This window comes from Parasteatoda tepidariorum, chromosome 1, assembly GCF_982258835.1.
Source record: "Parasteatoda tepidariorum strain Cologne lab strain chromosome 1, Ptep-v5.0, whole genome shotgun sequence".
Classification (NCBI taxonomy): Eukaryota; Metazoa; Arthropoda; class Arachnida; order Araneae; family Theridiidae; genus Parasteatoda; species Parasteatoda tepidariorum.
Window position 1 is genome coordinate 95385200 of NC_141755.1, and position 144179 is coordinate 95529378.

At 29.9% G+C, this 144179-nt stretch overlaps 4 protein-coding genes and 1 long non-coding RNA gene across 5 annotated transcripts; 3 read left to right on the forward strand and 2 right to left on the reverse strand.

The window, feature by feature from the left end:
• The first annotated feature begins 15253 nt into the window (after positions 1-15253).
• LOC107451673 (uncharacterized) lies at positions 15254-27320 on the forward strand. The gene is made up of 4 exons (XM_016067840.5): positions 15254-15393; positions 20999-21053; positions 23179-24005; positions 26538-27320. The coding sequence occupies exons 2-4, from the start codon at positions 21026-21028 to the stop codon at positions 27030-27032; spliced, it is 1350 nt and encodes a 449-aa protein (XP_015923326.1). The 5' UTR covers positions 15254-15393; positions 20999-21025; the 3' UTR covers positions 27033-27320.
• Positions 27321-47457: 20137 nt separating this feature from the next.
• On the forward strand, positions 47458-51762 carry LOC122271240 (uncharacterized). Its single transcript, XR_006226250.3, has 3 exons — positions 47458-48016; positions 50031-50180; positions 51607-51762. It is a non-coding gene; the product is annotated as an uncharacterized LOC122271240 (long non-coding RNA).
• A 7913-nt stretch (positions 51763-59675) lies between these two features.
• Positions 59676-63718, reverse strand: LOC107451675 (potassium channel subfamily K member 16). The gene is made up of 3 exons (XM_043051823.2): positions 63706-63718; positions 62690-62866; positions 59676-60142 (listed from the first exon to the last, which is right to left on the reverse strand). The coding sequence occupies exons 1-3, from the start codon at positions 63716-63718 to the stop codon at positions 59787-59789; spliced, it is 546 nt and encodes a 181-aa protein (XP_042907757.1). The 3' UTR covers positions 59676-59786.
• Positions 63719-72231: 8513 nt separating this feature from the next.
• LOC122271241 (uncharacterized) lies at positions 72232-82049 on the forward strand. The gene is made up of 3 exons (XM_087168031.1): positions 72232-72748; positions 74079-74326; positions 80918-82049. Exons 1-3 carry the CDS (start codon positions 72370-72372, stop codon positions 81911-81913), a joined length of 1623 nt encoding a protein of 540 aa, XP_087024157.1. The 5' UTR covers positions 72232-72369; the 3' UTR covers positions 81914-82049.
• Positions 82050-84366: 2317 nt separating this feature from the next.
• Positions 84367-121821, reverse strand: LOC107451684 (nitric oxide synthase, inducible). Its single transcript, XM_016067851.4, has 20 exons — positions 121498-121821; positions 115420-115556; positions 111011-111265; positions 109025-109166; positions 107331-107645; positions 105274-105375; positions 104073-104344; positions 102386-102530; positions 102197-102301; positions 101215-101273; positions 99953-100127; positions 97476-97602; positions 95992-96070; positions 95743-95912; positions 93649-93812; positions 91904-92114; positions 90705-90789; positions 89331-89616; positions 86113-86283; positions 84367-84653 (listed from the first exon to the last, which is right to left on the reverse strand). The coding sequence occupies exons 1-20, from the start codon at positions 121684-121686 to the stop codon at positions 84591-84593; spliced, it is 3252 nt and encodes a 1083-aa protein (XP_015923337.1). The 5' UTR covers positions 121687-121821; the 3' UTR covers positions 84367-84590.
• Between the last annotated feature and the right edge of the window lie 22358 nt (positions 121822-144179).

A 144179-nucleotide genomic window follows, 5' to 3' on the forward strand; every position in this document is an offset into this window, starting at 1 on the left:
TTTAATTTAGGATTATGTATAATTACATCTACTTTTCCTGTAATATTTCCAATAGCCCTTTTAAATATATTTCTTAAAATATTATAATATTGTTCAGGTAAAATTTTAGATCCTGCCACTCTATATTGTTTTCTATAAACTTTATATTTTTCAATATATTGACCTCTGAATTCAATAATTTTATAATCTGGTTTAAAGAAATTTTTAAGATTTACCTCTACTTTTACCTTATCTTTTATTTTTTGAGGCCTATACAAAGCATTTAAATTAGTTTCAGTTATTATATTTTTTTCTTCTTTAGGTATAAATTTACCATCTTTATATTTTAAATTATAAGAATCAAAAACTTTTTTTAATTCATTTCTATACTTAGGATATTTATTAAATAGTTTAGTTTTGTTTTCCATATAATAAGAAACATCCAATCCTAAATAATCTGATAAAACAGATTTATAATTTCCTGTACTTTTGATATAAGAAACTACTGATTCAATAATATTTGATTTTAATCTCTTATCAGTCAGGACAGGAATTTTAAGTTTAGTTATCAATTCTCTTAGTTTTTTAATACTGAAAGTTAAGAGTACATTACTCAAGTGTTTGAACTCCTTTGTCATGTTACTCATTTATAAGGAAGAAAATTTATAAATACTTTTATAAAAAGGAGTTCATACGTTTTATATGAAAATTACTTCTAAAATGTCTTTGTTTATGTGAATAAGTATAATTTTTGCCACAATCGCATTCATAATATATATATTTTCTTTTAAGATCACAATCTATACATCTTTTAAATAAATATTTTTTATATTTGTAAAATTCGTCAGCTGATTTCAAAGTCTTACAATCGCAACAAAATTTATCTTCCATTTATTAAATGGAGTTTTTATAAATACTTTTCTGTCTCTTTAAGAAACGAATTCCAAATTTCATCATAAATGTTTTGTTTTTTAGGACTACCTAACTTAATATTGTTAGAAATATTATAATATTCACATATCTTTTTCATAAAATATTTATAATTTAAACTCTTTTTAAAATACATATAATCTAAAAATTTTAAAAACATTTCATCTGCTTCAACTGTAAAAATCAAGTTCAATTTTCTTTTTAACTTTTTAAAAAAACTAATTCTCGAATTGTATCTCTGTTTTAAATATTGGTCAAAGTCTTTCGTATCATAATAATATTTTTCTTCCTCCTTATCAAATGTAATTTTTAAATTTGAATGGCTATTCCTTTTAATCTGATTAAATATTTCGAAATAATGACTTTCCATTTATTTACATAATAATAATTAAAACACTTTCCTCTCTGACCTTATCAGCGGGAGGAAAATCGAAGAAACTTTTTTCATGCCACTTTGCGATAAAAATTGACCGCTTCGTGGGATTCTAACCGGAGAGTGGTATGATTTTTTTATCTGATAATAATCTTCTTTATAAGCTCTTTAGTTACGAAAAAAATGGCAGGTCAAAGTTGTGCAGGATATTCTTACTGAAACTACTGGTTCTTCTTTAAAAGATATTTACTGATAAAATTTTACATTAATAATTGAAAAAATAACATATGAAATTAGAGATTATAAATGGATATAGATAATAAAATTAATTTAAAAATGTTTCGTAATAAAATGACTTCTTTAAAAGATGAGCAAATTAAAGATAGTTATTATTATGGATTGTTTGGAGATTTTAAATTAATAATAAAAAGTGGTTAGAAAATAGAGAATCTAAAGAGTTAATTTTATATTTAGCTAAATTCCTAGAAGGCCCGAATTCGGGCCCTCTAGAGACTATGAAATTAAAGGTAGAAGAATTAAAATATAATGGGATTTCTAAGGATTTAATTACAATGTTGGATTTCACCTGAATTTTCTAAAAAAGTAAACGATGTTGTAATTAATTATTATGCTAATGAATTTAATGATAATGATAAACTTCAAAAGAAATTAGATATAATAAAAATTAAAATGAATGACTTAAAAATAAAAAATGAAAAACAATGTTTACAATAATAGAAAAGAATAAAAATGATTCTGATTATCATTATTATGTTATTAGAGGTTTATATAATAAAACTATACGAGATTTAAAATTTAGATAAAAATAGCTCATGAAATTCAATATAATCCGAATGCTATTAATTTATTTAACAGAATAAAAGAAAATAATCATTTAAAATTAAAAGATTTAAAAATGATTCCTAAATTAGAATAATATTTTTTTCATCTATCCAACTATTAAATTCTTCAGGGTAACCTAGCCATTTTACGAATAATTTATTTCCTTTCTTTCTTATTATTTTTTCAATCTTATATGTTTCATTTTTCTTATTATATTTTACTAATTCCTTTTCATAATAAGTTCCTTTAATTTCTTCACCATTTAAATCTTTCACTCTATAAGTTATAGGATCTGTTTTCAATATTTCAGATATTATAAAAATTTCTTCTGTAAATGTAGGATGATAACCTCTGGTAAATGTTTCTTTATATTTTGAAATTCTAACTTTATCGCCTATTTTAAACTTTGGTTTCTTTATTTCTTTTTTAGAAAATAAATTATTGTATACGATACTTTCATTTTCTGTCCGACTGGCTTGTGAGGGTGTCATTTTAATAGATCGATGATAAGAATTATTATAATTATAAACTAATTTATCTAGTACTTCTAAGTATTTATTTGTATTATTTGCTGCCATATATTTTCTTATTTTTCCATTAATTGTTTGATTAAATCTTTCAACAATAGAACATTTTATTTCAACATTTTCAGTAGTAAACCAATGAATATTATTATCTTTGAATAATTTTTGAGTATCTTTATTAATAAATTCTGTACCTTTATCCGTTTGTAGTTTCTCTGGAATTCGTTCTTTAAATATTAACTTGAAAGCATTTGATACTTCTTCGCCTGTTTTTCTTTTTATTGGAATAACCCAAGCATATTTACTAAACATATCAATAACTGTTAAAATATAATTAACTCCACTATTATATTTACTAAATGGTTTTATAAATAATAAATCGGCTTGCCATTGATCATCAATATGTGAAACGTAACATCTCCTTCTTCTAAATTTACGAATAATTGGTTTATGTCTAGTATAAACATCTTGTTCATGTAAAAAATCTGTAATTTGTTTTTGAGATAAACCTGTTTTTCTTTTTAATTCATTGATACCACAATAACCTTTTTCGGGATCATAATAAACTGTTTTTATGACCCCGTTTTCTTTAAAAAAGTACTTTTTTTAGATCCACAAACTTCACATATACCTTTCCTCGTCAATCTTCCATTTTTAGAAGTTTCTTCATAAACATCTTTAGTATTAGTAAAATTTTTACATTTTAAACAATAAATCATACCCATACCAAATGTTCTTTTGGCTTTGATAATAGGTTTAACAATTCCTCTTTCTATTCTTTCCCTGATTGTAGGATTTGGAATTGTATTTAACTCTTCTATCATATTTTTATCACATACATCATTTCTAGTTTTAGTATCTTTATTTTTAAGGTAACAAACATCATGTTTATATGCAATTTCATCTACTCTGTTAATGGGCTTACTCCATTCTTTATATGTTAAATCATCGTTTAATCTTTTCTTTCCATGTAATAATTGTGTTCCAGGTCCTGTAAATTGATGTCCTGGTAAATGCATTTCAAAGGGCAAATTATTAATTGTTGAATTGATAAAGCCAGATCCTTTTTGACCACATTCTTTACAACAAAATTTGAACTTTCCGTCTTTACTTAATTTTCCAACTTTGAATATATTACTTTTACACGTCATTTATAGGCAATAAAAAATTATATGTATTTGTAGCCATTCAATTGAGTTTTTTTAACGTATTTCTCTAAAGGAAAATATTTCAAACTTTGAATAAAATCAGCCTCTTTTTTATGAATTTCTTCTTCAGTTAATGTATTAGCTTTAAACAAATTCAGTAGTTGTTTATAAAATTTGTAAGTATATTTATACTCTTCTTTTCTTTCGGATATATTTAAAGATCTGTCAACCACTTCAATAACACCAGCTCCTAAACTCAAAAGCTGATAAAGGGATTAAAATAAAACCAGATAAGCCAGATGCGCTAAATAAAAACTTACTCATAGATAGTGCGATACTAATCTTTTGATAGTAATTATAACTTTTTCTGTGAATAAAAATTCTTTTCTCTAAATATTCTTCCATTTATATATACACAAATTCTTTATTTCGGTACCTCATATTAGGATTGACTAAGTCTAAAACTAAAAAATCATATGGTTTTTTGATACAGTTCTTATACATTTTATTAAATTCTTCTTTTGTTAATTGACCATCTATTTCTCGTATTATTTGTTTAATTTCTTTTTGTTTCATATCGAAAAATATAAAATAATTGCTGTTACTTCTGATGGTTATAGGTATTTTATAATAGTACTGACTTATATAGATAAGGGATGTATTTTTCTTTCTTCCTCGTATAAAAAATTCTTCTATAGATTGTTGATCTTTTTCACATATACAATCATCAAATACAACTAAATTCATATAGGAAGGATCCAAGTCATCTACGGTAATAAAATCCTCTAGTTTGGAAGAAAACAAAACTTGATCTTTTTTAAATTTTTTATATTCTTTCAAAACTTCTTTTTTATTCTTTAAGCCTTTACATTTTTGAATATCTTCTAATTCTACATCTGTAAATTGAATGTATTTTTCTTGTAATTTTTCATACTTAGATTCAAATATGTCTTTAGTACACATGTAAAGTCTATCAAAGTGTAAATAGTCATAAATTAAATTGATTAATAAGTTTGATTTTCCACTGTTGGAAGAACCATTTATGATTAATCTAAAGGGATGTATAGGCAATAGAGGATGTTGATTTGGATCTTTAAATTCATCTGGTTCATTATAGTCTTTAATTACAATTTTAGAATACATTTATTAATTAAAAAATAATCTACTACGAGTAAAAAATAATCTACTGCGAGTAAAAAACTATTATTAAAATAAAAATATTTTTTTTTTAAATAATTTATTCTTTTAATGGTTCATATAGCGGTACTCGTGTATTATGACAAATTTCAGCAAGAAGTATACAAACTATCTTTTCTTTGTTTGAATTATAAAATTCTTCTGGTAATATATTACTTTTATTTTTTATTAAAAGACAGAAATCTATTTTAGAAACAAATTCTATTACAAAGTCTTTATCAATATCTTGATATTGTATAATATAATCCCAATTTACATAATCTTGAAATTTTCTTATAAGGTTCATTGATAATTTTTGATATCTAGATACAACATTCATATTTAAACGGTCAGAATAATTTTCTATAAATCTTAAATCCAATTTTTGGAATCTTGATATTTCATACCAAGTCACTTTATCTAAATGTCTCTCAATAAAACGGATAGATAAGGTTTGGTATCTACATATTTTTTCCCAATCTACATCAGAGGCATGTTTTTCAATAAAAGGTTCATTGAGTTTTTGATATTGAGAAATAATATACCAATCATTTGGCTGCACATATCGTTCGATTAAAACTTCAGATAATTCAGAAAATTGAAACACATATTCCCATTTTAAATAATCTGCTAAACTTATAATTACATCTTCTGAAAGTTTCTTTCTAGAAAAGTCGTTCCAATTAATTTCATTGGCCATTTATTAAGAAGAAAAATTTATCTTTTCAATATGTAAATAAGGCTTTAATTTACAGCCTCCTCCTGTTAGCACTGATAATGTTAAAACTTCATTTAACTTTCCATACGCAAACATAGTTATTGAATCTTCATTAACATTTATCTCTTTATGAAGAAGTACTTCTTTCACTTTTTCTAAACGTATTTTTGGCTTTTCATTCATTTTGTCACAGGCTAAAAAAATTGTAATTTTCATATACATGTTTTGTGATAATTTTAAGTTTGAATCTAAAAGTTTTGAAGTAGTTTCGTTGAATTCAAAAGTCTTGTAACCCACACCTGTAAACTGAACAAGTCTATCTGTGGTAGCGCAAAAAGTTTTATTATCAACGTAATATTTATTAGCAACGTCAGTATCATTTATGGGCCATTTTACACTCGATATTCTTTCGTTGTGAGCATAATAACTTCTATTAATTTTATCCCACAGTATACAATAATAATCAAGATGTTTTTTGGTAACCACATCGCCTTCTTTTTCAGGTTCTTTTACATTTGATATGATTTTATTTTTAGCATCAAAATTATTTTCATCATGTATTAAACTTTTGTCTTTTAATTCATCGACATATTTTTTAGTTGAAGCATCATTGTCCTCTAGAGGAGTAGCTATATTTCTAATACATTTATTTTTAGCATTAAAATAACCGTTATTACGAATCAAACACTTATTTTTTAAATCATCTACATATTTTTTAGTTGAAGAGTCATTATCTTCCTGAGGATGTAAAACATTTTTTAATAGTTTACTTTCCATATCATAATTACCATCATTCGTTAATTTAAATCCTACACCTGGTGGTCCTAAAGGTCCTTCTTTTATTTCATCGTCGTAAAGTGGATAATAAGCAGCCATTTATTAAAATAGAAAAAATCCTTTATGTTTTCAGAGTTTTAATCATTTTTATATCCTGAGTTGACATATTCAAGGAGCATTTGTTTCTTTCTTTCAAAATAAAGTAAAAAACATAATTTTTAGTAGTATTATTTCTCAACCTCCAATTGAATTCAATCATTAAATTACTCAAGTTCGTATAATTTTCATGGTTTGCCAAGTTGAAACAAATTATAGGATACTTACTGAAATTTGAATAGTTTATCATACAACCTGTTTCAGAATTTATATTATTCATTCCTGATTCTAAAAGAGCATAATATAATCGATTATAATCATTTTTATTAAAGTCCATCATATAACTTACAGTGGGAACTTTAATGTTATTAATCATTAACCAACATTCTATCATATCCAAGTGATCAAACATCATATTATTTTGATTCATGTTTTCATTTCTATCTTCATATTGAGGAATGACATATAAACTCAAAACTTCATCAGATGTAGCAGGAATAGAATAAGACCCACTGGAATTTTTATAAAATACATTTGATTTGATAATGTTATAATGATCCCAATTTATTTCTATAGGACTATTTGATAATTTTAATTCATTGAATTTTACAGATGCGGAATTTTTAAATCTAACATAAGGTAACCAAAGTGATAAATCTTCAACAAGAACCTTAAAATCTGGATTTTGAATATCTGTATACAACATATTTTTACTATCATTTCTTTGAATTTCTATTTTAACTTGGAAACCTGTCATTACTTTTTTATATTCGTTAAAGAAATCAAATATATACTTTAAAGGAATCCATATTTTTACTGTTTGACTATTTTTAGTAAATTTACATCTTTTTGAAAATCCTTCGTTAAAACTTTCATTTAGTTTAAGGTTTTTAAAAAAATCAGTTATTTTGGTAGTATCTATCAGATTTCCATTATATTTGAAATTGTTTCTATCTACAGAATCAGTTGTATCTACATAAAAGAACATGTTAGTAGCTTCCGATGTTGAATAATCAGGGGTGAAGTGTATCATCCCTAATACTTGATTCATAATGGCTTTATAATTTATAGTGGATTCAACTTCAGTATTTCCTATAATCAACCTGTTTGAATTAATGAGACCTCCTCCATTCACTAGAGTAACATTTTCATTACTTATTACACCTCCATCTCCTTTTACAATTTTTAATTCTTGTTGTAGATATCCCGCAGAATATAAAATATTAGCATTTGTATCATTGATAAAGAAATTATATGTAGCATTTTCATGAATATTATTTCTATTTTCACTTTTTAATTCTCTATATTCAAAACTTTCAACGTCGTTATTATAATAATAACTAGTGTCTTTCAAATCGTAAATTTTATCCATTTATTTAGGAATAAAAAATTTCAATCCAGTACCATGTTTTTTATTTTTAGAAAATATTTCATTCAATTTTTCTCTTACAAGATCTTCTTCTACAATAGGACTTATAAGGTCTGAAAAGAAGCCTCTTCCTTGTATTTTTTTACTCTTTCTGTACAATCTTTGTTTATTCATTTATTTAGCAATAAATTTGTACTGTACTTCTTGTTTATTTAAATCAATTAGTTCACCTCTATGATTTGTAATTCTCATTCTAATTCGATTAATAGAATCAGATTTAACCGGAAAAAATATTAGTTTATCAAATTCTTTAGCATATAAACTTCCAGGAGGATTTGATGATGTAAAAGAATAAATAACTTGAGATTGAAACTGATTTATATAAGCACCATCCACTATATCACAGTGAATATAAATATTATCATTACCATTAGCTATATCAGCAATAAATTTACCTTCTTGCTCTTCCTCTTCATATATTTTGGGTTCGAATCCTAAAATTTTGTACAATTCACTTTTAGATAAATCAATTTTATAATTCTTCTCGAGTTTAATACTAAACCTTTGTCTTTCTTCTATTATTCCAAATAATATAGGTGAATCATTTCCAAAATATTTTACCATATAACGATTCAAACCTCTTATATTGTAATGACCATGAGGAATAATGAAATCTGTCCATTTGACTCCATCAAAATATGAAAATTTATTGTTTTTCTCCGTAATATTATTCCATGAAATATACATTGAAAAAGACTGAAGAGCTATCTCTGTAAAATGAAAAGGTCTCGAATACTCAATGGTGAAATCTTCAGATTTATCTACGTTTTTCGAATCTAATATAATATACTTCATTTATAAAGAACAATTTTTTCATTTAATTTACTAGGTTCTTGAGTAAATGAATATAAAACTTCAATAGGAGATTTATTTTTATTTCTTTCAGTTATATATTTCATACAATAGAAACCACATCTTACAGAACTCGGACTTTGTAAAAAACTATCGTTATATCTAATTTCTTTTCCAGAAGTATTTAAATAACTTAGTATGTTTTGAGGAAGAAAATCATCTTTTATTATTCTATTGTTATATTTGTATTCTCCAAAAGGATCAAAATATTCAACAAAATTATATTTTGGATCATTATAATAACAAACCCAATGAGTTCCAGGACCTGTAGATACATCTAAATTTATAATTCCGTTTTCAAATTTTCTTATCTTTTTAGGTAACATATCTATAGTAAATATACCTCTAAATCCTTTTTCATTTTTCATATTGTTTTCAATCATTTTGTTGGATATTCCCATGGCTGATAGACTCCCTTTCCACAAGGTTTTTTTTTTTTACCTGATCCAGAAATTTTGTCCAATACTTTTTTAGTACCCCAGCCAGCTGCTCCACTAGCTGCTCCTAATGCTAAAGTAGAAAGTAAAGGTACTAAAAATGGTAAAAACCCTCCATTCTTTTTCAGTTGAGTCTTTGATATTTTAATTCTTTTACCTTTATCAATTTGGTTAATTTGTGTAGCTGTTAAATGTAAATCAAAATTGGGTGTTTTACTTTTATCTATTTGTAAACTAAGTTCTTCACCATTTTTATAAGCTGATTTCAATTTAGAAATCTGACTGTCGCTCAAGTATACTTTTTTTACAATATAATTACTCATTTATATACTAAGAAATTTTCCATAGTATTCCTTTACCTGATCGTTTGTCATAGTTCCCTCTCTTAAAAGTAAATCCAACAAATCTACAGTTTTATTATACAATTTTTTACTTTTAGAACCTTTACAAATTTTATCTGTCAAATCAACTAAGATATTCAGTTTATCTTCTAAACCTTTTCCTGTGTAATGTCTACCTTGTTTAATAGCTGATAAAGCTTCTAAATATCTTTTCATCATATTCATTTTATAATCAGCATTATCAATCCTTTTCTGATACTCATCTTTGTTGTTTGTTAAATTTCTATTTTTGGTTTCATTTCCTTTTTCTCTTTTAAATTGATCTCTTTTTGCTTTTGCCCTTTTAATAACTTCTTCAATATCTTCATCCGTTTTATTCCACATTATTGAAGGTAATTCAAATTCTAATTCTTCTAATAATTCTTTATCTAAATTTTTGTCTATATCTATTTTTAAAAACATACTTCCTACATCTTCAGTATAATCTTCCTCTGACTGATTCTCTATCTGAGGTAAAGATCTATAGGTCTCATTCATAGTGAAAGATAAATTATCAACAGCATCTTTTATACCTAGCAAGTTTTGTTGTCTAGAAGTTTCTAGTTTTTCCATTTGATGAAGTACAGGTTCGTGGAAATCGGCCAATGATTTTTGTATTCCTATATCTTCTTCTAATTTTATTTCATTATTTTTCCTAATTTCTGATTGTAGTTTAACTAATCTTAGATCATTTTTTAATTGCTCTAACAACTTTTTATTTCTCTCTTTTTCAATACTTTCCATTTATAGGTAGTAAAATGTTCGTTATACAAGTGTATGTATTATAGAAATTATATTACAAAAAATGTTTCTAAATAAATGGAAGAATTTAATGACCTCAAACGATTTCCTGAAACATACAAATTAAATGAACTCGAGATAGGTAAATATAATTTAATATCACTGAGAAAAATAAATACAAAATACGGTGACTCTATTATAGCTAGATTAGAAGTAGACAATGATGAGAAAGATTTTTATCTCTCGAAATGTCATGGTGAATTATCTGATAAAGCTATAAGAAAAATTAATAGTGGAAAATATATTTTTGATTTTAAAGGTAAAAATAAATATTACGATTATGAATTACATGTAAAATAAAAAACGATATTTTCAATAAGGTTTTAATAAAATAAAAATTATTAATATAAAAATAAGAATTTTTAAATATGCTGATTTTGTTAAATATTTCATAAAAAATGTAAAATATAGGCCTATTTTAATTTTTTTTAATATAAAATTAGGAAATCAATAGTAGTATATAGGGAAGGGCAAAAGTGTCCTGTAGCCCCCCCCATATACTACTATTATTATTATTTTTAATAGTTGACTCTTCTAATTTGTGTTTTTTTGTTATCTGTTTATTCTATTTTTAACCATAATGGTTCAGTGGTTAACACGTTGCCGCACGCTTTTAAGTTGACAATCGTGCTCAGAATTTTTTTTTTTTCCAATTGTTTATGACGGTTACAAGAAATTGAGTCTCAGTCGTATGTTTTGAAGTGAAAATTTTCGTATTTTGTTACACTCTTTTGATGAAAATTCTCGATGGCTGTATTCTTCATTTGCCCATAATGGCATTTTTTTCTCTTCCTAACCCCCCCAAAAAAAAATTCATAATTTTTTATACATTAACTGTTACATGGAATTTTACATCTTTTTTTCGATCTACTACTGAATAATTAACAAATAAATGCATTAATTTATTCCGTTCTAATGATTTTTTTTAATTAAAAATACAGGACCAGGATATTTGAAAATTTTCGTGATCTCCATTCCAAAAATTCGATGGTTTTCAAAATTTTTCAAGCTAACTCATTTTTAAGATACCATTTTTTCCAACGAATCTGACGATATACTACAGTAAATCACATAGATAATTGCAGTATAAATATTAGCATTTCAATATTTTTTCGTTAAAAATTCAAAGCACCGTAATTCTTATGCATTTTTATATATGTGCGGTTAAAATAATTTATTTTAAATTAAATTTATGAGTCCAAAAAATCCACTTTTAATATAAAAGTAAAATTTTACGCAAAATACGTAAAAGTTGACATACATTAACAGTTAAAATTACAGATGTAACGAAAACAAACTGTAAAATAACGGTAACTCTTAATTTGAAAGTAGTATAATAAACTCGTTAATTCGGTTCTCAAATGACGTTCTCAGTCTACAATGGGATGATGAAATTACTGAACTCAGCTCTTCCAATTTGGAAGTTATAGCCCCTAACATATTTAAAGTGGTAATAAAATATGAATTTAGTTAGCAAATATTTTGAGAACTTCATAATATGCTTCAGTTCTTATATATAATTTTTGAATTGCAAAATGCTGTGGTTATTTAAACTACTTAAATAAAACGTTAAGGAAAAATTTTCTTTTTTATCACTTAAACAATTTCAGAGAAATCCGTAGCAATAATTCAGAGAAATTGACAGGTCTAAACATTAAGCTTGAATATATGCGCTCAAAACATGTACTAAATGAATATTTAATTTACCAATCCATAATTGCTTAGTTTATTAATCCTTTTGGTATTTAGCTTATCTATTTTATTCAAATTTAATAAATTAATCCTATTATTATCGATTACTTTAATTATTATCATTCAACTAGTTTTTATTTTAATGAATGACTCCCACCTACCTATGGAAATGGTTCATTCACCGGTTTTTCTCCTTTTGAAAACTCCAACTTTTGTTGTATTCAAGTCTTTGACACAGAATCTTTTTAAATATATTTTTCATAATTTTTGCATTATTTTGTATTAATTTAGTTCGAAATACGTGAAATTTTTTTATTTCACATTTTTATAATTTATGATTATGATATACAGCATGAAGCACCGGTTTCTTTTCCTTTGTTAAAACAATAACAGTTAAAAACAATAATTTTTCACATTTGCACTTATTTGCAGTTCTTTAGATTCAAGAAAAACAGTTATTAATCACTGAAATTTCTTTAATTTACAAAATCTATAATATACATATATTGATAAATTTTTGAATATGAATGGAGAAAAAAAAATTTTAACTACTTTTTTTTCGATTTTATATTTTAGTACAAATACAATTCTGATAATCTAACAAATTTTTTTAGTAGCTATTTGACTGTTTTCTTATAGTTAAAAAGTGCCAAAATATATTTTTGCTTGTAATTAAAGGGTCAGAAAAAAATTTATTTAAAAGGGACTTCGGTGTCCCTTCTACGTAAAAGCGTTAAGCGAGAGGGATATTATATTTTGAATAGGTTGATATTTATTTATTTATTTTATATTTGAATTAAAAAGTGGCTTTTTTGCCTTTTAACCTTCCTTGCACCTCCGCTTGGAAAGGAAGAGGAAATCAAAAGGAAAATAAAATAAATCGTTTTCTTCATGAATAATTCCTCCTCTTTTTTGCTTCTACCTCGCTACGTTTTTCTTTCGGTCATTTCATCGCCAACTTGCAAAAGAGAAAAAAAAAATCTTGATGGATGATATGTATTTACAAGGTCTTGGCAGTACGCGAGAAATATTTTCCATGGAGTCCAGCATAATTGTCACATTAATCGACATTCTGATAGTTCTGAGATGATTTACCTTGATGCTGATAGAGCAAGTTATTCGCTTCTTACTTAGAGCGATCAATGAATGACGACTTGAATTTTTAAGTCATGTTTTTGACATTGAAGTCAGGTATACGTCATAAGGTTATTTATTTAGCCCTTTAATGCTAATGTCTCACAATGTGTAAAAAGACCGATCGGCTGTTAAAATTTTAACCCTTTTCACTCCGAATACTTTCAAATGCTATTTAAACTAATACAATAAATAATGTGGTATTTTTTTATAGTTTTACTTAAATTTTTCATCAGAATTTTAAATAGTTTTTTATACACACATTTAGTTCATTCAAAAATGGGTAAAAGAAAAAGTATTAACACTTTACTTCATGAATACTGAATGGAATTTACTACTCTGAATGTGATGATAAAGTTTCTTGAGCTATATTTTTTCTTCAACAATGGCGAGCATGCGTAAAAGAACTAACTTTTATTTTCTTAGAATGAATGCCCGTTTCGGTTTGAGAATTTTAAATAGTTTTTTGCACTCATTTAGTTCAGTCAAAAATGGGTAAAAGAAAAAGTATTAACACTTTACTTATGAATGGTGAATGGAATCTACTACTCTGAATGTAAAGATAAATCATTTTGAAGAATTTCCGATAAATATTCTAAACATTCTATTTAATTTAATTTTTTAGATTAACATTCTTAGCAGAGATATTAAAATACCTTACATTTTAAGCCTAATCTTAACAAGAAAATGTGAATGAAGAATTGGCTTTAATAATTTTAAAGAACAGAAATAATAAATTATTTTCGAGATATACTTTCATTTACTTGATTAAGATAAAAGTACCATCTAAATTTCCAAAGAAAAAAAATTTAAAAATTAATATTAAATAAAATTGTGAATTTAAGAATTCGTCTATATAAGCCTAAATTTGAAGAACATTAAAACAGAATTTACAAGAAAAATTTTCTTTAATTAACCTCTTAAGAATGAACTGAAATACCTCAAATTCGAAAGTTAATTTCAGCAAGAAAAATTCTAACGTTAAATTTAGGTTAAGAACTTTGAAGAACAGGGAATTGCCTTCATTTACCTGTTTTCTTTGGGTAAACATAAACTTCAAAAAGAGAAAAAAAACCTAACGTTTCTAAAAATAATAAATTTTAACGAAAAAAAAAGTCTAATGAGAAGAATTCTAGAGAAATTTTTTTTCTCAATTAACTTCTTTATGTAACCATAATATTTAAAAATGAATCTAAAATGTTTAAAAATTAAAAATTTATAAACAAATTTTAGCAAGAAAAATCTGAATATAAAATTTAGGTTAAGAATTTTGAAGAACAAATAGCTTAAAACATTTCTGAGAATTACCTTCATTTACCTGTTTTCTTTGTGTGAATTGAAACTTGAAAAAAATAAACCCTAAATTTCCAAAAATAATAAATTTTTACGACAAAAATGTGGATGAAGAATTTTTACATAGTTCTATAGATTTAATAATCTTAAATATATTCTTGTGAAATTTTTTCTCTTGATTAACTTCTTTAGGTAACCGTAACCTTTGAAAACGAATAAAGAATATCAGAAATATATAGAATTATACCTTTAAGAATTCCTAAAGAATTCTTTCGTTTAGTTAACTTTTTTAAGTAACCATAGCTTTAAAAAACGAATAAAGAATGCGAAATAATTAAAAATTTATAAGCAAATTTTAGGAAATAAAGTTCAAATGTAGAATTTGCATACGTAGAATTCTAACCTGATCAGTCATCTAAAGAATTCCTAAAAAATTACTTTCATTTAATTAACTTCTTTAGGTAAACATAACCTTCAAAAGAAAACTTAACTTTATAAACAGGAAGAAAAAAACACGATTTCAGTGAAAGCTACCTTTCTACGATAGATCTAGATGTCTCGAAGTTGCTTCCTTGTCAAATGGACAGATTACCTGTCATATGGTACTGACCTGAATTCCTTGGGGTAGACCTTGATCACAAGGTCATTTCTTAAATGACCAACAAGGAAGTCCACACCCCAATGTAGAGTCATCGGAACCGGTTAATATGCAATTATAACATATTTTTGTTTGTTTTCTCATTGACCAAAGTAATTGTGGCTAGCGAAGGATTAGGTTCAACATATTTGGAATACCACTTTCGATACTAAGGTATGTATTTATTTTCTTTTTAATCAGTTAATACTTTAAGTTTTTGTTATATTTTTAGTTAATACTTTTAGTATTTTATCTTTTAAATCAAATGATAAACATTTTTACGATTGTTTTTCATTTAGTTAAATAAATTTTTATGACCTTTTCCTTTGTTTACATTTTTTAATTTAAATATTATCACAGAACTTTGTTTCACAAATGTAACATTATTTTCATTATAAATATGTCTTTAACAAGTATGCAGTTAATATATTATATGGGTTAAATAGACAATATGTAAAAAGTCATATCATATGTATTTCAAAATCATGTTTAAACTACATGAAAAATTTTGTACTATTAGGTATCATTTCTGTTTTAAATATTCAAAGTTGCTTCATTACAGATATTATTATAAATTTTAAAATTATTAATGTATTATAATGGGAAAAGTTTATCTTTATTTCTGAAATAATCCAAAAAGAAAACCAGATTTCCTACCATTTCTTACATTTTAAGTTTTTTATGTATGGCAAAAAGGATCCTTTATATTTTTCTTTGGCTATAAAGGAACTAAGTTATTCTGCCTTTAACATAAAAGCGTCAATAAATGATGATGGTGATTATAAAAAATTGAAAAATTAAGATGGAATGAAAATTAATTTAAGACATTAAAATATAAGAAAACACATGGATTTAATTCTAATTTATAAAACATGGAGGCGAATTATGAGTATTTCCCTTTATTTCTCCGAATTAGTCTACTTATTATTTGTGAGACTAAATAATTATATCCAATACAGTGGGGAGAAAGCCCTAAAATGCTTAAATCAAATCTATGCTTCACAAGAAGTTACAAATAAATTGTCAACCATTTCGAAGGTCGACAACAGTATACTTGCTACCCTTTTCATCAGTCCATGGTAAATTATTTTATCACTTACTATTTTATCACTTCAATATAACAAAAAAAGAATAACAAATTTTAAGTCCTCTAATAAGTTGACGATGGTAAACAAACTTATCATAGGAAAAAAAAATGTGAAAATTAAATAATTTAATTAATTATCTGAACTATTTAATTGAAAAGATGTCAACTGTTCCGGATTCTACAAAATATTTCAATCAGCGGTAGAGAACCATAAACTTAAATTTGTAGGTTTTCGCTAAATTTTACCAACCTTTTAAATGGCTCAGCAGGAAATAACTACAGCGAAGAGGTGTTTCATATAAGCTTTCGAATAATTTAAAAGTAATGGAGGTCGAAAACCGTATAAATCAAATTTTCCAAACCAAGAATTATACATTTTTTAAAAAGAAATTTAATTCACAGCTCCTCATGCTACATAAAGTATAACATGAGGCTTACAGATGTAAGTGGGTAAAGTACAATTGTAAGTTAAAAAAAAAAAACAGACAAAATTAAAAGTTTAAGTTGTAAACTAAATTGCGTAAAATATTTAGGTTTTCAGTACATTCAACAAACCAGGACAAAACATGTGTTCAAGAAATACCCGAGTATTTCAGTTCCTTTTTTTTTAAGCTTTCTCTTTGACTTAAATATAAATTACAATAATATATAACGTGTTCTATAGTTTCAACATCCTGACCACAAGAACATGATACATTGAAACATAAATTTTTTCTACCACTCGAAATATTTATCCGTTATCTTGAGCAAGTTGGCATCTCTGTACCTGACTTTTACTTCCGCATGCCCTTAAAAACAAATTATATATATTTGCTTAAAAGGATTATATGTTGTTGGTGTTAAATTATTTTATTAATTTAAATTTATAAAACCAAAATTAGAAATATGAATTTTCCTACCACTTTATCCTCTATCGCCAATAGCGGGATAAGTTGGCCGTTGTGTGTTAACCCCTTCCTTCTCGCTCCCGTGAAAATGACGGGGTGAGGTTTTGCCCTCTAGTTCTCGCTCCCGTGATATTTCCGGGTTGGAGTGTTCAGTAGTAACGCGCCAATAAGAATAAAACTAATCCATTTCTTTTGCCTGGAAAACATTTTATTTCTCATTTTACTCACCGGATGGCAGTACAAAGATATTTTAAAGGTAATTGTAGATAGTTAGTTTATTTTAAACTAGATGTCAGCACTAATCAGGAATACAGGGATAAAAAAATAAGCACTTTTACGACCATTTTCTTGGAAATTAACCGATCGTTCCTTATAGGTCATCGCCAAGGACGTGCTTAGGGTTTTAGTGGCCCTGGGCGAAACATAAAGAGATTTTATCATGGTTAACAAAAATCATGCCTTGTTTAACAAAATATATCTTAAAAATTAGATTTTTTTTTTGCTTCAATCAAAGCTTTTTAAAAAAATTTTTTTCGCGTTTATTGATGAAAAGTTTGTCAAAATGCATGAATAATACTCAATTTAAATATTAATATTGAAATTCTTAATACCACTAATAATAAAAAGGCTTATATTATTATTTAATTATTGCAAATTAATTACTAAATAAATGAAGTGAGTTATTCTTTTTCTTAACCAAACTAAAAACATTAATGAGTTGCAGACTGAGAACTAACTTGTCGAATAAAAAGTAAATTAATTTAGACAAGAAAAAAATTTATTTTCCAAAATTAATAATTCTTGGCAGAACAAGTCTTTATTCTTTATTTACAAGTAGATATCTTAATTGTATATTTAATAAGTTTTAAAATGACTTGTATTGTAATTGATGTGTATAAAATTAAATGGGTATAATTTAAATGCGTTTATTGATAATGAAATAGCAAATTATTTTGCATACTACAATGAGCACATTCAAATCTTAAAATTATATGAAATAAATATTGAAAAATTATAATATTTTAATTTAAAAGCTGCTTTCTTATCTACTTTTGAACTCTTGAAAGATAACATTTCGTCTCTTCAGATATTAACTTATTTCTTGATTCTATAAGCAGGAACCTATCAAGACAAATTCAGGCCCAAGGCCCACCAAATTCTCCGGGCCCCTTACAAAATGTTTTTACATTAAATTACTGAAGAGTAGTCCTAACAATGAAAAAGAATCTAATGAATTGCATGATTCAAGAGAATAATTCTAAGAAATTTTGAAAGCAGACAATTGAAGATTATTTTTCTAAGATAAAGTTTACTTATCTATAAATTAAAGCAAAATATAAAACAACAAAACAATGTTATGTCAAAATAGAAATAGTTTGGTGGCCACAAACGATTGAAATCAGTGATTTTTGCTAAAAGTCACGGATTAGCTGAATTATTTTTTTTATTTAACTTAAACGAACACAAAGCTAGCCCAGCTTTCATTAGATGTTTTACTAATTTTTGAGGTCCCTCAGAAATTGTGGGCCCTAAGCCCATGCCTATTGTTCCTAGGCGATAATCAGGGCCTGTCTATTAATAAAACATTTATTATCAATACGTTTTGATATCAAAAGTTCATTATTGCTGCCTTAAGCCATATTATCAGCATTTGAATTATTTAGAAGAAGTGGTAAGTAAAAACCTTATAAATCGGCCCCATAATATTATTTTACCCTGAATCAAGAAAACATTAAAGGACTGCCACTCGAAAATATTTATCCGCTGTACAGAGAAAGTTGACATCTCTGTTAATATCACAGGATTGCCCTACGTAACTTTAAATACAAAAAGTGGTGATAAATAAAATTCAAAATTTTATTACTAGAGGTTGAATTAGCAACTTCTACAAAAATATATCAATTTTTTCAGTTTACTATTGAATGTGAGTGCAAGGAATGTTTTTACTTTAAGAATGAATAATTTGAAATGTTAGTCCTAGTGGTAGTTACGACCACTTTTAACTATTACAGTCGCCTGTGACATCATTGATATCATGACCAGTCTTCTGTCTCTCCTTTGATAAATTAGCTTAAATCATTTCTATGTAGAAAGGAGTGGCAAATTTCTGAGACTACAGAAATTTCATATTAGTTGGAGGGTACGTAATGCATTCCCAAGTGTGCAAAATATCTTGATCAGTAAATAAACAGTAAATTCAATCGGAAAAATCATGTAAAATCAATTATCAATAGCACAAGCAGCCTGTTCCAAACTACAAGTTCTTCTTCAAAACTCTAAAATGGAACTCAGAATTAAATGCTTACTCTACATCTTAATGATCCGTTCCATTCCAACTTACGCATCTCCGGCCTGATGCAACATCTCTCCGTCATTCCAAGAGAAACTCAAAATTTGTCCGAAAATACTACGAAAAATAACCCAAGCAAGATGTTTTATCCGAGATAAAGACATACATCGTGATCTCAAAATTGATTTTTTTACGCCATCATATTGCAAAGCTAAATTGCAATTTTTTTAAAAAAAAACCCATAAATTTTGATACAGCAGGATTTAATGAAATTTTTACTTTTGAAAACTTTTGAGAATACATAAACCTCAGACAGATTATTCTCTTATTGGCCTTTTATTTTCAGTAATTTTGCAATAGAGATCTAAATAAAAAGTAAAATGATGGATTATTGGTTGGATCTAAATATAGTTACAAATTCCAAAAAGTTTTTTTAAAAAAAATGTTTAATAACAGTCAAGGAATCCTTTCCCACGGAACACCATATGGAAACCGCTGCCATAGATTACCTAAATGCTGGCAAGCAGCAAAATTTATCACTATATTTTTGAAAATCGATTTTTCGATCAATTTCCGACTGAAACAAACTAACAGACGCAACACTGAAAGTAATAAAATAAATCAAAAATTTTGAAAAAATCCATTTTTAAAGCGGATTTAAATCTTTTCAAATTATTTATATATGAATGATGCTTAGCACTTTTTAACTTTTCATTTTAAACGATATTTTAGTTGCTGACAGTATTTCGCAAAAACTTCCATTAATCATACATTGCCAACATCTGAACTTTTTGAGAAGTTTGAGGAGCATTTTTCCAAAATAAAGGAAGGAAGCTCCAAAAAAAAATTCCATGTCATATAACAAAAAAAAAAGAATCAATAAGTTGTTTGAGACATTTTAATGACATATGAATTTAATGACCGATTAATGGTCATGAAATGACCTTAAGGTCGATATAGGTGTATTTTAGATTTTCGATCTAAAGTAAGTAAAGGTCTAAGTGTCAACAAGTAATACAATTGGTTATTTCAACTATAAACTACTGCTGTTTTTAAAAAGAGCAAATAGAATCAAATCGGAAATAATTTTAACCTAATAATACTGCTTGAAGTAACTTTTTCAACAATTTTTATTTTAATTAATGTTAAGGTCTAATGCATTTTAATTTGTAATTAAGAAGTGAACATAATTCCAACTAATTAAAATGAACTGTGACAAGTGAATTTTAAATAAAAAATAATTTGTAGGCGACTATAGCATATGCGTTCAGTACAGTATATTATATTGTGTGTAGATTATGGTAGTCAAAACAATTTTAAAATAAATTTATTAAATTATGAATGAAATATCAAGGGATTGAATTTTATACCACCTTAAATGTAAAAATAAATCCGTCTTGAAAACTGGGTGAGTTGCCAGATGTCAGCATTATCAAATCACGTGAATTCATCTTAAACAATTTTTATGTTTTCTGAGTATTAATTGGGTACTAATTATTGTTATTGTTATTACAGTGGTGTCTGTGAAGATTTCTAGTTGCAATGCAGCTGCTAACTGGTTTTATAATAGGTAAGTTGAGTTAAAGCTATTCTACAGTTAATTAAATAAGCATTTTTGGAATTTTTAAAACATGAAGTTTACAATAAAGTATTAATTTTACTGAAGTTATTTACGATTTTGCACTCTTATATATGCACTCATTTTTAAAACTTGTGTGTTGTACGTTGTACCAAGTATAATAATGAACTCTTTGAATAACTTTTGATCTAATGATCAGATTTTCACGTACTGCTGCTCCAGTTTAATGTGTGGTTGGAGGACCTTACTTTTATGCTAATTAATAAGTGCAGACAATAGTTTAAGTTAGAAAATCAGACACAAAAACACACTTTCTTTTAATAAAAACATTTCTTTTTTCGAATGATTCGGATTCTTGATCCTCAAACTAGGGGAGGTAAAATATGGTCCCAATAGTTTAGTCAAGAGAGCGGGTGGAAGTTTAGACCCCTAAATAATTTTACTTTTTGCATATGTCGCCATAACTCGGAAAACTTTTAAAATGTTTCGAAGCATTTTAACATATAATTATACAATACGTATGTCCAAAGATAATTCTTTGCAAAAAGGATTTTCAATAATAATAATTATTGTTTTTTTTTTTAAAAAAAAAAATTGAATTGTAAAGTATACTAATTCCAACATAATTTTAAAGAGCGTAATTTTATATGGTAAAACATAAATTTTGAACGAAGATATGAAATCCTAAAAAAGTCGTATATTTTTTGACCTATTCAACTTTTATTGAGCAATTCAATTGTGCCATTAAAGTTATATTGTAAAATCTGAGTGACAAGTGATTCTGAATGCAATTGTTTTTCTTACAAATGTATGCACGTATTACAATTTGTAAAATTAAAATGATTTAAAAGAAAATATCCAATACAATAATTGCCGTAGATGATTGAGTATTTATAATTTAATAACATTAATAAGTTTATACAGAGTGTATTTTATAGTTTGTCTATATAAAGAGCCCCCTAGCTATTCGTCTAGAGCAGTGGCGGTAACTATTGTTACGAGGTTCAACTATTTTAAGTAGGTCTGTTAAGTGGTTAAATACAGGTTTTGGCTCGGGTCGAGTCTGAGAAAGGGAATCAGGAATGCGTTATTTCTTGTTTCCATAGCAGCGTACGGCCTTAGACTTTGTGGCGAGGGGAGTTCATTCCATGGACGAACTATAATGAATGGGTGTTCTTGCAGGAATACATAATTTTAGAATCTTTACCAGAGCTTAACCAAATTTTGCGTACCATCTTTCTTGATAGACGACTCTTTATTTTTAAAAAAGAAAAAAGTGGTAGCACGAGTGTTTCATCTTTAAATGTTTCTGCAGAAACATGGCAGTTCTGCTTACTAAAATATATTATTAATATAAAAATTTATATTTGGATCTGAAGTGTCGAACAATGCTTTTTTAAAGCTTGAAAAAGGTGTAGTATTGTTTTTTTTTTTTTAAATTTTTAATCTCGGTGTATTTCATATCTAGAACCTTTGATAACTGGGAATTATTGGTTTAAGTAAAAAATAGATATACACATTATGGATGGCAAATAAATTTTTAAACAAACAGGAAAAAATAAATACGTTATCGAAATACCACGAAATATTATTGAGGGATACGGGATTAAAAACACCGAAACCAGTTTGATTTCAGGAGAAAAAAATAACTTACCGGTGTTTCATTATGCAACTTTTTGGCTCCCCTTCTTTTCTTCTGATTATTTAACAGGTTTTGTTATTTTTAATCTCGACTTCTTCGTTAATTATTAGTTAAGTTTTGGTGGCGTACATTTGGTACTTCGTATATTTAAACTATACCATTTCAATATATATCATAATAATATTATAATTATCGTTGTACCATTTTCAATTAAATTTTACTATGAAATTATGGAACTTCGTGGATTGTGGAAATTTACGTACTCATACTAGAATTCAAAAATGTTTTTTACTTCGCACATTTCAATTATACCATTTAAATGCATACCATAATCATATTATAATGACCGTTGTAATATTTTCAATTACATTTTACTATTATAGTTTTTTCTGAATTTCTTCATTTGCTTATGATTCATTATACTAACGAAAATTACAAGATCTCTTTAATGTAAAAATTATTTTCTTGTTTCAGTTCTTGCCTGCATTTCTTTTGGTAAATGTCAATTTGTAAGAACATATCCTCGTTCTGCGTTCGAAAATGTTGGATTAGGTGAAGCACCACGTGGTGTTTACATTCCACAAGATTCCTTTTTGAATGCTCTTCGCAATCCATCCTACAGAGCACCCGTGTCACCCATAAACTATGGATACAATGTGCCACAGCAACCATTTTCAGTTCAGGCAGCACCAGCAACAACAACCACTCAACATAATGCACTGCCAACAAGCACGGACATGCAAGAGATGGAACCGAATAATGAAGATCGAGGACCGCGCAGAAGAAAAATACATAGGAGAAGAAGAATTTTCAACGAGCAAATCGGATCCCCCCAGATTTATTCACCTTCAGAGTTTCAAAACATTCCATTAGGTGAAGTTCCCGCTGGTGTCTACATTCCACCAGATTCTCTTCTAAACGCCTTACGTACTTCTCGTTCTAGAGTATCATACCAAGGGCCCGAAATGAGATCTAATGTGAACGGCAATTTTGGATTGACAGGAAATCAAGGACCAGTGAATGAGCAGCGACAACAAATGAATCCTGTTCTTCAATCAGCTGCTCCTAGTATTCAATATGTGGCTCCATCAGCAGATCTTGATGACGGAGATTACGGTAGGAGGCAACCTTCACCTTCAAGGAGACAGCAACAGACCCAAGGAAGGCGGATGCCATCAGTCCGACCGCCTTCATTGGTACTTGATCCCTCAATGGAATATCCTGCAGATAAACCCCGCGAAGAAATGCAGTCATTGCCTCGAACAGTGGAAGAATACTATGATTTGGAAGGAAACAAAATGGTATGTAATTTTCATTGAATGAATTATTAAGTAAAAATTACTTTTTATAATCCTTAAACACACTGTTTTATAGGTGGACAACCAATCTTTAAATTATAAAAAGTAAAACTCGACAGTTTCCTTCCTGTTATGGAAAACTGCCGACTTCTACGCTTTGTATTTTACTATTTTTGCATTTTTGTATTTTGTATTATTTTTGTACTTAATTTTAATGAGCTTCTAAAATTATTAATATTTCATGATTAGCATGACTGCCATGCAGCCATTAAGTAATCGTTCGTATTGTAAAAAAATATGTATAAAAAAATATTTGATTACTTATTGTGATGACAAATAAAAAAATTCGTAGATTTTCGGTAGGTTGGAGGTCCTAATAAAAATAAATTAGTTGTTAGAAGATAGTAACAGTATACTATTATATCCCTGGGAAAAACATGATATTTTGTACATTAAAAAAGTTATACATATGGTTGATTCTTCGGATATTATGATTCAAGAGTATAAAATTGGATTTAGGAAGTGCTTTTTAAAAAAAACGCCAATACTAAATGTTAATAATATTAATTTGCATAATATTGATTATCATTAAATAACAAGAAAGAAAATGAAAAATTTCTTTAATGGGAGCATTTGAAAACTTTTTCTTCAAATTTAAAATCTTTTTTAAATAGTGAGATTTCTGCTTTAAGTGTTAAATTGTTTCTTTAAGTCCGAAGTTTCTTCTTCAAACGAGAAATTTTTTCTTCAAGTCTGAAATTTTCTATTCAAATGTTTAATATTTTCTTCAAGTCTGATATTTTTCCTTGAATTCTGAAATTTTTCTTTCACGTTTGAGATATTTTCTTCAATTCTAAGTTTTTTTTCAAGTCAGAAATTTTTTCTCCAAGTTCAAAATTTTTTCTTTAATTCTGAAATTTTTCTTCAGGTGTGAAATTTTTCTTCATCAAATCTGAAATCTCTTCTAAGTCAGTCATTTTTTATTGAGTGTGAAATGTTTCCTTTACGTCTGAGATTTTTCAAGTTCGAAATTGATTCCTTAAATCTGAGATTTTTTCTTCAAGTGTAAAATTTAATTTTGAGAAACTTTCTTCAAGTCTGGAATTTTATTTTGGATATTTTCTTAAAGTTAGATAACTTTTTCTTCACGTCTGAGATTTTTCTTCAAGTCTGAGATCTTTCTTGAACTCTCTTAAGTTTTTTTAAATTTTTTTGAGAAAAATTCAGGTCTGAAATATTTTTTAGTCTCATATTTTTTCTTCAAATTTGAAATTTTTCCCTTAAATTGAATTTTTTTTTTAAAATATGAAATTTTTTTCTACAAGTGTTAAACTTTTTCTTTAAGTTTAAAATTTTTTTTTGAATGGTGAAATCTTGTGTTTAAGATTTTTTTCATAAGTCGGACATTTTTTCTTTAAGTGTGAAATTTTTTTTTCAAGTCAGATTTTTTTTCATATTTGAAATATTTTCTTTGAGTGTGTAAATTTTCTCTCCATACGTGAATTTTTTCTGAAAATGTTTGCCACATGATTGGGTCCGTGATGAAAAACGATTAACCCTTAAGCCAATAATGATGTTCTTTTTTAAAAACAAGTTCATCCTTAAAAAAAAAATGAATTGGTCATTTTGATTTATTATTATTTCAGGTTTTCTACCGGTCACGAAAATTTTCGTGACCTCTATTCCAAATTCGATGATTTTACAAGGGTTTTTCAGCTAACTAATTTTCAAGATACAATTTATCCAACAAATCTGATGTTGGGGAATAAAGAATTGGTTTTTAAAAACTGATATACTACAAAAGATTTTTTTTGAGACGGTAGACACTCTGTAATTAGTTGAAACTGATGTCTTTTGGTGAAACAGTAGATTTATGTTCGTCACTTTATTTTAATAACATAAATAATTGATATACCAAAAATTGATCTTAATTCGTGCAACTGCTATTGTGGTAGCCAATCACAGGAAGCATTCCCTCAGTCTAAGTATAAATGTTCAGACAATTTTTTTAAATACACTTTTTCAGCATTATATGATCAGTGTGGCCCAAAGAGAGGCATTAAAGAAACAAATTAAGATTAGGAATTTTTTGTCATTGCAGAGCTACCATAGCTACTACACTTTTTGAAAAAATATTTTATTGAATGTCAGACAGTTAAAAATGAAAGCCTTTAGAATTTTCTAACATTTTAAGAGCCTTACTGTGAGAGAACTTGGAGCAGAGTGGCGCTTCATATGCTTCTTTTGAATTACTGTTATGTAGTGGTGCGAAAAATAACTTTAAATCAAATTTAAAAAACAAAGAATCTTACAATAAAACACGAACTTAGATGCCACTAGATGAAATTTTCTCCAAAAGTGTAGAAAGTTAGAAGAATTGTAAATTTTGAGAAAAAAAAATTCAAAATAAGTTTGAAACATAAATTCCCACATGTCTTAGATTATTGGTGAAATGCTTCATCTAAAGTATTAACTAAACAAAAAATAACAAAAGAATATCTTGACAATTAATGACCTTTTTTAATATGATTACAGCAAGATTCCAGTGCGACTAGGCAACAAAGACGGAAACCATCTCAACGAAGAAGAACACAAACCAGAGCGAAACCAGACTATATAGAACCGGTGTACCCACCCAGAACGTATTCACCATCAGTGTTTCAGAACATAGGATTCGGTGAAGCACCCCCTGGTGTTCACATACCAAGTGACTCTCTTCTAAACACATTAAGAGACCAGAGTCCACGAAGACAGACACCACGAGCATACGAACCACAAGAATCTTACGATACGAGAGCTTCGGAAGACAGGACAGAAGCAAGAGAAGAACACATGCAAGAGGTTGCACCACAGCACAATGCCCAGGCAAGAAGAAATGCTTCGCGACAAAGATCGCGCCAGAGCCAACCGTCTGATGTAACAGAAAATCGAGAATATGGTTCCAGAAGCAGGCAACAAGAGCCAGTACTGAGTTTTCGAGAATCTAGTCAACAAAGGCAAAGGTCACATAGAAGGAATGCTGATAACTGAAGATATCTAAGTGAAGAATAACAATGTTCATTGATTGAACTGTTCATAAATGATCAAGCGCTATGTTAATAGATGAAATATGGAATTTCCTTTTACGCGTAGAATTAAAGAGTGTTGCATCATGACGTGGAAGATTCAAGCAGTTGGACATTGGAGTATTTATGAAATGTAGTAAAAATAGTTCTAACGAGGCCAAATGTATGACTCACTCATGCAATTTTTATTATGTTGTTTATTTTTTTGTACTGATAAATGTCTTTTGTATAAAATAAATGTCTTTTTTAGTAATTTTCTTTTATTTCTTTTCCCAATATTACACAAATATGTTTATTTTGAATAATTTTATTTATCAATGTATACGTTTTTTTAATATGATATAGCTCTGTTTAAAGAGGACTAATCATGGATTCAGAAACCGTTTATTCGTATAGATAATATACGTGTTGGTTATGGAAGATTACAGAAACTGCTTTTAGCATTTCATTCAAAGTTTTTGTTTAAAAAAAATTACCCATTTCAATCGTATTTTAACTACAATTTCAATACCTAACACAGCTGGACAGTTCTCTTTAGTTAAGAATTTAACACGAATTTTATGATTTCAAGTTTTAATATCATCATCAGACTCCAGTGTTTAGTTCTATTATTTTTTCTAACGCTCTAATTATAAGTAAAAATATATTTGGTAGTTTTTACTTACAAAAAAGAGTCGAATAGATACTAAGAAAAATCTGTTAGACTATCGGAATTATATGTGTAATAAAATATTAAATTCCAAAAAGGAGTTTGAATATTTTTTTAAAAATTTATATTCAAAAATTTATCATTAATTGATTTTGCAAACTAAAGAATAGCTGTTTCTCTTAGAAATAAATAATTAAAAATAGTGCAAATTTGAAAAACTATTGTTTGAAAGTGAGTCGCGTTTTGAAGATTTTACTTTTAACGCAGAAAAAGACTCCGGCGATTTATGCTTCATTTCATGACTATAAATTATTAAAATACTAAATGTAATATTTTTCGCTTATTTCGATCTAAATTAATACAAAATAAAGTAAAAACGATAAAAAACATACTTAACACCGTCCTTCTTGCTCCCGTGAAAACGACGGGGTGAGGTTTCACCCTCTATTTCTCGCTCCCGTGATATTGACGGGCTGGAGTGTTCAGTAGTAACGCGCCAATAAGAATAAAACTAATTCATTTATTTTGTCCGGAAAACATTTTATTTCTCATTTTACACACCAGATGGCAGTACCAGGATATTTTTAAGGTAATTGTAGATAAGTAGTTGGTTTATTTTAAACTAGATGCCAGCACTAATCAAATACGTAATACAAATACAAAAGCTAAAAAAATAGGCACTTTTATGACCGTTTTCTTGAAAATTAACTGATCGTTAAAAGGTTAAGAAAAATTCTACGTCAGGGTTAAGTTTTTTCTGTATATTCATAAATATTAGGCCTACCGGAAAATTCTGTCCCCGAAAGTACACGCCTCCTTTTACAGTAATGCAGATGATTCTTCTATAAAAGAAAGTGGTAAGTTATTTATTCTTTAACTCAATGGTAATGCTCTAACTTAAAGAGGCACGGCATAGATATCGCAAAAGAGCATGCGCGTAGATAGCCAAACTTGTAACCAAAGTATCTGACAGAACATAAGGGTATATCTAATACATACACTACACGGTAAATGCCTGCATTTTTTTTATACAGGCACCTTCTGCATTCTTATATTTAGGGCGTGCTCTTATGCGGGCAAACTGTTTTGGTAAATCCTGTATTCCCTGAATTAGAGTTGATATTTGGAGTTAATTTTGTTTTATTTGTCTCTTTTGAAGTTCAGCAACTATCAAAATTCTCAGATGCTCTGTTAAGTCATCCAGTTCTTGCAGCTCTTCAGTTACACTCTTCTCCTTGCTAAGTGCTGAAGATTCTGGAGTTCTTTGTTCAGATTTTAAACCCTGTGTCATGAACAAAAGTAATAATTAGAATTAGTTATTATAAATGATAATAAATTACTTTAGAAAATTGCTATAAAAATATTTATCATAATTTCAATTAAAAGTTGAAAATTCTCTTAAACTTTAGAAGTGAAATTTTCGAAATTAGTGGAAATCTTTAAAATTAACCAAAAAAAAAAATATGTTTCTAATATGTAGTTATCTTCTGATTGAGATTAAACATTTCATATTTTGAAATGCTATTCTGAATTTGCTAGTTTTTAATATGAATTCCAGAAATACTAATTTTCGGAAAGGATTGAAAATAGTTTGTAAGGACAGTTCGTTCCAAATTGTTTTTTTCTCTTTTTTTAAAAGTAAAATGTCAGCAACTCCCGGTACGTATTAAGAATTGCATTATGTTATAAAAATGTGTAAATTGTACGTATATTATCAAGGTGGTCTCAACCGAAGAATATTTAAAAAGTGGCAAAGAAAGATACAACCTCTTGCGAACCTTTAACCTTTTTTTTCATGAGTCCCTTGATGTTCTATTTGAACTAATGTAAACACCAATTAATTAAACTACATAGTACAATTACTTGGTTCAAAACTTTGCCTCAAAAATATATAAATAGGAAATAACACTTGACATGTTTCATGAGCTCAAAGGCAGACACCTATTTTCAATATTTTTCAAACGTGAATAAGAAAAATCGATTTCATTCTAGCAATCATATCTAGCAAGTCTTGAAAATGGGGGCCTGTTTTTGAGCGCTTTAAACATGCCAACTGTTATTTCCGATTTACATATTTTTAAGAAAATGAAGTTTTTAATTGAATAATATCCTACCACGTTTTAGTACTATTTGTAATAATACAATATTTTTATTTAATTTCCAAAATTTATAAAATAATGTGATTATTAATTATAGCAGAAACTCTCCAGCACGACAGCGGGCGCTGCAGATTTTCACAGCATCTGCAAAGAATTTTCTACCTCAGAATTTTTAAAAACGGCATTAAACGGAGAAAAATTTCTTAACTGAAGAACTGTTGGTCACAACCGAAAGGGAAGATATAGTGTCATAGATATATTCTCAACTGGAACCAAAGTGTAGTTTTGCAGTTAGTGAGAAAGTGCAGGAAACAACCACTGGAAGCTTGAAAAAAGATTTACTTGTTGTTATTGAAAGTGACGTTGTAAATCAAGAAAATGGAAGCAAAATGAGAAAAGTTAGCAAGTTTATAAGCACTAAAGCAGAAAGGGAGCAAAATGGCACCAATCGAGTGCAAAAAAAATCAAACATGAAGTGTTAAAATCAGTATCACAGTATAAAGTACGACATCAGTAAACAGCTATTTTATCAGCAAAAAGGATTACTCAATTTTGAGATTTAACGTTCTACAATGGATACAAAATCTTAGGAACCTCTCCATTAACATTGCATTTCAACTCCGATGTTATGCCAAACTCTCCTTTTTCAAACTTCTTTGAGTTCTCAAATGCTCTGTAACTTTCTTAATAAAAGTGTTAACTAAATACCACCTTAAATCTATATTTTTTAGAATCCTTCAAAATATGAAGACAAAAATGTTTACACAATGAGCGTCGCAAACTTATATTTGAGCTTGGGAAAAAGAAAACGTTTTTGAAAGCAAGCAAATCACAATTCAGCAAGATGGGTACACAAGGAGTCAAAACCTATCTGATTTCAGGTCAAAACTTGAATACGTTTCTCGTTAATCGTGTCTTTAAACACTTTTTCTTTCTTTCCACAAGCAAATAGGTTTTGGTATGTCATATTCCCACCTTCCTCAATTGCGATTCGTCAGTAATCGAAAGTGTTTTTTTTCTGTCTTAAATGTTGGGACTTTCACTTTATATGCTTTCCTTAAGACCATTTTCGATAAGGTATTTAAAAAAACACACACACATATATATATATATATATATATATATATATATATATGTATATATATATATATATATATATATATATATATATATATATATATATATATATATATATGAATTGATCAGTATATTATATAAATATAAAATTCCAACAATGACAAACGGAGGTTAACATAAATTTTAAATATAAGTTTTGCAATAATAAAAAAAATCCTTAATGATTGTTCAAGACTATTGTTTAAAACGTATGTAATGAGTGTTTCAATAATGTCTGTATTAAAAAGTATTGTTAGCGGGAAATATAATTGTCAACAATACCATAAAAGAAGTACAAAGAAATTCTTAAAACATTCATTCTTATCTTTGAATAAGCATTGAAAGGTGAAGCTTTGAAAATGAATCGCCTTATGAATGCAATTTGCATATCAGGATGGTTTACGTTCTTTCTCAGAAAGAAAAAAACTATGCCTGAGCTGCTTCCTGCAGCAAATATGGTTGAAGAGACCCACGGGCCTCAATTACCCGAGCTTGGCATAACATCTGGCCAGGGTGACCACAGGTCACTGTGTGATTTTGTAGTAAAAGACCCTCCGCGTATTGTCTCCACATTTGTAGAGTCACAAGAACCGGAGTGGTACAGGAATGACTGGGAAGAATCAGGAATCAGAAAGTCTTACATTGGTGATGAGAGTTTGATCCATCCACCAATCATAGCTGGTTGCACTAATGCACCACTGAAGGCTGAAATTAAACTGATCAGTAAGTCATCATTATTTTTTTAAATAAACATTTTCGTAACAAGCATGGCTTTAGAAATAACTTACATTCGCCTAAACGTGCAGCTTAGGAAAAAAAAGCGGACCACCCAGAATACATTTTAATTTAATGATTTCAAGTTCTGGAACTCAATCTTAATGGTTCACGGTCATAACATAAAATATTCAAATTAATTTGTGCAAACGCTATTTCTAGTTAAGAAATTCAACACCATCAATCTTATTAATATCTATTAAACATACATTTTGTTTGATAGATTCATGTTCTTGACCCTCAAAATATGGGGGCAGCTGGAATCTGGCCTTAATAATTTGGTCAAGAGAGTTTGGACCCCTTAATTTGATTTTTTGTGCAATTTGCAGCATCTCCAGAATTTTTTAAGCGAATCGAAAAGGTTTTGCGCAGAATTATTAATTTAAATTATTATAATTTAAATATGAGTTTTTCAACAATAAGTTATATAAAATAGATGGAACTAATGGTATTTCGTTTATCTAAATATAATTCTATGTAAAAAGTAATTATTAATAGCGGTTTATTACCTTTATGATATTATTTAATGATGCAACTTTAAAAGGCAAAATTTGAATGAAATTGTCAATTGGTTCTAGAGAATTCTAAATTTAAAAAATACAGCCTTTTTAAATTTTGGCAACTCAAAAACTATTCGACCGAATGAGCTCAAATTTTATATTTAGTCCTTCTACCTTTTTTATTCCTTTTCACGGAATAGAACAACTGGTACTAAATTTGAAAATGGCGACAGGTATAGTTTTAAAGAAATTGGTTATAGCGTGTCGGAACCAATCTCTGGAAACTTAAAATAAAATTTACTTATTGTGATTGACAGTGGCATTGGAAACCACGGAAAAGGAAATAAATAGAAAAAAGTTATCAAAGTGGTACTGAAGTTATCGGGAATATCGCCTTCTCATGAACTGAAGAAATGCTGGTAACAAACTAATGGTGTAAACATAGAACAACTGGTACTAAATTCAAAAATGGCGACAGGTATAGTTTTGAAGAATTTGATGAGAGCCTATCGGGACCAATTTCTAGAAACTTAAGTAAGATTTACTTGTTGTGATTGAAAGTGGCGATAGAAGCCACGGAAAAATAAAATAAAGTTTAAAAAAAATTATGAAAGTGGTACTAAAGTTTTCTGGTATATCGCCATCTCATGAACTGAAGAGCTGCGGGTAACAAACTAATGGTGAGAAGATAAAAGCAACCGGTACTAAATTCAAATATGGCAACCTGTATAGTTTTGAAGAAATTGGTTATATAGCGTGTCGGAACCAATCTCTGGAAACTTAAAATAAAATTTACTTATTGTGATTGACAGTGGCATTGGAAACCACGGAAAAGGAAATAAATAGAAAAAAGTTATCAAAGTGGTACTGAAGTTATCGGGAATATCGCCTTCTCATGAACTGAAGAAATGCTGGTAACAAACTAATGGTGTAAACATAGAACAACTGGTACTAAATTCAAAAATGGCGACAGGTATAGTTTTGAAGAATTTGATGAGAGCCTATCGGGACCAATTTCTAGAAACTTAAGTAAGATTTACTTGTTGTGATTGAAAGTGGCGATAGAAGCCACGGAAAAATAAAATAAAGTTTAAAAAAAATTATGAAAGTGGTACTAAAGTTTTCTGGTATATCGCCATCTCATGAACTGAAGAGCTGCGGGTAACAAACTAATGGTGAGAAGATAAAAGCAACCGGTACTAAATTCAAATATGGCAACATGTATAGTTTTGAAGAAATTGGTTATATAGCGTGTCGGAACCAATCTCTGGAAACTTAAAATAAAATTTACTTATTGTGATTGACAGTGGCATTGGAAACCACGGAAAAGGAAATAAATAGAAAAAAGTTATCAAAGTGGTACTGAAGTTATCGGGAATATCGCCTTCTCATGAACTGAAGAAATGCTGGTAACAAACTAATGGTGTAAACATAGAACAACTGGTACTAAATTCAAAAATGGCGACAGGTATAGTTTTGAAGAATTTGATGAGAGCCTATCGGGACCAATTTCTAGAAACTTAAGTAAGATTTACTTGTTGTGATTGAAAGTGGCGATAGAAGCCACGGAAAAATAAAATAAAGTTTAAAAAAAATTATGAAAGTGGTACTAAAGTTTTCTGGTATATCGCCATCTCATGAACTGAAGAGCTGCGGGTAACAAACTAATGGTGAGAAGATAAAAGCAACCGGTACTAAATTCAAATATGGCAACATGTATAGTTTTGAAGAAATTGGTTATATAGCGTGTCGGAACCAATCTCTGGAAACTTAAAATAAAATTTACTTATTGTGATTGACAGTGGCATTGGAAACCACGGAAAAGGAAATAAATAGAAAAAAGTTATCAAAGTGGTACTGAAGTTATCGGGAATATCGCCTTCTCATGAACTGAAGAAATGCTGGTAACAAACTAATGGTGTAAACATAGAACAACTGGTACTAAATTCAAAAATGGCGACAGGTATAGTTTTGAAGAATTTGATGAGAGCCTATCGGGACCAATTTCTAGAAACTTAAGTAAGATTTACTTGTTGTGATTGAAAGTGGCGATAGAAGCCACGGAAAAATAAAATAAAGTTTAAAAAAAATTATGAAAGTGGTACTAAAGTTTTCTGGTATATCGCCATCTCATGAACTGAAGAGCTGCGGGTAACAAACTAATGGTGAGAAGATAAAAGCAACCGGTACTAAATTCAAATATGGCAACATGTATAGTTTTGAAGAAATTGGTTATATAGCGTGTCGGAACCAATCTCTGGAAACTTAAAATAAAATTTACTTATTGTGATTGACAGTGGCATTGGAAACCACGGAAAAGGAAATAAATAGAAAAAAGTTATCAAAGTGGTACTGAAGTTATCGGGAATATCGCCTTCTCATGAACTGAAGAAATGCTGGTAACAAACTAATGGTGTAAACATAGAACAACTGGTACTAAATTCAAAAATGGCGACAGGTATAGTTTTGAAGAATTTGATGAGAGCCTATCGGGACCAATTTCTAGAAACTTAAGTAAGATTTACTTGTTGTGATTGAAAGTGGCGATAGAAGCCACGGAAAAATAAAATAAAGTTTAAAAAAAATTATGAAAGTGGTACTAAAGTTTTCTGGTATATCGCCATCTCATGAACTGAAGAGCTGCGGGTAACAAACTAATGGTGAGAAGATAAAAGCAACCGGTACTAAATTCAAATATGGCAACATGTATAGTTTTGAAGAAATTGGTTATATAGCGTGTCGGAACCAATCTCTGGAAACTTAAAATAAAATTTACTTATTGTGATTGACAGTGGCATTGGAAACCACGGAAAAGGAAATAAATAGAAAAAAGTTATCAAAGTGGTACTGAAGTTATCGGGAATATCGCCTTCTCATGAACTGAAGAAATGCTGGTAACAAACTAATGGTGTAAACATAGAACAACTGGTACTAAATTCAAAAATGGCGACAGGTATAGTTTTGAAGAATTTGATGAGAGCCTATCGGGACCAATTTCTAGAAACTTAAGTAAGATTTACTTGTTGTGATTGAAAGTGGCGATAGAAGCCACGGAAAAATAAAATAAAGTTTAAAAAAAATTATGAAAGTGGTACTAAAGTTTTCTGGTATATCGCCATCTCATGAACTGAAGAGCTGCGGGTAACAAACTAATGGTGAGAAGATAAAAGCAACCGGTACTAAATTCAAATATGGCAACATGTATAGTTTTGAAGAAATTGGTTATATAGCGTGTCGGAACCAATCTCTGGAAACTTAAAATAAAATTTACTTATTGTGATTGACAGTGGCATTGGAAACCACGGAAAAGGAAATAAATAGAAAAAAGTTATCAAAGTGGTACTGAAGTTATCGGGAATATCGCCTTCTCATGAACTGAAGAAATGCTGGTAACAAACTAATGGTGTAAACATAGAACAACTGGTACTAAATTCAAAAATGGCGACAGGTATAGTTTTGAAGAATTTGATGAGAGCCTATCGGGACCAATTTCTAGAAACTTAAGTAAGATTTACTTGTTGTGATTGAAAGTGGCGATAGAAGCCACGGAAAAATAAAATAAAGTTTAAAAAAAATTATGAAAGTGGTACTAAAGTTTTCTGGTATATCGCCATCTCATGAACTGAAGAGCTGCGGGTAACAAACTAATGGTGAGAAGATAAAAGCAACCGGTACTAAATTCAAATATGGCAACATGTATAGTTTTGAAGAAATTGGTTATATAGCGTGTCGGAACCAATCTCTGGAAACTTAAAATAAAATTTACTTATTGTGATTGACAGTGGCATTGGAAACCACGGAAAAGGAAATAAATAGAAAAAAGTTATCAAAGTGGTACTGAAGTTATCGGGAATATCGCATTCTCATGAACTGAAGAAATGCTGGTAACAAACTAATGGTGTAAACATAGAACAACTGGTACTAAATTCAAAAATGGCGACAGGTATAGTTTTGAAGAATTTGATGAGAGCCTATCGGGACCAATTTCTAGAAACTTAAGTAAGATTTACTTGTTGTGATTGAAAGTGGCGATAGAAGCCACGGAAAAATAAAATAAAGTTTAAAAAAAATTATGAAAGTGGTACTAAAGTTTTCTGGTATATCGCCATCTCATGAACTGAAGAAATGCTGGTAACAACCTAAGAGCGGAAAGATTAAACATGTGGTACTAAATTCAAAAATGGCGACAGGTATAGTTTTGAAGAAATTGGTTATAGCGTGTCGGAACCAATCTCTGGAAACTTAAAATAAAATTTACTTATTGTGATTGACAGTGGCATTGGAAACCACGGAAAAGGAAATAAATAGAAAAAAGTTATCAAAGTGGTACTGAAGTTATCGGGAATATCGCCTTCTCATGAACTGAAGAAATGCTGGTAACAAACTAATGGTGTTAAGATAGAACAACTGGTACTAAATTCAAAAATGGCGACAGGTATAGTTTTGAAGAATTTGATGAGAGCCTATCGGGACCAATTTCTAGAAACTTAAGTAAGATTTACTTGTTGTGATTGAAAGTGGCGATAGAAGCCACGGAAAAATAAAATAAAGTTTAAAAAAAATTATGAAAGTGGTACTAAAGTTTTCTGGTATATCGCCATCTCATGAACTGAAGAGCTGCGGGTAACAAACTAATGGTGAGAAGATAAAAGCAACCGGTACTAAATTCAAATATGGCAACATGTATAGTTTTGAAGAAATTGGTTATATAGCGTGTCGGAACCAATCTCTGGAAACTTAAAATAAAATTTACTTATTGTGATTGACAGTGGCATTGGAAACCACGGAAAAGGAAATAAATAGAAAAAAGTTATCAAAGTGGTACTGAAGTTATCGGGAATATCGCCTTCTCATGAACTGAAGAAATGCTGGTAACAAACTAATGGTGTAAACATAGAACAACTGGTACTAAATTCAAAAATGGCGACAGGTACAGTTTTGAAGAATTTGATGAGAGCCTATCGGGACCAATTTCTAGAAACTTAAGTAAGATTTACTTGTTGTGATTGAAAGTGGCGATAGAAGCCACGGAAAAATAAAATAAAGTTTAAAAAAAATTATGAAAGTGGTACTAAAGTTTTCTGGTATATCGCCATCTCATGAACTGAAGAGCTGCGGGTAACAAACTAATGGTGAGAAGATAAAAGCAACCGGTACTAAATTCAAATATGGCAACATGTATAGTTTTGAAGAAATTGGTTATATAGCGTGTCGGAACCAATCTCTGGAAACTTAAAATAAAATTTACTTATTGTGATTGACAGTGGCATTGGAAACCACGGAAAAGGAAATAAATAGAAAAAAGTTATCAAAGTGGTACTGAAGTTATCGGGAATATCGCCTTCTCATGAACTGAAGAAATGCTGGTAACAAACTAATGGTGTAAACATAGAACAACTGGTACTAAATTCAAAAATGGCGACAGGTATAGTTTTGAAGAATTTGATGAGAGCCTATCGGGACCAATTTCTAGAAACTTAAGTAAGATTTACTTGTTGTGATTGAAAGTGGCGATAGAAGCCACGGAAAAATAAAATAAAGTTTAAAAAAAATTATGAAAGTGGTACTAAAGTTTTCTGGTATATCGCCATCTCATGAACTGAAGAGCTGCGGGTAACAAACTAATGGTGAGAAGATAAAAGCAACCGGTACTAAATTCAAATATGGCAACATGTATAGTTTTGAAGAAATTGGTTATATAGCGTGTCGGAACCAATCTCTGGAAACTTAAAATAAAATTTACTTATTGTGATTGACAGTGGCATTGGAAACCACGGAAAAGGAAATAAATAGAAAAAAGTTATCAAAGTGGTACTGAAGTTATCGGGAATATCGCCTTCTCATGAACTGAAGAAATGCTGGTAACAAACTAATGGTGTAAACATAGAACAACTGGTACTAAATTCAAAAATGGCGACAGGTATAGTTTTGAAGAATTTGATGAGAGCCTATCGGGACCAATTTCTAGAAACTTAAGTAAGATTTACTTGTTGTGATTGAAAGTGGCGATAGAAGCCACGGAAAAATAAAATAAAGTTTAAAAAAAATTATGAAAGTGGTACTAAAGTTTTCTGGTATATCGCCATCTCATGAACTGAAGAGCTGCGGGTAACAAACTAATGGTGAGAAGATAAAAGCAACCGGTACTAAATTCAAATATGGCAACATGTATAGTTTTGAAGAAATTGGTTATATAGCGTGTCGGAACCAATCTCTGGAAACTTAAAATAAAATTTACTTATTGTGATTGACAGTGGCATTGGAAACCACGGAAAAGGAAATAAATAGAAAAAAGTTATCAAAGTGGTACTGAAGTTATCGGGAATATCGCCTTCTCATGAACTGAAGAAATGCTGGTAACAAACTAATGGTGTAAACATAGAACAACTGGTACTAAATTCAAAAATGGCGACAGGTATAGTTTTGAAGAATTTGATGAGAGCCTATCGGGACCAATTTCTAGAAACTTAAGTAAGATTTACTTGTTGTGATTGAAAGTGGCGATAGAAGCCACGGAAAAATAAAATAAAGTTTAAAAAAAATTATGAAAGTGGTACTAAAGTTTTCTGGTATATCGCCATCTCATGAACTGAAGAGCTGCGGGTAACAAACTAATGGTGAGAAGATAAAAGCAACCGGTACTAAATTCAAATATGGCAACATGTATAGTTTTGAAGAAATTGGTTATATAGCGTGTCGGAACCAATCTCTGGAAACTTAAAATAAAATTTACTTATTGTGATTGACAGTGGCATTGGAAACCACGGAAAAGGAAATAAATAGAAAAAAGTTATCAAAGTGGTACTGAAGTTATCGGGAATATCGCCTTCTCATGAACTGAAGAAATGCTGGTAACAAACTAATGGTGTAAACATAGAACAACTGGTACTAAATTCAAAAATGGCGACAGGTATAGTTTTGAAGAATTTGATGAGAGCCTATCGGGACCAATTTCTAGAAACTTAAGTAAGATTTACTTGTTGTGATTGAAAGTGGCGATAGAAGCCACGGAAAAATAAAATAAAGTTTAAAAAAAATTATGAAAGTGGTACTAAAGTTTTCTGGTATATCGCCATCTCATGAACTGAAGAGCTGCGGGTAACAAACTAATGGTGAGAAGATAAAAGCAACCGGTACTAAATTCAAATATGGCAACATGTATAGTTTTGAAGAAATTGGTTATATAGCGTGTCGGAACCAATCTCTGGAAACTTAAAATAAAATTTACTTATTGTGATTGACAGTGGCATTGGAAACCACGGAAAAGGAAATAAATAGAAAAAAGTTATCAAAGTGGTACTGAAGTTATCGGGAATATCGCCTTCTCATGAACTGAAGAAATGCTGGTAACAAACTAATGGTGTAAACATAGAACAACTGGTACTAAATTCAAAAATGGCGACAGGTATAGTTTTGAAGAATTTGATGAGAGCCTATCGGGACCAATTTCTAGAAACTTAAGTAAGATTTACTTGTTGTGATTGAAAGTGGCGATAGAAGCCACGGAAAAATAAAATAAAGTTTAAAAAAAATTATGAAAGTGGTACTAAAGTTTTCTGGTATATCGCCATCTCATGAACTGAAGAGCTGCGGGTAACAAACTAATGGTGAGAAGATAAAAGCAACCGGTACTAAATTCAAATATGGCAACATGTATAGTTTTGAAGAAATTGGTTATATAGCGTGTCGGAACCAATCTCTGGAAACTTAAAATAAAATTTACTTATTGTGATTGACAGTGGCATTGGAAACCACGGAAAAGGAAATAAATAGAAAAAAGTTATCAAAGTGGTACTGAAGTTATCGGGAATATCGCCTTCTCATGAACTGAAGAAATGCTGGTAACAAACTAATGGTGTAAACATAGAACAACTGGTACTAAATTCAAAAATGGCGACAGGTATAGTTTTGAAGAATTTGATGAGAGCCTATCGGGACCAATTTCTAGAAACTTAAGTAAGATTTACTTGTTGTGATTGAAAGTGGCGATAGAAGCCACGGAAAAATAAAATAAAGTTTAAAAAAAATTATGAAAGTGGTACTAAAGTTTTCTGGTATATCGCCATCTCATGAACTGAAGAAATGCTGGTAACAACCTAAGAGCGGAAAGATTAAACATGTGGTACTAAATTCAAAAATGGCGACAGGTATAGTTTTGAAGAAATTGGTTATATAGCGTGTCGGAACCAATCTCTGGAAACTTAAAATAAAATTTACTTATTGTGATTGACAGTGGCATTGGAAACCACGGAAAAGGAAATAAATAGAAAAAAGTTATCAAAGTGGTACTGAAGTTATCGGGAATATCGCCTTCTCATGAACTGAAGAAATGCTGGTAACAAACTAATGGTGTTAAGATAGAACAACTGGTACTAAATTCAAAAATGGCGACAGGTATAGTTTTGAAGAATTTGATGAGAGCCTATCGGGACCAATTTCTAGAAACTTAAGTAAGATTTACTTGTTGTGATTGAAAGTGGCGATAGAAGCCACGGAAAAATAAAATAAAGTTTAAAAAAAATTATGAAAGTGGTACTAAAGTTTTCTGGTATATCGCCATCTCATGAACTGAAGAGCTGCGGGTAACAAACTAATGGTGAGAAGATAAAAGCAACCGGTACTAAATTCAAATATGGCAACATGTATAGTTTTGAAGAAATTGGTTATATAGCGTGTCGGAACCAATCTCTGGAAACTTAAAATAAAATTTACTTATTGTGATTGACAGTGGCATTGGAAACCACGGAAAAGGAAATAAATAGAAAAAAGTTATCAAAGTGGTACTGAAGTTATCGGGAATATCGCCTTCTCATGAACTGAAGAAATGCTGGTAACAAACTAATGGTGTAAACATAGAACAACTGGTACTAAATTCAAAAATGGCGACAGGTATAGTTTTGAAGAATTTGATGAGAGCCTATCGGGACCAATTTCTAGAAACTTAAGTAAGATTTACTTGTTGTGATTGAAAGTGGCGATAGAAGCCACGGAAAAATAAAATAAAGTTTAAAAAAAATTATGAAAGTGGTACTAAAGTTTTCTGGTATATCGCCATCTCATGAACTGAAGAGCTGCGGGTAACAAACTAATGGTGAGAAGATAAAAGCAACCGGTACTAAATTCAAATATGGCAACATGTATAGTTTTGAAGAAATTGGTTATATAGCGTGTCGGAACCAATCTCTGGAAACTTAAAATGAAATTTACTTATTGTGATTGACAGTGGCATTGGAAACCACGGAAAAGGAAATAAATAGAAAAAAGTTATCAAAGTGGTACTGAAGTTATCGGGAATATCGCCTTCTCATGAACTGAAGAAATGCTGGTAACAAACTAATGGTGTAAACATAGAACAACTGGTACTAAATTCAAAAATGGCGACAGGTATAGTTTTGAAGAATTTGATGAGAGCCTATCGGGACCAATTTCTAGAAACTTAAGTAAGATTTACTTGTTGTGATTGAAAGTGGCGATAGAAGCCACGGAAAAATAAAATAAAGTTTAAAAAAAATTATGAAAGTGGTACTAAAGTTTTCTGGTATATCGCCATCTCATGAACTGAAGAGCTGCGGGTAACAAACTAATGGTGAGAAGATAAAAGCAACCGGTACTAAATTCAAATATGGCAACATGTATAGTTTTGAAGAAATTGGTTATATAGCGTGTCGGAACCAATCTCTGGAAACTTAAAATAAAATTTACTTATTGTGATTGACAGTGGCATTGGAAACCACGGAAAAGGAAATAAATAGAAAAAAGTTATCAAAGTGGTACTGAAGTTATCGGGAATATCGCCTTCTCATGAACTGAAGAAATGCTGGTAACAAACTAATGGTGTAAACATAGAACAACTGGTACTAAATTCAAAAATGGCGACAGGTATAGTTTTGAAGAATTTGATGAGAGCCTATCGGGACCAATTTCTAGAAACTTAAGTAAGATTTACTTGTTGTGATTGAAAGTGGCGATAGAAGCCACGGAAAAATAAAATAAAGTTTAAAAAAAATTATGAAAGTGGTACTAAAGTTTTCTGGTATATCGCCATCTCATGAACTGAAGAGCTGCGGGTAACAAACTAATGGTGAGAAGATAAAAGCAACCGGTACTAAATTCAAATATGGCAACATGTATAGTTTTGAAGAAATTGGTTATATAGCGTGTCGGAACCAATCTCTGGAAACTTAAAATAAAATTTACTTATTGTGATTGACAGTGGCATTGGAAACCACGGAAAAGGAAATAAATAGAAAAAAGTTATCAAAGTGGTACTGAAGTTATCGGGAATATCGCCTTCTCATGAACTGAAGAAATGCTGGTAACAAACTAATGGTGTAAACATAGAACAACTGGTACTAAATTCAAAAATGGCGACAGGTATAGTTTTGAAGAATTTGATGAGAGCCTATCGGGACCAATTTCTAGAAACTTAAGTAAGATTTACTTGTTGTGATTGAAAGTGGCGATAGAAGCCACGGAAAAATAAAATAAAGTTTAAAAAAAATTATGAAAGTGGTACTAAAGTTTTCTGGTATATCGCCATCTCATGAACTGAAGAAATGCTGGTAACAACCTAAGAGCGGAAAGATTAAACATGTGGTACTAAATTCAAAAATGGCGACAGGTATAGTTTTGAAGAAATTGGTTATAGCGTGTCGGAACCAATCTCTGGAAACTTAAAATAAAATTTACTTATTGTGATTGACAGTGGCATTGGAAACCACGGAAAAGGAAATAAATAGAAAAAAGTTATCAAAGTGGTACTGAAGTTATCGGGAATATCGCCTTCTCATGAACTGAAGAAATGCTGGTAACAAACTAATGGTGTTAAGATAGAACAACTGGTACTAAATTCAAAAATGGCGACAGGTATAGTTTTGAAGAATTTGATGAGAGCCTATCGGAACCCATTTCTAGAAATTTAAGTAAGATTTACTTGATGTGATTGAAAGTGGCGTTAGAAACCATGGAAAAATAAAATAAAGTTTAAAAAAAATTATGAAAGTGGTAGTAAAGTTTTCTGGTATATCGCCATCTCATGAACTGAAGAACTGCGGGTAACAACCTAATGGTGAGAAGATAAAAGCAACCGGTACTAAATTCAAATATGGCAACATGTATAGTTTTGAAGAAATTGGTGAAAGCGTGTCTAAGTGGTACTAAAGATTTTGATATATCGCCTTCTTATATACTGATAAATTTTTATGTCTTGCACTTCAATTTTTTTTCCGACCATTAATAAATACAATTAAAAAATATAGTAAAAAACTGCTTCTGAAACTTAGAGAGCAGAGCACAGAAGTGTTTTACATCAGGTTACTGTGATACGCATGAAACTCAAATTATTTCTTCAGAAGATCTGCCCTGAAAATAAGTAGCCGAACTTACCGATCCTCTTTACATTTATAATTGTTTAGTTCTTCGAAGCATGTTGTTTTCCAAATTATTACACCAATAATTTATGACTAATATTTAATTTTAAACTAAACATAAGAATAAAATAAAAGCAGTTTTTTGAGTATCATTTTTAACTTTTATTTAAAACGTAATTCAGTCCAATGAATGTGACACTTGGTGATAAAATGCGACTTATTAGTCTTCAATTTCACACAAATAAACAACTGAATTAAATGGAAACTTTCTTTTTAAATAATAGTTTTTCGAATTGAAGTATTTTAAAATGTAGAGAAAGAAAATTTAAAAATATATTTTTTAAAATGTATATGTTCCAAAATTTCACGCAATTACTTACATCTTTTTGAGGTGAAAATTGCACCCAAAAACGTGAAGAGTGGTAATAAAACTACTTAGTTATTACAGGGTAACGTTGTTTTAATTTTAAAGTGTTTTAAATTCACTTTAATATCGAGAAATGGGTTGGAAAATTTTAAATACATTACTTTTAAATATCAAATATGTTTTCGCAGATGGGAAAAAGTAAAAACACTTTTTTTTTGAAATCTTTCCCTACCATTTTTACCGGTTGCGACAGCCCTGTTTTATTTATTTATTTATCCCTGAAAACTTATTAGGACAAATTGTATTTGACAAAATGCATTCAAGTCGAATTGTTCACTTTATATCTCTTTGTTTGACTGAATTAAAATGTTCCACTTGGAGAGGTTTGAACAGCAATATATATATATATACTAGCTGTACCCTGCGTGCGTTGCAACGCTTTCAGTTTGAATTTAAATTTTGTATTTAAGTGTGTAAATGAGATTTGTGATTATGATTTGAATAGAGAATTTTATTTAATGGTGAAAAAACCAATGATAGTCTCAACAGTTAATTCTCTAGGATATCGTTAGTGCATTTTCAAACAGACATGTATGGTGATGCACACCGACCATGAAACATATTTTGGATGATGATCTGAAATAATTCTGGATCAATGGCGTCATGAATATTTCTGCTGATATGAGCTGACCAATTTGTCCTGGTGCGAGTTTTTCAATAAGCCAAATCAAGTGGCAATTCTCTTTTTCTGCCGTTCAATAGAATGCATCAAACACCGTGTCTCTCTAAAAACATGACTTTTCGCAATAAAACCAAGTTTAGAGCTTAATATTTGTTTTAACTCACGTGTGATAATGCATCATGAAGATCCGATGATGTTTGCCTAAGTTACTAAAGCTCTTTAATTTTAGCTCAAGCAGGATTGCATGTGAATGTAATAAATAACTCTAGCTGTCCATATGCGCACCGATACTTGTAGCAGCACCGAATGAAGTCATTTGGAAACACGAATGTACTGACCTATATTCGCCAAGAAAAGTTTCTATTGATTTGCTTGACCCGATAACAACGTTGATAATGGCTCGGCTGGCGACGTTAAATCTGGTAGTTACACTTTGCCTCCAGAACAGCAAATTCCAGCTGTTTCATTCTTAAATTTGAGAGCACTACAAAACATACATAATTGATTCATTTTTCCGATGATGAGGCTTGGGTGAAAGACTATAGTTGGTTGTCGGATCATAGTGAAATGCACTGAGATTCAAATCAGAGTATTGGCAGCGTCTGAATAGCGAAGTGCGTTCTTGATTGATTTTTATTCTTGCATCCCGTTGCTCCGATGTTTCCGACGAACGGGCTTGATAAGTGCGTAGTTGATTTGTTAACAGTCTTCTTTCCTGTTTATCAGACGTTTCTAAGGAACGGGCTAAAGCATTGTGTTCTCGATTAGTTTCAAGTCTTTCTTCCCGTTGCTCTGATTTTTCTGAAACACGGTTAGTTCTCTTCTTGCGTGCTTGAGATGTTGATCGACTAAGAGCGATTCGTTTAGGGGCATATCTTTGCAAATATTCTCTTTCAAACAAAAAGAAATGTAGAAGTTGACAGTGGTCGCAAATTTGCTAATTCGAAAATTCACGTATTTATTTTAAATAATAAAAAAGCAATAAAAATGAAATAAATTAAATAAGAAATATAATAATGATAAAATTTAAAACAAAAATCTATTTTTGGTAAAAATATACTTGTGGGTGCTCCTTGACGAAATTGGTAACTTATGTTTATCACCATTCCTGTTTGCGCGGAACACCGCGGTAACAGGAATGGCTGCCAAAACATAATGATATTTTAATAATACATTGGAAAATTTCAGCAAGACATCGGCCAAAACTTTATAAAATTGCAATGAACCCAATGTAAGCAAAATTAATAAACCCAATTGCATTTTGAATCGAAATAAAAATTAATGGAGTAAGCCCAGAAAGAAAAGGAAAAAAAAAACATCTCACTTATTCATTAAGCTTGAATTTCTTCAGTTTTAGGTGCACAGAATTCTCTAATAGCAGTTAGATACTGTCTAAATTTATCATGAATAGAATCTGTGTTCCTCCATCGCCACATAAATTCGGCGAAATACGAATTGAAAATGGCGTCTGTGGTATCGGAATGGGGGTGACATTTTTTTCTAAAGTCCTTTTTTTATGACTGCGCACATACCTTCGATCCTATTGATCAGAAGCAAAAGTAACCTAACCAGCCGGTATCCAACATAGAACTAACGGACTTCTGAAATTACATATACCGTTGAACATTTAAAAATAACGCTGAAATTTAAACGAATCAGAATCACGATTGGGATTCAACATCGGCCAGCTTGGAGATCAACCGCTATCACAACTTGGTGAGAATCAAGGGGCACCCTCAAATAAAGTCTACTCCTATTTTTTAAATGAAATAATTAAAATGAATGTGAATTCGCAAACTTTGTAATAATAAACAATCTAATAGTTTTCAAATGACAACTCTCAGCAATGAAAAATTGCATACTAAATTGAGCTAAAATTACATACTAAATATAAATAATTATTAAAAGCGTGCAAGATGAATAAAATTTGCTTTTGCCTTGATTTTTATTAAACAGTTTTCACAATACTAAATCCGTGATACGACCAATAATTACGAAACTTATTTTCGTTGATTTTACGTGCTTGTGCTCACCTGAAATAAAGAACCGAATTATGATTAAATATTAAAGTATATGTAATTTACTTTTCTAAAAGAATAGAGCTATAAGATAGAAAATATCACTGTTGTTATCTTCAAGATATTTGAAAACTGATTCGTGTACAGCAAAATTTAAAACAATGGCTAACTTTTAACCAATCAGAAAATTCCATTTCGATTTTCGCTGATACCGCTGGAACGGTTTGTGGCAGAATGTTCTATTGTGAATCTAAACCATTCTCGAATCCTTCTGAAGGTACACAGAAAATTTAATTTAAATCAGTCCAGCCGTTTAGGAGGAGTTCAGTGACATACACACGAACAGACGAAATATATATATAAAGATATATATATATATATATATATATATATATATATATATATATATATATATATATATTAAAAAAAAAAAAATATATATATATATATATATATATATATATATATATATATATATATATATATATATATATATATATTAAAAAAAAAATATATATATATATATATATATATATATATATATATATATATATATATATATATATATATATATATATATATATATATATATATACATATATATATATATATATATATATATATATATATATATATATATATATATATATATATATATATATATATATATATATATATATATATATATATATATATATATATATATATATATATATATATATGTATATATATATATATATATATATATATATATATATATATATATATATATATATATATATATATATATATATATATATAAATTTTTTTTTTTTTTTTTTTTTAAGTTAAAGAAAACAAACGTATTATACGATTTTTTAGGAATTTTAATGCGATAAAAAAAAGGAGAGATAAATGTTGTTATTTATCCCCTAAAAAAGTATCTTAAGTTGTAAAATGTAATTAAAATATTTACACGAGAAATGTTTTTACGAGATTTTATTTTACGATGTTCGAAAGATAACATTAAGAGATTGCTTTTTTCACCCACATTCTGGTATGAAATAAATACAATCCCTTCAGTTTTGTCACAAGCAACAAAACTTGGTCTTCTTATTTCATTCTGGAGACATTATTCGTAGACACCCTGTGTTGTTAATAATATCATTTAAGTATTGTATTTATTATTTTTGCTCTTTTTCAGACGTCATTCCTGGTTCAACTGTGAAACTCTACCGTAAAGGAAAGAGAGTGAAAAAGTTTGAAGTTGCTGTCGCTAATGATACTGTCACCATTACCTTCAAAAAACATAAATTGAGTGACAGTGGAATATACCATCTCGCTTTGTGTCACAACAACAACGAAGACAGCGTACTGTTGAATTTGTCCTTCCACAGTAAGTTTTGGATTTAAAAAAATTTCAATTAAGTTTTATTTGATTATTGATAATAGCTTTTCCCTGGGCGGAACGGGTGATCCACCCAATGTGTGAAGACCGTTCCACTTTGCTCAGCCAACGACTGCAGGTGAATCCAGAGGTCAAGTTAGTCTTCTGACCTAGTGGTTCCTCTAACTGAAAAGAAGCTGCAAACAACCCTTAGTCAGATGGTTATTACGTATTTCGTAGTTTAATGTTTCACACATTGGATTTTTATTTTCGCAGCTAATTCCTACAAAAACAATAGTATTCATATGCTTAGTTTTTAAACTGGTTTAAGTTAGTATAAAACTATAATAATATATCTTAGTAATTCTGGAATATCTTTAGTGGGCTTTTATTAACTTGCTTTCGTAACCGTGGCAAAGGAATCACGCACCTAAAAGTATGACCACTTCCCGATTAGCTATAGCACTCAGCTTTCTATAGGTGAAGTAAAATAACGCAATTCAGAATCGTTTTCAGATTACTGCAAGTAAAATGTATTGTATTATTATCGACAATTTTTTTTTTTTGCAGTTTGCATTTTTGAATTTTTCCTCAGAGCTAAAACAATTAAAATTTGAGATGCAGCTATATGCTGGAAGACAATTTAAATTGCAATCGTTTTCTTTCCTTTCTTTTTTTTTAACCACCATTAACAAAATTTATCACAATATTATGTTCAATCAAGAATCCAACTGTTTTTTTTATGAACTAGAGCACCCTAATTTGTATTGAAGATCTGCATTGGGGGACTATACAAATTGCTATTATTTCCTGATCTCTACAAGGAGAGTTTATCGCGATATTATCGACAAAAAGAATGTATCTTCAATTTAAATTCTGATAAACTGCAGATTATTAAGAGGGCATAAATTTCAACTGTAACTCTGTGCCTTATAACAATACAGGTTAGCTGATGATGTCAAGTAAATTGTGCAAGTTAGCATATTAAGTTAGTTAAATGATTACTAAGCAAGTTAGCTCAGCGATACAATTTATATATCTTTTATCGCCAATCGAAATTCACCAACAAACACAAATCTAAAGATAATATAATTAAAACTAATAAAATTTCGAGAAAATGCTTTTTTTAAAATATATTTTGGTTTCACGACTAAAAAAGAAAAATTTATTATGTATCATCACCTTAATAAATACATCTCCACAATAAATTCCCCTCACGTATTTCGAAAGTGATGCCCTTTACGTTCTTCGTTGTCAGTGTGACTAAATTAGAATTATTTTCATCTTATCAGATCCCTTGAAAAACGCAGTTTTAAAATTTTCCTTTTATTTATTCTTTATTAGGTAAATAAAAATTGATTGCTAAAAGCGATGAACCGGAACTAGTGAGCATGACGTTTTTGAACATAAATTATTAGCGTAATTTATATAGTAAAAAGTGAGAACATCATAGAAAAACATGTATAGTTTGATTTGTTTATACAATATAAAATTATATTGAGTGCACGCAACAAACAATTTGCGCAATACCATATCATTTAAAGAAATGATTTGTAAAATCGAAATTGTGATTGAAAAAGCATTTATCAGCTTTCATTTTGCACAAACCTTCCTTAGTGATAAAAAGAATTTTGAATTTAAAATACATATTTTAATTCACTCGATTTCTATTAAAATAAATCCCTCACTAATGCGTTTATGCTTTTCGCATATTTGTTAGCGACTATGATGTGATTTTCGGAGTTTAATTACTTTACAGCATGAAAGATATGTTTTCTTTATGTTGATTAAACGTTACTAAGCATTGCATATTGTATCGTACCTAAAATAGTTACCTGATAAAGTTTTATTAAAAAAAATTAAGAATAATTTTTTGCTTAAATCCTAAAATTACACTTAATGAACACTGAATAACACTTATATATACAATTACTAATCACTTGATTTTTATTTATACCATTGAAATAATAACAAGGAGAAATTGCTCCAAATACCCTTGACCGTTTTTTTTCTTTTTTCTTAGGAATGATCAAAAAGAAGATCGATTTCTACTCTCACTTGCCAAAACCAAAAGGTGAGAAATATTGGAACTTCTTCGAGAACAAGGGCAAATTTTACGGATATCAGAAGCGATTCAACCTTTAGGTTGAAAATGAGGAAATGCCGAAAAATGGTAAACTTGAAATACATTTAACTTCATGCAAGTTTAATCAGTCTTACCTCAATTTCATCAATAAAATAGATCATTCTTTTTAGCTTCCTCTGTAACTGCATTTTATTAAGAGCAAAAGAAAACTATAATTAAAACCCTACATAAGAAACTTAATTGAACAATGAAACAGAATGGAAATTATAACTTAACTCGTAACGACAAACTTCTAAATCAAATAAACTTTTCTTACAGCAACTATTGAAGGAAAATATGTTAGTGACTAGGCAGACAAATTACTAAAATGCCCCTTCATATTGTTATTTGTTTTAATAAATTAAAATATCACATAATTTTGTGTTTCGGGAATCGCTAACATCCTAAAATTGAACTGTGATGGCTCAGGGGATAGAGCGCTCGCCTTCCAATGAGGTGGACAGGGTTGGAACCCCAGCGAAAGCTGGTCGATAAGAATTACGCATCTGGCTTGTACCGACCACTGAGATGACATAAAATATCCTGAGGGCTAGACGGATCATGGGTTAGAGTCTCCTTGCCATCAGGCTATCCGTGCGAATTTTTTGTGGTTTTCCTCTCCAGGTAACACAAATGCGGGTTAGTTCCATCAAAAAGTCCTCCACGACGGAAAATTTCTCCCAAAACTTGATCCATCAGTTCCATTGTCTTCTGCGTTGGGTTCAAAATTACAAGACTACGGCATTTAAATATTAGTAGTCGTAAACCTAAAATTATGGCGACTGTTCAACGGTTATAAAATAAAATATCCTATAATTGTCTCCGTTAATAACAGTTTCAATACAAAATAGGTTAATGTGACAACCTCTTTCATAACAACAATATCATTTAAACAGCATATTATGCGTATTATCATAACAATTTTCAATTAAAGATTGTGCACTTCTTTTTATCCAATAACTCATTATATAAATCACATCTTAAATGCTTGCATAACATATTTGACGGATTTAGATTTACGTATTGAATATCCTTCCCTTTTTCTTCGTGAATAAGAAAGCTGGCTTCTCTTATTCTTGGATCTGTAAATTTGATTTTAGTTTTCATATCAGCCAAAACTGCATCACCCATTTTCACGAAAAACTATTGTGGAGAAAAAGGTAGTGATAATTGTCTAACTCATATCAGCACTTCTCTGATTCCTGATAGCACACTGGTTGATGGAATTATTCGAAATCCAAATATTAGGAGTTTGAATGAGCAATTAAAGGCTTTAAAAGTTCGATCCCATGATACATTGGGGTTAAGAATTGATGGAGTTTTTAACCATTCTTTGCTTTTTCACTTATTTTTTACAAAGCGCATAATAGAATAATACAGACTAGAAAAAAGTATAGTTAATTATTACTATAAATATTAGTTAAGTTACTCTGTAATAATAAAAATTAATAATTAATTCATTATTTTTTTACAGTCTAAGAAGACATACAGTCTAAGAAGACGTTTGTACATATGTTGATGATTTATGTTATTATTTATTCTTATTTATTCCTATTTATTCTTATTTATTCATATATATCCTGAGTTGCACTGTGCGCCCAAAATTTTTTGTACATAATAAAACCCTTTCGGCCAATTGATTTTGTTTTTCTTAGAAGTTGGTGTGATTTTAATTTTTACTACTTTTTTAATGGTTTATCAATAAAAGTAATTCATATTTCTTCCTCAAAGAGGGTTCGTACAATGTGCCTGGAAAAAATTAAAAAGTGGCAGTAATATTCATATACTTTTTTTACTATTATTATGTTCGCAGCTACCAGAATATTTTATTTTCTCTAAGTAGATATATATAGATCCAAAGGTGGTAGGTCTGCAATTTTGATTCGACAGTAAAAGCTAACATCAAGAAATTTTCAGCTTTTTTATGACAAAATTGATACCAGTTATTTATTTTTTTCCCCAATGAGTACGAACCCTTTCAAATAGTATAACTTTTTCAAATCCCAAAACATATGGAAATGAAGTTTTTGACTTGAAATATATTTGTAGTTTTATGTTAATTTTCGTGTTTGCAATCCTAATAATACATAGGTTGCATAAATACACACATTTTGAAGATGAGGATATGTAATTGTTACTGTGAATGACCGAAATTGGTGGTTGTTGACATCCACCGGTGAATGTTGACAATCACATAGCCGCTTTAGTAAATGTCCGAGATATATACTAAATCTAGTTAAGTGCTATTGCCTAGTATACATTTGTCCGGTATACCCTTCATCAATGCTTTTTACGGTCCAGTGCCCTTGCTCAATATGCCTTTAAGAGGTACTTCCAACATTGATGTTTCTCTAAATATAACCTCAGCAGATATTAAAATATCGAAAAAATATAATAACATCTTTGAATAAATTAATATCAAATCTTATATAACAAGTATTTCGGACATTCACCAAAGCGACAATGTGATTGTTGACATTCCTCAGCGAAAGTCGACATTCTCCTGATTTTGGTGATTCACTATAACATAATTATAAAATGAAATTAAATATAAAAAAAATTTTGTAGTTTAACAACAGGTGTTCGTTCAGTAACAGAATTTACGAAGTCAAATATGCCCCACTACCTTCACCAATGCAAATTCAATCTTCAAAACAAATTCAATTTGCGACTACAAAGTCTAGTCAGACAAAGATTATTATTCTAAAATTTCGGCTTAGTCTAATATACATTAAACAAAATTTGCGAATAATTAATCCTTTAAGATAATCTGCACGACATTATTACCCTTTTCATTCTAATTTACAATAAGTCGTCGCTAGATACAAGATGAGGTTTGGGAATCTTACTTTTAATGCTTCCAAATTTCCACAGAATAAAGAGAGATAGAATCAATATTTAAAATAATTTTGTTGGCAAAAAAAATGAAATTTCAGTTCTAAATAAAAATATTTCGAATGTCTCTTGACTAATTATTCAAATTTGCAGTTTTATAGCTTTGAAAATTCAAGCACCTTACACATCTGCCTTATAAAAGTGTGGGTTCCCATAAATTTTTTTTTTTAAACTGTGGAATTCGGATAAGTGTCTTTACAAGTTAATTTAATTTATTCTATTAAATTTACAGAAGAACTATGTATTCGAAACTTTCTTTTATAACTTAACAAAAGAAGCAATTACTGCCGAAGGTGTAATATTAAAAACTTCAGGTTGATTGATGAAGATTTCTACTGGTGGAAAAAATGTAAAGATATGCACTATGTGTAAAGTAGCCGTATATATGGTTCCTTTGAAAAATAGCGAGAAATTACTTAAAGTTTGTTATAAGTCGGGCGGTCAAGTGAAATCTGCAGGGTTAAGTGATAGAAAGCAACAAATTGCAAGTTCCGAGGGTTGGGGGTTCGAATCCCGGTCATGGTTACCATTTAAAAGTAAAATATAATGAAATAATTATTTATTTACAATATGGTGACTTAAAATATTCCTTTACTTAAATTTTTTTCTTCTTCTGAGTATGTAATATAATGAAAGTGTTAAAAGTAAGAAATTGTTGCTCATACACTGTATTTATAAATGGTACCATATTTCCTCGTTGTTTAAACTATTATGTATTCAATCTAGGTCATACAATACTACAACATACGAGGGTTGCTATTTATATTTCTGGCCTAATAATGAAAAAGCAAATATGTAGGATCGAAATTGGTTTTATTGTTTTTCAAAATATTCTCCATGATGATCAATACACTTTTGCATGCGTTTGAACCAATTTTCAAAGCACTTTTTCCAGTCCGATTAAGGTAACTCCAAAACATGCGTTTTGAATGCATCAACCGCTTCTTCGGGGGTCGAAAATCGTTATCCACGTAATTTATTTTTGATGTGTGGGAATAAGAAGAAGTCATTGGGTGCCAAATTAGGGCTGTACGGCGGATGACCCATCAGTTCGATCTTTCGCTCCGTCAGAAATGCCTTTGTTTGAGTCGATGTGTGAGAGCTCGCATTGTCATGATGAAGAAAAATTGGAAAACAAGTAAAAATTAAAGATAAAACGAAAAAAATTCCCCCCCCCCTTCATTTAAGAAAAATAAGGAAGAGTTTTGATTCCTTTTAAACTTGATTCCGAAAACAGATACTTATCTTTCATTTTTCTGGTTATCGTTATAGTTGTCTGCTAAGTACCTGTTTTATTAAGGTAATGAATTACATTTGAAGAAATTTTAAATAGGCGCAAATCAGAAACGCATAAATTACTTTTGTTTTAATTTCTTCTTTTAAAATGAAAGGATTTAATTTTAGTGCCATCATCGGCAAGCTAAATCTTTCTTTCTGATTTCTTTATTGGGTTTAGTATAAGCATCTGTTTTTTTACTTTTTTAATCAAAGCTTAAGAATGACTGCAAAAAATTCAAATAAATTTGAATAATATAAAGTTCCTTTTTTACGTATAATTTTATTACGTATTATATTAGCATATTGTGACTAACATATAGGGTGTTTATAAAGTCCCGGACCCATTTTGATGTTTAATAACTCATAAAATAATAAAGATAGATTAAAATTAAGAACATAAGGTGATCTGGGTGGCCAAGGACTTGAACCTCCTCATCCATCCTCATCCATCCCTCCCCCAATCCATCTTCCTGGAAAATGGTCTCTCAAAGAACTACGAACGATGATACCCCAATGAGGTGGTGCACCATCTTGTTGCAAAAGGACATGTGGCTGAAGCTCTTCTAGTTGTGGAAATGCGAAGGTATCATCGAATACGAAGGTATATGTGGGTATCATCGTTCGTAGTTCTTTGAATGACCATTTTCTAGGAAGATGGATTGCGCAAGGAGCTCCAATTCCTTGGCCACCCAGATCACCTGATATAACGCCGCTGGACTTTTTTCTATGGGGATTTATAAAGGACAATGTTTACAGGAGGATCGTGTCGAACATTGATGACCTAAAAGCCAGAATTACAACCGCAACAGACTCTGTGGATGTCGACATGCTTGCCGCTACTTGGCGTGAAATTGACTATCGACTTTATTTTCTCCGTGCGACGAAGGGGACACACATGGAAGTTCATTGACAAGGGTCATGAAACTTTTTGAGTCTATTTAACCATTTTTGTTATTAATTTTAATCTATCTTTATTATTTTATGAGTTATTAAACATCAAAATGGGTCCGGGACTTTATAAACACCCTGTATGTTAGATTGAGTTTAATTTTAACAATAATAATCTCTACCTAATAGTGTTAAAAGTCGCAGACAAATTTAAATTTTTTAAGACAGTGCTGAAGTTTTACACTGCGCATTCTATTCATTGCTTTATTGAAATTACATACATTTGCAGACTTGTATGCTCAATTTAGGCTTATAAATATTATCTTTGTCAAGATTATATTATAAATGTCAATGTTATTTTACAAATATTATTATATTGTTCCTTATTTATAGCATATTTGTCAACTTGAAGGACAGATAGAATAATTCAAAGAAGGACCTCGCTCATCCAAGGGTTACGGCAGGATTCGAACCTGCCACCTTTACGCTTCGTACAGTGTTTGGTTGGAAATATTGTTCAGACGAAGAAGACCCCACGGAACGTTCTGTTACCGGGCTAACTATTAAGATATTTTATTTTTCAGAGTGGTGACTGTAGATGTCATTCCAGAGGATTTCGGACTGCAAAAGATTAACTAAAATTGCCTTACTAAATCTTATCTATCAAAGTATGTAAAACGAGGGGATATTAACACTGGCTAACTTCATTCCTACATTAAAATAAAATAAAATGATGCTTAAATGAAATTTAAAAAAGAGATACTTAGAATATTTAAAAAAAAAACTAAGCTTCTTTAAGTTGACCGAAATGTCTAAGACATTTTACTTTTTGTCTTATTTAAGAGGAAAAACGTGAGACAAATTCTTTTTGCTATAAATTTTTACCCCAACCCACAAGTTTTTCAACAATGCCGCTCTTCTTATTTTTCTTATTAGGTGAGACAAAAATAAAATCATTTTATCCGTCTCAGTCCACTAAAAAAATTTGATGATATTTATGCATTCTTTTTCATTACTTACCCATAAAAGGTGTATTCAATTTCAAGAAAAAAAATGGTGAACATTAACTTATAAATAATAATAGTTGATAAATCGGTATGAAAGAGATATTTCCATACAGATTGCAAAAACAAAGTTACCTGAAAATCTAGGTTTTCAATGTTTTCCTTTCGAAACTCAAGTTTCTGATCAGCCCAGTTAAGATGTATGGTGTAAAGAAAGTGTCTGCTATAAAATCGTGCCATCATATTAACCACAACTAAATAGAAAGCCAATCCATAGATCATCCAGCAAACGAGAATGAGCTTATATGCAATATAAATATTGCTATTCTGGAGGTTTCCTCCTGAAATTTTTTTTTATTTTTGCAAATTTAAAACTATTAATTTTTGCAGTCTAATTTGAATAAATTTTGTAAGTTAATAATCATTTTTTGAATAAAAAAATAAGAACTGAATAGTCATCCCTTTAATAATGGGTTTCTAAAAACCTATTGAGAATAGCCCAGACAAATGGACAACTCTCATTTTAAGCTATCGGCGAAAGAAACTCACGACCTATGGCGACACTTTAGTTTTGTAGAATAATACTCATAACAAGACAACTTTCCTTGCATTCTTTACACGAGTTGTTTATTCAAGAGAAAAAATTACTTCCAAACAGTGCTGAAAGCCTATATATATCAAAGCAGAAAGGTGCAAAAACTGGTGCGAAAGTCATTTTGATCTAGCCTTTTTTTCGAGAAAAATAAACACAGGTGGAAAAACTTTCTTTTAATTCTAATTCTTTAAAATATTAATACACTATCTCAAGTACCACTGGAAAAAATATTTTCTGAAACTAAGGGAAACTTGTTGTTGAATTCTTATCAAAACCAATTCGCCAATGACGATAATACCAGTAGTACATATTAACGTCAGTGATACATATTAATTAAGTGTCATCTGTGAATGACAATTTTTTACGATTTTCTTAAACGAATTTACCCTTAATGTTTCCTCCACGAGCTTGGCTTTTTAGCACATGGCTTATTTTATTTCATTTCAATTAATACACATTATTAATATTAATTGAGCATTTTAGTGTCAATAATAATATGCAGATTTTTTTAACGGTTTCCCAAATCACGAATAAGTATCTTTTCTACCTATCTTTGCCTTTTAGTTCAGAAGTTACTTTTTTTAAAATTTCAGTTAATGTATATTTTATTAATTAACCATAATTGGCGTAATTAAGCATCATTTTCGTCAATGATAGTGTGACAATTTCTTACGGTTCTTCTGGAGAAATAAATATCTTTACTCCATTTCTTTTGCTTTCTAGTATCTATATATATATTTCTCTTACACGGCGATAAAAAAAAGCCTCATTACAACTCCCCGAATGGCAACGCTAGAAAATCGACCAATCATTGCGGCTAAGAATGTCACATGGTGAGGTGGCTCAACATATAGCGCTTTTAAAAATGGAAACTGAAATAACCAGAGTGTAAAATATTATGTGCTTATGCGCAACGTATTTTTGTTAAATAATTTATTTATTATATATCAGTTTATAGATGGTAACGAGAAGAGTTTTGTGGTTGCTATGACTATTTAGAATGAAATTTTTTTTGTTTTTTTTTTTTGGAGTAAGTGTGATATTTCTTTTTTGGAACTGCGATGCTGTAATTTTATTGTTTAGTTAATAAATCTTCCTTTTGTATTAAACGTGATAGTAGTTTCCTTAATTATTTGATTCGAAGTCCATTGAGTTTTATTTGAGGTCAGTTTATTTTGTATTTTTTGACAAGAGAGAGCATTCTCACCAAATGTGATTTCTTCCGAAATTCAATGTTTTGTTTATGCAAGTTTTTCCATTGCAATTCACTTATTTCAATTTTTAATAAACTTAATTATAGCCAAAATTTTAACCTTTTTAAAGAGATATCAGTTTTAGAAATTTTATCTTAAGATTTTATACTATAGCACATTTCTAATAGGTTTAACGAATTACATGTCATTTATTTGAATTCAAATTTATTTTAATGACTTAGTATTTACTAAAAAGATGCCATTTTTTTTTAAAAAAGAAGTTGTTATATGGATTTAAATGATTGTTTTGAATTCTTAGAATTTTATGAATTTGCAATGTAACTAAGTTAGTAGCGAGCGAAGCGAGCTTGGTTTGCGAAGCAAACCATATAAGATTGCGTAGCAATCTTCCGGGGTTGGCGAGCGTCAGCGAGCAGGGGGCGCAGCCCACTAGTATTGCTTATTATTTTATTTCATAAGCATATATTTCCTTAATTAATTAGCATAATTGGCGTAATTAAGCCTCATTGGTGCCAATTTTTATGTTTCTCCTAAGCGAATTAGTTCCACTTTCTCAGTAATTTTTGCTTTTGATTACATAAATATTTTGTTTCTATTCAATTACCGTTGGTTTTAAATAAGTAATTTTTAGAAACACATTTAAAAGAATTATTATAAATAAAATAAAAGCACGTGGTTTCAGACAAAGTATAAATTTGGTGGCGTAGATCCTGTGTTCCACCACGTAATGATCATCGAATTCATCAGACATAGCGAATATAAAATAATTAAATGTTTAAACGCGTGCAATAAACTAGTTGCTGATCAAACAGAGCTATAAGCTAGCAGTTATCACTGATGTATCTTTAAAACATGTGATAACTGATTCGTTAAATTTAAAACAATGGCTAACGCTTAACCAATCAGAAAATGTTTCTCGCTCATCCTGTTAGAACGATTTGTCTTAGAATGTTCGAATGTTGACAGTGACCTTCTTCATGCTTGAAACTATCTGTTTGCGAAATTCCATTACTTTCTGTCTGAGGGTTTAGGAGTCTATAAAGGACGTACATACACACAGACACTCATTCTTATATATGTAGCAGATGTAATTGATAATGTTCTCACCATTATCGTATTCGATAATTATAAGCAGTAATGATTGTGATATTATCATATTCTATATATATATATATATATATATATATATATATATATATATATATATATATATATATATATATATATATATATATATATATATATATATATATATATATATATATATATATATATATATATATATATATACATATATTGTTGTCACTAATTGTTATGATACTGTCGCATTTGACGCAATTAAATGTATCTTTGGTAATTGGTGACCTGTGTTACCGGTATCTGGCGTTGTTCCTACGCGTTGGCGCAGTTGCCCACATTGTTCTGTTTCTGAGTTGCAGTCATACGCATATACATAACATACATTATATACACAAAATAAATATTGTACCGAAGAAAAATATTAAGTGACGAGAATGATGTAAAATGATTTTAAATCTCTTAGAGTGTGCCACAACGTGAAAAAGTTTGTGGAAATTTTTTTCAATGTATAAATCTTGATAAATATTTTTATAACTTTCTAAAAATTTATCCAAGGATCGTACAAGCTGGCAGCTGAGAAACAGCTTATTACAAGCTATTCCTTAAAATATTACCCTATTAATAATTATGATTAGCTATTCCTTATTATCTTTATTACCGAAATATTATGCATTAAACTTGCCAATGAGGAATTTCCTTTTCAAATGAATTTGACCAACAAACCTGCAATGTAATCTCCAATTCCAACAGTAGTTACTGTAACAACAGTGTAGTAAATTCCATCCAAAAAACTCCATTCTTCTGTAAACATAAAGACTATTGACGGTAGAACAATTAAGACAACAGTCCACAATGCAAAGAATGCTGATCCAGCCAAAGCTCTTCCTGCAAGACCTGTTTCATCTGTTGGAACTAACCATATAGTTTTCACGTAAGCATTGGTGAAGCTATCTCCGAGTGCCTCACAGAAGAGAATGCTGATTGGAATGCCCAAAAATGCATAGATGACGCAAATGATTTGGCCGATAAGCGTTGCAGGAACTACATTCCCATAACCTGCAAACAGAAGTGATTGGCTTAATAACAACAACAACAAGTGTGTAAAAATTCTACAAGATGAAAGACAAACTTCAAGAGTTTAATTTTCCTTTCTCCTTAATTTCTTCCAAGAGAGATTTATCAACCGTTTCACTCCTCCTCAGAATAAACGTACGTTTATTCTGAAGTAACTGATGAACATGAGCAGTTTTGAAAAACTTCTGCTCTCGGGCATGCTCCAGTAGCTTAAGTACATGCGTACGTTTACGGTAGACGATGTGAAACGGTATTCATAATTAATTTCCATTTTCAATCTTACATTAGCAAAACTGAAATAAATAATTTATATCAATGGGTTTTGATTTCAATGGCTAGGTTAACTTAAAAATGAGATTTTAATTGTATTTTTGTTCGATCTAAAACAAGAGACGTAAGCTGCTTTTCTTCTGCAGAAAATTTTCAGCTCGACTGAAAATTACTCCAAAATTTCTTACAGAAACACATAATATCAGAAACATACACGCTTCTCAAATGTGATGTGCTTAAAGTTTCTTTTTCATGTCTGAGGAGCTATATTTTTCTTTAGATACATATGTGCACAGAAACATATAGTGTAATTTGTGTCATATTTGCAGAAATAGACAAGTATATCTTTTCTAAGAAATATATATTTTCTGAAACAAATAAGTAGGTAAAGTTCTTTAGAAATGTATACTAATTGAAATATCTATTTTGATTGTAATTTATACATACTCAATCTACTTATCTCGATAATGTCGAAAGAAAGAATGCTAGCGTTATAGTCAAATTATAAGCGGCTTACAAGAAATTTCTACCATAACGTTTCATAATTCTTAAGAGGGAGAAAAACTGACGACTCGATATGACAGAGCAATGAAGGATAAGTGCTTTCCTGAAGCTGAGAAGCTGGTCGCAAGAATCGCAGTACTTGCCAGAGAAATTCGAGATGAGCCTGGATTGTTCAAGAATATTCAGAATTCCATGCGTAAAAGCAAATTCAGCACTACAGTCGATGGAAGAAACTTCGAACACTTTCTTTGACCCTTATTCCTTTTTTTCTGCTTTTATCATTAAAATGAATATTACCTGCTGTCTTTTTCTGTAGGACATTTCTTTGTCCATCAGCTCTCCAGAAAAAGCATTTCTGAACCAGCGATGCTGCATGATTTCGAGTTCTGATCCTACTCTCCTTAAGAAATTTTGAAACGTTCAGCTTAGATACCAGACACTTCAGGTAACGAACTATTCAAGGGTTGATCAAAATAATAGAAACACTTCTATAATAACTCTATTTTATTTTATTTTATAACCGTCGTTGAACAGCCGACCCAATTTTATGAGTTCCGAATGCCAATGTTCAACTTCGTATCCTTGTAATTTTGAGCCCAATCCAGAAGACAAGGGAACTCCTAGACCGAGTATTGGGAGAAATTTTCCTTCGTGGAGGACTTTTTGATGAAGTTAATTCGCACTTACGTTACATGGAGAGGAAGACCACGAGAACCTCCCACGGTTAGCCTGAAGGCAAGGAGACTCAAACCCATCATCCGTCTCCCACTGAGGATATTTCTCGTCAGCACTGTGGTCGGTGCAAGCCAGATGCGGAATTCATATTGACTGGGATTTGAGCCCGGTTCGCTGTATTGGAAGGCGAACTCTCTATCCCCTGAGCCATCGCGGTTCTATAATAACTCCATGTAATTTTCCCCCTTTCGCACCAAATGATTTGGAAGATTTTACGTGGTAAAACTGTTGACACAATTTGAAAGATTATACCTGAAGCTTTTGAAATGGTGTCATTTTTACACCCATTCAAAGTTCGGATTGACCAAAATGAGAGTTAGAAGTTCTTAACTTCCATCTAGCTTTAATACCAGCCATTTTGAAATCATTCTACCTGATTCCAATATTTATAAAAAATAATTTTTCTATTAAATTTGTATTGAAAAAGGAACTCATATTTTATATTTCTGAGTTCATTTTGTTCGATGCAAGTTTTGTATGGTTAAAAAAGACACCATTTTTAAAAGCTTCAAGCACAATTTCTCAAACTGTGCCAACAGTTTTTCGATATAAAATTTTCCAAAACATTTGCTACTAAAGGAAAAATTGTTTACATTGAGTTTACTAACTGAAATAAGGGAGACGCTTCTCTACTGAGAAGCATTTCTATTATTTTGATCAACCCCTGTGAGTACTGGACCAGACAGAGGAACAGATCAGTAGTAAAATCAGTTTATATTTGCCTTGTTTTAGAGATGAGTTAAATATCCATGACTTTTAACTGTCTTCTGCTAATCTGAAAATTAGGCTCTTTGCAGGCAGCTGAGGTTACTTCGTAATACGCCAACAAAATTCAATGTAATAAGCCTAACAGATAACGTCGGCAGTTCACAAAGGGAGGATTTTCTAATTAGCCTACGTCATATATCAACCTAGTTTTGCTGTATTGTCATAACATAAACACACAAATGTCAGGAAAGCTCAAAATATAACATTGTAAAAGACATTTACAGAAACATATATAATATAGCAACACACTACCTATTTTGCTTGTAATGTCGAAAGAAAATACAGCAGCATTAAAGAAAGTCCAAGTAGGATTTTCTAAAGTTTCATTTTGCGAGGAAATAACAAGTTTCATTCCAGAATCCCATGCCGCAACTGCAGTGCTAATTTCCTCGATCGTAAAATTTTTCAGCAACAGAATGTTTTCCAGGCCTGAAATATAATAGAAAATGTCTTAAGTTTTTATTTTGCAGTAACATTTTCATTTCAATAATTTAGAATATCAATATTTAGGCTTTGTGTCAAATGCTCAAAAAGCAAATTTGAAACATTTTGTTTTTATCTCGGCGTAGCATTGTCGAAACTCGTTTTTGAAATTGTTAATGCACGCATACTTCATCTTAACACTTCTACAACTTAAAATACCATAAAAATAAATTTGCGAAGTTATTAACACTAAAAAGAGTGAAACTTAATATATATCTATATTGTCCAAAAGCAGTCAAAGTAACTGGATTGTGAAAGAATAACTAATGTGTAATGAAATTTGTTTAAAATTAATTTTTCATATTTTTTACATTATTTACAGTTATATAACAAGTTATTTGTAAATATCTATGCATAATAATAAATGCGGCTGTGTGTGTGTCTGTTTGTCTGTCTGTCTGTCTGTAATCACAATATATCGCCCCAGAAGCCTCGCCCAGGCACGAAACTCGGCACATAATTGTGTTTTGACATAATGAAGAAGTATTTTTTTTCTTTTTCAAAAATTTGGATTAGTTTTTTAGTCATGTTGTCTAGTAGAGTTATGTATAAATAAATTAGTTATGTTGTCTCTTAATAATGATATAATAAGGGTCGAGAGCCATGGAACAACTTTAATTGCAAGAAGGACGCCAAGACTCGAAAAGATTTATTTTGGCTCGGCGTATTAAGGGTATGTGAAGTAAAGCATTCCTGAAACTGCTCATTGGGTACCTGGGGTCTTGGAATTAGGATTCCACAATTTCGTGATCTTGACAATGTGATTAGTATTGCGAACAAGTTACTTTCACTCCCCATACAAGCTGGTACTTATCGATCTCAAATTGGGTATGTTACAAGCCACCTCTGGAGATCGAACCCCATTCTTTCAACATGACAGCTCAATGCCTTTAAACACTGGACCATTGTGCCTTTTTGACTTTTTAAGTGGTATTCAGAATTGCCAACTTGCTCTGATTTCTGGAAAGTTTTTTTCCCCAGTGGTAGCAAAGTTTGTGTCTTGATGCATGATTCTTATTTATGCAAATTCGATTTGATGTTATTTTGGCTACCCCTGCATATAGATAGTTCAGACCCTCATACATATTACCACTTTGTCCCACTTTCACGGATTGATCAGTGTTAACAAAATTAGCTAAAATTTCTTAATTAATTTTTAAAAAATTTCTTAATTAATTTTTAAAAAATTTCTTAATTAATTAATTTTAGTTTTGATTTCTCAATCACTTTTAAAAATATTTTGCGCTGTTGTCTTCCCTGGGTACACATTTACGTAGAAAACCCACCAAATCTACAGCTACGGATTGCATACATTATTGGCCTCCCAAATGTCGCCGACGTCGATAAATCCACCATGTAACTGATACAAGGATTTAGCCAAGTCATATCATTTACTTTACTTTAAAAACTAAAAATTTTTAGTTTTAGAACAGAATCTGATTACATAAATTGTTAACATGCCTTGTAACTCAAAATATTGTGCTTTCCCACAAAATTGTGGGAAGTAAAACAATTTCCGATTTTCTTTCACCTATGATTTGAAGTTGTCTGCTCTTTAAGCAAAAATAGGATGCAGTTTTTATTTTTTTAATTTTTTTCACATGCTGCTATGACAAAAGTTTATAAATGTTTTACTTACTAGAAAAATTGTAGCAAGTATTATTTGTTAGGTTTCCTTCCCCAATTTTTATTTCTGGCCAACGTTCGAGAGATAAGAATACAATGCCACCGATTTGCAAATATAAAATATACACAATTAATGTATGCAAAATTGCATTCCACATTTTGAAGTTAAAATAATTTTTCTATGCGTTTATAAAATGAATGGCAGACACTCATTTAACCATAGCATTCTCCGTGATAAATAGCTTTTTTAAGTTTTTTTATATTATCATGCTAATGTTAACTTTTTTAAGTTCATTATAACATATTTTTCATTTATATAGTGATATCTTTTTTAATCTTTGTGACTAATGACAAAAAATCCTTAATTTTTGAAAATGTGATTATTTTTAATTTTTTTCAATGTTATTTACACAAGAGAATGAATCAATTTGTTTATTTTCTTTTATATCGAAGTTTTCGTGCTAAATTAGGGAATACTTTCTGAAAGCTGATCAGCGTCCTTGGAAAACTTAAAAAACTGAAATTAAAATTTCCAAAAGAAAGGAATGCATCCTGAAGAGAACATTTGCGTTTATTCTATCTTATGTTTCAAATTCTATGTTATTCCATGTTATATATATATATATATATCCATATTAGATCGTCCAAAGATTTCATTAAATGAGCACTTTGTTCTTAAAAGAAACAACACACTCTTGGTAGAAAACAAAACTAAGTTAACTTTTTTTCCGTACTCGCAGCCACACTGCAAGAAACGTTCCGCGGTTTTAGTCGTTTTACTTTAGGGTTACATCATTTTTCAGCCGGCTTAGCGATAATTTCATTCGCCACCCCATGATCGACAACTTTAAATTTGTATTTTGACAACGTAATTTTTTATTTAACTGTAGTGTTAGCGAGAGAAATTAGAATAATGCTCTGTTTCGTCAATTTGTAAACGAAAAAATTTCATTTCTTTTTGAAACTTAAAGTACCTTTCAAAATCGAAAGAACTGAAATTTCTTAACTTGGAATTTCTTTACGATTTATCGGGTACCAAGTAATGAATACAGATTGAGCAGATAATTTAACATTATTAGAACTTGCTTATAACTTTGGCGGTAATTACAGTTGGCGTTTATAAACAGGCCTGGAAGCGAGACGGAAAAGAGAAAATACTGGTAGTAGAACTATTTCAATAATAGATAATTTACGAGAGGAGTAAATCTATTCTTAACAATAAACAATTCACTGAAATTAATTGATTCTCGGGGAAGAAGCAATTCAATATATAAATTGTATCCGTTAAAAAAAAATTGATAATTACGAGTATTTTATTATTCCCGAAAAAAACTAAAAAATGAAATTTATTTGTCACCAGTTTTTACTCTGTTCCGTCTTGATATATATGGGCTTTCAGCCCTGCTTATTAAGCAATTTTAATAGAGAACTCTATGAAGAATTTTATTCCGAAAATGAAATTTTGAAAAATGGAGAGAATCTATGTTGTTTTGCTGTTAACAAAGTATAATACTTCTTTGATATGCAACGTGGAATATATTTGTACAACAAATTTCTGTCTATAATACAAATAACCTTAAAATATTCAGTCGTAATTATTGTTTAATATGTTTTTAAATTCTGCACTTTACCAAATCTTGAAATTCTTTCATTTTTTGAATTTGTTTATTTATTTTTGTAAAATCTATAATTACTGAAAAATATTCCGAACAGAAACAACGAGACATGTTTAATAATTAACCAAAAATAAATTCAATTCAGATTTTCAGTTAAAAGTTCCTGTTCTAATAAAAACATATTACTATTGGTTGAATCTATAACTAATTGATCATTGATTTCCAGTAGACCCGTAAATGAAGTGACGTCAGCCTAGACATCTCTGTTCACAATTAGGAAGAAAAAAAAAACAGAGCTAATTTTCAAAATAAAACGTGAATAGAAAGTTATCATAAGCAGGAACTTAAAAAATCAAATAAAAACTTAGTGTTAAAGGCAGGAAAGTGTTTTGTAAACAGTGTTTGCGTTTAACTACACTATTATTTATTGATAAATAAATTTCTTTGAAAGAAAATAATGGATATAGAATGGCTTAAATCATTTCATCGGATATTTTTAGTCAGTAAGTTAGTTTTAACGTGACTATAATTTTTAATAATATAAAAATTATGCGAAATAAAAAACTGTGTTATTTTTATTATACCCATATCTTTTAAAAATATAATGCTATTTTTAATTATGAATTAAATAGGAGGTTATTGAAAGCTTATTTTATAGATCTAAATGCTTGGCTATCTCAGGTAAATAAATTATTTCTAAAACTGCGACAGTTATACAATCAAAAGACTACAAATTTGTCCATAAAGCATATGCATTTTTTCAAATATTTAAATTTATCACTCAATTTTTAATGTGATTAATTATGAGTTTAAGAACATTTTATTCAATTGCAGTAGGTAAAAAATATTAATTTTCTGATTGAGTTTGAATACAAGAGCTGGAATAAAGCCTGATTTAGCCACAACAGCTCTAAGCTGTGAATAAATGACATCAAGGTATTATGAGTATGACATCAAGATAGATAGACCACCGGGTGCCTTTCTTATTTGGAAAATTTTTATGTTCTTTCAGAAAATAAGGAAAATGACTTAAGCTTTTATAATAAAAAATCGATATAAAAGCTAAACGAAAAGGAAATATTTCATGTACAGTACAGTACTCCAACTACAGTACCAAATTCACGGGCAACCTATTTTTCACTCAAACTAAAATTATATTTTTAGAAAACTTTTATCAAAATAACGCAAATTTTTCTGTTAAGCATTATGTTTTTTTCCCATCAAAATTTAAACTTATCACTCAATTTTTTATTTAGTTATTAATGAGTTTTATAACATTTTATACAACTGCAGTAGATAAAAAGATTATTTTTCTGATTGAGTTAGAATACAGGAGCAAGAATAAAGCCTCATTTAGCCACAATTTTAAGTTGTTATATACTACTTATAGCACTTACAGCAGTATTCAAAAATATCCCCAAAAGCTAAGCCATTTTATGTATTGTATACGACTCTCCTAGCAGTACTACAGACCCAGTTTTTAATTGGCTGATATTAAAATGCTTTGCACAGTCCCGAAAAGAAAAAAAAATCCGTAACACTTATAAACCTATTGGGTCGAATTTTCCTTCTGTGTGGTTTAAAAAAATGTAGCGACATGTTGCAAAATAAGTTCCCACCGCTTTTTTTAAAATTTATTGAGTGCTTTTGGCATGATGGTTTAGATCCCTCGAAAGAAAATATTTTCTTCTACCAGAATCTATATTTTTAGAGGTAATTTGTGTTAAATCCAATTCCAATAGTGTGGAAGAAACTAATGTAGACTCATTGACTATTTATATTTTATTTTACCTTTCAGTAACAATATGGATTTACCTTGTTATTGAACAAAGCCCTTCAGCCAAAACATTTAATTATTATTTTACAGAATTTAAATACTTTCTTGATTTTTAAATATTGCACCAGGTCTTATATACAGGCGTTTATGTCATTTATCAAATGCATTTTAAAGACATTTTTAATCGAATTTGTTAAACCAAAAACCGTATAGTTATGCATAATTGTTGGCCTCACTTTGCTGAGTGATCATCACATGTGTTTATATCATGACTTACATATATGACATTCGCATATGTGTTTATATCATTTATCAAAACGCTGTTAAAAAAATTTAAGCTAAATTTGCTTAACCAAAAATCAAGTAGTTAAACATAAGAGTTTTATCACAGGAAAAATATTAGGGAAAAAATGTAAAATTTATTGACTATGGAAACGTATGTGCTACGTTACATAATCTTCTATCTTAGTGAAGCTAAAATTTTAAATACGTAGTAAAATTAATCAAATTTTTTGCGTCTTTAAAAGTGCCAGAAGACTATGATCATCTGAATCAGATATTCATGTTCTACGTTACATAATATTGTATCTTATAGAAAATGAAATTTTAGAGCGGAATAGATAGAATATATTTTGAATAACTGAACCGTTTTAATTCTTTGTATATTTAAAAGGTGCCAGATGGCGAGTTCTAGCAATGCTTTTTATATTGATATCCTATTTGTTGTTTGGATCTATTGTTCTCGGACTCTTGGATGGGAAATATTTATCAAAAAAACATTTGAAAAGTCGAATGACAACACATGCATTAATTAAAAGTGAGTAAATGCTTACACAACTCCTCTGAATGTTTAACAGTTATCAAATTTCTTTAACTAATTCATTTGAAATATTTTGTTTTGTATGTTAAAAATTATGCCCTCTGTTTTGGGATGTTAAATTTTTGATACATGAATCTGTATAAGTCTGTGCGATGAATCTGTATAAGTCTTAGAAACGTGAGATTTTCACCATGTACCGAGTTAATCTGAATTGATGGTATATGCGCAAGGTAGTGATAGAGGAAAACTGGATAAACGCAAAACGCCATTCATTCTATGGTCGGAATTTATTTTTAAAGTCCTATGGATGCTTCTCAGTTTGTGACCGAGTTCTACACAGAGAGGGCTCTCTCATTCATTGAAAAATGTTTTCAGTTACTCAAAACATTCTTTCTATGCCCAGTACCTTTATACTACATGACAAACGATCTTCTTAAGCGTTGGTGCAGTTACTGAATTACTTTCTTCTTGTAGACTATTGCGTGTATTGATCGAATGTACACATCTTGGGAGACTACAATGGTACTTATCGTGCAAACCAATCAGTCCAGCCAACAAATCATGCTCATCAAAACACCAATTTATTCATATGTATTGTTGAGACATTTCTATATCGCATCTTGATTGTGTTAAATACAATAGCCAGGGTATCATCTGACCGCATCTTGAAATCAAGATAAATTAAAAAATATCAATATTGGCTCTATTACATTTTCAAAAAAATAGGTTCAACAAAGTGTTCAAAAATAATCTCTCTACCTTCAACTAAATTTAGTAATAAAGGGTTAAAATGAATTTTGTTTACGTCTAAGTTGAATAGCTTGGAGTAGTTAAATTTTGATTTGTACATCAGAGGGGTTTAACCTAGCACAGTATTAACCAATGTAGCGTTTCGAACATAGTATGTCGAGATTTATTGCAAAAGCGCAATAGCGGGATATTATCACCACAGGTAAACTTGACCGAAAGCGTTTCGTTGGAAGAGTTAATTCATTTTTTTAAAAAGGGTTAAACGCTTAATCATTAAAGGCAGCAAGTTCGAATGATGTGATAGTTCAAAAAGCTCCAAAATGTTTGGCAGTGTGACTAAAAATTGAGAGTGATTTCTTTCCAGTGTCACGTGTTTGTGCCTCTTTTTCCTAAACTTTGGAGATTATTTTAGAGCATAGTTTTACATGCAAATATTTTATCATACCTGTACTTCTTGCGAATTATTAAGCATTTTCTCCTTTCTAGGTATGGTAGAGGTCCTAAGAGAAAAGTTCAGTTTTCAAGAAATTGAAGATAGCTTCTCTAAAGAACATTTTGATACATTCCACGATGAAAAGGAGATTGAAACCAAGTGGTATGAAGCTTATGAAAAATGCATTTTGCTTGCGATGCTCTTAATTGGATCCATAGGTAATGAAGTTCCTTTTTTCATTAAAAAAAATCTACATCAGAATGCGTCTAAAGATGACTCGATGACTAGAACTATTTCTGCAGGATGACTCGAACTATTTTCTCTAACTTCGATGCCTCATATAAATTAGATATAAGTATTTTTTTTTTGTATAACTTCTAACAATAAGTTCAGTTTTTGGAGTAGAAACATTAAGAAGTTTTATTAAGCTTTAAAAAGTCTGAAATTATTAATTAATTTGTATCAAAAAGTACGTTTCTGCATTTATTTTCCTTCTTTGCCAATTTTTTCGATTCGTCCTGTAGGAGTGGTGAGTAGATTTTCCCTATCGTAATTTGAACCGAGGTTCGATCCTACACGTGATAAAGGCTGGGTATTTGTTCGGATTAAACTCTTTCCGATAGTGTTTCAGAGGGTCCAGGGGTGATTGGGTAGTATGGTTTATAGCTCAGATGATTGATACCAATATCTGCCCTCTGATCTAAATTTATGGTAATGACTGCTTAGAGAATAGCCAGTATAGTCTGAGGATCATCATTTAAGAATTAATCTAAAACTGCCACCCATAGTCCACTAGTTTATTCCATTACAATGCTACATGGCATGAAAATTTTGAATGGAGTTCTGTCATTGATGGCAATACGAGTTTCAATCGTTCCCTAATCACTATTTATCAGAACTTATCTTGGAAATGGTACATTTTTCGACAAGCTAAAATGCTCAAGTTTCAATGAAGCTATGTGTTAGATGATAATACAAATTACAATTGTTTCCTAAATGTTGAAAGAAAAAATTCTCCATTTTTTTGCCATTCGAAATTTGAAATACATTCTGACATAAAAGGAGTACCAGGTACATAATGGAAAAAATAATAGCAGAATAAAATATAGTAAAAATTAAAAATTCATTTTTTTTTATCAGATTAAAAGTTTAGAAAATGATTTTATATTTATCTGTTTGAGAATTTTTGTTTCTAATTGCAGGCATTTTTCCCTAAAGGTTTCCATAGTATATGTTACAAGCAAATTCTGTCTTCATCTTTTGCTATTCGAAATTTGGTACACATTCTGATATAAATGAACTAACAGATATAAAACTAAAAAAAATAAAAAAAATAATGAAAAAAATACGTTTTTCAAGAAGACTAAAAAATAGACAATAAATTTACATTTGTGAGAGGAAAACAAAAAAAAATTTCCCCAATTTTCAAATAAACTTCAATTATCACCGTGTTGTTGTTTTAGATCTGACCAAGGCTGAACTAGATCAGCAACTTAACTGTTACGTATCTTGTTATACTCAAATAGACTATCACAAAAACAATATTGCTTCGGCTAGGTTGATAATGCTTATGCAAAAAATGGTTGAAAATGTGTGCTACTTGTCAATACTTCTGGTTACATTTGGTCTGGACAGTCTATTTGTGAAATAAGATATTAGCTTTAAAATATAAAAAAAAATTTACTATGTTTAAAAGCTAATAATACCTTTCTATTTAGCTTTTAAAATTCCTAGGAGAATTCCCAGGAACTTAAATAACTAAAATTTTCATAAGTTAGAGACGTTCCTATTAATCATTCATGCGTCTTTACATCTTAAGGCATTTAAAGTAATGACGAGAATTTGAAGCAGACATTGTTAGATTCAAAAATATTGTTCTGTACTAAATAATTACCAAGGCACATTATCGTTTCGTTGCTATTCCAAGACTTCTAATCTTGCATAGTTTCTAATCCTAATAAAGCCTAGAACATCGTACGTGCAAAATAAATAAAAATCTTTATATCCCTGTAGAAAACATTCCAAATATATAGTAAAAACAACGCTCTCCAAAGCATTGAAATATCAACTAACTCAATTCCTAGTATGATTTGTCTTACTTTTTTTGTTGCTACAACAACTAGATCACGTTTCTTAATTTCGAAATTCAATATGTTATGTAATAAAAACGATTAGTTTCTTTGAACTGTTAGCGCCCTCTGGATTATTGGAGTGAAGACGTTCCACCTTCTTAAATTAAGGTAATAAACTAGCTTGTATACAGACGGTTACAATCAAGTTCAGCTTTGGTCTTAGATAAAATTAATTTCTCAGTTTTGCTCTACTTCAAAAACGTGGTGCTAAATTCATTTTATTATATCTTTCATACTTTTATTTGTTATGGTTTCATGTAATCTCAACTTCTATCATATTAGGTTTTGATATTTTATGGCTTTTCTTTCTGAAGGTTATGGAAATGCCGAGCCAACACAGGGCTGGGGCGTTCTTTTGCTCCTAATTTACCTTATTATCGGATATCCGATTCAGTTCATAATGATTCGCCTACTGGGTCTTCAAATTAGATCTTTTTTCAGAAGAGTGTTGAACAGAGTGAAAGACTTTAAGTTTAGATACTTGCCCGAGCCATGCCATCATCTGAACATCGATTTGTATTTGACCATTTTTCTCTTCTTTCTTGCCATGGGTGTCATTTTCGTCTTCGGTCCAGCAGCAATTTTCGAGAGATTCGAAGACTGGTCATACACAGAAGGACTTTACTTTTCCGTCATCACGCTTTGCGCCATTGGATTTGGTGATTATGCAGCAGGTAGGGCATTTCTTCTTGTTTCTTTTTTCCAAGGATGAACCTGATAATAACTGTCTGTAAGGCTTGCTCATTACCTAAATTTCAACCTGATGGTTTAAATCTAATAATTCAAAGAGCTACAAAAAAGAACAATCGTTTGCGCTACGTAGCGTATTAAATTGCGACATTAAGAAAGGTAGCGTAGAAATATCAAAAACTAATTTTCCAGATGCATATAAGTTTTTAATTAAAAATGTAGTGATGTTTTTAGTATACGCTGAATTTACATGCTTTAAGACACAATTATGAATCCAATGTATTAATAATTATGACTCGGGTGTTACCAACTTATTTAAAGAATAACCAGTGATTTGCCCACTGTCTGCAAATTGATATGATGTCGTTATCCTACACTTACTCACAATTCTTAAACTACGAAATTAGAGTTTGAGTATGGCAACACTTGCAATAGTTGTTTAGCATTGAAGATAAAGATAGGCTGCTATTTTGAATGTTCTATGTAGAGCCAATGAAGCAGAAGTTTTTAGTGGTTGTCTTTTCACAATGTCGTGTCTGTTATCATAAAATATGTCCAAGCTGGTGTTACTTCACTTACCTCTCTACAGGTAATCCATCTATGATCAATCATTTACAGATGGATCAATAGAAATACGTTACTATTAGAGGAATAAAAACAAGCAACTAGTTGCCATTCACAACCACAAAGTTATGAAAATTTATTGATTTATTCCACTCAGTGATACAGTCCAGCCATTGGCTTGGATACCTCCAATGGTTGAAATTTTTTTAAAATGTATTAATTTATTCAATAGGCTAATTTAACTTGTTAGATTTTTAATCTAAATGTCAAAAAGAATTTCTTATATTTAATAGAATTAATCAATTTCGTGGATTTATGTTGTTTAAAATGTCTGTTTATTACTTTTCTTATGTGTCACCCTATATGGTGACACTTATGACAAACTTGGTTACAAACATAATTTATAAGATTCTTTTCTTAAAAAATTCGAAGTAGTTTATTATCATTAATCTTTAGGTTATAATGAAGTACTTTTATCTAGAATACCAAAAAGTAATAGGAATTATGGTAAGTCACTTGACAATCTTCATAGTATTTGACCAAAACGTATCAACTAAGAAAATTAAAAATACAATGAATAAAAATGGCAAAAATAATTGCAGGAGGAAAATTAGTGTAGACGAAGTATATGTGCTTATTTTTAAAAATTCCAATTTCTCTTACAACATATATTTTCATTTTTCAATTTCCAAATGACAATTGATTTTGAGAATGAACCGTATACACATTTTTTAAATTTTTTATGTATAGGGGTATCTTCAAGGGCTACAGATGCCTACTTATATTCCATTTACTCGGTGGCCATTTTTTTCTGGATAGTGTTAGGTATAGCCTATTTTGATACGTATCTTGAACTAGGATCTTACACTGCCGGAGTCTTCATTCTGGACAAACTTGATGGAAAGCGTGGCAAGAGAAAAGCTGCCAGGGACGATGCGAGCAATCTTTATAATTTGGTTGCTGATCTCAATTGGAAACTAGCAAAATATTGCCCAAGGGTACGCATCTATATATATTTTCAAAGATAAACAATATATTGATTTTGCAGGGTAAATTTTGGTACATTTAACATAACAGGGTGCATTTAACATTGCAGAAAGCAGAGTTGGCCGTTGATTACAGTAATCGATTACAACTGTAATTGATTACAGATAATTACAGCTATGTAATCAATTACTTGTAATCACGATTACAAATAATCAATTACTTGTAATCGTGATTACAACTTTCGAAAAATTTTGATTACAGCTGTAATCATGATTACAATTTTGATTACAGTAATCAATTACTTGTAATCACGATTACAAGTAATCAATTACTTGTAATCGTGATTACAACTTTCAAAAAATTTTGATTACATCTGTAATCATGATTACAATTTTGATTACAGTAATCAATTACTTGTAATCATGATTACAAGTAATTGCGATTACAAGTAATCACAACAGAAACGATTACAAGTAATTATGATTACAAGTAATCAAAATATATGATTACATGTAATCATGATTACATGTAATTTGATTACATGTAATTGTGATTACTTGTAATCAAATTATACGATTACAAGTTATTACGATTGTATACTATAGTCAAATTTTTTATGTAAGTATTCATGTGTTTACATATTTTTATGTACATAGAATGTACGCACGCATGAACGTACAATTTGCGATTCCTATACATACGATGTATGCACAAACGTTGTTTGTACGTACAATATTCATAATTATATTGTAATATACTTAATGCAATGCGCATATGCTTAGTACATATAATTATGCATTTATGATACATGTACGCATGTATGTTAGTTTGTACAAAAAGGCAATGTTTTGTATCTTTGTATACATAGACAATGTATGTATGAACGTATATGAAAATAATGTTTATGCGTTTGCATGCTTTTATGCACTTAAGTGCATATATTGTATAAATTTACGATAATAGCACGTATATACAATGTACGTTTGTATATAAAATTGTACGTATTTGCGTACAATCTGTAAAAATGTTATTTAAAGGTACAATATATGCACATAGTTGCGTAAATAAAATGCGTACATGTATACATGCATATTTATATGTACATCGATATATGTGCACGCAAAGTATGTACTTATGTACAACTTACGTATGTACTTGTATAACTACATACTTTGTTAATACTTATGCGCATGTAATGCATGGATGTACAAAAAAATAGTATATGCACAATGTATGCATGTGCATACAACGTATACATGTACATAATTACAAGTTATGTACAAATACGTGCGTACATTTAAATATATGTAATTACAATATACACATACATTGTGCATACATTAAAAAAATTTATCTGAGTAAAGTTATTAAAAAAAATTTTTAAATTATTCTAAGGTATATGAAACTCGACCTCATATTTTTTAGAAAGCAAACGATAATTTTATTTGGAATTTCTAAATATTAATTCCACACATAAAATTTACCGTTTTTCTTACCATTTAAAACATTTCTATGAATCATGCATTATGTTATAAAAAAAATAAATCTGTATTGTCAAACATTTCATGAAAATACCTGAAAATAATTTTTTATTCAGAGAATTTCAAAATGATATAGAACAATTAAAGCTGAAAACTAAATTTAAATATCGTTTGATTTTGTCATTTAACTTGCTTGAGTCATTAAAAGTTAACTTACATGCATTTTATTTATTGCATTGTACACATATTTAGGCATAAATGTAATGTACATATGTATACGTGTAATGTATGTACGCATGTACAATGTGTGTACATACATTCATGTATTGTACGTGCATATATAGTACATATGGATATGCATACATGGAACATACGTGTATTGTACATGTGTGGATACATTCATTGTACATATATACATTGCACCATATGCATAGATAGGGATAGCATGCATGTACACATGTAAAATTTGTACGAAAGAATTATGCCCAATATATTTATGCACAAACGTACTGTATATGTACACACATATGTACATTATATGAACATTATATGTTCATTTCATCATATGTACATTATATGAATATACATCTGTACGCTATATGTATGTACATCTGTACGCTATATGTATATACATCTGTACAATATATGCATCTCAAATGTGTGTACGTACGTTATGCATGTCGAATGCATGTATGAATATATGTGAAATATAAATACGCCCAATGTACGTACAATAGTTCACAAATGTATTATGCATATTTGGATACTTACATTGAGCATGAACATATTATGTACATGTACATAAATACACTGGACATGCATATCATGTACATGCATACATACATATATTGTACATCCTACAGATATACCTATATTGTACATGCATACATATATTGTACTGTTCATAAATAAATTGCACATACATGCATGAGACATGCATTGTACAGACAATGTATGTATGTTCGTACAAACACAAGTACTTGTATATACATGCGTACATGAACATAGATATACATTGTACATACACAAATATTTGCATGAAATGCATATATTCATTGTGTATAAATGTACATGTATACATGTACAGTGTATGTACATGTGTGTGATACTAAAATGTCTGAACATATGCACTAGATAAAATCATATGTACATACATTTCAGTTACATTCATTTGTACGTATACAAATACGTACAAAATGCAGTACATGTTAATACGTGCAAAATGTATCTTTATAAAATACATTCTACTATCTACTGTAAAATATAATCATTTATAAGAATACAATAGTCTTGTAATCGTGTAATTAGATTACATGTAATCATGATTACATGTAATCAAATTACATGTAATCAAATTACATGTAATCATATATTTTGATTACTTGTAATCATAATTACTTGTAATCATTTTTGTTGTGATTACTTGTAATCGCAATTACTTGGAATCATGATTACAAGTAATTGATTACTGTAATCAAAACTGTAATCATGATTACAGCTGTAATCAAAATTTTTTGAAAATTGTAATCATGATTACAAGTAATTGATTACTGTAATCGACTATGTAATCATGATTACAGCTGTAATCAAACTTTGTAATCACGATTACAAGTAATTGATTACTGTAATCAATATTGTAATCATGATTACAGCTGTAATCAAAATTTTTGAAAATTGTAATCATGATTACAAGTAATTGATTACTGTAATCAAAAAATGTAATCGATTACATTTTTGGCCAACTCTGGCAGAAAGGCACGTCTACATTATGATTAGGGCTGCAAGTTTGTCGCGGGAAAAAAGACCTCAAATTCGCAGGAAATTTTGAAAATTACACAAATTCTAAACATAAAAAAATTTATTATATAAATGATGCAAAAGACAGAAATTGCGCAAATAATAAAGAAAGCTTAAAAATACACAACAAAAGTATTTCTTTGAATTTCAAGCAATATTAATATTTTTATTTAAATGAACAGAATTTTGGCTTGGTCATATTATTGTCATTTATCCTTCGTCTTTCATCACTTAATACATTTTTATACTTAGAAAACGATCTTTTAGCGTCAACGCTGTTTTTAGACACCGACAAACTTCGAATTCTCACTTTTGCCTATTTTGGAACGTTCCGGTCTTTGATTTCCAAAACTCGATCAATTTTCCTTTACCAACGCTCAATTCCTTGACCGCTGCTTTGTAAGAAGTAATTGCCGTGAAAACTCAAACATTCTACATTCAAACTACTTGTTACAAGTCCCTACTAACTACTAGTCCCCCCCCCCTTTATCTAAGAAACTGACCCATATTTAAGAAATCACAAGAAGCCGCCTAGAAAAAATTAACTGGATGTGTAGAAAGGCAGTAGAAATTTCATTGCCCAGTATAGTATGCGCAACAATTTTTCTGTCAAAGATTTGATTTAGACCGTTTTCCTTCTTTTGTGATTCCAATTTCTTTTGTACTCTTACTGACTTCAGGAAGGTAATTACCCTCCCTAAGTGTAGAAAGACCACCTTAGTTGACAAGATTGTGATTATCTCTTATCTCTGAACTATTTTCACATCATTTTGCTATTGATTCACTCCCCTAAATATCTAATCAATTTTACATGTTCAATTTAAGGTTCAGGAAAATAAAAAATTCTGTTTAATAAAAATAATAAATAAAAAATGAAAAAAAAAAGAATCAAATTTTAAGCAATTTTCGCGCAAGTTAAGACATATTGAGAAATTCGCGGATTTTTGGAAAAAAGATAACAATTTCGTGGAAAACATCGCGGAAATTCGCGCCGCAACAAACCTACAGCCCTAATTTATGATTAAAATTGTGAAATCCCAAAACGTAGATCAAAGAACAAAATAGGCGGGAAAAAATCACTTTTCGTACCAGATAGTGGGGCTTCCAATAGAGGTAGTAAATTAATAAGCAAATCAAGTGGGAATTTTTATGATTCAGCCACCAATTCGATTTACATAATGTTTACGCATTGAATATCAGATATCTATTTATGTATTTGAGTTTTCAAATTAGGGCTGCGACCAGAAATATTCCATGATATATTCGAAAAAAAAAGAAAAATAAGAATAAAATTTTATGATATAAATTTTACGGTCTCTTTAATTATTTTGGCTGACCTTTGGGAGTCCTGAGATAGTAATGCCTCTTTATTTAATTCTTTTGTTCTTAGCGTCTTCATGGACCTAGTTATATTATTGCTCAAGGCTTTTAGGTCCCGAATGGTCCTTTTACCTTTTCATCTTGATTTCTGAAGTCGGGAAGTAATTTTCATCATGAGTTTTGGAACAGAAGGAAAGAAAAAGGAAAAATAACGTTAATACAATCATGTTATAGAAAAAAAGTAAAAATAACTATTTGCTGCAATTGCAACGCCTTTGACTGAATTGCAGCAGCAAAAAGAAATCAGAGTTCTGAACAGTCATAGAGAGAGAAAAGACTAAGCGCCAATTGCTTGCAGTGTTATAATTTAAAATTATAAATTAAATTATAAGTAGGGGAGAGTGGGGTCAATTGTAACAGGGTACGATTGTAACAGAGCAAAAATTTCGAGTGTAGCGTTCTAGATTTGGTTCCTAGATGGCGCACAAGGTGTATTTAATAAATCTACATGTACACCCCTGCTGGCAACCATTTTTATGTACTTTTGAAAGAGTTACATCACAAAAGATATTTTCAAGCTACGTAAGTACTTTTTTTGTATTAGATTATTGTATTGTAACAAAGTAATTTTGTTTAAACAAATAAAAATTATTAACCGAATATGTAAGTGGACACCTTAATTACATTTCAATAAAAAAAGAATTAGTTTTGTTAATTAACTAGCAATGTTTTTAACAAATGAAGCTGAAATGGCGTCTTGGGGACGATTGTAACAATAAGTAAAGGGACGATTGTAACAGCTGAAAATAAATAATCTTATGTTCACAAACCATTACTTAACTCTTTAAGAACCACCAATAGTTTCGTATATCATTTATATTAAGTTGCATGTGCATTATTTCATTTGTCACCTTTCGCAGCATAAATAAAATTTTTTAACCCCTTAAAGTTAAAAGTTTAACCCTTTAAGTCTCTGCTCATTATTATTTTTACTCCTAAAATATCGCTTCAATTTTGATCAATAAAAACATATATCACAACTATGATAATATGTATAATAAACTATGTTTTAGTTGAATTTATGAACTGTTACAATTGACCCCGTAAGTGGGGACAATTGTAACAAGTGCACGACTGTCAAAAATTGTTAATAACTAATATAATAACATTTAAAATAAGGAAATTATTATTTTTTCTAGTAGAGAATAGTTTACTTTACTCGTCTGTCAATTAATACTAATAATATATTGGATTTTTTGTTAGTTAAAAATAGTTAAGTAAAAAATGTTACAATTGACCCCACTCTCCCCTACTAATAAAAGATTGAAATTTATGAAGAATTAATTGAATTTATCTGATAAAATAGCATCGCCAGTGAAAAAGTGGGCTAGAGGTCTGATTTCGGAATCTTTAATTAGCATTTCTGATTTAAAAATATTGTTGCAGTTTGCGGCTGAGCATTTTTGTACTTTTTTTTATAAAATTGTGTGTTAAGTGTCATTAAAGTTCCAGTAAAGATCTTTAACACTAGATTGACCAAGGAAGTCATTTTGACTGCTTTTCAATTTCAATTAGAAAAAAAATGATGTGTATAATGACACAATTTCTTGGAACTTTGTGACTTTTTGCACAACATATAATTTTTTTTATTGTTAATATTTACTGATAACTCGTTATACAACTGTATATAATATAAAAATTAATTTTAAACAAATTTCTTTACTCATTAATTATTCTTTCACAATGCAGTCATTTTGACTGCTTTTGGTCAATATAGGTATATGCTGAAATAAATATAATAAATCTGAGAATTGAGTTTATTTGAGTTTCAAAAGTTTATTTTAATTTACTCACAAATCAAAAATTTTTGAATTATCATTTAATATACATATATATCACATAGATTTAATCTATAGAAACGATTTGTGAGATGATTTATAGTTATACCCATTATTCTTCGGAAGAAACTAATATGATATAATCATTGAGTTAATTATTTTTTAGGAGTTCACGAAACACAGAGTATATCAAAAATTTTTAGACATCTACGTTGATAACCCAGAGCAAATAACTGCAGAGCTTATGCAGGAGTTGCACCAGACATCACAAGAGTTAAAGGCTATTTCTGGTGACAAGTTACTTCAGTTCCATCTTTCTGAAGTAAAAAGTCTTTTCGAGGAAGATGATGATGAAGCCCGATCCGAAAGCGTCTTTGCTCGGGAATTGAAAAGCCAGACTGAGAGGGGACGATCTGCTAGAATGACTCTCTCTCCTTCTGGAAAGCTCCATCATATACCGCTTAGTTTACTGACTGCAGATAAGAGATTGAATAAAGAACTGCCCGAGACAGAATCTGCTTCATCAAGTCTGTCTGACAGAAGCAGAATAGAAACTTTATTAGAAAAAAGAGAGGTATCAAGCGAAGTCTCAGGTGCTGGAGTTGAAGAGGAGAATGAAGAGGATAGATGCGAAGAAACGCTGGATGCAGATAGCAATGCGAGTAAAGAACTATCCGATACTGAATGCGCTTCGCCAAGTTTATCTGATAGAAGCACAGTTGAAACCTCAGAAAAGGAAGGTGAGGTTTTAAAGAGATCAAAAAGCTCTGAAGCTGAGGTTAAGAGTGGAGAGGATCGAAACGAAAAATTGCAAGTTGCAGACAGAAACTCGAGTAAAGAACTAGATGAGTTTGCATCGTCAGGTCATTATGACAAAAGAACAATTGAATCTTCATCAAGGAAAGGAGAGGTTTCAATTAAAACCTCGATTGCTGAAGCTGAGGAGGAGTATGACGAGGAACGAAATGAAAAAATGAGGGCTGTTGATAGCAACACGAGTGACGAATTACCTACAATTGAACATGCTTCATCAAGGTCATCTGATCGAAGCTCAATTGAAGACGCAGAAGAGAAAGGAGAGGTTTTGAAGAATTCACCAAGTGCCGAAGTTGAAGAGGAGCAAAAAGAGAATCAAAGCAAGCATAATAAAGAATGTGACTGAATAATTTTGAGAGACGTAAAAATGTGGAGACAAATTTAAACGCTTTTTATTATTGCTGTTATCTATGCTTGATTTATCCACTCTTTTAATAATAATCTACGTTATTTAGTTTATTAGATTAAAAGAAGTTAAGATTTAAAAGGAAAATTTTGCTTTCAAATTCAAATGTCAAGTTCAGAAATAACTAAGTAAATAAATAAAATTAATTAAATAAATATAAACAAATAAATAAAGTAATTAAATAAATAAATATAAAACTTAAATAAATGAGCTAACTAAGTAAACAGAACAAATAAATGAAAGACTTGATTGTAGAATATAGTAAACTAAGTTTTTCTTAAAAAAGAAATTAGCATCCTAGTTATACTTCTTGGATTGTTTCTCATACATTTTTTACTCTGAATTCAATGATATTGAATGAGTTGAATGAATGACGGAAAGTACAATTTCGTACTTGTAGCTATTGATACATCTGACATTGCTATTTAAGAGTTAAGTTTTTTTAAGGATCAGACAAGTTTGGACACATGACGCTTTTGATTTTGTTGAAATTTTTAGCATGCGTTCTTAATGCATGTTCTTCATTTGCTTTTAAAATTTTGTGAAAATTTTTTTCTCACGATTTTGATCTGTCAAAACTAAAGATCCTTCGAAATGTTTTTTTTTAAAACTAATCTATTTACAAGAAGTGGTACATTTTGTGAAATGAGTGAACTTCGGCTCTGATCATTAATTTGTTCCATTATTTTAACCCTAACTATTAGAACATAAATACTTCCAGTGGACTTTTGTATCAAGGGTAAGAGGTCATTTAAAAATGTTCGAAATAATGCTATTGACTTTGACCATAAATCTACTTGAGCTAACAGTGAACCATAAAGGTATATATGTCTGTGAATACATGCTAATAAATAAGGCTTAAATAACATATGTGTGGTGTAAATTTGGCATGGCCTTAAAATTGAACTTAAAGTAACAAGAAATTGAAATTTTGCAAAACCTTAAAAGTAATTAACTATTGTCGCCAAAACTTGACAAGTATGAAATTTGCTGGAAAAGTAGGCTAAGCACTTTTCCAGCAAATTTTATACTTGTCTAGTTTATCAGAAAGAAAATCAATTCTCTGATCTCAGGTTATAGATTTAACTTTTAAATAATATGGTCTTAAATTTGGAGGCCCATACGCGAGTAATTGAATATCGAAATATTTATCGAAAAGCTCTAGATATTATTGTAAAATTGTGATTTATGCTCAATATGAATACCTGAAAAATATGAATATACCCAATATGAATATGAATATATATATCCTGCCGGGGTGAGCTTTGGTCTCTGTCTTGAATCTTCTGAAAAGAAGGGAACAGAACGTACTTGTTTTTATCTAAATAAGTGAGCACACGTCAGATCTTTTAATGCAAGCCAATATCATACAGGGGTCTGTCCAGACATTTTGTGAAAGGTCCTGCTTTTGTAAAATTGTGAAAAAACTATTCATAATTTGTGAATATAGCATTAGCGTTAAGTCACATTCTTGCAACCAGGGTCCTGCTTTTGTGAATTTGTGCAAATAGGGTCCTGTTATTGCAGAAATTGTTAAAACCTTTTCAAGTTTTTAAATTGTAACTAGATACAAGATTCTGCTCAACAATTGCTGCTACTAAATTAGAAATGCAACATACAAAGATTTGGTATTTAGCCTATACTGCTCAGCACAGAATATTTATTTCGGGCGAATAATAGAAGCAAAATCACTCACATTTTTAATAATTTCAATTGACGTATTTAAAATAACACAACTTAGCATTGTATTACTTTTAATATGCTAAGCATTAAGTAAACTTAACCAATTCTTAAATTTATAATAATTTATTTTAAAAATTGACAGAAATTAATTTTTATTTACATAATGGTCTATTAATTAATTTCATGAATAAATATAAATTGATCAATTATTTATTCACAAAAAAATTATGATTTAATATTAATAAGAATGTTCACACGATGTTTGTGAAAGTAGAAATATTTTCTTAGAATACTACATTTGGAATTTAAACTTAGGGAAAATTAGTTTGTCTTGAACCGTCTTTCTCTCCCCCCCCGGAATTGTTTATTCGATTAGTAAAACAATAATGAAGATAAACAAATCTGTGAAGGGTCCGTTTTTATGAAAAGATATTTAGTGAAGGGTCCGTTAACGGACCCAAATTTCTTTTCAACAGATCTTTGTCATATTAATACACAGACAAAATAAAATAAATAATAAAAATAAAAAGTAAATATTCTTAAAAATTAAACTAAACGGTTATGCTATTGAAAAATCCTAACCTTATTACTTCGAATTATATGCATTGAAAATCAAAATGAACTACAGCCATAGTAATGGAAAATATGAAATGACATTAAACTTTAAAAAATATCGCTAAACTTGCAATAACAAAAAAAAGATGAACAAACTCATTTAAATATTTTTATTTTATTTTACATTGGAGTATATAACAGGCTATCTACATACGTACATTTATTTATGTGGAAACTTATATCACAGAGTAAAATATATATAATTATTTTATACAACACACGTTTTTGATACAGTCTTTTTAAGCTTCATGTTTGAATATGAATGGTTGTTGAATCATATTCAATCAAAATTGACTTCATTATTTTGCCTTTTTTTTCTTCAGGCAATGCTGGGCTTCTTTTTCAAAACTCCAAATACATCTTCGTGATATTTTCCAGTTTCCTAAGGAAATTAAAAGAAAACTTTTGTTATTATAGTATTAATAACCTAAGCTAGTCTGAGAAGCGGGAATTTAGAAATCGTTGTGGCCATAACTACCACTGCAAATATTATATAACAAATCACTAGTATATATGTTAACTTGAATCCATCTGGAGGTACCTTTTGATAGATGAAGGTTGATATAGTCGATAATTAATTCTCCTCATCGTCCTTAATTAGCCTTATTGACATTGGGCTCATCGTTTGTTTACCCTTTCTGGTGTTTCAGGATGGGTAGCTAGATGACGAAGCTATCTGCTGCAACGTCAGAAGTTTTTTTTAAAATTTCTTTTGATAAAGAGATGTAGAAGTCAGAGGCTGAACTAGATCAGTGTTTCAATGTCCTTTAATTACCATTCCATTTATTTTACTCAGTAAAAGGTGTCTCCTTCCCAGTTTAAGCCAACAATAATAAAATGTGCTTAACAAAAATTTCAATGGGATAACTGCAAATGGCGTAGTGTGGGTACTTCGATCCCGATTGGCTGTTTGACACGTGGTATTTGTTTACGTTAGCAACTATTCCTTCCATTCTATTTCGAGTATGTCAAGCCCGTCAAGGCTGATTCTATATTCTTTCATAAATGTTTCAATTCCTTCACTATATATTTCTTACTGAACACAAAGACAGGCATGAAACCATGTAGAATAGAAACAAACTAATTATGCATCGTAGTTTCCAGGTTCACAAAACAAAAATATATCGCGCGAAGATATAAAATATATAACGTATTAAAATACACGTGTACAAATGGATTTGTCAATATTTTTTCAATATTTTAAAATATATATTCATAGCACTATTGCATTTACATTTTACAATAATTCTTGTAAAATTTATAAAATATGAAAAAGGTTCTTGAAAATCCACCGATATTAAATTATTACATAAAGGAAACTTTGTATCCATGGTGTTAATATAGCTGTCGCAATTGGATCGGAACTGTCGTCTGATGGTAAGTTGCTTGCATGTAGCCATAGAGACTAAAGCAAGAGCTCTCAAACCGGCAAATTGTACAAATTTATCGTTTACGTTAGGCAGAATAAGAAAAGACAGAACGATTGAATCTATACAAACTGAAAGAATATTATTGTTACGAACTGAATTTTGCAATAATACTTACGAATATTGATATCTACTTATTCTTATTTGTAAATATTGATTACTGCATTTTTTAAAGACGTCTCGTCCCAACTAATATGATTTTAATAAGGTCACTTTTCCGATGGAACGAACTAGCGATAGAGCTAAACACTACAAGAGTAAGTGGGTTAATAATTATTTCTGCATAAGGAAGATCGGTTGTGATTGTAGCAATAGTCTTAAATTTAACTAGAAATTTTTTTCGAGCATACCAAAAGTGAGAAATATTGAATAGTTTTTATGATTCTTTTGTAGAAAATATATAAGTGAACTCACCAAAAGATCATCAAGACTGTGTATTTTATCACTGTGTTCAAGTATCTTATTAATAGTGGCTCTCACATCGGCAGCCATCACTGCATCTCCGCAAACATAGATGTGACCATCATTCTCTAAGACATCCAGCACTATCTGGGGTTCAGCTTCCAGTTTGTGCTGCACATACTCCTGATAACATAAAAAATATAATCACATTAAAATAGTTAGGAGGAAGTTATTTTCACTGATGTATGGTAAATAGATTTCCTTTTAAAGAAAATAGAATTCGTCAATAGAATATTGCAGGCCTTAAGGCGTGGTTTCTTAGGACAAGTGCCTTATCTGGGCGTCAGCCTCAAGTTGACGTTACCCTGACGCCAACAAAATAGTGGTTTGTTAGCTCAGCGTGAGTAGTCGGTTCAACGCAGACATTATCTCGCATTGCGCATGCGTTAATAAGGTAAACAAATATTTATTTTGAATTTGTATTGATTTTATTATTGTCGACCAGGGCTTCAGAGAACAAATAATGACTTTGTCCAAGAAAAAACGCATTATAGCTGAGCTAAATGAAGAGGAAGAAGAAGCTATGTTTAATGTTTAAATCAAAATCTTGGCTGATTTCAATACTCTGTTGGATGTTGTCCGCCATTGCTTCTGTTGTTAACGTTACGTTGCAATCCAACTGCAGTTGATTCGGACGTCAGTCGTCGTTCAATCTGAGCTTTCGATGACGTATGCTGTCTAACTCACAAATTGACCAATCAGGGGTTAGCTTCAAGTTGACGTTTTGTAACTCAGATCTCTCCTAAGAAACCATGCCTTCAGCGTTTCAAGGATATTGCAAAGTAGTTTATGAAATATGGGGGGAAATGTATTAAATTCTTTCAAAGATAGAATTAAAATTTAATTTGAAAAAAGAAATACAGTAATTGGATGTATACAAATGACGTCATCTTAGGCAAATCGTGTCATTTATTGATTAAAATTCAAATCAAGTACGTACAGGTATGGCGTGGAGTACAGGTATTCAATTAAATCTGATTAGATCACATGATAAGGCATAATTACTTTACTTCTACTCGAATTGCAAATAATCAATTGACTTGTTTGGTTCATTTGAGAGAGTCACACTTACTATTAGCCAAAAATTTCTGTTTTTTTTTCTTTCAAAAAGGGATAATAAAGCTAGGAACATCATAAAATAAATAACAATAAGGTAAACAGGGTTCCCCCTGGTCTTGAAAATTTAAAAAGTGGTAACAAAAATAAAACAAATATCGATATTTTAATTTTAGGGTAACCACCACTAAAAATTGTTTTCCAAAGAAGGTATATATGCATGAAAATTTAAACCACTTAACTATAAAGTGGTACATTTAAATAAAAAAACATCTTTTAGCATTAACCTATGTTCACTACCACTATTAAAACTTTTCAAGGACCTCGGGAGCCATGGGTATACCTTTTTTTAAAAAAAAAGATGTAAAATTTTTTTAAAGTAACTTCATTAAAAATTTCGACAAAAACTAAGACAATAGCCAACATAATAATAAGCAGAAAATCGATATGGATATCCACTTTTATTATAGTTCGTTGAGAACTTAGATATTATAGTTGACAAATTTTATCTGATACTGATTCCGTAGTTATTTTCGTATAAAATAACTCCGAAGTTGTGGACGAATTTGGAAAGATTACTTTTTGCCTTAAAATTATGTTGCATTTAATTTATTTAATTATTATTCTTACTAGTTAATATGCATCTCTTAAAATTGAACTGACCAGCATCTATGAACAAATTAAGGGGATCTCAATCGATTTACTCTCATATATGTTGATATCGAAATGTCTCATATATATCGATTTACTCTCATATAATTGCCAGTTATGTATAATAATAACCGACACGTGCATTTTTAAACGAAACAAGGTTTTATAAAGTACCACCAGTAATTAATACTAATTGGTTGTACTTATATCTGTTTTAATAACTAACTGCTAACAGTTATTAATTAAGCTAACTGTTTCTACGTTGTCAAAAATAGTGTCTTTCTTGGTATTTTAATTTATTGCTTTATTGAAATTACTTGCATTTGCATAGTTTAGGCTTATAAACCTTTGTCAAGTAATTGGACAGATAAAACAATTTAGAGAAGGACATCACAAAGAATACATCCAGAGTTACTACGGAATTCGAACCCGCCACCTCCACCCTTCACACTGAGTTTATCGGGCGATACAGCTCGGCCAGGGAGGCCCCGGGTATGGTATTTTAATAAACTATAACTAAAATAAATTGACGATGTTGATTCATAAGTACGCACAGTGGGCAAGCATCCAAGGTTTCGCGGCCAAAATTAGTCTTTCGATAAAATTTGTCTCAAAATTTGGGGTTTTTTATGAGCAGGTAAATTGAATTCATAGTTGAAATTTTGAAATGCGTTAAAAATATCCCCCCCAAAAAAACCCAAAATGGCGGCTGAAATATGGAGAGCAAAAAAAATAAATAAAATAATATAGTACGTTTAAATAATTAAATATAGCAATGAAAATTTTCGTAATTTCATATTAAAAATGAAAAGCAAATTATATTTCCGAAGTAATATTACAAAATAACGCGAATTAATTACTAAATAACGCGAAAACATGAAAAAAAAACATAAATTTTGTTTTTCGGTATATTTAGTCCACCTTTGCAATATGGGCAAAATGGGGCAAGTTTTTTCGAGAGAAGAAACATCAAAGAAGACAACAAAAAAAGTTTAGCTAATTACCTCGTGAAACTCTTTGGAGATAAGTTTCGAAAGTGATTCAAACATTGTAAAATGTCAAATGATAAGATATAAACAATAAGTTTGTCAAGAGTATCAACTAATCCAACAAATTGAAAAATTGCACTATAATTTCAGACTAATTACTCTGATAAAAATGCAACAGTAAAGTGAAATTCCTATATGTATTTCTGAAATATAAATTTAAAAGTTAAATTAAAAATGTTTTTTTTTAAACATATTTTTCACTACATTGAACTCTGGTCGGTCCGAAAAGTAAATTATAATGTTTGGAATGATTATGAATACTTAATTTGGGCGATATTAAAACTGCCTACACATATTTTAGCTGAAAATATAATTTTGACTTTTGGCCAAAGATCATGGTCTTCAGGCCCACTGTGGTATGTAATGAATGTTCATTAAAAACTGATTTTGAAATCTTCAAACATTTCAACTTACTTTATCTTGTCCTGGTTCTCTTGAGAAAGCGTAAAAAACTTTCGTAATGACTCCCTTTTCAACAAGGGTAGCGATTTCTTCTGAGCACAAATTGTCCACTGTAGATTGTCGGCACCCGAAGAACAAGTACATTTTGCCAAAAGTTGTATTTGAATGATTGTCCATTGATTTGTGCTTCATGGCATCCCTTTCTAACCAGAAACTTCGGAAAGGTGCAATTCCACTTCCAGCTCCAACCATGATAAATGGTTCACTAGGAATGTCTGGCAATCGGAATCTTGGAGCACTGGAAAAAATGGCACATATGAATAAATCTTTGATGGGAAGTATATCTTGGAATCCTTAAATTAATTTGAGGTACATAACAAATAATATTAGACATAATCTTTCTTTGGTTCATCAACACTCTTTCTATTTTCTAAAAAAATATCTCGCATTATAATGTTGATAACAACAAGTTCATAAAATTCGGTAATCAATTTGTTTGATACTAATAAATCTATTGGATATAAAAAATTTATAAAAACTTTGTTGGTTCATCAACACTCGATCGATGTACAAATACAACAAGTTAATGCAATCGGCAATCGATTTGTTTGAAAAATCTATTTGATATAACCAATTGATAAATATTTCTTTGGTTCATCAACATTCTATGGGCATACAGATACAACAAATAAACAATATTTGGTAACCAATTTCTGTTAATATTCCATTAAATAGGTTACCAACATAATTACTAAACTTAAACTAATGTACTAACCATGTAAACATTTCGAAAAGTAAAAATATAGCTAATTTACAGAGTGTTTCGCTAAGATAGCCCTTAATATGCATTTTAATAATCTTTGTCAAAAATAAAGCAAAATATATACATTAGAGATAGCAAGGAAAGCGAGGAAAAACATAGGTATAATGGAAATCCGACAAATTAGAGCACAGGAGAGGAGATGAAATAAACAACAAAATATGTTTGATTGCAGAGGAAACAGAGTGGAGATGAAGGAGGATTGTTCGAAACAAGTAGATTCAAGTTTGAGCCGCCTATTAAATCTGTTTTGGTGTTTACTACATCCACCTTCCTTTACTGTAATTTGTCAGATATCGACAGCTTTTTGTTATTCCTCGCTTAAATATTAATTTGAAGCCCAATGTGTATGCTTTTTTACTATTCTTTTAGATCAGAATTCCAAAAATACATATTAAAAGGTAGTTTAACTTCCAGCAAATAAGAATACTAAAAAGAAGCAAAAAGCATTTTGTAGCATATCTGAACTCTAAAAAGTAAGATCATTGTTAATATACAAGTTAACATATAAGAATATAAAAAAACACTGTTTGCATATACGAATGTGAAAATGAAGTAACACTTACTGTCTTATATAGAAAGGAATCTCAACGTCATGAGCTTTATCCAAAAATGATGTGCACACTCCATGTTTAAGAGGTCCTTTATCATCTGAAACAAATATAATTGGTTATTACTTTTTCTTTGAAATTTTCTACTAATTACATATAAGTAGTTATTCTACTAATGGTTTTGCGCGGATAAAACATACACCCTCTGTCTCAAATTAGTAGATACATTCGAATACTTTTGGACTGATTATTGACACCGATGATTTTACGATTTTGCTTGAACATTTTTCGGAGATTTCAGGGTGTTATACTGTGTACCAACAACATTTGCTTACCAAGAGCTCCCTCTTTCCCTTCTGAAAACAAGACCAAATTAGTTTCAAAAATGCCGACCGGCCTATGTAGGGGTTAGGGAACTGGCCTTGCATCAGAAAGGTTCTGGGTTCGAATCGCGGGTAAGTTATTTTTTTCCCCTTTAATGACAGGAACTGAACTTTCGTTCTTCACCTTGGAAGAAGCCACACTGCCACAAATACCCGTTCATAGGGTGGGCCACATTCACACATCACGCACAACAGAAGACAACTTAGAGAGAAACATCCATGCCCAGAGCGGGATTCGAACCCGCAGCCATTGGTTTCGCAGTCAGGCACGCTAACCGCTCGACTACCTGTTCGGCTCGGGTAAGTTATGGATGTTCTTTTATTCTCTGTGCTATCTGCCCTTACTGTGTGAGAAACGTTGGCCTACCTAATATGGTGCCTCTGGAAAAGTGGCCAACAAATTTGCCCTTCAGATGCCTGTGTGACATAGGTCATTCCCAGGTGGGCATTGGAAAATAAAATAAAACTTTAATGGCATTTGTAACAGATCTAGATTTGACTGTAATCCCTGTGTCATCTCCAAAATAGCAAAAAATTTAAAAAAAAAATTTAAAAAATTCTAAGTTCGCATGCTCGCTCTTATAAGCCATGCTTTAATTTGAAGACTCTTCAAATAGTAATCGCAAGAAACTATGTTCAATTTTATAGCGTTATATTCATTGCGGTATTATAATTCTACTGTTGTCGATCTACTAAACTGCATCGGCAGTTATTTATTACTTTCACATGCAGCAAATAATTTCGAACGAAATTTTCGACCTAAAATGTAGCAACTAACTTGAGACGGAAGGAGTAATAAAAATGCTTATGCGAATTAAATTAAGTGCTGACCTTGAGTTCTGAAGCTGACGAGTGCGCACGTGACGTGTACTTCATGAGGTGTGGCTAGCCTGGACGAACTGATGCTGTAATATCGTGGTTGTAAGAGTGGCAATTCAGATACTAAGATTGTTGGATCCAGCTTGATGGAGGGGAATTCCTCCAGAACTTCGGCAAGATTGGGATGACGATGAGATTTCCATGCTTCATAATCATCATGAACCTATGAAAAAACAAACATATGATTTAGTGATTGCAAGAACCATTTGAGTTGATTGAGTACACTCTAACCCTTCGACGCACCGTTTTACCTTTTATTTTTTCTGACATTCCAATTGCAAGTAAACATTTATTTTGTTATTTTTTTAGTTTCAAAAAGCAGTCTAATAGTTACTAAAAAATCTGTTAGATTATCAGAATTAAATTCCTACTAAAATATAAAATATAAAGAAAAGTTTGATTTTTTTTCCATTTATATTCGAGAATTTATCAGTAATTGATTTTGTAAATTAAAGCGATTTCAAGGACGTACCAAAATGTCTGCGAAATGTCTTTCAATATTTTGGATTTGTGAGCCTTGCTTCTCTCAGATATAAATAAGTACCAATTTGAAAAAGTATTGTTTGGAAGTGAGCCGTGTTTGGAAAATTTAACCTTTAACACACGCACATACGAAAGACACCAGTGTTTCATGCTGTATTTCATAACCACCAATTACTAAAATACTAAATTCTTCACTTATTTTGACCCAAATTAATACAAAATAATTAAAAAAGGTGTTAAAAAGTATTTTTAATAAAAATTCTGCGTTAAAGGGTTGGAGAAATAATTTACAAGTTTAACCCTTTATAAAGACATTTTTTTTCTAGTACTGTTATGCTTAATTATTTTTGGGATTAATATTGATAAACAAAAATAAATTAATCTAACTTATTACCTAAAATAAATTTTATTTTTTGTGCGTAGGTGGGTGGAATTTTCAAAATTTTACCCACTGTAAAGAATAGCCTCGAACTTCTGATCTTATTCATTACAGAATTTACGCATTTTGTGATCAGAATAAGAAAACGCGATGATAAACGGTCCCATAAACTAAAGCATAACGCACAAAAGAAGAAAAAATAGCCACCCCCCACTGTTGGTGTCTCCTCTTGAACCCTCACTAACCTTTACTGTCATCCACATTATGTAAATAAAGCCCTTTATTTATATTTTTTTTGGTATTTTTTTGGCAGTTATCAGCAGATGTCCGTTCTAACCAAAATATCTTTCCACCCATATTTTAAAACTAAGGAGAAACATCTGACGGGATCTGTAGACGGGAAGTATACTTCTCACGGCCTTAAAAAGGATTAAAAAAGAAGCAAAATTTTAGAGCGTTTGATTATGCATGAGATAAGGCTCTCAATAAACCCTAATCTTTAAGCATTGTTTTCAGTATTCTATGTGTAATTCTATGTGTGTTCAGTATTCTGCCACTATGGTATAGTTTACATTAATAATGTTTATTATCTTGTTAAAAGAAGAGTCAACAAACAAACCATTGATACGAATAGTGGCAATTTGTATTACATGTTAAAACACTGCGTTTGTATATTGTTAAAGAAATCAATGGAATTCATTTTTTTTACGTTTGCAACAAAGAATTGCAACATTTTTTTTTTAAAAATTTGCAACATTATTTAAGTATTGATTCAAACAGTGGATGTTTCATTTGAAATATTTATGGAATGGAATTTTTGTTAAGTTGTTCTCACCTCAGATAATCTTTTAAGCCTAAATTTATCCCATTTGTTGCTGGCCAGTTCAGACAGAAGTCGCAAAAAGCTGCAGGTGGGTGGCGTTGTCACATCCAAATAGTGCCTAAGAAGAATTTTTAAGCTAGCTGCCGGGAGGCGAGTAAACCTTTTCCATTCTCCACCTGAAATAGATCATAGAAATTTCTGCAAAAAAACAATAGAACAAAACAAAAATTCACACGCATTTCATTGATGAACTAAATTTCTTCAGAATAAAAGCTAATTAAGTAATATTCTAACTAACTACTACTAACTACTAACTGACAGCTTGTAATTTTTCAAAGCAAAGCTTAGAGCATGCTTTATTAATCATCTCCTGCAAATGAGTTTCATATGAGGAATATATGTTTTTGCTTTATAATGTAATTCAGATTAGCATTTGGTCTGTAATTTGCACGTAGTCCTCATTTGGAGCTGAGAGCATGTTTTATTAATCATCTCCTGCAAATGAGCTTCATACGAGGAATATATGTTCTTGCTTTATAATGTAATTCAGATTCGCATTTGGTCTGTAATTTGCATGTAGTCCTCATTTGGAGCTGAGAGCATGCTTTATTAATTATCTCCTGCAAATGAGCTTCATACGAGGAATATATGTTCTTGCTTTATAATGTAATTCAGATTCGCATTTGGTCTGTAATTTGCATGTAGTCCTCATTTGGAGCTGAGAGCATGCTTTATTAATCATCTCCTGCAAATGAGCTTCATACGAGGAATATATGTTCTTGCTTTATAATGTAATTCAGATTCGCATTTGGTCTGTAATTTGCATGTAGTCCTCATTTGGAGCTGAGAGCATGCTTTATTAATTATCTCCTGCAAATGAGCTTCATACGAGGAATTCTTGCTTTATAATGTAATTCAGATTCGCATTTGGTATGTAATTTGCATTTAGTCCTCATTTGGAGTCTCCATTGAAACCACATTAGGTGGCAGTCCGTTCAAAATAATTTAAAAAAAATAATCTCTTTGGAAATCGATAGAGCATTCAATAACGAAGTGAAAATCCTGATAATTTTCCTTTCTTTATTTATTTTGGTGGGTATTCTAAATTGCTGGAAAGGTTGGTATTATTTTACATCTTCTTATTCCTCATAAATGAAGTATGAATATTCGGTTTGTCCATTATAATTATATAGATAAAATATACCAGGAAAGCATATTAGTTCTCACTTGGATACGAGTTTTCAATTTTCTTCACCTTAAATCACCTTTAGTTTTTGACTCTGTATGACAAAAATTTCAAAAAATATTGCACCACAATCCTGTGATGCTAAATGGGTTTGTAGCATATCTATTTATTTTTTTTAACTCAAATAAAAAATTCATGCAAGAGAAGATTGAGGAAAGTTTCGAACTGCTGTTCGTGATTCGCCTAGATTTATGCACAGTTAGTTGTCACACTACAAGACCATTGGATTGACAACTAAGTTTCCGATTTTTTTTTTAATATTTTAAATTTCAACAATTCACCCGTCTAGATTATTGAGAAGAGAATGTTTTGTTCAACCGAAATTATTTTTTTTGTAATTTAACACAATAATTAATATCTTTTGTTTTTAAAATATATAATTTTGTAATTAATATCTAGATGTAGTTTTGCAACTGACATCTAGATAATTTAGCATAATTTGTATCGTTTGCGAAGTTACATCACTTTGCGTAGGCTTGACGTATTAAATCAACAATTATTCATTGATTTTCAAGGCTCAAATTTAATCGGAAAAATTTCAGCAAATTGGCAATTTGATTTAAAAAGAAGTTAAATAATTTTTTAAAATATTGAAAGTATTCTTTTATTTTTTAAAATCCAAACAATCTGCTTTATCAAGTTAGACTAAACTGGGCCTAACATTCACGATGCAAACTAACAGCAGTTATGTAAATACCATATTCTTCGTGAAAAAATGTTATATTATGAGATGACAGCCTTTCAGTAACAGAATAGCCTTTCAGCAGTCTGGAGCATCTTTCGGCTTTCAGCATCTTATAGCCTGGAACCAAAAGTAAAAAACAAGCTAGAGAAATTTTTCAAAGAATTCGTTGCTTTACCTTTCAAATGCTCAGTTTTGAAAATGCTGTCTACGTCACAATCTAGCTGTTCTAGTATTGGATCCACTACAGATGCTGGATTAGTAGGGAATATTGCAATGTGATCACCAGGTTCATATGCTAGAATCGAGTTATTTTGAACATCAAGCTTTATGAGTAGCGTTTTACGGCTGGAAAAAAAATTGTTATGAGTTAAGTTAACTTCTTACGATCAATTGAAATTAAACATGGCTTAAAAAGTGGACTTACTCGGAAGATTCAGATTGTAAGTTCATCTTTGTTAACATTTTTGCAGTAAAAACTTGCTTGGTGTGAATTTGTGAAAGTCCTATCAAAAGAACAATTAATGTAAGTTACCGTCATCTTATGAAATATCGGCTTTCTATAGAATGCCTAGTCATTGCATAAAATACCCGATTTTTAATCGGTCATTCTAGAAAATGAATCGACAATGGGTGACATATTTAACCTATTTATTGTTAAGAGAACACTTAATGTGTTACCGCCATTTTGTCAAAAGCCAGCTTTCTAAATTTCTAATCATTACATAGAATGCATGATTTTTAACTTGTTGTTCTATAGAATACCTCGATGATGAGTGACATATCTATCAAAAGAATTTCCCGACAAAAGGTGATAAAAATATCATATTTATTGGCAAAAGAACACTTAATGCAAGCTACTCTTATTTTATGAAATGTCGGATTTCTATAGAATGTCTAGTTATTGCTTAGAATGCTTGTTTTTTTTAATGGTCATTCTATAGAATGCCCAGGCAATATGGACATATTTATCATTTCATAATTTTTGAATTTGTCATTAGTCATTTTATCAAATGTCTGGGCGATATGTGAAATATTTTACCACGTCATGCTTTGTAAGTTTGTCATTAGACATTCTACAGAATGCATAGGGAATGTGTGATTTATTTATCATTTCATATTTTGTTGATCTGTCCTTTTTAAAATTAAATATAAAAATTAAAAATTTATCATTTTATTTTTTGTCGACGCGTTTCAGGCTAACAATACAATGAGAAAACCAGAATTCTGAAGAGAATATAGTAAAAACACGAAAATTAGTAAAAAATTCAATTTTGGATTTTTTTATTTTTTCAAAACAGCCAAAAAGCTCGTAACTTTTTGAGAAAAATTGTCAACCAAACTATTTGTATTACACTTGTTTTTACTAAAGCAATTGCGAAATGAAAATAAATAAATTGATAAATAAATAAATGGTTTAAGCTTTTCATTGTGAAACTATGAAACTTGTTTTAGCTTCAGATATAAAATAAAAAAATTAAAAAATACATGCTTAAAAATGACCTTATTACTAACTAAAAGCTGAAACCGCAAAACAAAATAATTATGGTAAACTTACGACAAGTATATGATGTATTTTTAGAACCATCTCTAAATAGGTAAGGTAAGTTACCTATTTACAGATGGTTCTAAATCTAAATAATTAGACTCTAATTATAATTAGTACCACATTATTTTAAGAGTCATTTACTTTTCTTAAACATTATTTGAATAATAATAATAAAAGAATTATTAATTTTTTTAGAGTTTCAAACCATCTACTTTGAATTTAAGAATTCGATTCCATTGAATTGAAAAGTTACCTCGTTTAACTTTAAAACTCTTTTAAATATTCTTAATTATAAGCTTTTTTTCAATAATTTCATACAAAAAAATAATGATAGGATTTGAATGATAATATATTTTTTTTACCTGACAAAACATTCACTTTATTTTTAATAGGTATCATTCTAAACTGTCCTGGTTTCCAGGTGGAACTATTAATGCTTTCAAGCATCATTTCTTCATCAATTGGTATGCCAAAATCTTCACATGATGCCTAAATTAATAATATTTTTTTATACATCAAAAAATTGGAAATAAACTTTTAAAATTAGAAGCTTTAAAATTTTTAAGAAACAAAGTAAGAAGAAAAGTTTAGAGGTGAGTGGGAATTAAAAGTTTTACTTAGTAAATTTACATCAATTATTATATATTCATCAATTATTACATATTGATATGCATCAAGTACTTCTGCCCAACTGTCGCAAGTTGAACCATTGATATTTTCAAGCATCTTTTTTTCAATTATAATTGGTAAGTGAAATAGTTTTTGGAAATATAGATTTTTTTGTAGTTTTGATGTGTGAAAGTGTCAGTAGTAACGTTTCTCAATCTGGGGATCAGATTTTTTAAAAAAATTTTATAACTGGCGTTGAACAGCCTACCCAGTTCTGAGTTCACGGCAGTCAATGTTCAATTAAGTAGCCTTGTAATTTTGGACCCAATCTAGAAGACAATTGAACTCCTAGATCGAGTATTGGGAGAAATTTGTCTTTACTTTTTGGTGGAACTAACCCGCATTTGCGTTACATCGAGAGGAAAACTCCCGTTTTTATCCCGACGGTAAGGGGAATCTAACCCATGATTCTTCTACCACTGAAGATATTTTACGTCAGCACTGTGATTGGTGCAAGCCGAATGCGGAATTCGTATCGACCAGTCATCGCTGTTGTTCGAACCCGGTTCGAGAACGCTCTATCCCCTGAGCCATCACGATTTTTAGCCGTAGTTAGAAAAATATGGTTCCAATGGTTTAGACAGGAAAGTGATTAAGCGTTTTGATCCATTTAATGACAATTTCAATCTTTGCGTATTACGCCCTATCTCCGATACTAATGAAGTGAATTAAAAAAATTCACGCACGCAATTGTAAAACCTGTCTATCTAAAGACAAGTCCAGGTTTATAGTTATTTCTTTTATAACTTTCATTATTTGTTGACAAACCTCTGAATCAAGCATTGGGACAAACTAGCCTTCGTGAAGGACTTTTTGATGGAACTAACGGATAATTTGTGCAAACGGAAAGGAAAACCACGAAAACGTTCCATGGTTAATACAACTACAAAGAGATTCTAACCCATGATCCGGTTAATCCTGAGGATATTTTTTTGTCAGCACTGCGGTTGGTATGAGCCGGGAGCAGAATTCTTATCAACCAGCCAACGCTGGGATTCGAACGTGGTTCACCTCATTCGGAGGCGAATGCTCTATCTCCTGAGCCACCGTGGGCTTTGGGGATAGCATTGGCCAATCAGAGGTTCATGAAATTAAAAGTAACATACCCGTTTTCTTAAACTCAAGAGAAAAAAATATATCTTAAAGAAATTACCGCATAAGTTATTGTTCCATCACTGATTTCGGTCTTGCTATCTATCTAATTAATCTATCTAATTGGTTGTGTAAGTGGCCCAATAAAAATTTGTCCATACCGTCAATGCTCCATGAAGCGTATGGACGTTTGCTCCATTCTTGAAATAAATAAAAGCAAATTGTTTTCAAGCAATAACAGACGATTACTATTTTATCTCTTCCACAGATGAAAAACTTCTTTTTTCAAAAGTAAGATGTGGCAAAATTATTTGTGTGTTATAAGAATGTCTTACAGGGGCTTCAGTGACTAAACCTCTAAAGTCACTTCCACGGGCGAGCAAGAACTTGTCTAAAAGATGATAAATAAGAAATGATAGTCCTTACTGCTTCATCCAAAAATTTCTCTCAATTTTTTATGTTTTGAATAATTCCGGGAAAGGGGAGGGCGTAGAGTTCTCTTTCATTTTTTAAAAGGTTGCAGAACCAAAAAAGTTGAGAAATACTGGTCTAAATAAGGTATTATGTATTTCAATAATATTTATTTCTAAGGTAATTATTTAATTAAGGTTCATTGTGTTATTTCATAATCGGTGCATCGCAATTTTCAACTAAAATTAAGCTTATAGAGATGAACAAGACATCTGTGAATCTCAAATAGATTAATGATCAAATCGACCTGTATAAATCAAATGAGTGAAAGTATAAGGGGAGATATTTTTGTCAGGCTAATCATTGCCTGAAATTTCTTTTTCTTTTTTTAAATTTATAACTCAGGATTTTTTATTGCTGTCTTATTCATATATGTTCAATTGGCCTCGTAAAAAGTTGAATGCAGTTTCTTTTTTTTTTCTCACGTTAAACACTTTCAATATTTTATGCTTTTTGCATTTAGCATTTTTGTAAAAATGCTTGAAAGCAGAAATTAAGTGAGAGAATATTATGAAAAGACGTATTTTTTATATTGAATATTAACTGTAATATTAACTTATTACGGTAGAAAGCTTTAATTGTTTTCAAAAAATAAACCAGATCTCACTTTGTAAGCTTTTGGCAACCATTCCTTGAAGACATGTTCTTGTCCTCCTAACTCATCTCCCATCTCTACAGGCATCAATCTTTTAGCTCCAATTTCCGATAGGCATTTGTCCAAATCTTTACCAAATTGGCAAAAATGTGGATATTGACTCGATCCCAAAGCAAATACTGCATACCTAATCAGAATAAATAAATCGGCATATATATATATATATATATATATATATATATATATATATATATATATATATATATATATATATATATATATATATATATATATATATATATATATATATATATATATATATATATATATATATATATATATATATATATATATAGCAACAACTGGTAGCGAGCATAGTAGCCGCTTCATTTTGAGTCTGCAGCCCACACTCATAACTTTGAAGTCAACCAAGAAGACAGAGGAACACTCTTGGATTTGACATTAGAACAAACTTGTTTTCGTGAGGCATACCCAGGATGTCAACAGGTCACAAAAAGTTTCGTGACCTTTATTCTACAGTTCTCACGGTTTATTATTGTTCCGCGGTTCATTCCCTATCACTCGAACCTTCATTCGATGGTTTTTCAGGATTTTTTTCCTAAATTTTAGGACGCAATTTCTCTAATGAATCCGAAGTTATGGAATAGGAATTGGCTTTGTAAAAGGAAGTGGTAATTGACATCTCAAACAAAACAATCTCAAACTAAAATCTTTCTTTGTGGTAAACTAAAATATATTTTTACTTGAGATTCCCGTCGATACTACACATACAGAGTATACCTAAAATAGGGCAAACTTTCCTTTTTTCTTGGCGTAAATGTAGTTGCAAAAACATGGCCTTAGTAGCCCATTTGTTCAGAACAAATGGCTTACGATAGTTACATAAATTTTTTTTATAAAACATCAGATTTTATTTTAGTTTTAAAAAATTAATTTTTATAAAAATAATTTCAAATATTAAAAAAAAAGCAACTTGCTATTTTTGGGTCATTTAGTTCAAAACTTTACAGAGATTAGTTGAGCATTTTTCCTTACACGTGTACTAAATTTCAAGACGTAAAGAGAATACGGGTAAATTTTTACAATATTTACTTGGAAAAGGAAGATAAAAAGTCAACGATCATATTATGATGAAAATACCATTCTCGTCTAATCCTATAAGTATATCGTAAATGTGTACAAAAATTAATATTTACAGTATCCCGTATCTAAATATAATTTCTCTTTAATAATTGTCTAAGTTATTTACTTACCTTAAATTTTGTAGCTTGTGGCCTTTTGCTTTCAAACCATATAAAGCTTTCCAAAAGGTCTGTAAATGAAATATAATTAAAATTCGCAAATATAATAATATAATTAGCAATTATGATAATAATAATAAAAATAGTCACTTCTTGAGAAATCATAAAAAGCGCAATTAATCTGGAAGTGGGTCTTTAATGTTTTGGGGGTATTTTTCCCATTATGTTTTAAATGAAGTAACCACTAATATGATCCAGCTTCTACATCTTAACTTTCTAAATGACCATTTATGTGTTGCTTCGCAGTAAAAATTTTCAATATGAGTATGCTGTTGCTACGCTGATTTTTAAAAAGGGAAAAAAAGTCATACTTGCAGGAATAATATATGAATGGTTTAATGAAACAATCACACACCTCATTACATTTATATTGGTCAGGAAAATCCTTGCAAATTATCCTTGCAATTAGGTGGATTTACATGATCCTTAACGATTGGCTAAATTTGGAAGTGACACACCAGCAAAAGCTTGTTTATTTATTTACTAATATATGTATATATTAGTAAATAAATGCTAATATATGAATGTATTACTAATATAAGTCAAACAGTCTCACAGCAGCCTGATGTGGGGCAGGGGGGTCATGGAGTTTACGGTTCCATAATTTCGTGATCAATGGAATGATTGTTTCAATGTGGTCTGCACTGCGCACAGACTGCCTTTACTTCCCAGACAAACTGGTATCTATCGATCTGAAGTTCGGTGGGCTTCAAGCCATAACTGGGAATTGAACCACAGTTCTTCACTTCCTCAGCCTAGTGCCTTAACCACTGACTCATGGCGGCTTTATTACATGATAGAGCCGCCAATCAGGATTTTCATGTTTTCTCAAAGGTGAACTATATTTTGTTTGGAGAGCTTATATTTGAGACATAATTTATTTAAAACAAGTTAAAAATTTATTAAGAAATTGAGAAAAATCTGTATTTCTTACCTTTCCATTGTCTGGAGGTTCACCACTTCCGAATGTACTTGACACAAATGCAACGAATTGTTCAGATGAGATTTTTTCGAAATCGTAATCTTCCATGCATATAACCTGAAAAATAAAGCAAAGGTGATAAGCAACAATTCTTGATGAATCTTAATCAGAAATGCTCAAAGTTGGTGGTGAAATAATTACTTGAGTGTTAAAAGAGGCCTGCAACATTTGTCCGAGTTTCTTTGCGAACGTCTCCGATTTGCCAGTTTCGGTAGCGTATAGAATTGTTGCCTGTGTCCGACTCGATTTCACTTTGTTGATCATTCTTATGCAAATCTGTACGGCTCTGTAAATAAATTACAAGAAATATTTATTTGGTATCATTCTTTTCACATATATTTTTCAACAATCAATAACTGTAGAGTATAATGAATTATTCCCAAATGTTGTCAATACCGTGTAGCATATACTGTTAACACCATGTAGTACCATGTAGCATAAAGATTTGTCTTAGATCATAGACCGAAATCAGACCTTTTCCAAAAAAATTTCGTTTTCTAAAAATCGCTCTACTTAGAAAGATTTTTACTAAGATCTTCAAACACAAAAAGTTTGCTCATGTATATTAACGAACACTTTCAGAACGGTTGTTTTTATGCTTTCAAATTAATTGCTAAATATTATATAATTGAAAGAATATATGTTTATACTGATTTTATTAATTTTAATATAATCTGTCTAATGTCTTGAAACTAGCACTAAATAAATCTTAGCAAATATGCACTGATTTATCTTAATTTCACACATTTGGTTAGCTTATTATATTCATTGAATGCTATCAAAAAATCTTACTGACTGCCCTGATAGTTTACCCGCAATTCTGCGCTATGAAATACATAATATCACATAATAATCATACTGTCATATGATGATATTTTATCCAAGAGAATTGTTCAGAATCTTTTTTAATATTATCACGTAATAATCATATTATCATATGATATTTTATCCAAGAGAATCACTCAGAATCTCTTTTAATAGTATCACATAATAATCATATTATCATATGATGATATTTTATCCAAGGGAATAGGCCTCAGCACGGGTTAAGGTAAAATTTGATCCTTTACTAGTCCAAACGTAATGACATCTTTCCAAATCCCCCACGGCGCATTTTAGTAGCCTGAACATAGTGACATATTTCTAAATTACCTCCACTGCGCAGTTTACGATCGTTAAGTTGCTCTACTAAATTGATCTGTGCTGAAGCCTTCTCTCTTGTGGAGGTGTTGGCCCAACGCCAAGGAAACTGGAAAGAGTACGGTAGATCTTGGCCTGTCATGGGATGTCGCGCCACTGAGTTTAGTTTATGTTATGTTGATAAGTGGTTATGTTATATGTTAATGTTGATAAGTGTTGATATGTTATGTTTACTGAGTCTTTCATCAATTTGTAATGCTAACATGAATGGTTTATTTTGGCGCAAGATGGATCTTAGAGTAAGAATACGAAAAAAATCTTAAAATCTTCAGGCATGAAGAAATGGAGGATTCAAAAGTAAATGATAATAACTTTACTTTCATTTAGCAAAACGAAACTGCACATAAAAAATCGGTATTAACAAAAATCAAACGAGATTATGGGACATATTTTTACAACAAATACACAGATTGTGAACTACTTTATTCCATGGTCCAATTACTTTAGAAGCATTTTGCACAATTCTTACGAGGTAAGAACATCACATTTCCGGATGTATATCATAGCGCCATTTTGCAGATAAAACGTTCATAAAATTTTTTTTAAAAATAATTCTGCGAAGTTTATACAAATTCTGAGAAATTATGATAGATAATTAAAATATCTATTTATTATTTAATGCACTTACTTGGCCACACTTCGGAACCTAAATTTTAATTTGACTTTATCATTCACAGGCCATTTGTAAGTGACCCAGGCCTTCTCTTGGTACTCATAGCTCGGCTTCAAATTGTAGGTGATCATTTCTTGATGGAATACAGGAGTTGCCGAACCACTAATTGGTGGTACTATCCACACCCAATCTGCTGGACAGCCTCCTCGAAGTTTTTGTTCCGTTTCCATATGTTTCATAAATGTTTCTGCAGCAGTATGGTGATCAACAATAGTTACTTTATTTTTCTGAAATAAAAAATAAAAAACACTTGAAAATTTAGCTTGAATTGAAAAGTTATTAAAACTATAATATGAAATATTTTAAGCAATCCAATATATTGCATTTTTTGCAAAGTATAATCTATATCTACTTATAATTGCTATTTGTACTGAATAGTAAAATATTGTTTCGAATAATTCAAACTTTGGTCTTTTTATAATGCATAATCTTGTATCTACTAATAATTACTATTTGTACTGAATAGTAAAATATTATTTAATTCAAACTTTTGCATCTTTGTAATGCATAACCCATACCCACTAATGTTTTTGTTGTTGTTTCTAATGCCACTTGCCACACGGGCAAGTCTACTTGGTGAAACCGAGCAAATTTAAGGCAGAGTGTGCGATTCTTGTTTTTCAGTGGCGCCATCTATGTCCAAGAATTCGACTTCCATACGTCGCACCCGTTCATAGGGCGGACCCATTCATGCATCCATTCATTCATCCACAGATTGTAATTTTGACCTGAATCAGAGAACGATCGATCTCCAATCCAGTACCCCCAGAGGTATTGATTTGTTATGGGAACATGGAGGACTTTTGCGACTCGACAGATTTAACGTGCATCAGTCACGTCTTCGGCCGGCGGGTTTCGAACCCACGAACTCCCGGACATGGACCCAGCGCCCTACCGATATCTACTAATAATTGCTATTTGTACTGAATAGTAAAATATTAAAATAATTCAAACTTTGGTTCTTTCATAGTGATCTATATCTACTAAAAATTGCTATTTGTACTGAAAAGTAAATTATTATTTCAAGTAATTCAAACTCTAGTATTTTTATAATGCATAATCTATATCGACTAATAATTGCTATTTGCACTTGTAAAATTATGTTTAAGACGAAATGTTGAAAGTAAAACGAATAATTCAAAAAAGTTTTGCTTACTTGAAAAGAATATAATACTGCCAGCGTCGTTTCAAGCAAAGCCATATCTTTCCACAGAGTTGTCGGTGTTCTTGTGTCCAAACCTAATTTCTCTGCCACTTCCTGAAAATTATTTATATAGTTAACAAGTGTAAATTTCTTTCAGTGTAAATTTTGCTGTTAATCAATTAGATGTAAAGAAACTTATGTATTGTTGATATATATATCACAAAAAACAAATGCTTATTATGTTGAGCGATTCGTAATTTTGTGCAGAGATACGGAGACGCCAATTAAAGATTAAAAGGATTACTTTCGCTCGAAAGATTCAGATGCTTTATAAAGAGCCGTTATCAAAAGTCAATTAATTGCCTTTGAGTTATGGAGTAAACTAGGTCAATCAATTCCGCCAAATTAATAGAACATAAGAACCTTTTTTAATAGTGTAAAAAAAACAAAGAAAAAAAGCTAAATGTTAAGAAAATATTACGAAATAGGTCATGATTAGCAATTTCCAAAACGGAATCTCTCTGGAATGTTTAAGATAGACATAGCAGAATTAAAAAAAAATAAAAAGAAAGTAATTTCGATTTATACTTAAAGAAATTTAAAAAACAAAAAATACAAACCGAGATGGCTTTAAAGCTATTCGCTTCATATGTAAATAAACATTCCAATTTGTTGAAAATGTTTTGCTATAGATATAACACACAAAAATAATTCTGTCAAAATATTTGAAGTTAACAAGATTCCACTTATCATTATATTTCATGGTACGCTTAATTTCAAATAATTATCAAAAGAATAGTAAAATTTAGGAGCTTAATGGTGTAAGGGTTTAAAAAGACGTTTTTGATAAGATTTCTTGGGGGAATGATCTCATTTTAATTATATTTAAATTTACGATATTCAATTATTTTTATAAATTCTTAAAGCAGATCACAGTAGATAAAAGTTTAAAGCAACATTTGTTTTACTGTTTTTCGAAGCGGAAGAGGTTTCAAGGACATTAGGGAATAAAGTGTTGACAAAAATCTTAAAAAGTCTCTCCTTTATCTACATACTTGCTGGAAATACGTTCGATAGCATGTAATACCTCATCAGATTACGGTCATATTGTATTCTTAGTCACGCAACGGGATGACATCAAAAATGTTCAATGCAACTAAAGTGTGTCCCATATTTTACACAAGATTATATCGATTTCATGAGTTGATGAGATTATAACTACAGTGTTATTCATAATACCCTCCGGGGTTTCGAAGCGTTATAGTAAAAAAACGAAGAAGAATATGGCAAAAAAGAACATATGAAATTATTCCGAAAGTATTCAAGTTTTAATTTAAGCAGTTGCCGGTAGATGGCAGTAACATGCACCACTGAAGACAGTTGTAGTAAAGAAAAATGGCGTTTACAGGTGGAGGGAATTAGGAATAACCCTGTATTTTCAATGATATCTATTTTTTTATTGAAACATAAAATACGTATGATAGGGTAAGATATAGAATAACAGATCAAGGAAATGCCTTTCATGGCTTTGCTGGCAGATACGCACTTTTTTTCTTAAAATTTTTCAGTAACAATTTGCATAAATGTGGCTGAATTTCGTTGTTGAAACATCGAATTGCCTCCATCACGTATCATGTATTGTGCATACGTATACAATACATGAAAATCGTATTATCATAACGAAAGTAATTCGAACTGTTTCATTTTTTATTTCGCTAATTGTAGAAATTTGAATACCAAACGCTGAATTGCTAACTTTCGCCCATTCAAAAAATGATTACGTTTAAAGTTAAACGTAAATCAAAGTGAATGCAGATTGCTATATAGAAAGATTTAAAGAAAAAAAACTTCTCTCTAAAAAAATTAGAAAATCAATATGTCTCCAAATTTGCATATCTAATACCTCCATAATGAAATGAAGAATTCAGAGATTCAAAACAAAAAAAATTAACCTTATCATTTTAAAACTAACTCGAATTTACCAAAATGTCTTTAGAATCCTCATTTGTACAATTTGCCAATTACAGTATGACAAAAAGGCCAAAATTTATAAAAAAGAATAATTTTACCTCCATCATGTTAAATCTGTACGGATCACACAAGTTTCTGGCTCCAATTTCTGTTGCCATGTACCAGCCATTAAAAGGAGCTGCCGTAAACTGTATACCTCCAATGTCCAGCATCATATCTGCCACTGCTGGAACAGCGTACCATTTTATGTCAAGTTCTTCAAACCACTTATATTTAGGATGCTCCAGTTTCACCATTAAAATCAATTCCTCTGGTACTTCATAATACTTTACACCTTCATTTGGTGCTGACACAACCCACGGCAAGATATCGAATCTTCCTCCTTTACCTCTCCATCCTAATCTTTGGCAAATCTGCAAGAAGAAAAACAATTCGAATAACAGAATTAAAATTCTTCCCTGAAAGGAAGTAAAAAATTTTTTTTTCCCAATGCCCACCTGTGTTATCATCCGTCAATTCAGGCATTTTCAGGGCGATTTTGTTGACCTCTCTTTCAGGGGCACCATATTAGGTGGGTCAACATCACTCCCACAGTGCAGACAGATAGTACAGAGAAGGAAAAATCATCCATGCCTTGCCCGGGATTCGAACCCAGAACCTTTCTGATGCAAAGACAGTTCCCTGCCCCCTACACAGGCCGGTCGGTAAAAGTAAGAAATAAAGCTAGTATTTTCAGCTTTGCCAAGCACTTCGATCAAGTAATTTTATTTTGAGGAAATTTTATGATACATTATTTCAAACGGATAAAGATTATAAAAAAAAAGATGTTCTATTATTTACAATCGTGGGTAAAATTATAGATCAGTAGCTTTTTTGGATATTTTAGCACATTGCATCAATTTAGAATTCAGGTAGATTTAGTACATTGCATCACTTCAATAGATTTAGAATTTGTGTAGATTTAGCATATTGCATTAATTGCGTAGATTTAGCACATGGCATCAATTTTGTTACCTCACCTATTGATTGTATCAGACGCATTCGAGTTCTACTGATAAACATCCTCATCTCGTTTATCGCTAGCTATTTCGTTTATTAGCAGCGGCCAATACTGCTGAGCAGTTATTGAACGAGCTTTCACCAATCATAGTTGTAAAAAGGACAGAAACAGTGTCCTCACATAATGTTGGCTTATACAAACTTGAAATGGGCATGAGAATACACATGATCGAGGCAGCTGTTTATCCAACTTTAAGCCTGGTCGGTAGGGTGCTGGGCCCATGTCCAAGGGTTCGTGAGTTCGAACCCCGCCGGCCGAAGACTCCCCGTGTAGTAAAATGGTGACTGATGCAAGTTAAATCTGTCAAGTAGCAAAGTCCTCCATGTTCCCATAACAAATCCAAACCTCTGGGGGTACTGAATTGGAGATTGATCGTTCTCTGATTTAGGTCAAAATTACGATTTGTGGATGAATGAATGGATGTATGAATAATAATATACCCTATAAACGAGCATGATGTAATGGGTGTGGCATAAGTCGAATTCTTGGCCATAGATGGCGCCACTGGAAAATACGAACAATCGCACCCCTCTGCCTTAACAGGCATACGAAAGCAAGCAAACAAGCAAGAGAATTTTACAATTTCGGGTAATACACGAATATGAAGACATGATAAGCGCCTTTTAATTTGGCAACAAGTAAATAAAACGCAATTTGAGCAACAACAACAAAAAAGTTCACCAATTTTTGCCAAGTGGCATTTCTAAAAATATTTTTTCCGTTTTTTCTTACCCTTGTTAGCTGAACTCTTCCAGGATCTCCTATGACACTCCCATCGGGTTGGAGATATCCAGCGTAGTTGATGAGTTGGGGATTCCACACTCGAAAGTCTTCTCTTCCTTCTACTCTCGGTGGAAAGAGTGTGATCGCTGACCTTTGAAAAAATAACAGCACAATCATATTATTACTGCAAAGTTTAAACACTTGATTAGTAGGTGTTTTAATATGACAAATTCAGTAGCATTTTTTTTAAATATAACAAACGCAGAACCTGTAACTTGAGATTTGAATTATAATTGCTCAATATTCAGCATAATCAACGTTTAATTTCAGCAAATGAGTCTAAGGACTTTAGCTTATTAATAACTTTTTGAAAACGGCCACTTGAATAACTATTCTTTAAACGCATTTTGTATTTTTTATTATAAGGTAAATAAAATCACTGAAAAAATATTGATGTTCACTTAGAATGCAGAAATTAATGGTGATAGAATAAATTGAAAAATGAATAATAAAAAAAAGAACAAAACTTAATCCTTGACAAAATAGCAATTCTTGTTAAACAAAACAAAAACCTAAACAAAATAGAAATCCTTGCTACTTGGTGATAGAATTTATTTAATATTTTTCTTTTTTATAATTTGCACTAATATATGCATGTATGCGGGAGTGATAGTACATTCGCGTGAAGACTTAATGTCGAATCAAAATATAATGTCTTGCAAATTTAGGTTTTTTCCTTTCTGAGTAATCTAGAATAATTTATAACCATTTATGAATCATAAATTTCGTGGATCCCTTTAAATATTATCTTTCGACGCTTAAAATCCCTGATTTTTACCTACATATTTGGAATAAATATGAAGACAGTTTTTTTTTTCTATTTTTTCTTTCCAGTTTCATACTATTGTTAAAATTTTTATACTTTATTTAACAATAATAGTGGGCCTTAAAATATCACGCTTTGTCGTTCCTCCTTATCATTTAGCTAAAAAAATGTTTAAATAAATGTTACTTCCCAAATCTTTCTAATTTGTAATATAATTTTTCTAATCCATAATCTACAATGGACTGAAGTCACAGATTTGAAAAATGAGACTGAATCCTACCAGTGGACAGATTGCAAGGCATGGTTTCCTGTATATCATCAAAGTCAGGCGTTAATGGTCAGTGTGTGGATGGGTGACCAATTTGATCAGCCTACGATGGGACTGAGGGTGTGCGGTATTGGTCCTCGTTAAACTGTTCTACCGTAAAGTGCTCGACTTCACGTGCAGGTCGTCGGGCTACCGAAGCGGGGGTGCCATCCCCTCTGCAGAGGATCAAAATTGTGATGGTATGTCTTCGGATCATCCTCAGGGATGTTTCCCAGACCGTCGCCAATAGTCCATTGTGCAGTTCTAGTGCGACGTAAATGAACCACAGCAACAACAACAAAAACTGCGCCGTAACCAACTAATCTGTTAGGATGAATTACAACTACTTTTGGGAGCCATTAGAGACTTTAATAGATTTCGAGAGTTATAATCTTTATAGTTAAAGCGAGGTCACTAAGCTGAGAGTTTTGATTAACATTATCTTTATGTAGTATTATTAAATGTGTTATATCTAATGGTGATTTTATAGTTATTTCTAGTTATATCTAATGGTGTTTTTATTATACTTATATATATCATTTATCAATTTGAAAGCTTGCGTTTTTCTAATTTTTGACAAAAACTAGTTGATACAAAAAAATTTCGGAAAATTTTTTTTTGAACATGGTATTAAAATAGGTTTGCAGCTTATTCTGTCGAAGATACTTGGAACATTTTAGAAATGGGAACAACAACCGCAAGCGGCACAGGTTCGAATTTGTGTATTTCACTATAATTAGAATCGAAACGCTATTTATTTAATCTCATCAACGAAGTGGATTCCTACATTGTCATAGTAAAACTCCACAAGTAGAACTATGCAGTGTTTGTTAAATTTTTTTTAGTTCCGTGTAAAAATTACCTTATGTTTCCGCCATTTGTTGCATATTCAAGATGAGTACACAATGCAGAGTACATTTCTCTGGTTGACGTCACATCTCTCCTGTCAAAAAGTTCCAATTTGCTCCATTGAATTCTTCCAATACATCTGGATGCATTCCTCCATGCTAATTTGGCACCAAACGATAGTTCATCGGATGTCAATGTGTAAGTTCCTTTTTCATATATTTCTTCTTCTATCTCTTTCACACGTAACCGGAAGTCTTCAGGGGAAGTGCTGAAAAGAATCGAAATTAATTCTGGTTATTGGCATGCTTTTGTTACCCCTTGTGCATTATAACCATGGAAGTTATCCAGACATTTGAGTAAACTCACGAGCAAGCTCACGTTTCGTCTTGATGTTCAAACACGTAGAATTGAATAAAAACTTCAATTGTAATCATTACCCTGCATTTGAAATTGTTTACAAATATAAATAAAAAAATGATGAAATGTCTTTTCATAAAAATATTAGACAGGAAATGAATTAAAAGTTAACAAAAGTTTTTCTAATGTTGTGTTAAGATATGACGAATGTGCAGATTGTCTTAAATTTGACTGACGTTTTCTCAATAATTTACATTTGAGGAATGATAAATAAGAAAAGTTTTGTTATAACAAATTCATGTGTCAGACCATACCGTTCCTTTAAAAACTATTTATTTTGAGTCTAAAAGTTTCCGACAGATGGCACTGCAACTCCCTTTCGTCGTTTTCATGAATGCAGTGCTTATGATAATGAGTTCGAGTATTTGTTTGTCATTATACTTTTACTTCGGATATTTTGTTTGCGGAATGTTTGTTGGACAGTTCAAAAATTTTATAAAGGGATTTTCATTCATTGAAAACTATCAAAATTTTCAAAATTGTGATTTTTCAATTATTTGAATTTGATTTCGACTTCTAACTATCTGTATCCTCGTCTGTTGAAAAAAAAGTTAAAACCTAAACCAGGAATTTTGAGAGGAAAACATTATCCTATCACACGATTTTTCTGCAACAATTGTTTTTTAATTTTGTTGGTTTTGCTGTTATAGATTTTTGAATACTACCAGTCTCATTTCGGATACCCTATATTTGGAGAGTATATATATTCAAATATTTTGTCCATGTGCATCGAAAATTTATGGATTAAAATGTAGTTATAAAAAAAATGCGATGGCATGAGATTGATAGCTATAAAAAAAAGCATACTGTATGTTTAATGTTATTGACTGATTCTAAAATTGGTCAATACACAATATTTGGTTTTCATATTGTGATATATTATACATTTAAAACGTAAGAATAGAGTTTTATTACTAATTCACTTCTTGCTATTAATAAGTATGCATATTACTAATTTTTTTTCCAATTATTTCTCCGATACAAAACCTTTTTCGTTTGATAAAATGTAATATTTAAGAATTTCTTTTTATTACAAGAATTCAAATATACTTGTATAACGTTGGTTAAAAGAATTTCCGTTTTGAAATTACGATAAAAAATTGTGAGAGATTATATTTGTGTTAAGTGAAGCATCTAATTTCTAATTTATGATGCGAATTTTCTATTAAAACATACATGATTCGACTTAAATGATTATTTGTAAATAATGTTTCGTTTCGATACACAACAAAAATTGCTTATTTAATTTTCTTTCAGGCACAATAAAAAATGCCTCCATTGATTAAAAGCTTTATATAGCATGCAGTTTTAAAAAGTATTCAAATTATAATTTAAGAAAATTTATTTTAATGCGTCCAATTTATTTTAAATTGCACTGGAATATTTATTTAGTGTATTTTGGAGGTTGATTAAGCTCTGTATAATTTAGAAATTTTTTCAAACCTATTGTTCCCTAAAACCTGAATTCTCTTATCTTCTGGATTATGTTCAAAATTTACAAGGCTAAGGAGTTGAACATTGGTAGTTTTAAACACAAAAATTGGGTCGGTTGTTCAAAGACGGTTATAAAATAAAAATGAAGAATAAAAAAAACCTATTGAAGTGGCAAAAGAGATAATTGGAATTTTTGATCAACTTAATATTTAAAATACATTTTTCCTTAAAATAGCATCAATAATCTTCATTAGTTTTATTATTTCGAAACCCTTCACCCTTCATTCACGCTTTCGTCAAAGGTCAAAGTTGTTTTTAAGATAAATATATCACAACAATACAATCAATTGATTTTTGTCATTGAATCAAGATCATTCTGGATTAATCACGCTTTTCTATATTCAATGATAACAAACGTTATTGTCATAAAAACGACAACATCAATAAAACAAAAAATATATTAGATAACGACAATACACATAATCACACGTAATAAATCAGAATTTAATGAAATAAAACTTGCAAATATAATAAGATGAAAATAAGATAAACTTGTACCCTTGGAAATAATCTTAGCATTTTTAAGGGGCTAGGAATATAAATAGTGTTTTTATTTAAATGCTAGATTTCCTAGGAAATCGACATTATTACTATTTAATGCATTATTCATTATTCGGTTAAAAACTTGCATCATGTCAACTTTTTGAGTTAACGAAAATTACATATATATATACTTAATTTACGTTAACTCAAAATATGACATGATGCAATTTTTTAACCGAATAATGAATATTGCATGAAATAGTAATAATGTCTTAGTAAAGGATTGTTATTCCTTTATATTCATTATATTTTGACATACTTGCGAATTTCAAACAGTTTTTAAAAAAAATTATCACAGATAAAAACATGGTCAGGTCTCCCAAAATATGGTCAAACTTAGTTTGTTTCTGGCTGTATGGCAACAAAAAATGGTATGTCAAAAAGCTCAGTTATTTTCATCAAAGCGCTTTAATAATGATTTTGGTTAAATTAATAATAAAGTGTGGTAAAATTTAATAATTTTATCATGAAACCTAAGAGCATGGCATCAAACAATTCTTTCGGTTAGATTTGCTTTCTCAGTTTTGAATTTTTCTCTAATTGTGTGGTTAGATGATCTGTAATTTTGAGAACCAGAATTTTCGGTAAACCATATGAACGGAATAATTCTATACGCGGAATAATTTCCTAATGAATGGTTCAAATACCGTATATTTTCGTTTTTATTAACAGAAAGATGTTTTTTTAATTAGAAATATTATTATTATACAGTACGATAATTTTAATAGAATTTTTTCCTCCGTGTATTATGTACGATTCCAAAATAATAAAACGGAACACTTTATTAACTTTTGATCTAATTATTGCTGTCTTATTATTTCGAACATGTAAAATTTTAATGTGTCAAAGAGGAAAATCTTGAAGGAATATTTGATTACCGTAGATGAGAGATTACAGTTTATTTCTAAGCTAGAATGGAAATTCTTTAAATACTTCTACGCTACACTATCCGGCCAAAAGTATCCGGACACACAGTTGTTATGGGGTCGGAAGTATAATGGTGTGGGGGTGTTTCTCGTGGTTTGACCTGTGTCCACTAGTTCCTGTGGGTGGAGACATGAACTCTGATATGTATGTGGATAATCTGGACAATGCTGCACTCCCAACTCTACGGCAATATTTCGGAGAAGGCCTATTCCTATGCCAGAAGGATAACTGCTCCATTCACACATCGAAGATTCCACAGACGTGGTTTATTTTATAACCGTCGTTGAGCAACAGACCCAATTTTATGGGTTTACGACTACTAATGTTCAACTCCGTAGCCTTGTAATTTTGAACCCAATCCAGAAGACAAGGGAACTCCTGAATCGAGTATTGGGAGAAATTTGCCTTCGTTGAGGTCTTTTTGATGGAGCTAACCCACATTTGCGTTACATGGCGAGGAAGACCACGAGAACCTCCCACGGTTAGCCTGAGGGCGAGGGGACTTTTACCCATAATCCGTCTACCACTGAGGATATTTCACGTCAGCACTGTGGTGGGTGTAAGCCGGATGCGGAATTTGTTTCGACTGGGATTCGAACCCGGTTCGTCTCATTGGAAGGCGAACGCTCTATCCCCTGAGCCATCGCGGCTCACAGACGTGGTTTGACGAAATGGGTGTTCAAAAACTGGACTGGCTTTCTCAGAAACCCGATCTAAATCCCATAGAACATCTTTGGAACGAATTAGAGAGCAGATTACGTAGCCAGCCAAATCGACCATCCTCACTGCAAGCACTCACTTCAGCTGTGATGGAAGTTTGGAAGTCAATTCCTATGGCCACCTATCAAAATCTGGCGGAAAGTCTTCAAAGACGTGTGCAGGCTATCATCGATGCAAAAGGGTGACTGACATCACATTAATATGTGACTCATGGAGCTTTAAGTCCATTACCATACCACTCGGTGTCCGGATACTTTTTTGGCCAGATAGTGTATGTCAATAAAAACAGACAAAACAGTTTGACTGAAGTTAAGTTCTTACTTTTTCAAAGACGCGAAGTATTCTTCTTGGAACTGCAGAGCTTCTTTTAAGATGTCTTTCTTGGAATCGCATACTGTTACGGAAGACTGCCCACTCATCAAAGCTCCTTTGCATGATGATGAAGAGCACGTAATTGGCTATATTATAAAATATTTCATTATTATAATATAATTCATCATAATTTACTATACCATAAAAAAACATCTGTAGCAGTGACAGAAAATTTCCGAGAAACTCGGATTCGATTAGCGCTTCTAGTAGCATTATTTACATTGATCCGCTGTTTTTTCAGAATTTCTCCGTATATTTAATAGTTTTGTTGAAAAAACGTTTCTTCTCCGTTTATCATCTTAACACTAGATTGGGTGAGGAAGTCATTTTGACTGCTTTTAATTTCAAAACAATGATGTAAATAATGACACAAATTCTTAGAATTTTGTACAACATATAATTTTTTATTGTTAATATTTACTAATAACTTGCTATATAACTGTAAATAATATAAAAAATATTAAAAAATAATTTTAAGCAAATTTTTTTACACATTATTTATTCTTTTACAATCCAGTCATTTTTAGCAATGTAGGTATGTACTAAATTTCAGTCTTTCTAGTGTTAATCCCAAATGGAGTAAGACAGCCATTTGAAATTCGAGTTATTGCCATGCAGTTTTGGGTTCCATTATATAACTTTACGTTTACTCCAATAATTTTACGATTATTTTCTATACTTATTTTCTTACTTTTCTTTATTTTCTATACTTTCTATACTTATTTCCTATACTTATTTTCTTACTTTTTAGCTATAGATTTATGGTTTTGAACATCGTATAAATAAAAATTTTATTGTAAAATTAATATAATATCGAAGCGAAATTCTCATTATCACAATTTCTTCTTCAGAAGAAACTTGAGCTGCATTGGCTCAAGGGACAGAGCACGCTTCTTATGATTAAGTGATTCAGGCTCGAATCCCAGCGATGACTGGGTGATACAAATTCTGCCGACATTAAACATTCTCATCTGGAGCGAGTACAGATTACATCGTAGCTTTCACTGAAAAAACTTGGTCCCTTCTGGTAAGAGTTTGCTTGAACAACATATTTATTTTTGTTGTAAAAACTTGTTTTATAATGGTAAAAATTAGTCTGATAACGGATTTCTTTCGTAATTTTTACGGAAATAAAAAACTTGTTCTTGCGTACTAAAAAACCATTGAGACTACTGATTTACTTTTTAAATTTTAAAGTTTTGCACAATTAACTCATCAACCAACCGTAAGTTTGCGGAATTTTTTTTACAGTGTAGTAAACATTAAACATAGCAAGTTTACTAAGTTTGATGTTGTAATGCTACAAGAAAAAATTATGGAATCCAATTTTTCTAGAGATTTTCTTGTACTAATACGCATTATTTTACAGTGTTTAATATTTTTAATTTTCACAAAATTAGTTATTTTGCATTCTTATAATTAATTTTGTTTATTATAGAATAAGCAATCATTCATAACTGTTGAAATTAGGATTTTATTTCAGCTCAGATATCGCAGTTTTTGATTTCATTTATTTCATGGTTATGATTTTATTAAATTCAGATAAATTATGATAAAGTTTACTCAGTGGAAAAAAATAACGGAACTCTGTTTATTCAGTATAACTATTGTTCTTAAGTCAATAAGTTTTAATTTTCTGAATGCAAAGAAATTTTAACTTGTTAGTAGTATATAGCAATTTGTAGTGATAGAACGGTAATATTCGCAAAGGAAAGATTGATTATAACATCAAGAGTTGTGCCAAGTGAATTATCTATATTTTATTCGTTGTGTTTTAATGTAATTTTCCCGTGAAACATATACCTTGAATTTACACCTAATATTTATTAACTATCAGTTTTTTTACCAGTTTGATGCGAAAACAACTTAACAGTTTTAAACAAAAAAAAGAATAATGATTTAAACGCATTTATTTGTATTACAATTAAATTCCTAAAAAAACACACACACATTAGATCCATTTTAAACTAATATGCATTTATAGTTTTCAAATGAAAACTTTCGGCTACAGTTAAAATATAAAATAACTTAGTTTTTAGCATATTTCCTATTACGTAATAAATTAAGTCCTCAAATTTTGTACAACTTAATAATTTTTGATGTAGAATAATTTGTAACTTAAAAAAGACATTGTATGTTATTTTTGATTAAAAAAAATCTCTGAAATGAGAGAAGAAATTAATTTAGTTTTTAGTATATTTCCTATTATGTGATAAATTAAGTTCTTAAGTCCTCAAATTTGGTACAACTTATTAATTTTTGATGTAGAATAATTTGTAACTTAAAAAAGACATGGTATGTTATTTTTTATAAAAAAAATCTCTGACATGAGAAAAGAAATTAATTAACCAATTCATTTTTTAGTACATTTCCTATTACATGATAAATTAAGTTTTCAAATTTTGCACTACTTATAAATTTCTGATGTCGAATAATCTGTATCATAGAATTGACATGATATGTTATTTTTGATAAAAAAATCTTTAGGATGAGAAAAGAAATTAATCCAGTTTTTAGTATATTTCCTATTACGTGATAAATTAAGTCCTCAAATTTTGTACAACTTATTAATTTTTGAAGTAAAATAATTTGTAACATTAAAATGACATGGTATGTCATTTTTGATAAAAAAAATCTTTGAAATGAGGAAAGAAATTAATTTTCGCAAACAATTTGACAATTAACAGTTTCCAAATCGTTTTTTTTAATCAGTCATACTATTTTCCGTTTTTGAATTCAATACTACACATTAAAATGCTTTTTAAATAGCTCTACAGATATATTTGATAGCTAATTTTAACATATTTCTGACAAATATCAATGCAAAGTTTCCCTGTTTTATGAACTTTAGTATTGAATATCTTTAACAAAGAAACAAAAACATTAGTCAGTTCTGTAGAACTACTCTCGTAAAAGATAAAAATCACATTCGATTTCAAATTACATGTTTTTTACAAGATAGCTTGATAAAAACCACTTACTATAATCAAAAACGGAAAAAGTAACTGATAACTTAAATGAACAATTTGTAACAATGCACATAATAAAGACTTACGTTTCATGTAACACATATTGTTCGATATTTAAATGATAAATAACACGATTAGAGATATGCTAATCTTGCCTTAAGAAAACTGAAACATGTGTTTTTAAGAGCTCACTGAATTTTTTTGAAAAGTGTACAATGTACTAAAGCGCACAACTTTTTCCAATTGGTAAGGAATACTTTAACGCAAGTTAAAATAAAGTTATAAAAAATTTAAAATGCAAACAATTTAAATAAAATGCATTATCTGTATTTTAAATATTGCCACAAGGAGAACTAAAAATTAAAAGAGTTATTGATGAAAATTTTAAATTTTAATTTTTGCTTTAAATCGATATGTTTTGCACTGATCACTTCAAGGAAAGTTATCAACAAGTTATCACAACATGTTCAATAAAAATACAAAACTTATTATGTGGATAATGTTAAATAAATGCATAATTGATGCAAAACTTATTACGTTGATAATGTTAAATATATGCATAATTAATGCAAAACTTATTACGTAGATAATGTTAAATAAATGCATAATTAATGCAAAACTAATTGCAAATAATACATAACTGAATCTTGAAGCAGAGATTAATTGTTTCTTTTGTTGGTAATATAAATGATTAAGAAATAATTTCAAAATTTGTCAGGTTATGATTTTCCTACAAATATATTAACGTATTTGTTCTGAACAACAAAAATAGAAAATTATTAAAAAGGGTCATAAAAATTCAATATTTTAATTTTTTGTTCACTGATTTTCACAGTTTTCATTCAAATAGGAGGGAATGTTATGGTTTTTTGGTAACGAATGTATCGATACACTTTGAGCATAAATTATTGATCTTAACCCTTTGACTACGAATTTTAAAAAATGATTTTTTTTGTCCAGTTTATTATTCAAAAGGACAAAATAGGTCACAAATAAGGCAAATTTAGTACATATTAGGGATTTTTCTGACAAGCAGTGATCAATTTTGAGGCTGGGACATATAAGTCCCGACCGTACTTAATTTTGGGATACATATGTCCATTAGTAATTCTTAAACATTTGTTGGGACAAAGGGTTAAATATTTGTGACTTTTTGTAAAAATCCTTAATCACATAGAACAACAGTTGTGTAAATTTGGCAAACCGTAAATTTTGTTTCGGGAGGCATATATTATAATAATTAATATTGTTTAGTGATGTAATTATGCAAATGAGCTAAAATATTGCCTAATCCAACATATATAACCATATTTTGTATTTTTCATTAACATAAAATGGTTCTAATATATATGTCTTTCCTGAGTCATTTTAGTCTAATAGATGCAGTCATTCAAGGTCCTATAGTCTTGACAGTTGTGTATTTCGATAATAAAAACGTGATAATGTTACTGTATTTTAACAAATTGCAGTTATTCAGCAACAAGGTAAATTTTAATGCAAATCTTTTCAGAAATCTAACAATAATACATTATTTCGCAATTCATTATACTGGAGAGAAAGAAATTCCTACTTTCTTGCGAACAATCATGTATTGTGTTATTTTTCTGATTCAAAAATGAATTTTATAATAAAATAAAAGTCGCGACTCCTTTTCAGTAAATACCTGTTGAGAAAAAAGTATCGTTAAAACTTCCAGACATACGGTAAAATTTACCGGTAAATACTCGGTAAAATTAAAACGCTGTAAAATTTACCGTGTTTCTGTCTCTATAAAGAACACCAAAACGCACGGTAAGTTTTACCAAAACGACTTTGGTAATAATTTTGTTAAAATTAACAGTAAAATATAAAATTAATATATAAATTATTACTCGATTGTAATGTACAATAAAATATATAAATTTCAGAATAATTGCTAAAATTTGGTAGATTTGGTAATTTTATTATGATGTATTTGGGCATACGAACCTTTTATTCGTTTAAATTAACTTTGCAATTTTGTATTTTTTTCTAAATGTGTGGTAATAAAAACTAGAATTTTGAAAACTAGAATTTCCGGTGAAACCGTACCCTTGAACGAAAAAACTACAAAAAGATCCTTTGACGCAGAAGTGACACCGGTGTCCAGTATATATATATATATATATATATATATATATATATATATATATATATATATATGGAAGAATTTACCCGGACAGGCCCTTAATTAGGGCATACGGGTAAATGCTTATTAAAATTAAAAAAAATCCAGAAAACAGTACAAACATAAAATACATAAAATACACATCAGACAATATATATATATATATTATATTATATTATATTATATTATATTCTGATATCATTATTTTCTGATATTCTAACTACAAGCAAAAATATATTTTGGTATTTTTTAATTATAAAAAACAGCTTTTATTTACTAGAAATATCTGTTAGATTATTTATCGGAATTATATTTGTACTATAATATAATATTAAAAACAATTTTGATTTTTGTTTCATTCATATTCAAACATTTACCAGTAATTAATTTCATAAATTAAAAATTTTAAATGATGAACATCTGTTTCTCTTCAATCTAAATAATAGCAAGTGCAAAGTTGAAAATGTATAATTTGGAAATGAACCGTGTTTGAAAGATTTTAGATTTAACGCAGAAAAAGGCATACGAAACATAGTGTTTCACGCTATGTTTCGTAATCATAAATTATTAAAATCTTAAATATTTTTTACTTATTTTGACCTAAATTAATGAAAAATAATGAAAAGTTTTTGAAAACCACGTTTAATAAAAATTTTGCGTCAAACGATTAAGGTAATTTTACCAGAATTTGTTCATCAGCGTATGATTTTACAATAAATCGTTCAGATTATAAAATTTTCTTTTATAAAATTATATTACTTTCATAATTTTTTTATACAAATTTTTTACTTAAATGTTCTTTAAAATAATAGGAAATTAGTCTTTTGAAAGAATATTCCTTGTTTACATTAAAGAAAATGAACTTTGTCTTTAAAAAAAATGCATCAACAAACAAATAAAATTTTAACTTACCTTCGAGCGAGTATGAAGGGAATCAGAAATTTTTTTACCAGTTACAAAATTGGTCAATTTAACCTCCGATTCACTTTGAATAAAAGGGCATCTTGATTCAACTTTATCGGGAAGTGGCTTATTAATCGACCCATTCAAGTTAAGATCTGATTTTAGTTTATCCAACATTACTCCCAACTTTTCCTTCATTGCCAAATATTAAAATCTTTAAGGAATTCTGGTTAGAACTTAAAAGATTAAATTTTTACCGGTAGTCTAGCTTTTATATATGTGTATTTTTTGTAAATGAAATTTATAGATAGTTAGGGGGAAATTTCCCCATTAATAACGATATTTTAGTAACAAATAAATGAAAAAAAAAATTGTTATCTAATTTTTTTTTTCTCTTTATAGTTATCAATGTCATTTAATGATAAAGAATCAAACTTCAATATTACCAAAAGCGTAAAATCCCGCTTTTATGAGGGGAATTTTTATCCCTATAATATTTCCCTACTGTGTAAAATGGGCGGGGCTTCAAATGAGACTATCATTTGTTTCTTCTATTGGTTGCTTTTTCGACTAAGATAAAAGTTGTCTTTTCTTTATTACTAGTGTAACTAAACTTTGTTTCATTTCCCAGTATTTATGTTTTAAAACACTTACATGATTACTTAACGATGTTTGAAGCATTCGAAATTATCAGTGCGTTCTACATAAGAGCTTTATATTTCAGATAGGTTATTTTATACTTATAAAATATTGCATAATTATTATGCATAACAGGATATTTCATATCTCTGCATTTTGAATTATTTTTAAACGGTTTTCATTGGTTTTAAATCCAAATGTAATATTCTCAATTTAATGCTTTTTATCTATTTGCATCAAAACTTCAAGTGTTTTCTATTTAAACTAATCTTCCTAGTAAAAGTAATTAAAGCAAGTTTATTTATTTATTTTTTCAGCTATAGCAACAGATCCACATAGAGGATGCATGACTTTTGAATGTTTTTACCTCTGAATCCGGGATTTTAAACCCCATGAACAATAAAGCACGATCTTTAAAATCGACATTGATTCAAAAAGATAGCTTTTTATAGCTACATAAAACTATATTAATTACTATGTTTCGTATTGATATCGATACTATTTAGAGTTATTTTTTAAACAATTTTTCATTAGTTTTTAAAATAAATTTTTCTCTAAATAAAATAGTCATAATTTAGTAGTTTGTAAATAATTTCTATTGCCCTTTAAGTGATTACAAAATCACCAAAAATGGTGACACTTACTTCACACCAAAGTGGTGTTCAACTAAGTGCTTAACTGCACCAGAACCCAAGAATATTTAACTATACCAGAAACAAGCTACAAAAAACTGTGTTAATTACTCTGTTTCTTATTGATATCGATATTATTTCGAATTATTTTTTAAATAATTTTTATTAGTTTTTAAGTAATTTTTATTAGTTTTTAATATAAATTACTCTTGTAAATAATTTATAATTGCCTTTTAAGTGATCACAAAATTACCAAAAATGATGGCAATTACTTCACACCAAAGTGGAATTCAACTAAGTATTTAACTGCACCAAAATCCAAGAATATTTCTGGTGCTGTGAAATACCTAGAATGTTCTTTTACACAACTTGGTATGAAGTATCCGCCTCCATCCGCCATGTTTGTTATTTAGTAACACCAAAATTTATAATTACAGTAAGATATGATGCACATAAGAATCAGTAAATTTTTTTATATGAGACAATATAAAATAAAAATAAGAAATTTAGGTTGCATACATACACTAATTAGTAAAATAAAATGGTCCCTCAGTGGATTGATCGTTAAGACGCGGTTCCCAGTAGAACACCGAATTTAAACATCACTAAGCAAGGGGGAGTGACCACTTTGATCAGCCAACGTAAGAACCGAGGCTGCTCGGTATCGGTCCTCGTTAAACTGTTGAACCGTAAAGTGCTCGACTGCGCACGCACATTGTTGGACTACCAAAGCGGAGGTGCCATTCCTACTGCAGAGTATCAAAATTGTGATGGCATGTCTTCGGAGCATCCTCAGAGATATTTCTCAGATCGTCGCCAATAGCCCATTGGGCAGCTCTAGTGAGACGTAAATAAAATACCTACCTATCTTAAAATAAAATGAGATTGTAAATCAAACATACGCGTAGAAGAGAGAACATTAAAGTGATATTAAAATGAATTTGACATAGGCTTGACAGAGTAGGAGCGTATAGAAATTATACATTATAAAATTATTTAATATAATTTACAGACTTGAAAATTAAAATATTCATATTTTTATAACACAACTAAAAACATATATGCAATTTTTTTAGCGGAGTACTTAAGTTTCTACAGATGAAAAGCAATATTGGCAACAGTCGAAAATACTCGCCAACTCATTATCGATTGTTCCAGATGAAATCAAAATTCGCCAAGATTGGAGTTTTCGAAAGCAAAACTGTTTAACGTATGGTGCGGATGCGAGTGATCTCGATGTAAACTTCTTGTATGTTTTGTGTTTTGAGCGTTCATAGACCCTTTAAACTGTGTATGAACGCTCGATTTAGTGATAACTTCAAAAAAAGTGTCCCTTCACACAACTTTTAGGGTTGTTTAATATCGAATTCGGAGAGATAATTATATTTCATTATAGGTAACTAATGTTAAAATTTTTATGTCTTATTTTTGATTAGCTAAGAACCGAAGAATCTTAAATACGAAAATTTATAATTTTTTAATTAAAAATTATTCTAGGAAAGGATTATATTAAGCAAAATGCACTCGGCCAAAAAATTTCTCGTGACTTACTTCATAATGAAACGGGCTCATATTTGCTTTACAGTGATTTGCTTAAGTGATTTCAGAGTCTTTGTCAGACTTCATTATATCTTTAGGGCAATTTCTATGTTATCAAACTTGAAAAGGTATTAAGTAAAAAGTAAATATTTGGACTATTCGCATTACAGGATTACTGGATAAAACTTATTAAGTGTTGCGTTCAACTTACGTTGAAAGACGTTGCACATCGATCAAACCTAAATGTTTGTTTTAACTTAGGAATACTATTTTCATTTTTTCACTTACTGTGTTATAACGTTTTTCTTTTCAATCTCCACCTTATTCTTTTGTTTCATATAATATAAAAAATCAGGTTAGAACAAAGGACTTTAAAGTCACCAAATACCGTACTTTAGAACGATGAATAAAAGGACTGAATTACCGTTCTGTATGGTAAAGAGATTTCTGGTAGGTTAGTTCTTATGATGAAACCAAAACATATGTTATTTAAATAATTTATTTGGTAGATTTTTTGTTCATATGGTAATGTTTTTAACAAAAACTTTGAGTTTCAAAATAATAGTTCTTATTACCACATTTTTAATAAAAATAATAAAAATGCAAAAATGAAAAGTAAATTTAAGCGAATAAATGCTTTTTCTGCCATGCTATAAATTATAAAATTTTATCACATTTACGAAATTTTAACAGTTATTAAAACTATATTTTAGAGTTAATTTTACAAAAATCACTGCTGAAACATTTCAGTAAAAATTACCGCGTTTTTTACTATTCCCAAGGAGTAAGAAAGGCAGAAGATTTTGCTAATTATCAATAGTTTTGATAATACTTTTTTCTGAGTTGCGGTTATATCAGGGGATAGAGCATTCGCCTCCCAATGAGGTGAAACGGGTTCGAATCTCAGCGATGGTTGGTCGATACGAATTCCGCACCTGGATAGCACTGGCCTCAGTGCTGACCTAAAATATCCTTAGTGGTAGACGAATAATTGGTTACAGTCCCCTTGCCGTCAGGCTAAGTGTGGTAGGTTTACGTGGTTTTCCTTTCCACGTGACGCAAATGCGTGTTAGTTCCATAAAAAACTCCTCCATGGAGGCAAATTTCTCCCTATGCTTGATCTAGGAGTACCCTTGTCTTCTGAATTAGGCTTAAAATTACAAGACTGTAGAGTTGAACATTGGTAAGCGTAAACATAAGGATGGATCGACTGTTCTAAGACGAAAAAAGAAAGAAATTTTTTTTTCTGTGTGAATGAATTATTCGTCCTAAGCAGGATGTCCGTAAATCAAATTTCAATGTAAAAAAATTGAATAAATTGTATGTTTTACAGGATGCATAGATATCGTATTTTTTTAGCTTTATTTTAAAAAGAGTATTGCTATTAATACAAATCTAGACTAAAATTTGTTAGTCTCCCATGAGTATAAGAAGCAGTAAAAGCAGATTTGTGGGGTTGGCGTCAGTATCAAGTAGGTGTCCCCACCTTCTAATCAATGTTAAAAAAAAATCACTTCCCAAATAAGATGAAAGAAGTAAAATTAAAATGTTGGAAAATTTTTTAAAAATATTTTGATAAGGAAAAAAATCTTCTCAATGAGATTGAAAAACGTGTTCGAGGCGGTTGAATCCTGTAGAGAGAGATATTATTATGATTTGAGTTACTTAATAAACAACAAACAATACAGCACGATTAGATTAAGAAAGACAGGATGCTCTTAACCTTTAGATATTCATTTATTTTTATTAAACATTCATTCATCTAAGAATTTTACTTTTGATCAAAGTTTAGCAGACGCCATGTGTAGTAGTCACGGGGGTTTAATAAATAAGCGCTATGTTTGATAGTGCTGACTTTGTCAACTTGACAACAAAATTTAGCTAATAATAAAGTTTGTTTTGATTATCACCTTGATGTAAGGAATCATGTAATAGATTAGATAACTACACAATTTTAATAGCTTATTTTGCGAAAAAACTCTGAATTAAAAAAAATGTAGAATTATGTACTGTAAAAAGTAACTGTTTAATTTACTGGAAAAGAACTCGCATCTGGTGTACCAGTTCAAAACCGCTTATTTCACAGAAAAATACTATTATTTAAAAACGCCTATTTTTTAAGCAAATAAATACGGATATTTTAATAAACAAATTGCCTTACTTCAGGAAACAAAACCTGTTATTTGAACAAAAAACTCGATTAAATAGCTACGAGGTCGGTGCGAGTCGAGAGCAGCACTCGATCGAAATGGCGACGCGGGACTCGAACCTTAATCACCTAGCAGGTTAGGACTCTTTCCCCGGAGATACAGTATGAAGAAAAATCTTAAATTGTAAAAGTCTTACTTATTTAAATAATATTTAAGTTCAAAAAAGTTTAAATCTGTAGTGTGGTATAAAAATGTATGGCAACTTAATTTACCAAAGAATTATATCTAAAGAAATATAATAATCAGGTAAAGTATCAATTTAACAATAAAGCCGACACGCGCTTTTCTTTATACCATGTTCAAAACTATAAAATTGCTGAAAAATAAAATAAAGTTTAGAAAATAGTCGCAAAATGATTTGAAAAAAAGTATAGTTATCGGGCAGTAAGCAAAACTGCTTGGGAAGAAGATTTGAACTAACTGTTTTAATCCGCTTATGATTAGGATGTGTAAGGAACTGTCATTGCATCAGAAAGGTTCTGGGTTCGAATCCCGGGCAAGGCATGGATGTCCTTTCCTTCTCTGTACTATTTGTCCTCACTGTGGGAGCGATGTTGGTCCACCTAATATGGTGCCCCTGAAAGAGAGGCCAACAAAATCGCCCTGTATATGCCTGAATTGACGGATGTTAACACAGGTGGGCATTGGAAAAAAATGATTAGGATGTAAAACAGAGAACAGCCATTTAGTCAACAAAATAGCTTTAAACCGTCAAATATACAGAGAAAATCTGTAAGAAGAATGATTTCTTACCGCGTGGACATAAAAAGCGAAGATTCAAAAATAAGGACTAAAAAATGATTTAGAGAAATATCAGTGTCCAAATTATAGAAAACATTTTCGCCGGGGGGGGGGGGGGCAGAACATTTTGCATGTTGTGATTGTTGCCATTCACATTTAGACAAATCTTTTTAATGTATTTATACTTGGCATGTGTATAAAATGAATGTTCTAGAAGTCAAAAAGCTGTTCTTATTTTTAGGGAACTTATGTACAACATTAAGTGATATTTGAATGGGTTTCTAAACTTTTTTTTGACTGTTTTAATGTTTCAAATATTTTTAAATTTAGTGATATCAGATACATGAAATAAATGTTTTTAATTTTACGCATATAAGATTATACATTACATGATTTTGATTATACATTGCATGATTTTTTGCTTTTTATATAAAAGGAATTTTAAAACTGAAGGAAATTTTTTTTTATACAAGCTTAGAATTATAACTTTTGTTAAAGTATCAACATCGGTCGAAGCGTTAGATTTGTTTAAAGTTTTACAAGAGAAGATTATTGATATTCAGTAAAAGCAAAACGTCAAATAATTTGATTTTTTTTAAAAAAATGTTTCCTAATTGTTCCAGAACAAATCCTCTTGATATATATTTTTACAACTTCTGTTAGAAACTGAACTATACAAATATTCACACTGGGTGTTTCAAATTAACAATTAAGAGAAAAAAAAAGTATTATGTTATCAAAAAAGGTGATACAAACAACTTCAAGTCCTGTTTGATTGTTGCGTTGAGTGAAAAACAGAGGAAATAAAATAATTTATCAACACAATCTTTATGGTGAATTCAGAAATTTAACTAGTTTCTTTATTTTTTTAATCCTGTTTTTCCCAAGAAGGATTCGTCAGATTTTGAATTTTTTTTTATTACACTTAAAAAAATATTAAATATTAAAAATCATACATTTTTGACAGTAAAAAAGCATATATTAACAGAAGTGATTACAAGATATTATGTTTACATTTTACGATTAAACATCTGCTTTCAAAGAATAAGCAGATTTATTAAAAGTTTGTGTTATTTTATAATGTGCACAAACTGCAATTTAAATTCAAATTAGAGCTAAAAATACCATTGGTGCAGTTTTTTTTAAAATTTTACTACAAATAATTACCAATTTAATTTTTTTCGATTTTGACTTGAGTAATTTTTACAGAAGGACACCTTTGTTTTCAAGGACGTAAATTTCTTGATAACGCTATGTTGTAATAGTTAATCACGGTTTTTATTTACATGATTTCATTGTTAAAGCTCAAGGATGCGCAAGTCAAGCTTAAGAATGTCATTGGAAAAACTAAAATTTCGTTTTGTTTTGCATTTCAATAGATAACATAATCTATCAATGATTAAAAATGGCAAGAGCTGCCTCTCTTTTGGGTGTTCAATTTAACTTTACATGTTGCGTCTTAACAATGACTTAAAATATTATTGTGACTATGCCTTAGCATACGTGACCTTAAAGTGACTTTATATGTGAACTTAAAATATGACTTAATATACGTGAAATTACTGTGTGTTGAAAAATATACAATGAGCACGATGAAGCAATAAGAACAACATTCGATAAATAGTTCGAGAATTATTAACATTTAAAATGTTAACGAAAAATAGATTGTTTTGAAGGCAGCAGGAATACAATTACAGGCTTGAAATTTGTCGTACTAAAAAGAACAAATTTGTTTATAAACTTAACGCGAGCTCGATTGTAATTTGCTTGAAAATTATTGCGTTTAAATGATTTTTTATTTCTTGCGAAATTTTTCTCACTCTTTTTGTTTTATGTTACATTTTGTTTTGCTGCACCAAACTTGAGAAAACTTAGAAACTTGAAATCACGAAAGTGGAAGAAAACATACAGGATGTAGGTCAGAATAAAAAAAAATATTATTCCAGAATTATCAAATGTTAAATTTGTTATGAAAAATACCATGTAGGGTAATCTAGTGCCCTCTGAAATGCTACTAAAAGAGATGAAATTTGACGTAATGCATAAAATTAGAATGATATTGAAAAAAATATTGACTTTTAAAGAAAAAAGAGATTTAATGCGAGGCAATCATAGTGGTTGATGTACGAAGCAAGCAGGAGGAAGAGCTTACTAATAATTGTACAAAATTATTTAAAAAATATTTAAATACAACTGAGCGAAACAGACACAGAGCTTAGATAAATGAGCCACTTTTGGATTTCTAGGTTCATGCTAGTGATTGCAAAATTAATCACATTTAATTATTTAAAAAAAAAAAAGACAGGTATAGAACGAAAATTACATGCATTAGAACGAAAATTACTTAAACAAACATTTACGAAATGCAAAGATAAATTTTAAAGATGGCAATCGGGTGTGTCACGTTTTGTACAAGTCATAATGTTCAGGGACATAATCAGTTGACATAATGTCTATAACACAACTATAGAAAACAGGTTTGAGGTTATAACTGTGAAGTTATCTGATTGCTCTCTTTAGTTTAAATGAATATGAGAGAATGTTTTCCATATTTAACAAAAAAGTTTAAACTATTGGAGAAGTTCCTTGAAATTATTTCTTTGGGATTTTTATGAAAGTATTTGGTATTATAGTGAAGATTATAATTTTGTTATTCCAAAGTGCTCTAGCATTTCCTTTTTCTTAATGAAAACATTAAATTATAATTCTGAGCCTTATTTTAGTGAAATTACAAAATTTCCCACAGTTGTTTTCTATATGAGAAAAGCTTTTAAACAGGTAATATGATTTAAAATACCCATCAAAACTAGTTTGCTTAAAAATTGTCCACGACAAAATAGTCGTGAGAAATAATTGTCAAATTATTCTGTACACATTAAACAGCTATATTCATTTTTTTATGTGCAATTTTTCCTAAAATGCTATATTTATTTATTTATATTTCTTTTCCATTATTTTTAATTTATGTAGTCTCTTATATAAGAAGTAAACTTTGAAAGCTGATAGCGGCTCCACAATAAACTAATTAAAATATAAATAAAATAAAGATTGCTACAATGCAAATAAAATAAAGCTAAAAGCCTTGACCCACTTTTAAATATTTTATTACAATTAATTTTTTTATATTGCATATATATGAGTTGGACAAAATTATAAAAACACTTTTATACTAATTCTCTGCAAGCTTTTAAAATTGATGTTGTTTTTACCAATCCGAAATTGTCATTGACCAAACTGAGAGCAGGAAGTCCAAAGCTTTTTTCATTTTAAATACAAATGTCAATGAAAAAAAGCATTCTAATATAAATACTACAATCCTATAAAGCGATATCAAAGTTACTGGCTATAAAGCCAAAAAAAAAGTTATCAACTTCCTTTCCACTTTTTGGAATGGAATTTTGCATGAAGGAATTTTGCATTTAATATAAATATTGAAATCCTATAGAATAATATCAAAATTACTGGTATTAAAGCTAAAAAAAGTTATCTACTGATGTGTGTTTTACATTTTACATTTACATTTCATTAAATATTATAACTATGGCTGACGAAAAAGAATTCAAATGCTGAATTTATTAACTAATTTTTGGTTCTCAAATAAATATATTAAATTAGAATATTTCCCCTATCAATACTTATAATTTATTTTTACGCTGTGTACAAAAAAATAATTTATGATAAAAATCAACTATTTGCTTTCTTGAAATATAAAATAACATCTTTTCGTTAATATTTAATTTAAATTTTAATTAAAGAAAGCCGTTTGTTATTGAAAATCGTTTTTCGAAATTCATTGAAGTTGAACTAATATTTAGTGATCTTCGATTTGAATACAGTTGTACAGTTTTATTTTATTTTATTTTATAACCGTCGTTGAACAGCCGACCCAATCTTTGGGTTTACGACTACTAATGTTCAAGTACGTAGCCTTTTAATTTTGAACCCAATCCAGAAGACAAGGGAACTCCTGGTGGAGGAGTTTTTGATGGAACTAACCAGCATTTGCGTTACATGGAGAGGAAGACAACGAGAACCTCCCACGGTTAGCCTGACGGCAGGGGGACTCTAACCCATGATCCCTTTACCATTGAGGATATTTCACGTTAGCACTGTGGTCGGTACAAGCCGGATGCGGAATTCGTATCAACCAGCCACCGCCGGGATCGAACTCCGGTTCCCCTCATTGGTAGGCGAACGTTCTATCCCCTGAACCACCGTGGCTCACAGTTGTACAGTTGTAAAAATGACTAAGAAAGTGGCAAAAATAAATACAAATGCTAAAAATTTGGTAATTTGATAAATCCCTAAAAAGTTATTATCAATTCGATATTCGTCATCATCTTTAAAATACAAACGGATGAGAAATTCTCTCCTTTTTATTTATCTATGCATATGATCTTAGATAAATAGTAAACAATTTGACGTTTTTCCTTTTTTATGAGAGTATTTCCAGAAACGGTAATTCCAGAAAAACTCACATGCTAGAATATAAATTTTGAAAATGTAAAATCCGAAAGTGAAAGCGAGTAAAAAAAATTATTTTTATGAATGGAAAAAACTTCCATATACAAGAAATAACGTGGCAATGTTGACATTTCTTGCAGGATGTTGGAAGGAAAGGAAATGTTTTATGCAGCTGTCAAAAGCCTTTTGGTTTTAATGCCTAATGCAACCGTTTATTTACTCAGATACTAAGACTTCTGATTCAAAGTTATATTTTCTTGAGATTTATGATTGTCTCTAATTTGAAGATGTGTCATTCTGTTTGAAAAGATTGTTAAAAATGTAATTACTTCAAGGTTAAGAGTTTTTAATTTTCTTACAGATTTTAAATGCTTTAAAATTTCTAATTTTGAAGTATACAATTTTAAAGTCACGAGTTTATAAAAATGAATCTAATTACATTTCAAACGAAATAACAGCTAGTTTTTTTTGCGGTGATTAAAATTTTACTCCTTGGTGACAACGAGGAAAATGCAAACAATTGTAAAAAATAATTTTCTTATTACATTTTAAAGCTAAAATTATTTCCCTAGACAAAGCGAAATTTGGAAACAATTTATCTAACTAATTGTAAGTAAAATGAGTGTTTTTTCTTCCTTTTTTTAATGAGATTTATCTATGATATTTCTTTTTTTAATTAGCATTATTGAATAGTGCAAGTTTCAATCTCAACCTTACAATACGCATGTAAGTGGGTCTACGTTTATTGCATTAATAATAAAAAGCATGCAAAGATTATAAGACTAATTTAAACAGGTAGGTGCATATTTACTATAGCATTAGCAATATATTAGACGTGTGAAGATTTTAAAAACATCATTTTAGTACATGAAAATCGGCACAAAAAGATTCCCTTATAATTTTTGAATATTTGGCTGGATTTTTTTTAATTCTGTAAATTGAGAGAAATATCTCGAAATGTGTATATATATATATATATATATATATATATATATATATATATATATATATATATATATATATATATATATATATATATATATATATATATATAAAAGGATAATTTTTTTTTTAAAAAATCCGGAAAATAAAAGATATAATCTTTTCATCAGCCCACACGATAATATCCGCAAAAAAGATTATATCCTTTATTTTCCGGATTTTTAAAAATTTTTTTTATCCCTTTTCTTTCTCCAGTTGCTTGTTATTTTTTATTTTCCTTCCCCCCTTTTTTCATATGTCTGTAATTTTCCTTTGTTTTTATCTTCATTTTGAACTTATGTTATGAGTTCTGTTTACTTGTAGCTTATGCGCAATAAATAAAACTTATTGTTTTTCTTAATTTTCTTAGTGTTTTTTTGTATTTATTCATTTTGCTGTATATATATATATATATATATATATATATATATATATATATATATATATATATATATATATATATATATATAATATATATATATATATATATATATATATATATATATATATATCAGAAGAAAATAATTTTTGTGTTTAACAATGATTGACAAAAAAGGGCGGGAAAATGATTAGATTGTAATGATCAATGATCAAGACTACTTTCACATCTTCTGATAACAGAAATTTACGTTTGTCACCATGTATGGAGTGTTGGAACTTTGGTAAGATGGTTCTGCAAATGAAAAGTGAGCAATTGGGGGGAAATAAAATTGTACACAAACAGAATATTGCTTTGCGATTATGATTAATCATATTTCAACAGTATTAATAACTTTCTGCGATAAGTGATAAAATGCACATGTGTTGTTAAATTTTCCCTTCTTGTCTAATGTTTTGCTTTGTTTTTTAAATTTTTGCTTATCTGAAATTTAAAGAACATGCTTTTATAGTACGAACTCAAGAATTTACGTTTTACACTAAATATTTAAAAGCGATTAAGAATTGAATCTTTTAATTAGGAATCAATAATTAATCGGGATTGGAAATAAAACTATATTTCGCACTCAAACAGAGGTAAGTTTAGATGTTTTTTTTTAAAAAGTTTTTGATATAAACTTTTTTTTTAAAATTTCGTCAGGCTAGTGATTTTCGGAAGAAGTTTCAAATTTTTTAGTGATTGCTGCATATGAAAAATATTGAACAAATAAACTTAAATATTTATTTTATGAAACGCTAAATTGAAAAATTTATAGCTAATTGAGTTTTCTGAAGTTTTAGCTGTTTTACTAATTAAAACCACATTCCGGATAAGATATTTGAATCCAAATATCAGCAGAGCTTTCAGTATCATGTGAATATGTGAATGTTTTTTTTTAATAATTTATATTTTTTATTAAAACGGAAATTTTAATTTAATATTTCTGTTTTTTTACTTCCATTCTGGCAATTTAGCCAGTTTTTTTGTTTCGTTTTTGGTCACTTTATAATATAAATGTTTTCTTAATGTTTAACCCATTCATCGGAACGGAAATTCTCTTTTTAGAAATTCCATTTATAAGTCCATTTGGAACTAAATCATTCATTTTTCTACTAATTTAAGAATCATTATTGATTTTTAAGTTTAATCATATAATAGTACTAAACATATCATCCAAATTGATTAACTTTTGCCAATAGTTTTAAATTCCTTCAAACACTAACCGTTAAAAATCTCCATGCATGAAAAAAGGACTTATTCCACTTTTAAAATTAACGGATGATATATTAATGGGAAAAATCATTTCGCCAAAATATGCGTTCATCTATTACATATTAGTCATTAATGTTATTTCATCTCATGATGAAATAACATATTAATAAAATGTAAGGATGTAAATTTTTCTAGGAAAAAAGCTTTTAAGTGATTACTAGTTAGAAATAAAATAAGTTTTTGTAGATAATTTAATCACGAATAATAAGTTTGAATACTTTATAATTTTTGAAACAAAATTTTTTTCTTACATTACAATATTCACTTTCCTCTGCTGGCTTATACATATACTCAATGGTGAGAACTCTTAGGGTAAACCATTAAAAAATTAAAAATAGATTTTTGGAAAGAAAAAGAAAGTCAATATCAAGATCACTAATTGGTAATACACAAAACGTACATTGGTAAGCAATCAATGAATTTATAAAATTAACATTCACATAAATTCAATTAATTCTTTCAATGTATTAGAAAAAGCCGCGGTATATCAGGGGGTAGAGCTCTCGCCTACCAATGAGGTGAATTGGTTTCGAATTCCAGCCATGACTGGTCGATACAAATTCCGCACCTGGCACGCACCGACCGCAATGCTGACGTAAAATATTCTCAGTAATAAACGGATCATGGTAACCCATGAGTCCCCTTGCCGTCAGGCTAACCGTGCAAGGTTTACGTGGTTTTCTTCCCCATGTAACGCAAATGCAGGTTAGTTCAATCAAAAAGACTTCCACGAAGGCAAATTTCTCCCAATACTTGATCCAGGAGTTCCCTTGTCTTCTGAATTGGGTTCAAAAGTACAAGGATACGGAGTTGAACATTAGTAGTCTTAAATCAAATATTGGTCAGCTGTTTATAAAATAAAATATAATATATTAGAAAGCAGTTTCATAACTTAAAATGTTCAACTAAGCTAACTGTTGAAATATTTTCAAATGCTTTTCTAAAAAGTTCTGAAACTTTTGACAATCTATGAAATGCCCATTTCTTAAAATTGTTAAAATTTATTATATTTGGAAAAAATATTTCTGTAGTCATATTTAGAAATCTTATTTATTTACTATTACTCATATGTCATTATAAAACCAGCCATTTTATTTGTTATTTAAAAAACAGTTACCGACAAATATTACACGCAAATGTATTTGTGATTGTTAAATGAAATTTGCATGCGTTTGGAAAAAAAAAGAACTTTCGTCTCCACTCAATTTTTTTTCGACAATCAAACGGGTTTAAATGTTTCGTATAGCCACTTTCATCAATAGTCATGTTTCAGTTACTGTTCGCAATTTTCGTTTTCTCATCGCTTAAATGTAAGTTTGCAAACCCTAATGTTCATACATTTTGACTGCATTTATGATAAGGATACGAAAAATGTATAACGATCACCATTGTTACGGTGCGATTTTCTATTATAATCAAGAAAAAAAATCTTTTAAGTTCAAAGTTCATTTCTTCCTTTTACTTAGTGTAAATTGTGATATTTCATGACCTTATGAGAAAATGGGTACATGGAAGATAACATTGTAAAGCTTATTTTATTTTCCCCTTTTTCTAGAATTGTAAAAAAATAATAATAATAACCAAAAACAAAAAGAAAAAAAACACAATTGAATTGCATTTTTGTGACGTAGAATAATTGTTAGGAATTAGTTTATTTTTACTTTTAGACGGAAAACCTACCAATTATTATTTATATCATACATTTGCCACTTCTAATTTTCAAAGATTTTAAAAAGTGTGATCTACCGACCGTCAGGGAACTAGCCTTGCATCAGAAAGGTTCCAGGTTCGAATCCCGGGCAAGGCATGGACGTTCTTCCATTCCCTGTACTATCTGTCCTTACTGGGGGAGCAACGTTGGCCAACCTAATATGGTGCCCGTTAAAGAGTGGCCAACAAATCTGTCATGCAAATTCCAGAATTGACGAAATGATAACACAGATGGGCATTGGAAATAAAATAAAAATTTTAAAGAAAAAGTGTGATCTTATATAAAGTTCTGTCATAAGTTCTACCTTAAAAGACCACTTAAAATTTAATCATCAAAATTCAAGCATTAACTGAACAAAATTTGTTTTTAACCCATAAAGTGTCGGAGTGCATTTTGGCAATAGGGAGATTTCGCACTTTTACTTTAGTTTCCGTACTCTCCCTTTCGTAAGATTTGAAGCAACTGCGCATGCTCGCGTTCATTTTAGATGCTACGTATATTTACGTTCCTCCTAGCGTGATTAATGCTACAGAGACGAAGCTACAAGCACGCTGTTTATAGCTGTTTAAGCCTATCTCTGAACTAAAAACATGGACACGGAAAGCGAATTTTAAGTAATGTATTGATGACAATTAGAAATGAATCGCGAGATATTACAACAAATGTTTGATTCAATGAAAGAATAATTTTATTGTTTTTTTTTAACATTATATTTATCTAATTGCACTAGTTCCATAAAAAACCAGATATATTTTCATTATTTTAAAATTATAAATTATATTTATTTTAATTATACAATTTACTTAGTTTAATTTCAATAATATTTTTTATTCGGTTATAAGTACAGAATTTGTCCGATATTATTTTAAAAGTTAAGACGTTCTCCATGTTTTCCCTTTTATATTGCTTAAAACAAGAAGCCATACTCTGGTACAAAATACTTGTAGCGTTTTAATTATTATTATTATTATAATCAATTTGATATTTACTTTAACTTCTAATAGCTATGAATTTGTTTGAGTATGAAAAATATAAATAATATTTTCCATATAGAATTGCTGTTATCAAAATACGAGCACAGTTTATTCATATCAAAAGAAGTATTACACTGAAATTATAATTTGAGTGCATGTATAAGTATAGGGGAGAGTGGGGTCAATTGTAAAATTTTTTACTTAACTATTTTTAACTAACAAAAAATCCAATATATTATTAGCATTAATTGACAGACGAGTAAAGTAGACTATCCTCTACTAGAAAAAAAAATAAATACCTTATTTTAAATGTTATTATATTAGTTATTAACAATTTTTGACAGTCATGTACTTGTTACAATTGTCCCCACTTACGGGGTCAATTGTAACAGTTCATAAATTCAACTAAAACATAGTTAATTATACATATTATCATAGTTGTGATATATTTTTTTATTGATCAAAGTAGTAGTGATATTTTAGGTGTAAAAATAATAATGAGCAGAGACCTAAAGGGTTAAACTTTTGACTTTAAGGGGTTAGAAATTTTAATTTATGCAGTGAAAGGTGACAAATAAAGTAATGCACATGCAGCATAATATAAATGAAAAAGGAAACTATTGGTGGTTCTTAAGGAGTTAAGTAATGGTTTGTAAACATAAGATTATTTATTTTCAGCTGTTACAATTGTCCCTTTACTTATTGCTACAATCGTCCCCAAGACGCCATTTCAGCGTCATTTGTTAAAAACAATGCTAGTTAATTAACAAAACTAATCTTTTTTTTTGAAATGTTCATTAAGGTGTCCACTTACATATTCGGTTAATAATTCCTATTTGTTTAAACAAAATTACTTTGTTGCAATGTAATATTCTAATACCAAAAAAAGTACTTACGTAGCGTGAAAATATCTTTTGTGATGTAACTCTTTGAAAAGTACATAAAAATGGTTGCCAGCAGGGGTCTACATGTAGATTTATTAAATACGCCTTGTGTGCCACCTAGGAACCAAATCTGGAATTCTTTTTTTGATCATTATCAAATAGAATAATAAAAAATAATAAATATTTATTAAAAGTTACTTTTTGTATCGAATTACATTTGGGTAAGCGAATTTCATAATTGTGTGTGTTTTATAACTGTACAGGGAGTACAACGAAAAAAAATTAATATTAAAAAATTATTAACTGTTAAACTTGTAGAAAAAAATGCCATACGGACCGCTGAACAGGCTGCAGGAATCAACAACTGAGTTTAAATTATTTATGTTGAAAGAGCCATATTTGTTTATAAACCAAACAGAATTTTTTCGAAATTCTAGTTTGTTTGAAAGTTATTACAATTATAAGTTGGGTTTTTTATTGAAAATTTGTTCACTTATTTTGCGTTACGCTAATTAGTATTATTTAATTGCGTTATTTTGATCAGCAAAGCAAATCGCTGCTCAAAATCTGTAACATTTAAAAACTGTGAAGGTATTTAAAAAAATAAATAGAAAGTGAGGCCAAATTAAAAAAAAAGAAGATTTGAATATAAGTTCTAGAATTATTAACTGCTAAAATTGTAAAGAAGAAATGCAATGCTTGGTTTATCTACAGCCCGATGAAATACACGGAGTGAAAATTTGATTTGCTGAAAAAGCTATTTTTATTTGCAAACTTAAAGCAAATTTTGCTTTGAAATTCCAATTTATTCGAAAATTATTACAAAATTAAATGCCTTTGTATAAAAAAACAAATCTTAATATGTATAGTGGAGTTTTCAAAAATAAATGAAAACTTAATAAAGAGTTATAAAAATAGTTCCCTATTCGAATTTTCATAATTCTTGTCAGCGAGTTAAATTACTTCTCATGTATTTCTTTTTGTTAAGTCACACGATCGGTATTCCTTTAGTTTAAGTTTTATCAAAAACAACTACTTATTTTTCAAATCTAGGCAATTGTATGCTTCGCTGTGATTATCATAGTATTATCATTAGTTTGTTCAATTTTATAAAAAAAGCATATTGTTTCTTATTTTATGTTTCGAAAAGCCATTTTCATTAGTTTTTGAAAATAATTTAAATCGAATAAGTGTGAATTTCACTTTCATTGCCCCTTTAAACATTTCATGGTTGAAACGATAATACTATTTGCTTTCTGCTGTTTAATCTTTTTTAGCGGGGAATCACTAGTCATAAATCAGAAAAAATCATCTATGAACATAGCTCAAAAAAAGACCTAACATTGTTTTTAAAAATACAGCATAATGAGGTTGAAAACCATTTAGAATCGTTTAAGAAAAATAAGTGAAAACTATTAAACAATGAATTTTTTAAGAGATCTGCAAAGAAAATGCGTCTGAAAATATTATTTTTTTTCTTATTTTCAACTTCTAGTAAGTAAAATACATACCTCTAGTATGAGAAACGATAGAGTTGCAAATGAAAAAAAGCATTTGCAAATAAAAGCGATTTATTTAAAAGAGCATTTGCAAAAGAAAAGAGCAGGCAAATTAAAAAGAGCATTTTGAAACAGAATAATTGCAACTGAAAAGTAACATTTTTAACAGAGCGTTTACAAAAAGTGCATGTAAATGAAGAGGAATTTTTAGAAAGAGCATTTGCAAAGGAAAAGAGCATTTTTAAGAAAGAGCATTTGCTGGTGAAAATTGAATTTTTTAAAAAGTGCATTAGAAAATGAAAAAAGCTTGCAAATGAAAACGAATTTTTCAAATAAAAAGAGCATGCAAACGAAAAGAGCATGCAAACGAAGAACATTTGCAAATGAAGAACATTTGCAAATGAAAAAGAACATTTTTAGTATTTTAAATATGACATTTATTTTATCGTGATTGTGACATGCTTAGATATTCTTAATCTTGAAAAACAAGTCGAACCAGTTTTTAAGTGCATAAGAAAGTGTGTTTATCTAATTAGGTCCTCCTCTTTTTTTTTGCCAACAGTTTTTTTTCTAGCCCCAGCTGTATCGGATTATTTTTAAATTTTTCAACAACTATGATAACAACTCAACGAGTTGTATTTCAGAGAATATATATTGATAACATTGTTGTAGATATTTATATTTGTCTTTCAAATTACAATTGCTAACTTGTTAATACCTTGTTCAACTTATTATGATAAAAGACGGCATCTGCAGCATTTCCTTTGAAATGATAACACTTTTTTAATTGTTCAAAGGTGTATCTGATTATTCATATCAAGAAAATAATTTTAAGTTTTCTTTTTGTTATTATAAAGTAATAACCAAATCATAAGTAGATAACCTGGTTAAGATTAAGAGTGAATAGCTTATCGCACGATACTGCGTAACAGCGAAATGATTCTTAATCTTAAACTTTTCTGGAGCGTTTTGATAAGCACGAAGGTATTCTAATTTTTTTTGTTGATATTATTTAAGTTATTCTATTCTATAGTAAAATTCCAAAGATCTATTTAGTGCACCAACAATGCGGGGGTGATCCAATAATGAAAATAACCTTATTTTAAGTTCTACGCATCACATATCTGCGTTTCTTTTATCTACATATCTAATACTATTGTTTATACTAGATTTTTTTGTTTTCTTCTGTTTTACTTATTATGTTATATTACTTATTATTATTATTATGTAACTTATTATTATTCTCATGTTACTTATTATTATTATGTTACTTATTATACTATTGTTGTTGACGTATGCCATTAAGGCAGAGGGGGTGCGATTGTTCTTGTTTTCCAATGGCGCCATCTATGGCCAAGAATTCGACCTCTGCCTCGCCCATACTCACACCCGTTTATAAGGCGAACTCATTCATATATCCATTCATTCATCCACAGATCGTAATTTTGACCTGAATCAGAGAATGATCGATCTCCAATCCAGTACCGCAGAGGTATTGATTTACTTAATACTATTATTAGATTATTATGCTCTCCATAGAACTTTAACTCAAGGAAAAAATTCCTATTACATTAATGCTTAAATTAGATAGAATTTTTTTTCTGTTAGTTAACATTTATAAAAATCATCGTAGGTTTATCAGGGCAGTAACTTTTGAGTAAAAATGAAAAAACTGGTTGCAATCCGTTGCTTGCTGTACTCATCAACCCACGAGAACGCTTATCCACTTCGGATTGCTTTGCAATTTGAACTTGTTTTGTTCATTCATTGGAAACTTATATATTAGTCTAGCTCTGTATATATGCTGATACTCTTTTCAAAATGAAGTTCTACAAATACATAACATGTGCTTATTGTAAGAGCTTTGATTTAAGAACAAGCTCAATTAATATGCAATATGATTTTCCGATTACTTACATATTTGCTTACATGTTGCTCTTATTTTTTACATAAACTCATTGTTTTTTTATTCTAATATAAGCTTCAAACTGAATAAAAACCAAAAGAAAAGGTAAGAAAATGAAAAAAAAAACTTATTGGTAGATTTGAGGGGAATTATAACTCGACTATGTCAACCTTCATCTATCAAAAGGTACCTCCTGATAGAAACAAGTTAACATGTCTTATATACTAGTAAATTGGTATTTAATTGCCAGGGTTTTTTTGACGCAGGTATTACTATGGGAATTTACTCACTGAATTTTATTGCAAGGGATATAAGAATTTTGAAAAAAGCATTTTCCAATAAAATAATTTAATTTTCTAATAAGTATTTTACGTTTAATAGTTTGAAACTTAATTTTTTCAATGTAAAGTTTAATTTCTTTCTCGTATAATTTCAGCTATAGCTCTTCATCTTCAAGCAAATCTACTGTGAAGAAACTGTTTGTTTTTAAATGTCTCTTCAAATGAAACTTCTCTGGGCCGTTTCCATTTTGAGAAGGACTGTTGGATATTACAAAATGGCAATTGCACACTCTGATGTAAAGCTGGGAGTTCTAAGTTCGATTCTTACACCGAATGAAGCTACCAGTGTGAATATTCAGCAAGGACCATTTAAATATGCCATGGCGGAAAGTCCTCAAGTTGATTGTGGTATTAAAGTTTTAAAAAAGAGAGAAACCTATGAGATTCATCCCTGTTTTGTGTGGTACACACATTATTACCTGTTGCTAAAACTAAACTAAACTCAGCGGTGCGACAGCCCATAGAGGGCCAAGGCCTGCTGTGACCATCTCAGTTTTCTTGACCTTTGGGCTCTGGGGTGCAGGAGTAGATGTTCCGGTTAGGTGGTCAGCCGAAAGCGGAACCCCCAGTGTTTAGTTCCCAAGCATGCTTGGTACTCATTTATCGACCCACTGGGATGAAAGGCTGAGTCAACCTTGCCCGGCCCGAGGATCGAACCAGGGACCTGTGGCACGACAGCGCGAAGCGCTACCGATTACCTGTTGCTGAACGTTTCATAAAAGCATTTAATGACTACTTGGAAATATAATTTCAAGTAAATAAAGACTTACAATTGGTAGAATAAACTCAAATTGTATCAAATAGTTATAAAGACATGAAATTTTTTTTAATAACAATTATGTATTTTTAAATTGTGTTTTACCAAAAGGTTATCGACGTTAATTTCAAACAATGAAGGTAATGTATTGCATTTACAATTGGATGAAGTTTATTTCACAGTGTGTTTTGTTCTTAAATAAAATTATTATGTTGTGAAATAATTATGGATCTTTTTCTTTTAGTTACTGTAGTGTGTAATTTCTTCTACAACTTTCTAATAAATCTTCAACATTTTAAAAAATTTGATTTGCCAGGTATGATATTTGCGTTGATAAAATTTTATAAAATATAATGTTAGAAAAATCTTTATAGTAGGTACTGCTTAAGTGTCATGAAAACAGCTGAATATATTTAAAATTGGAATATTTTTAATCTTTCGGAACGACATCGGAAGCAATTTTCCTCTAACGTTGATTTTAAAGTCTATCTCAAACTTGTGAGTGTTTTAATTAATTTGGCTTTTTAGTACACAGATTTTTTCTTTTCTTTCAATATGCACCCAATACCTAAATTAATTAAGCGTCATTGGTGCCAGTAATTGTATATAGATTTCTTTTTGTTTCTCCTAAGCGAATTAGTGTTAGGATATGCCACTTTCAAATGGATTTTGCCTTTCAATACGTAACTCATTTTTTTTTTCCATTTCAATTACCGTTGATTTTAAATGATTTAATTTCAAAGAAACACGTTTAGAAAATATTATAAACAAAATAAACACTTCGTTTCAGATAACTTAAGGAATACTAGTTTGGTGATGTAGCCAGCCATCACAGTAATGTTGATCATTAAACTTAAATGAGGAAGGGAATTATCGTATAGTCTAATCAAAAAATTTCATAAACAAAGATTAAAGTAATTTTTCTGCAAACTACTAGGATGCAGTTCCAATGCAAAACTTTTCAAGAGTGAATCGAGAAGGGGTAAAAGAGTGTGAAACACGACAAGAAATACTTTCATTTTATTTCTCACACTCACCAGCAGTTATGAAATTTTCGATTTACACTTGTTTACTGACACGGGTAGACGTCCCTACATTGAGTAGAGTACTTTCGGCGAAACTCAGTTCTAGATAAATCGTCAACCTCACGGGTTCTCAATTTTTTTAGACAACGATCATTTGGGTTCCCCAAATGATCGTTCTTCTTCAGACGGAACCCCGAGACTTAATAATTCAATTTCATTAGAAAATGTGCATATATTAAACCAGTAAGTATTTAGAAACATTAAAAAATCGAAAGTTAAAATTTAACACGATTCTGTTCTCAAAATGTGACTTTCAAAAGCGTATTTTTAAAAATTGGCATTTAGAATAAATTGTAGGTAACATTAAACAATATAAGTTAAAAAATTAGCTCTTCTCTTCTATCTTTAACAAAAAATCAAATACCGTGCATTGCAACATGATTATTAGGAAGATAGACGCTTTGGTCAACAATTTGCCGATATATTGTAGAAATTAATGTTAAAATAACTCAAAATAACAAACTGTATGTCATTCAAATCTACAAACGCTTCCTATACAGTTCTACTGATTGAAAAAATTTAAAAAGAATAAAAAGTAACTTATTATGGAAGAGGAGGTATGCATCATCAGCGGCATCATAATTATCATCTGGAGTGGTAGGTAGAGTAGTAAGAACTATGATTAAACTTGCAGTAGG

Bases quoted from the DNA above. Each gene is read 5' to 3' on its own strand.
- LOC107451675 (XM_043051823.2), bottom strand. The intron at 60,143-62,689 runs GTAGTGTGTTGC...TTCTGTTTGCAG, and splicing joins CGACATTACAAGCAAAATAG to GTTATGGGAATGTAGTTCCT.
- LOC107451673 (XM_016067840.5), top strand. From the start codon at position 21,026: ATGCAGCTGCTAACTGGTTTTATAATAG. The intron at 21,054-23,178 runs GTAAGTTGAGTT...TTCTTGTTTCAG, and splicing joins GCTAACTGGTTTTATAATAG to TTCTTGCCTGCATTTCTTTT. The intron at 24,006-26,537 runs GTATGTAATTTT...ATATGATTACAG, and splicing joins ATTTGGAAGGAAACAAAATG to CAAGATTCCAGTGCGACTAG.
- LOC107451684 (XM_016067851.4), bottom strand. From the start codon at position 121,686: ATGAAGGAAAAGTTGGGAGTAATGTTGGATAAACTAAAATCAGATCTT. The intron at 107,646-109,024 runs GTAAGAAAAAAC...TTCTTCTTGCAG, and splicing joins GAAGAGTTCAGCTAACAAGG to ATTTGCCAAAGATTAGGATG. The intron at 104,345-105,273 runs GTAAGCAAAACT...TTTTTATTTCAG, and splicing joins CAGTATTATATTCTTTTCAA to AAAAATAAAGTAACTATTGT.
- LOC122271241 (XM_087168031.1), top strand. From the start codon at position 72,370: ATGGCTTTTCTTTCTGAAGGTTATGGAAATGCCGAGCCAACACAGGGC. The intron at 72,749-74,078 runs GTAGGGCATTTC...TTTTATGTATAG, and splicing joins ATTTGGTGATTATGCAGCAG to GGGTATCTTCAAGGGCTACA. The intron at 74,327-80,917 runs GTACGCATCTAT...ATTATTTTTTAG, and splicing joins TAGCAAAATATTGCCCAAGG to GAGTTCACGAAACACAGAGT.